This window comes from Pelecanus crispus, chromosome 12 (assembly GCF_030463565.1).
Source record: "Pelecanus crispus isolate bPelCri1 chromosome 12, bPelCri1.pri, whole genome shotgun sequence".
Classification (NCBI taxonomy): Eukaryota; Metazoa; Chordata; class Aves; order Pelecaniformes; family Pelecanidae; genus Pelecanus; species Pelecanus crispus.
Window position 1 is genome coordinate 3,662,243 of NC_134654.1, and position 120,515 is coordinate 3,782,757.

Below are 120,515 nucleotides of genomic sequence, written 5' to 3' on the forward strand. Positions count from 1 at the left end.
ATGGCAGGGACATCTTCCTCTAGACCAGGTTCCTCAAAGCCCCATCCAGCCTGGCCATGAACACTTCCAGGGATGGGGCATCCACAACTCCTCTGGGAAACCTGTTCCAGTGCCTCACCACCCTCAGAGCGAGGAATTTCTTCCTTATAGCTAACTTAAATCTACCCTCTTTCACTTTAAAGCCATTACCTGTTGTCCTATCACCACATGCCCTTATAAAAAGGCCCTCTCCAGCTTTCCTGTAGACCTCCTTCAGGTACTGGAAGGCTGCTATAAGGTGTCCACAGAGCCTTCTCTTCTCCAGGCTGAACAACCAACCCCAACTCTCTCAGCCTGTCTTCATAGGAGAGGTGCTCCAGCCCTCTGCTCACCTTCGTGGCCCTCCTCTGGACTTGCTCCAGCAGGTCCATGTCCTGCCTATGTTGCGGGCCCCAGAGCTGAATGCAGTGCTCCAGGTGGGGTCTCATGAGAGTGGAGCAGAGGGGGACAATCACCTCAAGTCCCAGTAAAGGGCTGCCCTCACTTGTCTTTCAACAGCTGTTAGATACCCTTCTTCTGAAGATTTGTACTAAATTTAACTTGAGGTTGTTACAAAAGTTGACTCCTCCCAAATCTTTCAATGTGTTTGGTTCCCTCAAAAAACCTGTTCTTTTCTTCTGCTGCTGGATACACAAGAAGAAACTAGCTTAATTTGCAGCAAAGATTAAGGTTGCATCTAGGAAACCTTTCTAATTCTAAAGGTAGTGCAACACTTGAGCAGGCTACCCAAGAAGCCTATTGAATCTCTTTCAGTGAAGATTTTTAAGATTATGAACACTTGACAAAGATGGTCTAATTATATTTCATCTTGTCTCTGGATAAGGGGCCAAACTAGAATGTCTGTCTAGTGGCGTCTTTCAATGATTTCTATGATTGATGGACTCTTTTTCAAATTTTAGCTCCTGTGCATTGTGCAAATGATACTTTTATTTCAAACCACTCCAATCACTTATTCATCACAATCTAAAGTTTGTAAACGTCGTAATACCTAAGCAAGAGGCAGTGCATGCCATGCAAATTCTAAACATGTCTAAAGAAGTTTTATGCACTTAGAGTAAATCACAAGGCTTTTTTTTCTTTTAAAGAGGAGTAAACCACTAGAATTTTGTCTTATTCTCCTTTTAAAAGTGGTCTAAATATGCTCCTCAGAGATTTACCATTCATGCAGAAACCAATACAGTCCAGGAAACTAAAGGCATACATTTCAAAAATCTAGTTTCAGAAACAATGGCATTTACTGGACTCACTTATTCTACCAGCTGAAGTTTGGTTTAGATGACTATAACCTATATCTTGGCGTAAAGTAATCCAATACAACTAATTTTCAGAAGTTTTACTCAAACTGGATAATTTGGGAGAGTGACTTTTCTTACTTTGTTTTTTCTTTTTTAAGAGAGCAATGGAAGTATAATATTTACAAAGGCCTTGATATGGAAAAAGGAAACATTATCATCAATTAAACTTGTAGAACCAGCTTTAAACTGGGATTTTCCAAGTTGCTAACAAAGGAAAGCTTCTTGAAAATGCCATCATCAAAATGAATATTTACATGTATTTTCAGACAACTAACAGTAACACCATGGAGGCAAAATAGGGCAAGTTAAGAACAAAATGATAAACTGAACTATGAAGTTTGTGGATACTTTCAACAATACATTCCAATGTCACTAACGTATTTTTAATAGAATTTCAACTAAACACAAAAACCCACGTAGTATATAAAAACCTCCACTGGGAAAAATACTCAATTACTTTCTGCATGCATAATGACACTACATAATAATCTTAAACTTATATCCAAAAGGAGTTTAAGTTTTTAACTAGGGATTTAGTCACACTTCATCAGTATCATATTTACATGAGCTCAGCCAAACACAAATGAAAGTTTTACTGTCAACTTACTTTGCATGTTCTGTTATTAATCCATACAAAGTCCATTGAGGTAGTCCCCAAGGTACAATCAGTTTTCAAATGTTGTGAAGAGTGTTTAAAATCTAGGCTAAATGGATTTGCCAAGGTATGGATTTTGTCCTATGACAAGTTTAAAATGTGTAACACAATTAAAAACAATCTCTAGTACCAGATACCAGCTTTAAAGATGACAGAGAGGTAATGCAGGATATTAAATATGGGAACATTATGTATCCGTATGATTTGTACATGTACGCATATTACAGATTTGTAAGTAGAATTTAGTAGAAAAGATATAAATAATTACTATGAATACTGTTTTGTTCTTATTTGAAGCTGCAACTTCCCAAAAGGCACTAATTGAGGGTGAAGCCCCATCATGAAACGGGCTTTCAAGGTTTTCCTACCTAGACAGACAAATCAGTGAAGTCCTAAGCTCTATTGATGGATTTATACATCCTATAAATAAGATACAACAATGACAAACAATACAAGCACTTACCATATGAGGCAGCATCATAAGTCTGCATACCATCACAAATGTTTAATGTGTATTTCTACACAGCAACACTACTTTTTAGCTCTTTATTATAAATAATCGGAGGGATGCATACATGGGAATTTAAGGGCTAAAAAGTAAGTGAATATGAGCTATTCTTAAAGTCAGTCACATAAAACTGAACATTTTAAAGCCATAAACTTCCCAGTCTATTAGAAATAAAGCACATTTGTATTTTAAGAGGTTTTCCAAGTGCAAGTGTGATTTACATTGTTCAGACACTTACAGTTATTATTCATTTCCATGAAGCAATGCCCAGGAGAACGGCTTTGCATGATTCATCTTAAACTTGCACCAGTTCTGTACTTTCTGTTTACACCTGCGTAGATGGCGGAGTTTTTGTGGCATTTTTGTGTTTTTTGGTGGGTTGGGTTTTTTCCCCCCAAGCTGTGTTTTCCCTTTATTTTACAAATACCTGCCATTCTTACAGAATATTTGATATATTCTATGTGTTAGCTCTAAAAAATTCCATATAGTAGTCAAGAACTATCAAGGTCATTTCCTTTAAATGAGTTATGTTTTGACTGGATTTTTCAATTTTTTTTTTACTATGGCAACATATGGCCAATCAGAATAAGAAAATCCCATCTGTTTGCAATTGGTTTCAGCTACTATGCTTTAGTCTGCTGGTAATATTGTGCATTCTAAGCTAAGCAGGACTTAAGCTAAGATTTATTTTTTTTTTTTTTTAAATAGACCTCTACAAAGGAAAAGATTTAATTCAGCAGTGATACTTTCAGAAACAATTTTAGGGTTTTTCATTCTATACTATTATCAGAATAACTGCGTTTGTGTAATACCTATAGTTCAATAAAAGGTAAAAAGCACAGAGGAAGTTACAAACCCACCTACAACTATAAGTGCCTTTAATATTCATATTATGGCACAATACAGCGCTCATTGTGTTGAGATCAAAAAATTGTCTCAAGCTATGATTTAAAGCATTTGGAGGAATTAGTTTATAACAAAGCATGACTGCTTCTGGCACTGAAACTACATGGCACTGGACTTGTCCAACCAGCTTTGAGTGAAATTCCCCTCTCATCGTGTCTCAAGAAAACTTCCTGCTAAACAAACACGTGGGTGGGGAAAGTAGCTGGATGAACCGGGACTGCAAGCCTGGGCTACATTTATTTTTACTGGATTACTTATAATCCATACCATTGCTTCTTCCTAAAACTCTTAGATTTATGTATTTTTATACACTTTTAGTACAACATATCACCATTTTTAAATACAGCTAAGCTACTTAAAAAAAAAAAAAACCCACAACAGCGGCCACTGAATGATCAAATAGTATATTGAATTTTAAAAAAAGAGGGCAATATTTACTATATTTAAGCTTATATTCACTACATGGTATATTATGTACCTCTATACATTCTAAAGCAACTAACCAAGTAGTATACCAGATGCTGTGAAAGGTGACTTATGAGATTGTTTTACTTGCTAGGCATCAACCAGAACAAGTTGCATATTCACAGGACAAGGAAGTCTTTAAGATTAGTGTCTGATAAGGGAGTAAATAAACCCTACACCAAACAGGAGTAATAATCTGAGCATTTAAGCTATTAAACCTACTGTGCATCAAATCATCTCACCACTGTGTACGATGAAAACTTTTGAAAATAAACACCTGATAAATCATTCATGCAGAGACACAGTTAAATACAAACTTATACAATGTACACAACTAAATGAAAATTTCAGGACAGATTTATTAGCTTGTGGATGTTCCTAATTATTTGAAAAACTATAGCCTTACTACCAATAGTAACAGCAACCTGTAATAAGACTCTAAATCTCAGAAAAAAAAAAGAAGTCCCTTATTGAAGAAATGAAGAATAAAGAGAGAGAGAAAATTAAACCAATCTTGTAATGTAAAGCAAACATATGGTGGGCAAGGGCAGTGGTCCCTTGCATCGGCACTGTTATCCTGTCACTACCAACAAGGCTTACTATAAGTATGAACTCAAAGATACAATGCAGAAGGCATACCAGAAGGAAGGCAGGGCAAGATTTATTGCATTCAATTATTTTTGTTTAAAAGTTTCCTCTGGGGCGCAAGCACATAATATATTGTACTTTCCATTACCTGGTGCAAATGTAAAACATACCTGAAAAACACATTTCATGCTTATAACATATTAAAACAACAAGTAAGATGTCATGGCATGAGTTTGATAGATTAACTGCCAGTTACTGATGTTGTACTATATTAGTTAACAGCAAATTAATATCATCAGGCATATTTCCTCTCTTATACCTAAAAAATATTAGTATGGAAACAGAGATTCCCATAAATTCTTATCACTAGATTCTAGAACAGAGCTTTTAATCTAACCTGGGACAAGATAAACAGCAATTTATACATTTGTTTGCAAGCATATTACTTATAATCAGAACCTTTTTCTACCTCAGCTACTTTTTGCAATTTAGAGAATTTTTATACTATAAGCCCCAAAACCCAAATAGGTATCCCCATGATTTTTTTCACTGTGATACTGATTCTACTTGACACACACACACTCTTGTACTTTATGAAGTAGCTCTTAAAGAGCATTTCAACAAATTGTACCGAGTTTACGATAACTGTCCCTCCCTACTGTAAAATGAGACCAGACTCTTTCATCAACACCTTTAATTTAAATTTATGTAGGTCTGTAGATTCACTGTTATTCAAAGTAAAAATAACAGGAAGCCAGCATGTTCTTGTATAGACTTTATATCACCACACTTATTTACTGTATAGCCTGACCATCTGGAACGTACCCTCATCTTATTTTATTTGTTTTGTTCTGTCCTCCACACTTCTTTTCAAAGCAAGGAAAGCAAAGAAATAAATAGAAAGCAACTCGACACAAAACTCAGATGCAAACTAAGGTCTAAAATGTTATCGTGTTGAACATATGGCTAAGTTTGGTCTTTCATGCTTAGCGTTCCACATGCTCCACTGGATGCGCATTTCAATTAAAATTAATTGTAGTAAGTGACATATTGCTATGGGCCTTTCCTGGCTCCACCTTCAGAAAAAAAAAAAAAAAAAACCCAAACTGTTTAGTTTTGGCTAAAGCACTTCAACTTCCATTCAGATACCACTTCAAACCAGGTAACAAAATGAAGCTTATTTTAATATATGGTGGCCAAGTCCTGCCAACCCCCAGCCCTAACGATGAGTGGGACTCATCCCCAGCGTTGCTGTAAGTCAAGCTTCCCTTAAAAGGCTCCCCTCCAGGACAGGCTGTTCTTCCATATTAGATCTATATAATCTTACGCTTCCTTTGACCCGAGAAGAATACAGTAGTGACCCTCTGGCACATTGCCTAAGTACAGGGTTTTAAAATGGAAGTTCACAATCCACTGTCGCTGGCCCAGTGATAACCCTCACAGTTTCTAGTGCTGGAAGTACACCCTTCCTTACAGCCTCAAGTTTTGTGGAATTTGAGACTGTGCGTCGTCTCTTCATCCATACAACAGAAAAAGTGGACACGAGGGTTTTACTTGAATTAAAAAAAAATGAAATCCCCCCAATAAACACTGATCTCATAATTTTTGAGAATGTTGTAGGCTTCAATCAAATTTCTCAAAGTTGTCCAAGACTCCTCACACCCTGCTTGTATTTACTGTCTGAATTACGAAGTTTCTCTCAATCTTTTTCTACCTCTCCGTCTAAAATAATTCATTTTCTCAATTATCGGAAGACTACCCCATTGCCAGAATTAACAGCTTCAAAGGCAAGTCCTCCAGTGATCTCTACGAGCAGTAGCTGGACAAGCCAGCCCTTCTAGGTGGGTAATGGAACTACAAGTACAGTCACCCTGTATGACTGGATTAGGAGTAGTAATTCTATTTAAGGCAGTCTTTGGTCAACAATATAAGCCAGCAGCAGTGGCTCCAAGCAGCACTCCTGCCCTTTGATTTATATATCAATTTCTAGCTTAGACTTCCAGACCCTTGGCTGCTATTTTGGTTTCTGTCTGGCTCCAGAGCCTTGGCTCTTGAAACACTGGCTACAGCACGATTGCTTATAACCCAATCCTTCGCATCAGTCAAAGGATTTACTACTTCTTCCTGGGAGTTCCAATTTGAAGAACTGTTTTGTCCCACACATTCACAGCTTTTTGTTCCATTACTGTTTTAAATTGGGAATCAAAGTTCCTTCCATTGTCCCAGGTTCTGAAGATTTATTGTGTAGAGTCGATATAATACGGCTGACTTCACATTCAATAAAGCATTGAGTAATACGAAGATTTTATAGCCAAAATTCAAAAGTTATACATATATCATCGCATTAGTGACATGGTCCAAAGTCAGAGCTCCAGTCTCTGAAACCAAGAAATAGTATAAAATCTAGAAGAATAAATTATCCATCTCTGCTTTTCAGGTTGTTAAGGATATTTGTATTGCTTCTTATCTTTACTGTACAATCCTGAGTAGCAGACATTTAATTTAATCCAAGAAAGCTGATGTTCATACAGGCTCACACATTTCTAGGAATTAAATTGGGAACCACCCACCCACCTTACTTATCCCCACGAAGAACACTTCAGAAAATCTGTGCACTTTGTCTCCATAGCATTACCAATAGAAATGAAAGCAAAACAGTACCCTGGATGTTTAAAAGTAAACAGGCACCTCTTTGAAGAGCACACTGGGTCCTGCCTGCACCTAAGCCTTTGCTATCACCACTACTGGTGGTATTTCTACATTTCAGGCTTGTCTTTCAGGCTAAATTTCCACTCCATCCAAAATACAATTTATTTTAAACACTTTTCTTATGGCTATTGTCTGTTTTCCCAGCCTTCCCCCACCCTTACACATTGGTTCTCCAGGACTTTTTCCACTCCCAAATAAACTGTCATGCCTATAATCTATCTATTCTAAAACATACTGATTGGCATAAGCAGGACTATGCAGTAGAGATCAGGAGTCCAACCTCTAATGTCCACCAATGGACAATGGCTGATTTAAGTTAATGTTAATACTAAAAACTTTTTGTGGTTGAAGTGCTTATCTATGTATGTAATTTCATCTATTCATAAACTTAATAACTAAAAAAAACCCATTAATAGATATAAACCCCATAGACTAGAGGTAGACCTGGGCTATGTTTTTTGTAAGTTAACTTCCCAGTGGTCTAGTGTGATACCTATATTTTAATAGGGAACGCAAAGAGGAAGAAAGTGTCTTAACTGCTAACATTTCAACTTTTTTCTTTAGTATGCCATGAAGCATCAAAATGACTGATATTCATGTTCTTTTGCAGAAGCAGCTAAGAACGCGGCTTCCCCCTCCTTTACAAAACAACTGTTTTACAGGGTTCTGATGTAGATTAAGTTATGACAATATAAGCCCAATGGAGTTCAGAGTCATGCTATTGAAAAACACAGGAGCGAAGGAAGATTCAACCTCCAGTTCAGGGATGACAAATGAGCTATATAAGCTGACATTCCTGACTTTTGCCAAAAAGAAAAAGAAAATCAATAGCATCTTTAATGGCTAGAAATTAAAGATTGCATCTTTAATCAAACCAAACAACTGGTTGAAAACCCTCCTGTGATAGGAACAGGACTGTGTTAATATAGCAAAGTACATGCTATAAAGTAGAGGACCGGCTCTTCAACTCCTGCTCCAAAAAAGCAGCTCCACTGCTGTCCAAGAGACAGCTGGCATGTGTAGAACTGCAGAAAATAAAGCTTTGAAGGATCAGGATTCAGTTTATTATAAAAATATTAGTAGTCAGACAATAAATAGAGAAGAGAAAAATCACACTCTAGTTATATTAATTTGTTCTATAAACCCAAAAGCAGAAGTAAGTAAACATGAATCTCTATTAAATCCTTATTTTCATATTTTCCAGATCCAGACCATAAGGAAGTATAGAGTGGAGGAAGTGGGTTGGATTAATTAAAAAAGAAGCAATACAAGACTGCAGCTGTTCCTGCTTAAGCACACAGCTTCAGAAAACTTTGTTCAGTTTTGCAACCTTGATCTCAAGGCATTCCATCCTGGTTTCCGTCAGAAGAGGATGAAGAACTTGAATAATGCTATACAACATGGCCAAACTTTCATCCAGAATATCTTTTGCGTTTTTGGTTTTGTTTGGTTTTAATTAAAGAAATGCATTTTTAAAAGAATTTGGGGAAAAAATCTGGTTATAAAAAAACATAGCTGCTGAACTAGAAAGCAAAATTGTTCTGGTAAATTTTTATTTTAGTATTTTGGAGTGCTAAGCAAAAATTCTAAAAAATATCATACTGCATTTAGATTATTTAAAAAAAAAAAAAGAGAAAAAGAATGTCTATGCCTGGTTTATTTAGAATCTAACAAGTGTTCTTAATGCAAAGGGGGAAGAAAAAAGTTCTGTGCAGGAATCCTGAAAGAGCAAGTATCAAAAAAACCAGTGAAATGTGCAGCCCAGTGAAAGGTTCAGCATCTAATGATAACGGCACAGCAGTGATTCAAAAGCAAATAAATCCTACTAGAATGAAAAATCAATGAGCTTTGAGAAATTCTGACAATGAAAAGTCTCTCTCTGTGAGATCAAGTGGAGAAGCCCCATTAACAGAGCAGCCATCTGCTTTTTCCTGCTTGTTAGGTACTGTACAACCATTCATGCTACTTTCTCCTTCATCAATACAAGGACATTCACAATTGAGCAAATAGGCCCAAAACTTGGGGAAAAAAAATGAAAAAAAAAAAATCACCTTGGGTGACACAGACAGGAGCCAAAAAACCACCTTTAAAACCAAGCCAAGCCCAACACAGTAGTTCAAAATCAAACAACTCCTTGCTACATACACTATCTCCAGTACCAGGGAAACGGATGAATCCGTGAGGCCCCGACTCAGGTGTACATCCCATTGAGGAAACTGATTATTCACATGGGGAGAGATTAAACATTGTGCAAATTCTTTTCTAAGGGTACCTGACACAGCAATGGGCAAAAAGTTTAAAGTAGCCGGTGTCAACCAAGCATGATTTCCCTGAATGCTGCTGTATAAACCTCAAGATGAAGGACAAATTTGTATTATTGACAAATGCCTCTCTTGACTTGTCTCATTTGATTACCCTCCATGTTAGTGTCTTTCTAGATAGGCTAAATGTTTCTAATATAAAGGCTGAAATACATACTGCAGAGGAAGAAATTTTACAAGAGACACCACGCAACAAAGCGGCAGTAGATAACACAAGCTTAAAAGAGAAAGGAAGTAAAAATTCCACTCTCTCAAAGAGAAAATTGGCTCTGATTCATTCCCTGAAGGTGACATTCATAACAAAATCCAAAGCAACAAGTGGTTTGGATTTGGGGTCTGTTTTATCAGCTGATAGCTGAAATCTAGCTGTAGGAAAGGCAACATTCTGGTTCCATTCATGGTAGTTCTGTTGCTTTGCATGACTTTCAAAGCAACAAAATAGTTGGGAAATAAATTAATAAAAGTTAAAGAACTACTCATTATAATTAACATTCAGACATCTGCATTTACCAAAACACACAAAATAAAGCTTGGTTCTTAATCACAGTCAATCATGTGGACAGTGCACTGTGGAGGAATGTAATGAATGTTTTGGCTACAGCACTAAATCTTTTCAGTGAATAAATATATTGGCTTAAAAAGTAATGCAAAACATACACATCCCTTTCCAAATTCCCCAAGTGCCTTCTCTTCTTTTCCCCTATCCTTTCTGAGGGACTGTATTTAATGGACAAACATTTCTTCAGTTTAGTAGTCTTACAGCTAATTAAGAGGGTATGCTAGTTCCCTACCACTAGAATCCAGATCTGTTTCTCTTCAACAAACTCTATTCTTCAATACAATTTATACTGAAAGTATAATACGAGCAGACTGACTTTATACAATAGCTCTCAAGTTTATGACATGAGAAAAACATTCTCTATTATTATAAATTCTAATGATTTATTTTAAACTAGTAAAATGGGTTTTTTAGCTCCATTGATGAACTTACATGTACAATATTGATTCACCTTTTTAAAAGCATAACTAGCGCAATGCATCAGAAAAAACCAAACCTAACCATTCACGAGCTTGAGGCACACTGGCTTTAAGTTACAATAAACATAACCTGGTTTTATATATATGTTCCCCCCCCCCCCCAAGAAATATACTAGAATGTTAAAATTTGGCATGGAATATATATATATATATATATATATATGCGTCAAGCAAAACGGTATTTTAGAGTGATAAAAGGGATGACAACAGTGTAAGAGATAATAATGCCTGCTTGTGTTCCAGAAGAATGAGCTGTAATCTCTTGGTAGGGTGGTTCAAACAAAATAACATTTACTCACAAAAAACCACCCCAAACTACTCTGTAAGCTACATATTTCTTACTTTTAAAAAGAATGTACAGTACTATCATGGCTTACTACGATTTCTCAGATGATTTCCAAATGTTTCATTACTACATAGTATGGGATACAATTTCTGATCCAGATGCTTAAAAGAACAAATCTAACAAAGAAATTTAATCTGAGCTAGACTTGGCAAATTTTCCAGAAAAAAAAGTAGAACGATGTTTTGGAAGCTGCTCAAACAAAAGCCAAAATGGAAATATGCCTCTTTCAACCATACCCTAGGCTGCTGTTAAAAATAAAAGGACACTTACAGTTTCCACAAGTGTGAACTGCAGCTGAGGTTTATAAAATATAAAACGTAGATGTCAAAACTGCCCAAGAATAATTCTTTACTTTTATCTAAAGCTAAACCAACCATTTTCTGCACTGCATTAACAAAAGAAATATGTAAATGAGAGGTCTTACACATACATGAAAGATTCTATATCAATTAGAATGAAAACACTCATTATCTTTAAATTATTATGTCTTTAAAAATAAATCATGGAAGTATGTAAATGGTAGAAACCTGACACAAGTCCACTAAGCAATAATAATGCACGCTTCTATATAAACTTTAATTTGACCACTTGAAACCACTTCATAAACACAAGCTAAATGTATGTAGAAGCTTTTTCCATCTACGTACTAGGAAACTGTAGGACAGAGAGCTCAAATATGTTTGGAGTCACGTACGATTTACGTGAATTCAAATGTGCTGAGGTATTGTTTTATCTGATAGCCTTATTCCTGCGCTGAAGAAAGACATGGCTAAATCTTTCTATAGCCACACATCTATCTATAAACACCATAAAAATCTTTAAAATCTTAGCCAATTTTTTTTATTATTATTATTGTTTCAAGCCCTTCAGAGAGGAGAAAGAACCAAATTTATCCTTGGCTCCACTCACTTCAGGCAAAGAATTTGGCCAAATGTTTGTATTCCATCAAGAGGAAGAAACTATGAACTTAAACAATAAAAATAACCAATACCATATACAAATTACATATGGAAGAATGGCGGTAATTGTCTGTCTCTCCACCCCTCTACCTTACATTGTTGCTGTATGGTTGCAATTTAAGAACTAGAAAGAGTTCCCAACCTAGAATTCCTGCAGTGAACTAGCCAGACATAACTACTGCAGAGAATATCCCTGCCCACTGCATACCAGTGTCTGCGTGGTCTGATATACGCCGTGGAGTTTAATTATGTAAATCTATAATGCTATATTCATGTTATATAAATCAATTTTATTCTAATTCCCCAGAAAGGAGGAATGGCTTACAGAACCCAGAGGTATCTGATTTAGAAAACATCTGCAACAAATCTAATTCACTCTTTCATTCTACTACAGCCACTTGGCTCTTAAAGTGTGAAAAATGGCTATCACTTAGTAAACTTAGTGTCAAACTACTTGAAAGTACACTCACTTTAAGAGTAAAAGAAAAGTCAAATTGCAAATGTTCTTACCTTGATTGAAGATTTACATTTTATAATAGAACAAAAATTTACAAGAAGGGAGAGTTCGCTATACAACCTTAACGATGAGAAGTTTAGATGCATCTAGCGAATAAAAGTCCTGCGGCATTCGGATGCTTTAACTACTTCATCTATATTTTAATTACGTAACAAGGTAAAGTACAATTTTAAGACAGACTTGAATATAATCATTTATGCACGACGTTTAGACTCCTGTCAATGAATCGTGGAGCTTTTAATTTTTCCTGTGCATGATTGCTATTCTGTTTTGAATTCGCACCCACAATGGCCAAGATATTTCCCATACTGATAACAAAGAGGGGTTTTGTTACTGCTGATTGAGGGGTCAGTGGCAGCTGCACTATGTGGCTGACATAATCAGTATAAAATATTAGCTTGTAACAATGGCAGCTCATTAGAATATAAAACAATCGGAATGTTGAATCTGTAATTTCAGCAGCTGCTGCTATACATTTTCCATAACGTTTAAGCAGCAGCTATCACTGCACTAACTTTCTGCTTCTTCACATCCCAGATCTCATTTTAGTGATAAAAAACGTTTGTGGGATTGTACCACAAATCAGATGCCTGAAAGGATCCAGCATAAAAATAATCCCACAAAAAATGGCAATAATCCAAACCATTCCAGGGATGCATTTTGCAATGCAGCTTCTCAAAGTGTTGCCCTGATGTAGCAGAGGAACAGACTGAGGCATAAATTGAGACCTAGGAGTAGGGGAAGGACAGAAACTTTCCGGGACAGGCTTTCCTTCAAAGCCAGCTTCACCTGCAAAGATGACCTGAGCTTATATACGCAAAACTTCACTGTTTTTGCATCAATACAGCACTACTGCAAAGGAAGCAAGAAAAATGATTACGTTTTGCCACTCACAACTTCAGTGAGCGTTGGCCTTGTCCGATGAAAGATCACTCGATTGTCAGTGCTAGGCAGACAATAAATCACAGTGCTGGTGACTGTCTCAGCACTTTAAGAAAGTTTTAATATATGTTGGGCAAGCCTAACACTAGTTTTTGGTTCCTATATTCTAAAATCTCTCTCTCAAAAAAAATATTTAAAGAAATGGTATATATTTTAAAGCGGATTTCAACATAGTGGAATTTAAATAAGCCTGACGACTAACTTAGCAGAATTTTTCTGGCAGGCAGAATGCCAGCATGAGCATGGAGGTAAGAGACTAATTAGTGCTTCATTTATGATATTTATCTTAAAAAAAACCCCAAACAATAAAAAGACTACATAAAGTGGTTCTGCAAGTCCACTCTTGAATTTAAAAACCAATGAGCTTATGAACACCAAACTCTTCTTTCTCTCCTGTACGCAGGTTTTCTCAGAAGACCGCTTTTGCAGCAGCCCCCACAAACAGACCTGCTTTCACGCGTGCCTGGCAGGCTTGTTCCCAGACTGGTCCATTTTAACAGCGCAGTCCTAAAGTGACAGAGGCACAAGATTATGGAGCTAGTACCACATCTAAATAATCTCTGTCGGCATTGGTGATAAAAACCATCCTCAACTAAGAGATCATCCTGGTAAAAGCGTTTCATGTCAGATGCTGTGAAATCATCCTACAATACTTAGCCACAAGTTGTATAGGTTCCCCTAACCCAGACAACGAAGGAAAGATAAACTTCCAGGTGGGAAAGATAACATATTAGTAACATTTACTGGCTTCCCCCCAACCATTCGCACCCCTGCCTGGATTGCACCTCCGCTGACCAGCTTTCTCACCCGTGTCGAACATCTCCTGACACTCGGCAAGCGCTATCAGAGGAGACAGAAATGCAGCTGTCATCAACCTACTGAAAACTTTGCAAATAGTATCTTCTTATTCACCCTTCTAATGACACCTGACATGCATGAAGACATTCATGATTAATGAGAATTAAACTGTGGAAAGAGAAGAAACAGTATTTCCGGAATTTAAAAATCAAATTGGGTAAGCACTATAAATTGTATCATGAGAATATCCGGGAGGAAGAATGGATTTGATGACCTAGGAGTTGGCTTCGTTCCTGTGCTTTACAGGCCAGTTTCTGCACCCCTCCTTGTATTTGGTTTATGGGCCAACACTCTCCTTAACCAGTTAGTAGTTACTCAAGAGTCATCTCTTCTTGTTAGTGACCATGGAAATATGCATTTGTACAAGTAAACTTTTAAGTATCTGGAATTATAATTCAAGAGAAGAAGGAAAATTCATATCCTAAAAAAAAAAGACGACATCAAAAAAAGACGACTGCAAGATAGCACTCAGAGGTTGACATGTATTTCTCACTAAACAGGATTTAGTTTCACTTAAATATAGCTCTCAAGGAATTCATCAAAGAATAAAATATTCAGTCCCTGATACCCAGAGCTTTCAGCCTTATCAAAGCACAGTGTAAGCATGGGTATGATGATAAACACATGGAAGATTTTGCAATGACAACACGGCATACACTAGTATCCATAGAGGCATTTACTAAAGCATTGTATACTCTTCTTCCCAGAGTTATAAACCCATTTTTTTCATCTTTAACAAGGCCATACGTTCAGCAAATAACAATATTTACAGTCCGCAAACAGTCTTCTAATGAGAAAGGTAGAGATAGCCTGCAAGTATTTTCAATGCATTTCATACACTTCAAGCAGCAGTGTCTGTTGAAAACAGTAAGGAACACAGTGAGGAGGAGAGAGCGAGAAGGAATGAATGTATTTTTGGCCAAGTGAAAATTAACATATTCAGTGCCAAGAATGAGTAAAGCAATTCAGACAGATAATTCCTGGGAGACAATTGATTCTGGCACCGGCAGAAAGCAGCAACACAAAAGACCTTTTCCAAGGTCATCTATGGTTCTTCCCTTCTGATGGTGTGCATACAGATGCTCTGAAAATATTTAATCCATTTAAACTTAAACTCAGGTAAGTCCCAACATCCCCTGGCCTGTCAGTCCCCAGGTCCTTGGTATGTTATTTCTCGGAAATTCTCAACAAGCTTTATGCAAGTACTCAAGAATTGGCGTGGTGGGAGTCTAGTCTTTGTATGAAATAAAATCACACACTGAAAAATAACACAGATTAGATTTAGTCACGATATTCAATTAAAATTGGTAACTAAACAGATCAGCGACACTCAAAGTAGCAGGGAGAGAAAAATGCAGAGCAGGAAATGTCATTTCATAGGAATAGAAAAATCTGGATTGCGAAGCAAAAGGAAAAACTCAGTGTCAGACCATTGCGGATACAAGTCCTTTTCAGCCTGATTTAACATGTAGCTGCAACGCTTACGCATGCTTTTCTAGAAAGGAGTGGGTTTATATGCGCTTGTATTATATTACAAACATACACATCTGTGTGCAGTATTATACTGAAAATTTAGAAAGCATTTATTAAGAATTATGATAATCATTGTTGCAGAACCTCTATATTAACAGTATACCTGTGCCTGTTCATAGCCATATATTCCCAGCCATTTCAAATAATCCAAGTAAAATAAACAATTCTTTCTGCAATGCCACACCAAGTATTTCCAATTTTTAATCAGCCAAGTGGATTATCAAGTGAATATCCATATGCCCAACAGCTAACAGTGCAGTAAAGAGAATTTGGTCTCCACAGAATTTCATTTTGATTTTTTAGAAGTGTAAGATATGTCTGTCCGTCATAAATATTTAGTAATGATCTATTACATGTGAAATGTTTAAAGAATAGTTTACAGCTAGCATGCTCAACTTATTTTCACTTGTATTGTATGAAGCAGCCACCATATTTAAATGGTGGTATCAGCTGACATAAGCAACTATTTAACACCAACCAAATGCAGTTTGACTCTAAAATTATTTACTGTAAGTAATGTCAGATGAATGTTATTATCCTCCTAACTCTCAAAGATATCTGTTTCAATGCTCATATATAATAAATAATTGCCAGTCACAAATACTTTTCTTCAAAAATAGTCACTGTATCTTTTAGGTTATATTGTCAACAAAAGCAACGTTAAGATAATTTAAGCTGATGTAATGGTTTTCATGGCATCTTTTCGACAACAAAGCTTGTATCTAAGATCTGACCACTCACAATTTCTAAACCAGATTATAAAGCTAAATCCATACAAAGCCTTAATGGATCAGGATTTTATTTCTAGCGCTGCAAAAACTTCAGTTGTGGCCAAGTCTTATCAGCTACAGTGGCAGACAGATTACAGAAGATGTGCCATGGGTAAGTATGAAGCACTACCAGCTTAAACCAATTACACACTTAGCACAGAGTTGTCAAACTACAGATGAATGCCAAATCCTAACATGTAATTTCTACCATGCTTACAAAGTTTAAGGAGATTTATACTGAATAGAGAGCTGTAAGAAATGCAAAATGTAGCTGGGAAAACATATGGTAGAAAGAACGGTATTTGGAAATATGTAAGATTTTAGTGGTGTGTAAATAAGGAAACCATACTAACTCAAGAATTACCATTTCAGAATCTACAGGATTTTTTTACTGGAAGTCCACAGTTCAAACTTGCCTGCATCATTGGCAGACATATCTATTAAATTATTTGCCAGCTGACAGTCATTTCTTCTACAATAAGCAGCATAGTGAGAGGTAACTACAAACCAATCCATAGCTGTCCTAATTACTCTTTACAGGCAGGAAAATGTGTGATAAAATGCATGCTTTGTGATTCACTTCCTCTGGTTTACTTGCTTCGGTACCGTTAACCTGTAGCTTCTGATGGCCTTCCACAGTGCTCTTAAACCTTTTAAAAAAAATCTAGACAGACAATCACTGTACAATTTAAGGCACGTAATTAGCAATTATTTCATGCACACTTCACAATAATAATCTGTTACGTACTAAGGGAAAGAAACATTAATGAGCTACTTCTGGTGCTGCTCTGTGTACTGTGTTTGCATAATAATGAGGTCCAATCTGCTGGAAAACACATAAAGGACAAATTAATAAGGTCGTCATTTTTGTCTAATGATGCTTAATACAGTTTTAGCAATCTGCTCAAGACAAAAGACGGTCACTCAGACATAGCCGATTATGCATTCGCGTGGCAGATGAAATCTTTATTAAACAGAATGATGAATCTGATTAACATGCGATAACAAATATACAGTCTGCGAAAATGACCGTGCCACCTCCTGCAAGCATCCCTCACGTCGACTATTAAGGCTTTACTCAGATTGAGGTCAGACTGGTATTCCCGATAGGCGCATTAAGATAAAAGTTTGCCAAATGTGGTAACATGATGAACAAAACAATATCCTGTTATATAAAAGCTACTGTCTCAACAGCTGACTGTCTAATCAGTTATAGCAACGACTCCTTAATAAGTTTAAAAATTTAATTGTCAGAGTTTCATTCACCTTTTAACATAGGAAAGACTTTATTACATTAGCTAAGCTAGATCTTAAAGCACCCCATGTCCTCTACGTTTACGGCACCAAAATATTTTCTGTAAGTTCCAAAGTACTATCTTCTATAAAGTGGTTACCATTTCACAAAGATGACTGCAAACGGGAATATACAATTATTTAGGGTACTTTAAGGAATATAAAAAATAATCTTAATTATATGCCACTGATTTCACATAAAGCCTGAATAAGTTAATGGGGGTTTCTAGGTCAATGGCAAACATACGGTGTAACTGAATTTGTAGAAATATAGCAGTAAATTTAAAAATCTAGTTTTCAATATAAATGTATTTATACTGATAAAAAAGTAGGTTAAAAAAGTTTACAAAACCTAACTTGTTAGTCTCACCTTAAATTTAAGTCATGAAAATACAGTGTTGCCTCTTTAAATGATTACCAAATCTAGAAGTAAACTACAGATATTAAATCCGGTGATGCTATTTTAAGCTTGCTTTGCTATAGCAATGTGATTTCTATTAAATGAACAATTCCTTGCCTTCCAGAACCAACTGTACTTGATTTACAGACAGCACATGACACGAAGTAATTTAAGATGACATATGATACCTCATGACAATGTACATGATTTAACACAGGGTAGGCAGCAATATAAACTACAATGTTGATTTTATCTCTACAAATATATTGCTCAACAGCAGCAGGATTTTCTATTTAAGAATATATAACTGGGAGCTAAAACTGACTTAATCACAGCTTCTTCACTTTAACGCATATGTGTTTGCTCTGGTATATGATAGCATATAATAAATCATCATTTCAAACTCCTTTGACTCATTCTATGGGTCTTCATTCACATTCATATATTCCCAATTACAATAACAGCCATCTGATTTAAAGCAAGGAGATGATAAAATTAAAGCTGTATTTACCTCGACCATCATTCATCCCCAGTCCATTCTACCTTTCTAAATAAGTAACATTATCTTCACACACACAAAAATATAAAATAAAAAATAGCAGCTTCCTTCCTCCCTCCCACAAGTCTCACGTTCAAGTCATCTGGCATATTAATCTAGTCATAAGGCATGCTGTTTGCAACAGATCCAAAGCAGGGATGCCAGTTCTGACAACTGTTTCACAGGTCTATTGAAGATGATGGGATATTTTTTTCCCCGAGCCTCTCTTCGAAACAAAGACATGCATTAAGAGATTAGATGTCTCTCTACTGAAAGCCACTGCCCTTCAGAATGACTCCCCAAAGCCAGATGTGGTCTTTTTTAGCCTATGTTGCTCTTCCAGGCCTAGAAGTTTACTGAGATTTCTTTCTAGTGGATAGAAATACAATATAAAAAAAGAGTAGGAAAGGAAGAGGCTTATTCAGAAAACCTGCAATGATTACCAGTGTCTTTCCAGCTGAAAGAAACAGAAGTAGTTAAATCTACGGGCAGGCTAGGGACATAACACATGCTTGTTTTACACTAATAAAAACACAACACTTTAAACCTAATACCAGCTGATTACACATTTATACTTGATGCACCTGGCATGAAAGACAGCCAGTCCCCCCCTTCAACTGCCTACCTAGCTAGCGGTATGAATAAACCTGCTGACAGTGCTTGGCTCGCACAGCCAGTCATGGGAAGCAACAAAGAAGTGGAACACAATGCTTCCGATTTCCTGGCAGTGTTACAGAGCCCCGTATTTTAAATGTACAGAAAAAGACTGTTAGAAAGATACAACAAGAAATCATTTCATTATACCTCATAGGAACCCATTATTTCATATTCTTGCAGTATACATTCCCTCAATGTAACATTTCATTATCTTTGATATAAAATGAATGTTAAAATGCCATGAAATCTTAGTGATAGTGTTTGAAATACCAATGTTCACAGCATATAATGCTTCGTAAACTTTGTTCCACCATCACACTGTCATATAGTGCATTTCAAACAGCTTGTACAGTGGATAATAGTGTACACAGGCCAAAATGTAATTTTGGCAAAGTTTTAGTCTCAAAAATCTCCGATTAAATTCAATTATATTTATATCCACGGTATAAATGAAGAAAAATTCAGGGAAGGCACAGGTGTCCTAAGGTCACCTGCACAGCTCATTCAGGATGGAGCCTCACCCTCTGTCTGTATCTTAAACTAAGGCATTACTAAGAGTACAGTAAAAATACACATAGCTTTCTTGTCTAGATTTCAAAGAATTCTATTGTGAATTTAGTTTGCTAACATTGTTGGAAATACTATACCTATAAAAAAAATTTCTTCCTGTTGACTCCTTTAGATCTTGTCTGTGTTCATCCATCAGGGTCTAATTAACATTTTTGTTAGTGCCACAAATAACATAAAACTACAGGTGTGAAAATTCAAGTCTGACTATATCACTTGTGCAACTATGTTTTGCTCTGGTTTTCCTTTTGCAAAAGACATGGATAGTTGCTGCCTATTTTCCTGTCCCTTTTCATAAGACATAATACTATAGACACTGCATCAAATTAGGTACAGACAATTACAAATATATAAAGTGACCTGAACGCACCTTTTACCTATAATTTCAAATCTCTGTGGTAGAAATTAGATGAAGTCACATACAATTCGTCTAAATAAAATAAAATTTTCATTATACCTTTTACAGAAATGGTATTTTACTATTTAATCTACAAATCATTCAGTAATCGTTTTAACATACAAACTAAACTAATCTGACTTACCCATGACTGTACTTTATTATTGAAATGAGTAACCTCAGCTCCTATCAAAGGACATGGAGAAATCGACTGAATGACACAGCTCCTGCATTGCAAGTAACTTGTCAGAGAATATTCCTTCTCATTCCAAATAGCATTTAAAGATAAACTGGCATTCAAGTCTTTCAAAAAGAAAGAAAAAGTGTTTTACATAGGCATCAAGAGATATTTTAAAACAGATAAAAGATCACAAGTTGCACTTCATATTTCAAAACATAATGTTCTTATTTTGCCAGAAAGTAACGTGGTAAAGAATGCTTACTAATCTCTGCAGACTCAATAACTTCTAAAACAGAGTCCTTGTGACAAAAGTCACGTGTGATTCATTGTGCCATCCTAACACCAGAACTGCCCAGACACGAACAAAAGTGCGTGCTTTACATTTGTTCTCTGTCACCTGAATGCTGCTAAAGGATTATACATTCCATGGGACTGACACCTGGAATCATTTCTTAGCAAATACATCACTTCTGCAGAGCCCTGCTTTAACCATCGGGGCTGCAGGGTCTATGCCTCCAATGCATGGATTTTAATTTATTATAAGAAATGTAAATGATTCTCTTCTCATTATCCTTATCTTTGCTTTTTGATCAGAACAGTACATAAGGACCCCAGAAATTTGGGAGTGGAGGGTAAACTGGTATGCATCTTCAGTGTTTGGTTAAACATACAGGGCTCGACAGATCTCAGTGGAGTTTTGCCTGCTTCCAGTCAACAGTAAATTGTGCGTGGACACTCCTTTTATGTGTCAACCAATTCTCTCTCTCAATTTGATGGTTGATGGAACAAGATAGCATCTCAAAGGAAAAATCTTAGCATCAACTTCCCAAAAAGGTCAAAGGCAAGGGCTCTAAGTCTTGTGAATGGCCCAGTTAAGAGAAAGTAAGCGCATATAATATATTTTCTTGGCCAAGTACCACTGTCAATATCTGATTCTCCAACTTCTGTATTTCCAGTCACCTGAAAAAAACCCATTGACCCACATGGTTTTGCTGTTTATCTGCTTTCTAGCTAAATGCTGTGTCTTGGACAGTAAGCTTCTACCGCCTTTGGCTTCCTCACTCACACATAAAATTGCCAGACTTCTCCTCATAAGCTTTAAATAACCTTCCTCGTTTATCTACAGTCAAAGACATAGTTTACGGTTGTCACTGGCATCTTTCAGCATGGAAGTATCGCTTTCATGCTTGTTTCACCTTTCATATTTCCTGGGATTTTCAGAAACATTCACAATCCTTGGCAAGAGGACACAAAAATACCAGTATCATTGAAAGATTTGGTATTTTCATTTAAGAAAAAAATTCATTTGCTTTAAGCAGCAAAATGTTCCTTTCAACAAGCTATGAAAAGGAAAGATGTCCTTGAAGGAGAAAGTAAACGGCCAGCGCATTTAATTCATATCCAGTAAAGAATTGTGGGATATTGGACTTCCTTCAAACTTACAGAAACTTGAGTAGGAGCAATGGGAAGGTGTGGAAGTTAAAGAACAATGCAGACTGAGCCACCACACTGTGGCAATAAATAAAACATTGCTAAACAAAATATCTCTTGAACAAAGATGTAATGAAACAAGATACTAAGAGACGAAGATCACAAAAAAAATGAAGTCAGAATTATTGACCAATAGGTAGGCAAAACCCAATACCAAGACCTTAGTGACACAAAAAAGAAAACAGTGTTTGCAGCAACTACATTCAGCCAATTGCTAACGGAGATGAAACCAGGCAGAATGCATGATTTGTAACACGCTATTCTATGTCCCTTACAGGGAGGAAATTTCCTAATAAGGAAGCAATTATAACAAAACTTTAGTACAGCTTTGAACACCTTATATAACAATTTAATGAAAGACGGGTTATAGTCTTTTTGAAAGTTCACGTGTTTCCCTTGGCTTAAAAACGCTTTCCATTAAAAATACCTGCAAAACCTGTATAGCACTATTTTGGAGACTAAGAAATAGTAGGGCAAGAGACTCATACTGGTCCTTTCCATAGGAGATTTCACACAAAGATCAAGAGATAAAAACATGTTACCAAAATCAAAAGCATCTGCAGGAAATGAAAGAAAACTATGTGTTGTATTTAATTTAAAGCTAAAAGACTTCTCAAATGTTCGTGGCATTTATCAGTAAGATTTACCTTCACTTTTCACTGGCATCTGATAAACCTTCAAAGTTTCTTTAAGGTGACTAAGACTTGCAGCATCTGAGATGATCAACATCATATTATTATCTTCTGAAATGGCATCTAGGTCACACATACAATTATTAATGGCTTCTTTACTTCTTATATTAGTATTTCTGAAGAGTTTCCAGATTATTTTCAGTTCAATATTACTGTAGCAAGCTTTTCTCAAAATTCCTATAATTTAAAAAGTGGGGTGTAAGACTTCTATATACATGGTTCTGAATACAGTACTGTTCGAACATACTGCAAACTTTCCACATTTACAAGATGGTAATTTAGGCCCTGATCCAATACCCACTGAAGTCAGTGAAAAGACTTTTATTGATGTAAGTGGACCTTGGAAGAAGGCCTTATTTAAGTTTTTTAACGTGTCCAAAATTTACTTTTCAACAGATAATTTTCCCCTTGCTATTACTCCCAAATTGACCAGTGAGTTTGAATCCACTTTGAATAAAGTCATTTATTTTTCATTTTCTTCAAACTGTGGCAGATTTTTTAACTTTCATCAATCAACTGACATCTGAGGTTCAGTATAAACCGCATAAAACTTCTCGCTGACAACGGACACCTTGGTAACTGCAGGCATTGAAGTACCTCAGTGGTTCAGAATGCTTTCATTTAATACATAGTGATTCCATTTCACAGATTCTATACCAAATTACAAAGATACGATGATCCTGATAAATTAGGGAAATGAATGCAAGTCTACCAATGAGATTACACAAGTCTGAAAGGAGATACATTATGGTTGCTGTGGGAAAAGAGAGGCAAGAAGTGGCCTCCATCACCTGGGCCTCCCTTTCTTCACTCATAAGGCAACGCGGACTTTGCCAGCAGTCATGGGACTTTTAACAGGTCCAGAAGCAATAGGGATCTCTCCCACTCTCCCTCAGGCTCACGTTTGGTTCGTGAATGAGGAGATTTGTCCTTTCTTGATTTCATCTGATCCAGGTAAAGCCTGGTCTAGCTTTACTACCTGATACCCAGTTCAGCTACATCACGCAACGGAGTCGTGAGCCACTACCACACAGCTGCCACCTGCTAAGCCTGGCCTCCCTCACTTCTATGGCTGAAGAGAAGGACTCTGAGAGGGTTGGGGTTTTTTTTTTGCTAGTATCACTTCTTTGATACCAGTTCCGTGCTGGCTTCATCACTTACTGAGCTTTTGGGGCAGTGGAAGGGACCTTAGAGAAGGGGAGGGGATGTTTAAGGGTCCCATAACATAGGGGCTGCTGTAAATAGGACTCTGCACAAGAAACTGTCTCTGCTCTGCGTCTAATGCACACCTCTCCAACCCAACCTCCGTATCATTTCTAACACCTCCTAAAAAAGTAGCATTCTGGCTTGCTTTCAAGGCCCAGAGACATACTCACAAGGCACACAAAAGCAAATGTTGTCTTACTTTCAGTTTCGTAAAAGCTGGGACCAGTTAAATCCTCACTAAATTCTCCGCGAGGACAATGTTTTAGTTTAAGTGTATTAAGCGTCTATATCTAATTGTTTCTGCGTGTAACTGATAAGGACATTTTGTAATTAGGTCATTACCACACATGGCCCAGTAGCCTGAAGGTACAGCACATTTTTAAAAAGTAGCAGAATTGTTGTTACCATTATCAGCTTTTAGACTTTCCCAAATTAAAGTGCCTTACAAAAATGTAGAGACAATTTCCAAGAACATTTAATCCACATTTTGTACAATGGGTCAACCGAGGACTAAAAAGCAAACTAAATTAATACAAGGTAGGTTGCATATTGAAGAATAAGCGGGATCATACGGTTTTTCAGTAAAACTTTCGACAGTTTCATTAAAACATGCATTAGAGTCATAGAGTTACTGTGCCAAGGTATTACCAAACTTCTCACAGCAACTGGTAGCAAATTAACACCTAATCCTTAGAAGGAACACACCCCAATGAATGGGCCACTATATTACAAATAATTTCTTTCATCCTCCCATAATGTCAGGACCAGTCACCTCCAGTTAACTCTTAAATACCAGTCAGATTCCCATTGTACTTCAAGGTAGGTCAGTGTATCAGGACCACTGAATCAAGCAACAGAAATATGTCAGAAAGAGATTACATTAACTGCAACTTATTTTCACTGAAATGCCAAGTAAAAATAGTTGTGTTATTGTGACAACTCCCTCTTTCTCCCCCCAAAAAGATTTCCTGCAGGTCTCCAGTGCTTTTCTAACAACTTATTTATCTAGTTGCTATATCCAGTGGAGAAATTAACCAGTTATTCTAAAATATCCCTCCACTATCCAAAACTGCAAAAGTAAAAACATACATTAAAAATCCTATCATTCCCAACCTGAAACAAATAACCAGTTACGTAGACCTTACCCTCTGCTTTTGGCAGTATTTCAGCTCCACAGACAATACAATAAAGTCCTTTCTTGCAAGGCTGGTGGTGTATTTCCTTCTAACAAGACAATATACAAATTCACGTAAATACTAGTTTGCATATAGTAACTATGCAACTATGCAGATTGAGGCATTTAAATAGAAACAAAAATAAATAGATCAAAACGGCTTCAGAGAAATATACTACTTGAAATACTCAAAGAAATCTATTTGAATCAATGTTTATCATTTATATTAGCTAATAATTAAAATATACATCATGCTAAAAATGCTTTACCTAATTTAAATAGAAATACTTTTATATAAAATATGAGGTATTTTATAGTCTATAACGTTCCAGGCCATCAGTGATTTAGTTTGGAATTTTGCAAAGGAGCCTAGGAAGACTGGTGCCCAACTCTCGTTGGGTTTCAGTGCGATTATGTTCGTACACTTTGCAAGTCCTGCCCTAAAAATTACTTACAACCAGAAATCGGAAGCACTGCTTATATTGAAACAGGAATCACATTTGTAATGAGTTATGAACTGGACTCTGTAGGCTGTCCATATCTGCAGCTTCTACCTGCGTTAACAGGACTTGAAAACACTCAGCCTTTTTGTTTCCCATGAGAAACAGTTATCTATTGAGCATGTAAACCGTAAAGATCTAGAGCAAACCACAGAGGCCATGAATAAACTATTTCACCTGTTATTATTTCACTTAAAAGATTATATAACAAATCCTTGTTATTTCCCTTGCACCTTAACATTCCATGAGTAGCCACTTAAAATAGGTGCTTTATTTATTATATCCATGGTACCTTTCTTCCACAGGTGTAGGCACTTTGCCTAACTGTAGCTTTTCTTCCTCTGCATTGTCTCTGAACTTTCAACCCTTTAATAAATTCAAGATTTTATTATTATTTTAGACAGAAGAGATTACACCTAGCTATTACATCAAAGCATGAGAGGAATTTTCAATAATTTAGCTTTTATAATTTTGTGACATCCAAACAAATACTTATAGGAAAGTTGGTACATTGACTTCCCTTCCAGCTGCAGGCTGGGCAGCAGGGTATCTAATTTAATACTGGGAATCGCCATAAATATATTAACTATAAAGAATATTCTTACCACTAACATATTAAATACCTTAGTTAGTTAGCTATAAAGACAAATTAAGAATGAATTTACACAGCTTTTACCACCAAAAGAAACTGTCCGCCCCTTATTCCCCAAAAGCCAGCAGTAATACAAAGGATTATTATCCATCAGTTGTCCCAAGCAACACAGCTACGGTCAGGATCTGAGTTTAGTGAATTCGTGGATAGAGACTTTTCAAGAAAAATCTAGCATCTAGTAGGCCAAATGCTGATATTTCAATACATATTTAAAAAAATAATGGTTAAGGAGTAATTTTATATAAAATGTTGACGTTGTAAATCAAAGCAAAATATCTGACATGAAGAAGGCCATGTCTTAAAGGATTTCTAATCAAAGGAAGATGCAACACAAGATCAAGAAAGGAACAATCTGCTCCAGACAAGGAAAGGAAGATGGATTTTCTTTTTTTTAATGTTACGGATTTAAAGACAGACAAATCTTCTGAAAGACAAATAAGGGATAGTGGTCTACGAGATGAGCAGACAAGCCACAAAGCTTAGAGTGATTTCTGTTATCTATTTAGATATACACAAACACAAAAAGTCGTTTGGTACAGAAGACTTGTTTTAAGAAAACTGAGCTATTAGAGACTCGGGAGGATCACACCGATCAACTCTGGGGAGCGAAGCTGCCACAGGCTGCCTCAGCACTTGCTGTGGGACAGGGGACAGTTCTAGTCCAGAAGGCAGTTACAAACAGAACCATGCCTACCCTGCACTAAGTCCTGATATTCTAGCAATTACTTAAATCTAAATTAAGTATTTTTATCTTTAGATGTGTCGTATGTTTAAATTGCTGTCCATATTAGAGCTTGCTTCTGCCCTATCAACTAGTTCAAAACCATCAGCATCCAACGATTAAGCAAACACCAGGAAACCTAAACCAAGAAAACATGATCGCGACATCGATCTAACAAAAAGTTTAACCAAATGCCTTATACTAAGCACTGCAAGATAATACTTAAAGAAATTCAACAGTATTCTTGCTACTCTTGCAAACAGAGTATCTAATTTTATAAAGATGCGCTTACTGTGTAAAGAAAGGATACAATTTAAATCCTATTGGTATGAACACATTCACCACTCTGTGGAGGTGGAGGTCAGATTATTATTTAGATGAACTTCTATGGAAAATGACCAGTTAACAATTTCATGTCTGCTCTCAGTCAAAATATATAACTACCTATGAACCAATCTTAAGATTGTAAAAATCCTGCACCTTCATTTTAATATATGATGGAAATAAACAATCTTTTCAGGCACAGTATGTTTTATTACAGCAAAATCCTGGCTGTTTTGATTGCAATAAATGAAAGAAATGTTTCAAATACTTCAAAAAAGTACACCGAGGAAGATTTAAAGACCTTTATGTACAAATTTACATTGTTATATATCGCATAGAAAATGTGTTTGTAGGGCATACAAATGAGTACATGTTTTGATATGAATACATACAGAACCTGACCAAAAGAAATTAGATCCTCTCACAAAAGAAAATTTTAAAGAAACCTCAACTTTTATATAAAAAAAGACCACTGAAGAAGCCTCTCATCATCATCAAATATCAAAAGGTTCAAATACTACTACACAGCTTCTGATAGACATTTTGACAAAAGAAATTTGAGGGGAACAAAGCACCGAAGAATACACCTATTTCAGTATCTAGGCTCAATCTATCATATTACTTGATCTGCAAAGATGCTGTTCTATGTATTTAATTTTTTTTAAAAAAAAGCCCTAATAAATGCAGAAAATCATAATTTGATTACATGGCTGTTCTGCTTTCTGAGAAAAACCCAATTGTTTGATTGTATTTAATGGTGGATTAATTAAATCTGTAATAGACAAACCTCCTCAGCCAATAAGTACAAGTCAAACGCTACTTGGGCTTCTATTTAGAATTTCCACACATGATGTCCTTTCGCCATTAGGATAAAGAATCTTAATTGTACCTATAGAAAACTGCATGTTGCATAACTTTCACAGTGAAGACTAAAAAAGTATCATGAAAAATCAAGTCTGATAGTTGCCTATATTAAATGAGAACTAGAAAGCCATCGCTGCTCTGTAGTGAGGCTATGTTGTAAAGGCTGCTCACTGGGTTTCCTATAGAAGCTGTCACTATGTGCCAGGATTGTTCAACAGAAAAGATGACACACCTTTATTTCGTGATCTGGAAAGACTGATTTTCTGTTTTTTGGTGTCCATCTCTTGGGATGCTATCTGCTTTGCTTCTATTTCACTAGTCATCTCTACGTTATTAACTGCACTATTCTTACTCCCCTCATTTTGCATTATTCCATGTAAACTTGTGCTTCCGCCATCATCGTCACCATTGATCATTTTTTCAGTCACATTTACTGTTTTTGAGGTGTTGGCTGCAAAAAGATCATCAGCAACTGTGGAGTTCCCACGTTCGGTCCGATTCTCATTTGTATTACAGGTTGGAACCAGCGGTCTGATTTTCTGTTCCTCTGATTCTACATCATCATAGAGTTCTGGTGTGAAGTAGATACTCTCATCCTCATCTTCAGCTTCTGCAGATACATTTAACATTGAAAGGTCAGATTTCCCTCCTGCTGAAGGAAACTCACTGCAGGGCTCAACTTCAAGCTGTAGCCTATCGGGATGCTCTTCAGCAACTGGAGCCTCAGTATTTTTAACTGAAAAATTAGTTGTTTCCAAACATGATTCTGATACACTTGGTTTATGTTCTGAAATTAATGATGACTGGCATTGATTTACACTATCAATAAGTTCACTAGCCCTGTTCACATTCTTTTGTTTGCTACTAGCTGTGGACATGCAGTTCCTGGCTACAGGCAAAGGTGTTGAAGTCAGTGGTTTAAAGCAGCAATGTTCTTTCATAATATCAGCATTAGCCCAACCATTCTTTTCTTCTCTCTCTGTTTTAGTTGCTGGCATTTTGGGTGTGGAGTCCATATGTTTTCTTCTTTGTGTTACATGGTGAGAATGACCCTCTACATCGACTTTCTGGCCACCTGTGAAAAATCACAAAACATTAATTAATTGTATATGCCTTCCGCCCGCTGATTTACAGCATGTTTAGCACATCAAAATTACCACTGTTTTATTAGGTTTACGGTTATTTTATAATACTCATTAAGATCCAATACAAACAAAAGCCCAGATGTTACAACTATCTTTGCACATGAATTGTCTTAATTAAATCAATAGATTAACTGGCATATATAAAGTTAAAGTAGTATGACTGGATTTTGAATCTGTAATTTTTTAATTATTGTACTATGTTATTTACATCTTTCTTGCTTGAAATGAAGTCATAAGCTTTCCTAAAACTTAGGAATGAATAGATATTTACTTGTAAAGCTGGTACTGGAAAAGATTACATGAAAGGTGTCTCACAGCAATGTCTAAACAACAGATGTAGCCTGAACGAAGGCACTCATCTTGCAATAATGCCAATCTTTATGTGTTTCAAATATATTTAAAATTATCTTCATAGTTTTCAATAGAAAAAGAAATTTCAGTGAAAGCATTTTTGATTGTACTATAAACTTATCAAACATTATTAATTGTTTTAAGACAACCAGATGCAATGACAATTTCAGTCTGTTGAGCAGAGCTCATACACATTTGTGAATAATTATCATTTTGCACCACAGCACTTCTGTAATTTTAAAACCCATTTGTTTTTTCCAAAAAAGATGCAACTTCACATTTAAAATTGTTAATGAAGTTTTTTCCACAGGAAATGAGCATACTTTGTTTCATTGATGCGATGATGTTACTTGGCTGATTTGATGCCGTAGGATTAACTGAGCCGACGGCTGTAGTAAAATTAATTTCCGAAACCAAATTTTGCTCCTCCCTTTTAGCAGGAACGTCTGGTGACAGATGAATAGTTGCCTCCCGTTGAGAGGCTTGTGACAGGTCTTTTGAATTTGAAGGTACGTGGCGAAATTCACTGCTGCACTCTGATGAACAATCAATGCTTTTCTGGTTTCTTATAGCAAACGCATGCAAGGATTCAAGGGCACTACCAAAATTTTCATGGTGCTGGATTTGTTGACGAATCCATTTAGATAATCCTAAGCAAAAGGAAAAGAAAAACAACAACAAATAAAACCAAAACAAGAATGTTACTACAAAACTACATCACCTATACCAGGTATTTCATATCAGTAAATAGTACCCTAATGTTGCGAATACTTCTACATATGTACAGACAGATTCATAAAGGTTTCAAGAAGTTGCTCGTGAAAGTAAGATAATGCATGTCTTCCTTTCCAGGGCTGGGAAGTTGATTTAATCAATGGTAGTATTTTGATGAGTAACACTATCATTCTCTTTTATTAAAAAGACCATTGCCTTTTTCACTAATACTTTTTTTAAGTTCAAACTGCTGCGTTGCAAAAACATCATTATATGTCTTTTATATGCCTGGGTGTTCATTTTGCTTGTTATCATGAATTATTAAAAAGCAACTTAGAGTACAGCTATTTATTATCATACTGACAGGGTCTGACAAAAATTAGAATATAATGAAGCTTTTACAACTTTATTTCAGATTAAGTAACAGTAACTCAGACATTCAGAAAGAATCACAACTGCCCAATATAATACAATATGCTCTTATACAGCAATCATTTTTAAAATTTTCAGCAATCATTTTTAAAGTTCTCAAATATCAGATTTCTTAACGGTTGTTCAGATGATGTTGGAACACACAAGAGTGAAGTAAAAACTAACTTTCTTGATTTTTAAAAAGTGTTTTTAAACCCATTTAAACATTCTTTTAATATAAATTTTTTAAAGAGAACTTCTGTGAAGTTTTACTTTTTAGAAAAAAGTACTAATCTTATCAAGTCTTGAACATACAGACTATTTGTATTACTATAGGAATTACTTCTGTTTATTTAGATAATTTAAATGTGTTTTTAGTACAAACAGACATGTCAGAAAAGCAGTGTGACTTGTACTACAGAAGCTGAGCTCCACCTGCTGACTAGACTGCAACATTATCTGTTTACATCATTTTTTTGCCCACCTCTTCTAAACAGGGCAGGAACAAAGATACATAATGCATTCCTAAGCCATTTCTTTTTGAAGTCTTATTTTATTTTTATTTATTAAGGTAGTGTGCACAACCTGTTTTATTTTGTCTGCATTTATTTCTAGCCAGTATAAAACTACAAACAGAAAATCCTTTTTGTGTATTGAGCATTTGGCAGTTCCAAATGGCACAATCTTTACCTGTTCTTACCTAAGAAGCCAGAATGTTAAATTCACACTGCTAACCCTAATCATTAAAGCTCCCTATAGGCAGAAAGGATACATCCACTACAGACACATCCAAAGTCCAAATAAAAATTAGTAACTATTTTTTAATACATACATGTATATACACATACATATATCTATGCATTATATATATATTTAATATGCAAAGATTAAGACTCCTTGAGTTTTTATAGGTCCCACTTTAAGAAAGAATTCTCAAATTCTGCACGCTAAAATTTCTAATTCATCATCTGTATATCCAAAAAGGGAAAGAAATAAAATTGACTGAACATTGGTATCAATGCGTGTCAGTGTATTTAATGAACTAGCAATACACCAGGGCACAGTTTTAGAGTTTTCGGTTTCAACTGCACAATTTGAGTTCAATGGATGTATTTCATTATGACTTTTCCTACTCACCCATATTTGTATAACCATATTTCTATAATCTTGATTTTTCACTATTTGTTAATATTAGGAATTTTCCCAGAAAGATTTTTACGGCTTACCAGTTATGTACTTATTAGGGTTATTCCGGAAGCGGTCATCAACTAAAATAAGAGCACCCCAGTCATTCCTATGTCTTATACACCTGTAAGTGAGCAAAGTGTATATATAAATTAGAGTGCATATAGTAAAAAAACTGTGGGGATCACACAACAGGGATTGCAATGAGCCAGCTACAATATGCAAAAATATACAGGAAGTGCTTTCCCACTGTCTTGCACCAAAAATTGTTATGGACGTCACAGAAGCTTAAATTTTCCCTCAGTTCTTGAATTTACTGTACGAAAATAGGTAAATTAAAAATACCCCACGCAACTGTTCAGCAGCTAATCAAGCCACATGTCATTTGTTTTCCACTCTTAACTGGGTAGCACAAATACTGAAAGGAGAACATGTAAAAGCGTAAGAGAAAGAAAATGGACTGATGCAACTGCAAGCAGTTTTTTAAATAGCTACGCACTTTTTTGTTTCTAAACCAAATGTTATTCCTAACTCTCTTTAGGAACAAAATGAATAATGCTACAAATCAAAGCTGTGAGCGATACGGTTGAGTTCACAATTCAGTTGTTAGAGGCCTGCAGAAATAATCCAATAGCCACTTTACATGCATTAATATTTTTTTTAACATTATTTGGATTTCTATACTGTCTGCCAGAAAAAAAAATTATTACAGAACAGCGATAACGTAAACGAAATATGGAAAAGAATCTGTCAGTAATAGTTTAGGATTATTATCCTATTATTATAGGATTATTATCCTATTATTATTATTGTATAAGAAAAGGACAACTTTTGAAGATGACATTTACGAATGTACATAAAAGCACAGGTGAATCAGAGTCAGGGCTTAAAATGAGAGTGACAAGGCTGGCTCTCTGAAGAAATACTATTTATTTATATTTGAAGTCTCTCCATGATAAGAAAAGCTACCAAAACATCTTTAAGAAACAGATTTCTTCCAACTTCTCATTTTTTCATTCCTTTAATGAATGTTCTTTTAACTCATAGCACTGGAGACATATCCCATATTTTTAGAAAAAGTAGCACTGCAAGGAATTCATAGCATGATTGTCACCTGGCCATACACACCATCTGTTATATTCCCAAAGGCTGCTATTTCATTTCATGGACTTGTGTTACTTCATATAATGTAACAGCACTAAATTAAGAGAAAAGTGCCAGGTTGAAGACTATCATGTTTCTGCTCACTTCTATCCCCGCAGGCATCTCTGCAGTAAGAAGCTTGCCTATCTACTATATAACTTAGTATCAACTTAGTAGGCTGTTCTGGTTTTATAAAAATAATCATCATATGCTGTCATCCTTCGTCAAATCTCAGTTTAGTAAGAGCTTAGTCTAATGATGTCATACACAATTTATACATTTATGTCAGAATGGAAGTTATTTTCTCCATTTCAGTTTAGACTAGTGTAATTTCATTCAAATGCTAAATTAAAATAAGCAATTTTCACTAAAACTAGAATTAAAACTTATTTAGCAGTGACAAAACTCAAATTCATTTCTTACTATTAGCATTCCACAACTGTCTTAGATTTTTCTTAACAAATTTTAACTAATGCTCTTACTCTCCAAAGAGGAATTTAAGAAATCAGACCTGTAACAACAAGAATTTACAGTGAGATTTTGCTAATGTAGACTATTTTCTCCCAATTTTCTTTCTAAACCTCCATTTATGTCATCACATTTGCATTAGGTCTAATTCTAAAAACAAGTCTTCCAGCTGGTGTTTCTGTTCTTACCTATAAATCTGTGTCTGTACCTCTATATATCTTTGAAAGATGTACGGCATCTATGATAGACATGGATGACAGACAGCTATATCTGTCTACGTATGTGATAAATTTTGTTGGAGAAGGATGAATTAATTCTATCCTGTTAATAAAATTTTGGGGGAATTTTTTCACTTGCAAAAGTAAGCTATACCGCTTCTTCTAAACCTGGAAAGAGATCAGTGAGCGTGATAATTGAATTGACCTTTTGCAAAGGTCTGAGAAAAACCCCCGCTATTTCTCCCTTTCAAAAATACTTGTAGGCTAAACATCAAACAACTGTTCCGAGCCCACCAAGAGTGTGAACAATTAGTACATTTGAAAAGACCTAAGAATTTTCATTTGGTTTATAAGCTTAAGAACTATTAGTCTCTGCAAATGCTTTCCTTTCTGTATATCTGGACTACAAGCAATAAAACCTGCAACCAAACTAAAGTGGATTCTGAATGGAAAACAAAATCTCTGAATTATAACAACGCTCAAATGCACAACAGACTGGAAACCAGACAGTCGCCAGTAGAGAACAGCTGAAGACCTGATTTCCGCAATATGAGGGTTTTTTGGCCTGATTTATCCCCTTTGTGTTAACAGTGAGGAATTAATCCTTAAAGATGTTGCAAAAAAAAAAAAAAAAAAAGTTCTACAAATATATATATATTTTTAATTATGTTCAGTTTATCTCACCTTCCCAGGGCTTGGTTCAGAGCCCTATAAGCTTGAATTTCATACCACTGGCTCCCTGATAAAAGGCCTCTTGTATTTTTGTGCTGGTCATTGTACTTCCTCTTTAATTCAACCTAAGAAAGAAATCATAAAACATTGCTTTTAATAATGATGTTGAAAAGGAAATATTCTAAAAGGGGAAAATTAGCAAACACTGCTTAAATAAGTGAATATGTAAAGTGTGCTTCAGTGTTTCAACTTTGTATTTTGCTAACCAATACTAACCAATTACAGCTTTTACCCTTCTGAAGTTATTCTTAACGTGCGATCTATTCTAATGACTTGCATGTAATAACACAACCACCACACGCTTATCCAAATCTCTGTGCTAGCAGAAGGATAAGCTGTTCACCAAGGCAAAAAACCCAGATACAAGTAAACAGACTAACTAGACCACAGTTTTATTTGTTCATCTGGAAGTGAATGACACAATGGAGATCTTTACCCTTTCTTTTATCACAAACATTGACTCCTAATCTATTGCTGGGAACAGACCATACATTGCTCAAGTGAGGGTTAAGCAAATATAACCCCTTCTTCTACAGAAACTAAGGAAGTACTTTACAGCCAGAGTGGCCTTGCCAAAGTACCAGAAGCCAGCAATATCAGCTCTTAATTCCTAGCTTGGCAGCACCCTCTGTGGTTTGGAAACAAAACCTTTCACTGGCCAAATGGGAAGCAAAGGCGGCAGCTAAGGTTTGCAGGCCCATGGGCTAGCACAAGGCAGAAAAGAGCACGCTCCTCTTTTTAAAAAAAACGCTCTCTCCTAGCTGCTTCAAAAGCAGATCTGCTATCAACTGCAGAAGAAATGCCCTGCCTCCCCTTTCTAATCAGCTGGATAACTACACGTACAATGCCTGGTCTGAATTTGAACAAGAATTTGTGTTTGGACATTATACACAGTTCCAACACGTATCAAAATAATTCATTATTATTGGGGGGACGACGAATTAATTTTAGTTTTTTTAAGTAAACAAACATAAAAACACAACAAAAAGGGTCCTTCCATCGCTCTTTTGTACAGTATTAACCTTTCTAAACTGACAAGTGAAAGGACACGCTTCAGGAGAGAAAACAACAGACTTCTAACCTCTTCTGACAGGTAACTTTCAAGTTGCATTTGGATAAGAAATTTTATTTCATGTACTTATGCCCTTTAAATTGCCTGTCAAATTCACAAATTCAATCTTTACAGCCAGAAAGTAAATTCAGTTTGATTTCACAGATTTAATATTTGTTCCAGTCACTCAGCATTTATTGACTGGCATGTGAGGTTTCCTTTGTAATTTTCAAAACAGAAGATGATTTCTTCTGAACATGTTCTGAACATTACAACCATTCCTTAAAAAGGAACCTAAGCATATCTGTGCGTTTCTACAAATGGAAATACTACCTGGAGAAACAAAAGGGTACTCCTCACCATTTGAAATGGGGTATGATGTCGGAAAATTTCACTGAGGTCTTTAAAACATAACCAATGACAATATACTCCTGTACATACTTTGCATTTGTCTTCTAGTCCTGGTAAGTTTTCTAACAATTTCCTCTTTTGAAGAATTTCTGATATCAGTAAGATTTTGGCCAATTGTAACAAATGTAGCTTTACAACAGTTTCTTACTTCACGAGCAGACTGTTCAAAACAGTATTAGAATAACCAGTCATGTGCCTTACACTGATAAAAATTACAACGTTTTTAATTATGTGCATAAAGAGAATGCAAACCAGTCAGATCATGTGCATTGTATTGCACTACCCTGTGAATAAAATGCATCACTTTTACATTCTTCTAATACATGTTAGCATTATGCAAATGTATACTGCTTGTACTGCACATCAAGAACGACACTGCATTTCTCAAATTATATAAAAATCCATATTCTCTTGGTCTAAATGTGTAATGTAACTTTAAAACCCATCCTTTCTAACTTAATTAAAAAAGGGTTAACAGAAAATAACCATTCTGTTTTCTCACTTAAATGATCATGTCTCAGCGTGAGATGACAACTTATATTGCTAAGAGTTCAGTTTTCATTATAAGTCTGCTAAAGGTAAAAGGCCAGGGCATGTCATTTTAATGCAATCAGAATCTATTTCATTGTATAACTCCTACATTATCAAGCATCAAATCAACGCCCAATTCAAAATGACATGTTACATATGTGAAAAAGCCAGTCTCTCCTGCTAGCAAATATCCTAAATGTGCAGTAAACCACAGGCTAGAAGGGATTAGTTAAAATGTCAAAAGACAGCCTTTTACTTTTACCTGTTCATCCTTAAAAACATACTCTTAGCTATCAGGCATGCTTTACAGACAAATAGCTTCAGCAGGCAGCAGCAGAAGGCCCGTGGCAAGCTCTGCCATCTTGTAGCTGTCAGACAGATTAGTCTTTGATCTATCTGGGAGGTCATGGTCACATTCACATTAGCTGAAGTCTAACAACATTATACCTGCTAACCGCTCGTTCTTTTAATGCTTAATTAGTTCAACATCTTTCACTATGGAATATTAACTGAGAAATATCAACAAAAAAATAAATGCCATAAACAAATTTTTTTTATGACTTGGAAAAGTATTTTGTGGTGGTTTCTGCTACAATTCGTAAGGATTGTCAAGCATATTTTTCAATCAATTAGCAATGCAAGCTTTTCTTTGACAACAACAACAACATTAAACAGCATTCATAATGTGAGATTTTAAGTGTTTGATAAACCACAGCAAAAGCTACCTGCAGTAACATTGCTTCACATGAAGAAACTCAGACTTATTCAGGATTCAAGTGATATATAAGTACATAAAGTGGATTTATACTGTGATGACCATGGGCTATATTAGTTAGCTTACGGCAAGAAGCTCAGAAGACTAGCTTAAAAACTAGAGCTTGTTTCTGAACCCCAAAATAACCTGCAAATTCAGATACAGAAGCCTGCAGCATGCCTTTTTTGCAACATGCCAGGCTGAGCCAGACTTATTCAAAATTAACCAAATCATGGCTATATTTAACATCAAGGCATACAAATATCAATCGATTATGAACTATTTGTTTCTACAGAAAAATCAATGGTTAGACAATAAAATTAAAGCACTATTTTCTCCTCTAAATTGTGTTCTTTCCATTCCATAAATATAAGGCTTCTTCTTGTTTTGCAGCCGTAATTACAACTGAGATAAGGAAATGCGAAACACAGTTTCAGTCCATTTTAGGTATCTTCAGCTAAAGGTCTGCACAGCAGCCTACATGTTAATTTACCTGTTAAGTTTTAAGGAGAAAGCATTTGACTACAAAGAATAAAAACTACTGTGCTACACAACTAATTCTTTTTAAAAATTTTACTTCAGTAAAAACAAGCAGATGGTCCAGCAGACACTCATCCAGAATTACTTTATCTCAGCCAAAGAACAGGACCTTAGACCTAAAGAGCTGATAGCAAAGCCTAGCAGGATTGGAGAATGTGCATTTAGGGGAGTCACTACTCAGAATACTGTAAACCTATTCATCTGTGCCAGTATCACAATATGAAGGTTGAATGTGCTAAGCCACAGTATACAATATTTCTATTTTGTGTGACTTAAATCAGCAAAATAAACCGTGTTTGGTTTTGCTTCATCTGGCAAAGTTTTGAGATTTTTTTTGTTTTTAGATGCATTACTTTACTTAACCAAATGTAGTGCTATACTTTGCTTTCTAAAACCAAAAAACTCCTAAGCTGTTACTAACAGTTAACAAGCCAGACCTGTTCTCTGGCAAGACATCACTTCACAAACATCTTCAACTGTCTCCCGTTTTCTCTGGTAGATTAAAAATGACCTCCAGTTTGTAACCTGTGGGATTACAAACCAGATTACCCAGAAGTCTTAAAGACAAGACAGAAATTCATGAATACAATGGCACTATTGTGAGCAGTTAACAGAGCACTCATCTAAACCTGCATTTCTCTTTACAACAGCACTTAGCAGTGTTGCGACAGCTCAGGTTAAAGAAAGAGACAACCGCTGAAAGGAAAAAGGCAAATAAGCTTGGAACTGTGTCAATACAGGCACACATGTGTAGGTAGGTACCCGTACGCACACGCGTAAACTCACGCCCTTCACTCCCCCACACTCTCCTCCACCTATCCTCCATGGAAATAAAAATCAGAAAATGGATATAAATGTTTTCTGGCAGTCCACTGACTTGTTTCTCTGGTTTTACGAGAGGAAAAATAGTAATGAAAACAAAGACTGTTACTCGTATCATCCAAAAAACTTTAAAAGACACATTCATGTTTAACATCTACTAATTCCCCACCTCCTAAAAACAAGCAAGCAAAAAATACCAGGTCATTCCCTGCTTCCATCCCCCAAAAAAGACATAAAAAATGGTTTTTAAGCAAATCTACCGTCCTAAAAATCTCATGTGTCCAGTTAGAGTCTCTCTTCCACCTGAAATAGCAATAATTAGAATTCTTCAAGAACATACTTGCCATCTACTTTCCTCCTGACGCATGCCAAGTAATCATAAAAGTTTGTAAGTGCGGGAAAGTAAAAGACATGAAAACCCATTTCTTGACTTTTACATCTGAAAATCCTTAAATAGAAGTAGCATTAAATAGCGCAGCATTTAACTTTTGCCCCCTCACTTCAAAAGCAGTAACAACGTCTGTGAGATTTAAGACTAAATAATGCACGTGTAAAGACCTGGGTGAGTCATAGAACATGCTTCAAACATCCTCACTCCTCGGTAGACCTACTAAAAGCTGTATCTAAACACAATGTCTCAATTTATTAGCCCACAGGAAAAAGATATTATAGCAGGACGTTATCTTTAAATGCTCCAAGCATTCCAAGTGCAGTGGTAATACATATAAAACAGTATGAAATAAGCAGATGCTTATTACCTATAATTTATCAAACTAGATTCTGTATATGACAATAATTTAAGGCCATTCTAACCATCTCATATAAAGATGGTCACCAGACACAAATACAACACGCTCTTCTGCTTCAACACACGAGTACTGCATTTCTTTAAAAAAAACCAACAAAACCCCAAAAGTGCGAGCGCAACAGTACCATATATACTTTGAATAAGACATTATCAGCTAGAGACACGATCAATGCTTCGTCCTGCTCAATTATCTGCAAGGTGCTCTGTCCCACAGCTCCATCCCACACGAGTCTCTCAGCAGATGAATCACGGCGAGGCTGAGCCCTGCGCCTACCGCCCTCCGACGGCTGCCCCTTACGGGGACTATCGACTCCAGTCAATAGTTCGTGCGTCAAAGCCACGTAAGCTCAAAAACAGTTCAGGTGACATTTTCTGCCTGAAAATTTCCATCCGCACTTAAAAATTTGCCTTCCTTGGATAATACTGAATGAAATAAGGAAGTAACATCTCTGCAGCTCTAGATCTCGGACCAGCTCTATCTTACAGACTTGCACCCAAACAGATACTGGGCATCCATGGGATTTAAACATTTCTTGCCTGAATGAAGATATAATCAAAACTAGGAAAAGTTACTGAAACTGGAAAAAACCCCACGAAGATGGCAAGAAAGAAACTATTTACAGAAAAAACACTGCTAGCTTGTTTCCCCATAGCCCGAAAACTTTAATACGACTTCAAAAAGTAAAGCCAAATGACCCAACAGCAAACTACTGTCTGTTAGTCTACTAACGGGCCAATACTGTCTTCTGGGGCAGCAAACCACTTTGTGCAAAGCCATTATTTCTCTTCTTTTGAATTCACAAGGCATTTTATGACTAAATGCATCCCCAGTATTCTCACTCTTAATCCCAGCGTTAGAGAGGTGGGAAGCTTATGTAATGTTGTAACCGCTGAACACTTTGAGTATTGTCAACTACACCATGTGGCATCTCACGGATCTCAAAGTTTTACGGTTTGACAAATCTTGTAGCACGTTCACCCCAGGCCCATCTACTCATCTCAGTCTTGTAAGCTTTGAAGGACTGCGAACAAGTGACTTGATTAAAATCTAATGCAACCAAAACTCTCCTCTGAAGAGAAAATTCAATCCATTTCCAGTGAAGCAGAAGTGAAAAAAAAAAATCAAACGGCTTCCCTTGAGGTACAATGCTGCTGCATACGCTCAGTGCCACTGCGTCTAAGGTGAAGTGGTAAGTGTCAGTCATCCTTACAAATCCCCAAGGTGATAGCTTCACTTTTAAAGCTTTCAACATACTTTGACAGTAAAGTAAAAACTTAAAGGTCAACACTACTTGCTAAGGACAAGATAAACACAAGAAAATCACTTTGGAATTTTTTATGGATCAGAAAAGTAAACTATTAAATGTAAAGGAAAAGTTTTGATTTGCTGTATTATTTATCCAACGGCTTAACTTCTGGATATATTCAGGGATGATTTCTGTGATCTGTGCCAACATATTGACATTAGCCTTGCACCAGCAGAAGAGAAATGCCATCCACCAGTCTTACATGTTAAGTTGAACTTAAACGTTACCTTTCTTAGCTACAGGAATGCTGTATTCCATAGGATTTTACAGCTCCTCCCACAAATTAAGCCTCTGTCATCAATTTTTTTTTTCCCCCCTTAATTAACACAAATTTCTATTGGATGTAAGAAGAGTGTGGATCGCTTTGACTTTCCACAACCATTCTTATTTCTGGAAAGTGGGAAGTGAAAGGCTTTTGAGATATATTACTGCTGCAAACTGATGTAAGAAATTACCACACCACCACATATTTGATGCATTGCTTGGGTTTTTTTGTAAAACAGTAGCTATACTTCCTGACATTTTCCTTTGGGGAGAAGGGTTTAAAAAAAAAAAAAAAAAAAGCAATGGGAGATCTGCAATATCCAGCCAGTCATCTTGTTATGATGTGATTCTGCACACTGTATTACCCTTTAGTAAGCAGTATCACAGCAGATTGCAGTAATTTACTGTGTACTGCTGCAAGACAAGAATAATGCTGGCTGAATAATCTGAAAGCATGCTCTTTTGCAAAATTTAGAAGCATATTGTCTAGATAATTGTTATTTAACATCTAGAGGCTTGCTGCATAACATTGTACATTTTGACGATGTAAGTATATTTCTTATTTATATCCTTAACTTGATTGTTTCAAAAAGCTACCTTGCAATTAAAATACAAAATAAAGTTGAATATGAAGAGGGGCATGGAAGAAAGACAAGTGCGTGTATGTGTATATACACAAATGTATACACACATTGCACTTTCACCCTATTCAGTATTTCCCCCTCAGAGAACGTTCAATAAATAACATACCATGATGTTTGGCTTTCCTGTGAAAGTTCCATAAACGTTTTTCTGCTCCCCACTTTATATTTGTAATTTTTTCCCCAGTAATGGAATGAAGAAGAAAGTAAAAGTGGCTCAGGTTTAGACAGCCATTAACATAGATAAACAAACAAATAAATTGATCGCTTTTTACAAATACTTAAATCATACTGATGTCAGGTCATCTGAAAATGATAGCATGTACTGTGTCTCAAGGCTGTTACAATGACTGTCAGATTTGACTGGGAAGTTGTGGCAAAGTTGCTCAGAAACATTCAGCCTGCTTAAACAATCACATCAATGACAGGTCAGTCTTATACCTTTAAAAAATTCTTAACTTCACAGGAAATTTTCAAATTCTATTAAAAATAAAACACAACAATGATCTTCCCATAAATGTAATTTTCTGTACTAGTTCACACATTTTAAAACGATAATTTATTTTGGATAAGTGGAAATGTTTTTCAAGTGATCCAAAGCTACGAGGGAATTTATACAGTGCATGGTATGTTTCCAACTCAGGTTAAGCATCTAAAATAACAATCATTTTCTTAGAAATTTTTCTTTTCCTAGAATATAGTATGCAAGAAGTGGATTATTTCAGCAGCCATTTGTCTAGCACAAGATCCTTTCTCCTCTCAATGAAGAAAAAGCATATAGGCTTTAAAATTGCCACAAGGACTACAAATTAAATATTTAGAAAAATGCCATTATTCTGAAATGGCACAAATATCTCAATTTGTTAAGCTCTCAAGAAAGGAGAAAAAAACTTCAGCCCAATGGCTGCAAACTCTTGGTATCATTAAGTTACATATAACCCAGAAAATTGTAATTGAAATGATGTGTTCCATCATGTTTCCCAAATTATATTGCTGGAAACAATAAAGAAAGTATTTGCCATCGTAGCTGCTATAGGGTGAATATGAACTATGGGAAATACTTCTCATTAACGGCAAAGTCAGCTACAGTTCTCGAGTAATGTCACTGCAGAGAAATCCTAGCCTTATCAGGTTTATTTTCCTTGCACATCTATTGATGTAAAAGGGTTTGACTGCATTTTCCTCTATATTTTGGTAAAGTTCTCTTAGCTGTTACATGATTAAGTACACTCTACTGTACTACGATCAAAAGCATCTGGAAAGGTGGAAGCGAAGAAATGCTCTCTGGGAAAGTTAGCTTAATGCTTGCACTTCAGAGTCGCCCATTATCAACATTTCATAGCGAGTTTCTTTCTTTTCAGGTCCCCAAGGTAAGAACAGTAAATTATGACTTGAACTAAACAAGTCACACTTGGCTCCAAAATCAGATTTTCCTACCTCCAGTTTCAGGTCCCAGAGGTGGGCAGAGGAAATCCTGGTCACAGCCAAAGCAGTCATTTTTGGCTCTGAAATAAATTTTCCTGCTTTACTAGAGCCAAACCCTACCATTGAGAGTACCATAGCTTTAAGCAATACTTTAACATTTCTTTTATATATTTTGCTTTAGCAACCTGATTCTTCAGCAATATGAAACCATTTCCAATAACACAGAATTAGGGGTTTGGCCTCTCTTTCTTAAATCAGTATTGTTTATTATCAAGTATACTTCTGAGCCTTAATCATTTCTTTCTCCCTACCCTTGACACTTCTCTTTGTGAAAATAGGTGAACATAAGATACTAAGTGCCTAAAATTTTTAGGTGAAACTCAGTGATACTTTTTAAAGGTTCTACAGAAAATGTAACTTATAAAAGCATACAGTTACTTAAGGAGACCAAATGCTTGCCATTTAATACCAGAAGTTGTGGCATATGTTTAGCACAAACATATGGAGAAAATAAAATTGGATATTATACATCACACTTGACAATCTTGCCCAAGTCAAGACTGATGTCTGGATCCAAAATGCTACAATTCAAAATATATAACAGAAGTTAATGAATAGTATGTTAGCATCAGATAACATGTATATGGGATTACACATCTTTTGCTGTCACATTATTTATGTTCTCTAATATTACAGTTCACTGGTATTAGCATCAAGTTACAAATCATAAAATATATTTAGAAAGCAGGTTGATCACAGACAAGTAATATTAGTGGAGATGAGCCAACATCAAACTGCCAACGTAAAATATTGGTCTCCAAAGGTACAATTCTACAAACCCTTTGAATTGTGCACAGTCCTAGAAGTATTAAAGGGATTACTCACACAAGTAAAAGCTATGTGCAGGAGTAAGGGGTTATAGAATTGAGTCTCTAAGATGACTTCTGTTAACCCAAAAAGCAGACATGCAAGTGTATTTTCATGCATAAGCAGAGCACTTTTTAGTGATTTAAACCAATCCCAGAAGCATATCATTCATGAGTGTTCCAAGGGAATTGCCAATCACCTGCATTTCCTATTTTTAAAGGGATGTCACTATTAATCATCTTACCGGTTTATTCCTTCAGTATAGCTACTAAGCACCTATTGCTATGTAAAAGCAACAGATGTACCTGCGTTCACAGTTTTATGTCCCTATAGGTCTAACTTGACTTGTGTCACTGTGTTTTGAATTCGCTTCTGTCTGCTCAAAATTCAAGCTCCTCCCAAAACTTCAAAGCTGGAAGTTTTAATTTCCAGGTTTTAATCAGTTTTCTGGTTAGCCTACACAATCTAAAGAAACACCAACCAACTACATCATAGAAGCAAATGCCTTAACTATCCTATAAACTTTAACTGTTTTGTTGGGAACTTAATGTAGCCTAAAATCCTACAAAAAAAGATAAACTGTACAGTTTTCTCTAATGTTTAAAATCTGGATTCTTCTAACCCCAGGAGAAAAAAAAAAAAAGAATTTCTATAGAAAAAGAACTGTTAATAAGAAGAAACATTTAGAATAAAATCAGCCACCCTAAAAGAAAGTCACTCGGTTGTACTTGGAAGGGAGCGTTCATATCTTCTTAGTATGAGGAACACTACTGATATGCTTTGAAAACAATCCTGAATAGGAAAAGGTATTTGTATAAAATACTGTAATTGTATTCTTCCTGATAGTGGTATCACAAATTATTTCTACTGTTTAATGCAAGGAGTATTTGAACATCAGCTTTCACTTTAAAACCCAACTCTATTCCTACCTCAGTTCCAAAGGATTTAGATCTGATTATAGAAGTACGATTAGAAGGTGAAGTTGCATCACGAGCAGGATGGCACAACTGTCATTCAACCCCCTGGCAGCCAGGCTTGTCCCTTTTGGAGTCTAACTGCTAATGACACAGTAATACAGCCAGCCAAACTCCAACTAGTTAGGACAACAGGTTAAGGCTTAACTACAGACAATCAATTGTCTATAATTAATAAAGGATCTCTTTTCATTGCAGGTAATACTAATAACTATTTGCTACATGACAGCATGCTTTATTGCATCCCTTCCAAACGCTACAAGTTTCGTGCACCTTTTCTTTTCTCCTTATTGACAAAGTAATACTCCTTCAGTTCTATGAAGCTTTACTCGCTGAAGATAACTCCAAAGCACTTAGAAGAATTATAATAAAGCGTACAGAAGTAAAATTTTGTTTTCCTTTCTAATGTTCAGGTAAGGTCTGTTGGTCTAGGGGGACTAAAGTAACAAACAGCAATTTGCATTTGCTAATACACACAGACTATTAAAACCAGGACATCACAGTGGTTTTATATGAAGTTAACAAATTTTTTTAAAATATAGCACTTACGTTTCTGTACCCTTTTGTATTACATTTGTTTCATTTCATTCTGGGAAATGATACTATTGGATCAATTCTTCCAGAAATATATAAAAAGAATAGTTTCAAGTGAAAACTGGTGTCATGTCAAGTGTCCTTCTCTCTCTCTCTTTAATTTTACATGCCAGTCTTCACTATCAACAGCCAGTTTTCCTTAAAAATATAATTCCAACTCCTTTTCTGAGCTGACATGCTGCTGAAAAAGATGCTTAATCTTCCAAATTTCTTTTGTATCTATGGATACATTTCTACAAAGACACTAATTAATCTTCTTCAGTGAACAGTGTGAGTATCCTTCACGCTATCCTTTTTCACCCAGTTGACAATCTGAGCTCAACTGGTAAAAGAAACGCGCATTAATCCAGAACTTTTTGGGGTATCTGATAAACCTAGAGCCCTGGATGAAACAAAATATTGTTCCATCTAAAAGGAACTACTGCTAGCTGGATATCGCTTGGAATCCCAGTTCTTCAGCAAAAGACACATGTACAACAAAAACAATTTCCCCTAGCATTATTCTAGGAGCATTGCCATGCACCAGACAGCTCCTCAAATCTGATGCTAAGAGACTGGTCCATGCCCTTCTCTCATCTAGAATTGATCACTGCAGTGCTTTGTGCATTGCCATATCTAAATATACACACTCAAACCTTTAGCTGCTTGCAATTTGGCAGCTAGTGTTTCTATCCCTACTTAAAGATTTAGAGGTTTTCTTGAGTCTAATTAAAAAAAAAACCAGTTCAGCACAACACTGATTTTTTGGAATTTAGTTATCAGTAATGGGATGTACTGCCTGTGATTCTATTATATTATATGTTTGGTTGAACTCAAGGTAAAAATCAAATACACTATTTTAATCTTAAGGAACATAATCCATTGTGAGTATAATTTACCCTTGACACATACTTTTCAATTTAATATTGTGTCAATTAGGACACAAAAAATATTGACTTTCTGGAAATCATTTGGAGTAAATTGTAAGAGTTCTGGCCATGCTACCAACCAAGTATTTCCAAAATATCATTTCAGCGTATGTTTCTAAAACAAAGCATTTCTAACTCTAGAAAGAGTGTTAAATATTCTTTGAATGTAAATGTTTTTATACTCAAGTACAGCATATTATATTTTAGTAAGACAAAAAAAAGTTATGGCTGAATAAATGCTTCAAGAAAGTTATGCAGACATTGAAAGAACATTGCGCTAGGCAGCCACTGCTAATATAACCTTACTAGTCCTAATAGGATGTGGGTTTTTTTCCACCAAGGCTGTAATTAGGCACACTCTGTAGACAACAAAGAAGTCTTTGGTTGTCCACATAAGCTCAGAACACATCTCTCAAACCGAAGCTGAGCCAGTTTGGGCTTTCAAGTGCAAACCTATGGTTTTCTTGTTTGATTTGGCATTATTAATAACCAGAATCCGGCTGTTCCCGGTATTTATTTATTCTGTGATACTTCACTTTGTTTCTTAGCTTCACAAAGTAGTCCCAAAAAGCTCCAAAAGGTTCACATAAGATAAAGCAGTGACAGTGGCTATTATCGCTCGGAAGAAGTGCGCCAACGGGGTGACTACCTAAGTGGCATACACAGACCACTAAAACGTGGTCTTACAAACTAGTCAATAAATGTTCTTTTTCAGTGAGTAGAAAGTCTAAAAAAGCCCCATTTTTCCATATTCATTTGCTTGCTTTTCCTTTATGAATGCCTGGCTTCAACTATGAAGTACCTGTTCTAACAGAACATCATCTATCCATAAGACAAGTCCCATTGAAGTCAAAAGGAAGGAAATATTGATGTGGGTGATTACACAGCAGTGCAAGCAATAGGATGCTATTTTGGCCACCTGCTGAAAAATACAAATAGTCTCAAATTTCTTGAATTGAAGGCACATCAGAATACTATCTTTAGAAGGCACTTAGAAGTTTTTGCCTCAAGTTAGAAGCAGCTTGAATTATCAAAAAAGTAATGTCCTCAGTATCCAGGAAGAGTTTATATCATGGTATGATTTCATACCTCAAAATTTCAAGCCAATAAAGCAGCATTAGCTTGGAAAAGGTTTACAGTTCCACTCTTGGTTTAAGTGGGAAGTGTCATACACACAGCTACATAAAGAAGGCAACAGGGATTAGAAAGGTGACATATTACAGTCAATGATCTAGTGTGTGAAATACATTCCTTTGTTATATTACTATGCTACACTATAATTATCTTTATCTTTCCACCTACATTCTGAAATAACCTTTTGGTCAATCTGAATGCCTTATTTAAAATAGCATTTTCCTAGCGTTTATCCTAGACTTTCACAACCAAATGCCCCACCACAGTAAGTCAGGAAGTAACTTCATTTCTATACAAATGACCTAAGTTTTGGCATATGAATACAGGCAAGTAAAGATGGAAACATGTACTTTTGCTTGGCAGAGTATGAAGCTAATGAGCATTTTAACAATGCAATAGCCTTCACTAGCAATGTCAGACAAAAATTTACAATACATCTAGCATGTTATACATTTATTTAGAACGACATAAACAAGCCCACAAGACATGCTACGCTGTTCCTCCTCTTATCTGTGTAGAAGGCAGCTCAAAGAATTCAAATGGGATTGGGGGGAGTCCAAGGGTAAACACTTAGAAAAAATATTTGTGTATATCTGGTGTTTTAAACATGACAAAAACAAAGGAGAACTCTTTCAATTGATATCCTACCTGAAGGTCTTTCACATTTGGAAACGGAATCCCTATGGTTACAACTGCACGGGCATTCTCATCACAGAAATCCAAGCCTTCACTAACTTTTCCTCTGCATACAGCTATAAGGAGTGCTCCATCTTGAATAAGCCAGAGAGGAACATACAAATCATTCCCAGAGATAAATTGAGTATCAGAAGAAAGCTTCAGCAACATCTTTTAAAAAGCTAAACAAACATAATACAGCATAACGCACTGTGTATCGGTCTGGAAAAGGTGAGTGAATATAAAACTACTTTGTTAGAGGGATGAGATTAACTCCACTATGACCAATAATACTGTGATTTTGAATATCAACTACCAAAACAATTTTGCACCATATAATATAGTGGTACTTAATTATGCAAGAACCATATGCATCTACCACAAAATTTTAAATCTTAAATTTTGCAGTCCAAAAATCACGCTATTTATTTTTTGACATACTATCATTCTTCGTTCTCTATACTAATGTTTAAGCATTTTGAGAATAAAAAATCCTATAGTGCCTGTAATATAAGACAGTAAATCACAGTTATGCAACATACTATAAGTTTGATTCTTTGAGAAGCCACTCTGCGCCCTGCTGGACACATAATTGCACATCCTTATGCAGCTCACTGCCTTTTGAGTACCACTATTAGGATCATGCATCATCCTCTACTTCCCATACCCTCACGCAAAAACACAAATAGCAGTTAATCAGCTTCATTTATAACAATAATTTATTAAGCTGAGGTTAATTTAACTGTTTATCTACAATTGTTAAGCACTTTAAGAATCCCTTTAAAAAAAAAAAAACAACCCAACTTCCAGAGTCTGTATAAACTATTTTGTTATGTGTGAAGAACATACCTTTTTCTCCTTTACATTTTATTGCATCATAGTATATTTTCAGCAGTTCATCAAAGTCACTCTTTGCCCCTCCTTGAGGCTCTGCAATGACTGTCTTAACCAGCTCCAGGTTTCTCCATAAGCCAGTGTGCATCCAGCGATCTTTTAATTTGTCCAACAACTGAAAACAAACAGAAAATTCCAGAAAAGCTATAATGAAAGGTCAATCACTTTAACTGTTCAAATAAAGCACAAAGACACTTATTTTAGTGAAATTATATTATTCAGTTTTTGTATTTATGAATACAAGTCTCCCTACCATACACTGTTGCACAGCTGTGCAACATTTTGTAAACGTGATGGCCAACAATTTTGCTAATTAGAAATAGCGCAGATTTTTGTGTTATCAAAGCAAAACTTTCTAAATCTATGAGAATGGTCATTAAAGAGCATCTTCTGGTATTCCTCAAAGCAAGAGAAATGTCATTCAAAGAAAAATGGAAGTTACCTGTTTTTCTGATTACCAAGTAAGAGCTCCATAAGTAAGACTGGAAACAAATTCTAAATTTGAAACAAGCCTTTATATCTTAAATTTCCACAAGATCTCAATATTTTAAAATTGACATAGGTAAGTTGGGGGAGGAGGTATTGATGTAGGATTTATCAACAGCCGCCTCTGCTTCTTGAAGGACCTGTCAGCTTTGTTACATCTACCAGATTCTGAACTGCACATATTTTCCTCCAAATCAGCACATGTTCAAATCTTGCAAGCAAATAAGCTTGTTCCACATTTAGTGTGAATGTAATGACAATATGTATTGCATTACAAAAAGCAAAGTCTAAAATTACCACAGAAAATGAAGTCAGATTGGTGGGGGCCATTTTGCAGTTAGCAGTCATCGCACGCCCTTTTCTCATCAATGTCTAGACTGAATTTTATTGAGACAGGGAGCAAAAAGAGTCACCCCTTCACCTGACATGTTCATCTGAAGGTGCACAGCACTGCCCTCAAGACAAGAGCACGGCAACCAACACATTTCAGAATGAACCGAGCAGATCTGGTTCAACGGACAGAAGTAAATACTCTAATTTCACTCCTTTTACTGCCCAGTGATCATTAGTGCGTCACTCACTATCATGCAGTAGAGTTACTGAGCTTCATATGTACAGAGATTTGAAATTCACAGACTCTGGAATAAGGGTTATCCTCCTAATTTGTCTGTACTTCCCTCAACTCCACTCACTGAAGCCTTTCTCAGTATTTTGCTTCAGGCTATATAAACTGCTCCATCTGGAACCTGCACTTGCCCCAGTTCATCGCTCAAAAAGCCACAGCATCCCTTAACTCCAACCCGCTTGCCTTTCTGATGCACTCCAGCCAAGAGCTCAGGAGCTTCAATGGTTAGACTGTTACAAAATTAATCCATCCCATGTCCAAATATACAGTTTAAGTGTTATTGTGAAGCAGAACTAACGGTAACTAATTGTCATGTTTGAGTTTTCAGGGAGACCACTTGCAAATTTATAGGAAACTGTTTACAAGAACCCTTGCGTATTCCATGTTCTCAACATTAAAGATCTGAACTTATTCTCCAACATTAAGTATTTGGATTGGTTCCTTTTGAAGTACATGTGGTTCAGAGGGGACAAATACTATTTTATCCTTAAATTTTCACTAGGTTTATCCAAGCCTCTATTCAGGAAATTACACTTGCTTTCTACTGATGTGACACCATTCTCAAGCAAGCACAGAAAGACTTAAGTGGGGAACAGTAGGAACAGTTTCCTACACATACAGATGTTACTGTAGAATAAATCATCTCTTCTAAATGTGTCTGTCCTACTCTTGTCCTTTCTCTACCAGCTCTGTCATTTCCTGGCAGCATCCTGTCTGTAATCTCTTTTGATATAAAAGGTCGTAATACTATGACCGAGCAATGACTGTCCATCTTGCCATCCACAGCCTGCCACTATGCCTTCAGTTCTTGGATATGATACGGAGATAATTCTGGTAAAGAAAAGAATCAAACAAATTATGCCTCTAAGTACATCCATTTGGGATCTGTTAGAGCCGCCAGTGACTGTCGTATTATTAGCTTTTCAGATTTCATTCTTCCTTCTGTGAAACTAATGTCTGCCTGGGCATTCACTTAGCAATCTATGCCAAATTCACTTCCAGTGCAGCCTGCTGTTTACACACATGACGAAAGGAGGCCAGTAAGATAATACAGACAGGATGTATTTGGGTATAACCGAATTTGACATTACATACATAAAGCTATCCATGCTTTGACTTGCCCCTGACTTTCTCCTCCTCCTATCATCTCAGCTACTGAAATCAACTGGTATTTTTCACAGTTATGAAGCATTCTTAATTGTTTCTTAACTTAAGAGAACCAAAGTCTGTTGATAGTCTCAGAAAGGGCAAGATTCCTTACAAAAATTACTTAATCCCTCAATTCCACTGTATTTCTCACATATTTGCAACAAGTATAACTTATATTCATAGTTGGAAAGATGGCAGTAGAAAACCTTCCTCCAAATTCTTAAGAAACCATCTTCTCTCTTTTGTGGGTTACCTAGCCCTTCCAGGTGAGTATCTATTAGACCATAATAGGTTCAGGTTTCTTGTTTAATTGACAGCAACCATCACAACAGAAAATCTACAATATTTGATGGAAATGTGTGAATTATTCATGAAAAATCTTTGGCAAGAACGGAACAATTAATTTAATTCACACAAAAGCTATTACCTCTTCCATTTAATAGAGTTTGCTAGATATGGAAACTTTCTTGTACAAGGAAAGCATGCACAAACACACACAATACCCATGCTGTAGACACAGACACCAAAAATAACAAGAATTATGGACACGACTGAATACAAATAAATAAAATATAGACCACATCCATGCTTCATAACAGCTAGGAATCAAGTATAGGTTTCTCATAAAAAAATATTTCACTTTGGGTTGAAAAAGTGCAAATGGGAGCAAGACATAATGCCAGGAATCACAGGAAGCAGCCATTAATGCCCACGGTCAGTCACTTTTTCTACCCAAGGGAATAATAGTTTCTGCAGTAGAAGGTAGTCTGTGTATATTTTATTAAATCCCTTAAAAATGGATTCTCAAATGGTTTATTAACAAACGGTCTTCCTCCAGGAGAGCAGAAAATCTTGTTAGAAAGAATCTGTCGTCTTCCCATGCACTGAAGGATGTTTACTTTGATAGCTTTTTCCTTTTTTCCCTTTCTGCAATGTAAAGGCAACTGTAAGCTATGATCCACAGAACCTACGAGCTCAGTATTCAGATTCACCATTCGTCTTTGTCAACATCCCCCTTCTTAGGTAGCTTTTGAAGCACTCTTGAATTTTAGGAATGGGGGAAACTGTTTTCTCAACATCTCTTGCCATTACGTTGATTCCTAGGCAAAATCCTCTCATCCTGTGTCCACAAAGGAAAAGCTTTGCCCCTTTCCATTTGCCACTTCGTTTTATACAGTGCCAAAAATTACATTAGGGGTTTCCCATGTCATGAAGCAAGACCAGAGATTTGTTTAATGTATTTACCCTAAGGCAAGTTTGTTGTAATTTCCAGCATCTTAACAAAGTTGAAAAGTTAACTTGCAGCAAGCCAGTTGCTGGGGATGTGCTTTTTTCGGCAGTATTCGTTACCTCCTGACAGCAATTTTTGAAGTAGCAAATACCTGAGGTGAGGGAGGGTCTAACAGAAAACACTGTTAACATGATAAGTTACTTATTCTTGCTTACAGTTCCCTAGCCCTTGTCCTGCTACAAGCACCTGCTACTAAATTTCTTTACATAGAATATTCCTTAAATATTTTGGCATTGATTCATGTAATTAATAGACTGCACCTTGCCAGCAGAGTAAAAAGGCATCACAGAAATAATCCCACCATCAAAAAGTGCTTAGGGAAACAACAGAACACTTAAAAATATGAAAGGATGTTCAAGAGCAGTACAGGACAGAAAGGATAATGACCTAAGCAGCACCTGACAGCAGAGTAAAATAACTCTGGCTTTATTGGCTAGTTTAACAACTATTAACTATTTAATAGTAGCTGTCAGTTAGAATTCTATAGTATATTCTTGTGTACCTTTAAAATTATATGCTGTCTTGTTACCCATATAATGATAATGAATATAAAAATAATATATAATGAACAAAAGGTATTTCAAAGTGCACAAGATTTACACAAATATCTTGTAACCCTCTTAAAAGTCTGCCATTATACAGTAAAAATACCACTTCTCCAAACTTCAATATATTTTCATCTTCTATGTAATTTTTTTTTTAATGATATGAAGTTCCACTTTTCATTGTTATTCAGATATGAAGGGTAGCTGGGGGGAGAAAGGAAACAGCCATTAGGTTTTTCATAATAAAAATCACAGTATTGGCACTACTGTTGGTGCAAAAAGTCAGAGATTCCCAAGGGACTAACATTGATCTAAAAGCCTTTTCCCATGCAGAGTTCTTCGTGTGTTTGCTACGAGAATTTTCTTTTTGAATAAGCACTGCTTCAAATCAAAGTGTGTCTCCAGTGGGCTGGAAACGTGCTTGAAGGGTCAAATAGAAGTTCTACATGCAGCCAGCAGAAAACTTCAGAAATGGAAAACAGACCTCTATGGCTAACCCAGAGGCTGAGCAACAGGACTTACTCCACTAGACTCCCTTTTGGTAGAATTAAGAGGGCTGTGCTACACTTGGGACTAAAAGGGCAGTGACTTGCAGAAAACAGGGTTATCATCCAATCCACCAACATGTAAAAGTGACGCACAAAGACGTACAGTGCTGCTAGAACGATGTACTCTTACATCACCTTTTAAGTATCGGTCCATTAACGCACATTCTACATAGACACCAAAATTCTACATCTACATGAAATGGAGTGCGGAAGAGGTGGTGTCAGTTTTAGAAGCGGCTAAAATCTCATAATACAAACATTTTCCCTTTAATTTCAAGGCTATAGCACATGGTAGTGTGTTTTGATTATTTAAAATGTAATACAGACATATGCATCTTAAGATCATTTCCAGCTTTGGTTTGTAGTACCTGAAGTGTCTCAAGAAACACCAAATGGAAAAGACTGGCCTGGACCATTCCCTGCTGAATACCTACAACTGATTATAGAAAGTATTTCCAAAGGGAATCTAGACTAAACTAGGACACTACAGACATGGAGATTAGGGACTTCAAACATGGAATAAAGGGATCCCCAAAGCTCTAGCAGATGGAGAAGAATATACCTTTACATCTACAAAACTGAAATACATCATGTTATTTTCCTAGTACACAGACTAGTGAAATTACAGATTATCTCATTAAACAGCTTCTTTTTCTACGTAACTTTGGAACTGTCTTACAGATTTATTCTTTTTTAACTTTGCAATACCAAAAACATTCTAAGAAGCTGCAGATGTATGTACCCGCATCCAGCTGCGCCACTCTCCACATACAGGATGAACTGTTTCAGCAACCATAATTAGAGTCAGAGAGAGACAAGAGAACCTGTCGAATTGACTTGTGCTCTTCCAGTCCTCTCACAATCTTGCACCGTGAAAAAGGCCACAAATTCCCCACGTATGCAAAAATCAACCACAAAGTACGGAAAATGTATCCAAAGGCAATTCCAACTGCCTAGAAATCTAGCTAGGATGAGGGGAAAAAAACCTAAAACCTACTCATTTAATAAAACAATAAAACTTTTTCCAACACATGGTGCTCTCATTTTAAAACTAGTGCTTCTTCCACTCTCAGATGAGTCAAACTTACGAAACTGAAACACGTATCTCCCTGCATATTTTAAACATACATTAATAAGGTCTTATACCTTTCCAAAGTATGCAACACTTAATGTCTTACCAGCATTTCAATTTCAATAACACATTATAAAAGAGAACAAATACATCATAAAATAGACCATGGGAGATGCAAATCTGCAACTGATGACTATTCTAAGTGATTCAGTAAGCAAAAAAAGGTAAATAGAGACAGTACTCCAAACATCTAACAATAAAACTTAACTGTATTAAATAATCTTTGCTCTTTGCAAAATTTTTTAATTAAGTTTTTTGCCTATCATTAACAATGTGCATGAACCAAAGTCTTTTAAAAACATACTATTTGACACACCTCACTAGCAGCACACCTAACTTTTTAAATAGCTTTTCTTTAAATGTTATACGAGATGTAAATATAATTTATACCTTCTTCAGCAACAGAAGCCATTAATTTCTGTATCTTTCCTCTCCTCTTCTTCCACTGATCTCATAAACTCTGTTTTGCTTCAAGACATTGAGTAACTTGGTCCTTCACTGAGTGCTTTTATCTTATCTGAGCAACAGGAGGAGGCAGTGGAGCGGAGGAGGCAGAGGAGTGCAGATACCAAATTTATACACTAAGTTTTATCAAATGTTTTTGCTTCAATGCAGTGCTTGTATCTTGACAGAAAAATAACAGGTGTCAAAACTGAACAGAGGCATTTTTTCCTATGTATCTACTGAAAACCCTTACATTCAGAGAGAATATCAAGAAGGAACTTACTACAAAATGTTTCCCACTATTTGGACTGTCTGAAAAAAATGGTACAGGTTGCTTTATATATCACAGGACAACTCAGCCTGCATCAGCTGCCTCCCTCCTCCTTTCAGTAAGAAAAAAAAAAGTATACACTCCGACAGATCCTTCGGCAAATTTAAGCTATTAGGATGGAGGACATCGTATTTTCCACTAAAGTAATCCTCTGATGCTCTCAAGGCACAGATGTTTTTATAATGTACCTAATTCCATAGGTATTGCATTACCTTTAATAAGCTTCCAGGATGATGCAGTTTGCTGAGTCAGCTGGTTAGCTACAGCTGTAACTTTTTGTTCAAACCACTCTCCCACTGGTCTCAAAGCTCTAGTCTGTTCAGCATGATGGTTAATTACCTGGTTGGATGTTCTACTCGTGAGAGAATGAAACTGCCTCTATATTAGTGATAATCCCAAAATATATTCAGTCATTAAATAAATACATTTAGTATGTCGCTTAAACACTAGTGGCCTTAAATTCATGTTATTTCAAAGTACCCTGAAGAATGTATCTGGCCAGACTCCACCCACTTTTTCACATCACTTACATACTGTTATTACAGGCTCATATTAAACTAATGTCTTCAAGAACCAAGATGTTTTGGAAAAGTACAGAATTAGCAAAAGTTATTCGTCAGGTCTCTGAACTAAAAGGGTTGCCAAGCCTCTGTACTAAATGACACAGAATCCTATAGGTAACCAACCTCCAGGACTATTGGAACTCTTTAATTTGGAGGAAACAACAGTTAACAAGGCCAGTGTGGTGGCTTGGGATCAGTAATTAATTCCATTTTCACCTTTAGTTTAAAAACAAAACAAACAAAAAAACCCAGCAAAAAAAAGAGTCCTTTGAGGTTAAAAGTGAACACAAAGGAAGCAGCAGAAGGAAGAAAGTAAACAGAGTACGGAAATGGGAATAAAAGATTGAAGGGACAAGAGAGAACTGCCTGGAAGGATTCAGGTGAAAGGTGAGTTTCCTTCCAAAAGCAGGAGGGAAAATAGCTGGGCCAACTAACCAAAAAAGTCTAATGTCCATTACCCAAATCTTTAAAATAAATTTGGAAATAGCACTCTAGACCTATTAAAAATAGTATTATAAAAAGCACAATGTCCCTTAAGAATAAAAGGTCACATGTATGAAAGAAAGCAATGGAACCCAATAACATTTATCAATATCACCAAAAATATTACATGTCTTCAAAAGGACTGAAAGAATATGCACCTTTTAGCTACAAGTCATTTACCAAATTGGCAGAGCTAATTTACATTTCAGCTTTTTTCCTTTTTTCCTTCTTAATCAACCTGTACGCTGTGATTAAGAATTTAATCACACTCCTCATCAAAAAAGAAAAAAACCCTCAGTTTTGCTTGACACCCAGACACTTGCACTGCACTAGGCTGGGACTATACCAGCCAAGAATAACTTAGTCCATTGAATTATTTAAGCAGTTGTTCGCACTCAATTAGATTTTCATGAAAGGTTAAGCAATAGACTGGATTCACAGAAACCTCTTCATGTTGATGGGAGGTATCTAACATAATACAAGGGGGTATTTAAAATTCATTCTTTTGAATGATTAAAGTGATACAAAATACTAACGTATCTATTCACAAAAAAAAGTATTTTAAGCTTCAAATTCCATTTTCTCCATTTCTAATTACAACACATTTCATTTAAAGACAACATGAAAATACCTGTGCTCAAAATATTTCATTTGTGAAGTAAAATCTACTTTCAAAACAGAATGTTAATTTCCCACTGGAAACTGGAGAAAAACACCAAATGCCCATATAAATACATATGCACAGGTAATCTTTTCTTTATGTGCCAAAAATAAACTGATTTAATGCAGCATTTTAATGGAAACAGGCCACAGAAAGATGCTATTCTTATCAAGGAGAGGCTCTGCCTCCTTTCTACTGCACATTTCCCCAACTATTTATTATCATCGGGGGGCTGCGACCAGCAATGCAAAGAAATGTTCTTCTGAACCACATTTGGTTTACAGAGTACTAACTCCAGATCAGTTTTTGTCTGATTTCCTTTCCCAAAGCATTACAGAGCCTCTGTAAAGAAATGCTCCATAATTTCAAAACAGAAAATATTTAAAAAAACCAAATTAAGCTTTTTTTTTCCCCCCCCATCAGGAAAAAGAAAGCATTCTATTGTAAAGCCAATAATTAAAGAACACAGGGAACATAACATGTTCAGACTTTGATTTCTTTGTTTTAAGGAATATGAAGACCAGGCAACACAGACAGGAATTTTAATGTGGAAAGACCTTAGAAAAGTCCTGAAATAAAAGTAGACATTGTAAAGGAATAAGACTAGAAAGTATGCTCATCTAAGTACAACTTCCAGAGGAAAACACACATTCCTCACTTTTTTCAGAACCTCTCCTTTTCAGCTGATGAGGAAGATTTTCTAATGTGTATTTAACTGCTAACCCTTACCATCTGTTACAGCAAAAATCAAATCAAGTGCATAAAATAAGAGCGCATATATTTAAAGCAAAAGTAGGTAAAAGGAAAGTGATTTTAAAAACCTAAGCTTGCACAGACAGTCATGATTCCAAAATTAAAACAAAATGGCTGAAGTTGATCATTACCTTCTATAAGAAAAGTTACATTTTATTAGAAAGCCTTCAACAGTCCAGAGATGGAATTGGAATCCAGGAAGGTGCAAAGGGACCTCGACCCAAGTCACACATTTATTCTGACATTTTATGTTTCTTCCAGAGTTATGAAGAAAGATCATACAGCCTTTTAATTTTCCTAACAGGTAGTCTATATCATGGAGTCTTTCCTCAACTGGAAATCTGTATCACTACCACAAGTGCTATTTCAAGAGATTTTTCACTTAGATCTCTCTTATCATTTCTTTGCAACAGAAAATCAGCTTGAAGAATAAAACTCTAAGACTTTCAGGAACTTGTGTGGAAAAAGTGTCTTTTTAAGTTTAGAAGCACTGTACTTATTTTTTCAAGGAAAATTTTAAACAAACATGAAAAAAACCAGACACTTAGGACCAAGACTCATGTGTTGAGATACCTACACATGCTAGGAAATGCGGGGGTAGAATCTGTGCTAGCCCACACAGGCTTGACAGACACACTGTGCGGGGCAAAAAAAATAGAAGGAAAAAAATAGATAAAAGCTACCATGTAACTCAACTGCATAATTAAACTAAACCCTGAACACAGTGAAAAACTCTGTATTATGAACAAGATTCTGATCACCATGTGCACACTCCAGCACAATAAAAGGTGAATAATTCATAATCATTTTCAAGAAAAATTATGCATCACTCAACTTGGGGGAAACACAGGGGATTTCACTGGTATGATTTTTCTTTAGGGACAATGACAAAGTGCCCCTCACCAGCAGGAAACTGAAGCACTGAACTGTGTTCCATGTGCCATAAATCAACACTGCAGCCTACAGGATGTCTCTCTGGTACCAACATACCATCAATTTTTCAATAACCTCCTTAAATAATGGAATATGTGAACGGTGACAACAGTAATGAAAAATGAAATGTTTTGCACGTCAAAGACTCTAAAATAACACGGTTAATATGTTGCTTCTACAGTTCAGGAAGCTTTTTTTATATAAAATCTTTTCCCAAAAAACCCAACATGTTTTACCACAAAACAATCTGGATAGCCTTTGAAGCATTCAGTCTTTGAGCTCCATCGCAGCCGTTTCTAAACAACCTGGTTCAAAACAGGGTTTCTTTTGTGGTTTTAAAATTAACCAAGACAATAGCTTTCTGTGTTACAAGAACTGCTTGTACATTCACCCTAGGCTACCATTACACTTTCACGTTCCACTGAGAGCGCAATCCTTCACGCAAAGAAAGCTCTCCAGAAAAAAATTATTTTTAAAAGGATTGTTTAGATCCTGGTGCTGAATCAAATACAAAACTATTAACTGTTTCTGAATGAAGTCAGCATCCTATACCGCTGTCCTCTCCTTCACCAGTCAAAAACCAAGCTCAGTCATCTTCGACATCTTTTTTTCCAGGATAAAGAGGGGAGGAAAAAAAAAAAAAAAAAAAAAAAGACAAGGTTGTCTTAGCGGCCCATTGGCAGTGAAGCATAGTACCGTCCGGGAAAACTGATTCAAACAGACGCGCAGCGTAGTCCTAGGCATGAGGCCGACCGAGTCCACGAATGCTCACACAGTAAATGGGGCAGGCAGATGCCTGTCACAGGGAACTGACTCCAAGAGTGGGAGAGTAACAGGTTTTAGCTTTTAGTCTTTTATTAACACTAACAGAGAAAAGATTTTTAAATTTATAGAAGGCATTTTACACCTGTAGTTATTAAATAATTTAAGAAAGATTAATATTCTCTACTTTCTCAGAAAGGTTAGTCATTTTTCCCTTGTTATGGAGCAAATCAGTGCACGTAAAAGAACTAAGACAATTTCTCAGCAACAACCATATATTTTATGCACCATGTTTAGCTCTGAAGAGGTAATTACATAATGATAAATTATGGTAACAGGGAACAATATCAGCTCTGATTCTTGGAGACATCCAAAACCTCTCATTTGGGAAGTAGGACCACTAAACAGAAAAATCAGCACCATTCCAGACCTAAGTCAAAGAATGAAGCAAATGTTAAAATACAGAAACACAAAGTGGTAAAGCTTCCTGTAATCATGACAACCCTCAATGTCACCAGTATTAGAAACATGCACTTCACTCAGCAGCAATTAAGGAAGGAAAAATAAGCAATTAATCTTACACAGTAAGAAGCTATTCCATGACTTTACTAGAAGAAAATTTTAAAACAATCTGCCAAATTAACTAGGTATATAACATTTGTATAACAAACGAGAGATAAGGTAGGGTTCCATAGCTAAAAAGAGCATGAATAATAAGAATGAATCAGGAATTGTTACCCACCCCACAAAAAGAATCTGATGCTGGGGAGGAAAACCTGAAAGCAGGATCCTTAAACACAAACTTTACCTTAAATCCAGTGACCTCACTGGAACTGTGCTAAGTTATGCTAAGTGAGGAGCTGGTTTTCTGTTTTGGGGTGTTGTTTGGATTTTTTTTTTTTTTTTTTTTTAAATTAAGTATCCTTCCTTCCCAAATGAAAAAGACTTATCTGACCTCATGTAATTTGGACCATCTTTTTTCCCCAACAGTAAATGCTTGATATACCTTCACCATACTTATTACACATTTAAAAAAAAAAAAAAAAAAAAAAAAGCTAGTGTAAGTCTTTCTTCAAAGTAGACAACTCTATTACCTCTCCCTCCTTCCCTTCTCCCTGAAAAAAATGTAGGAAGAGGGAGGAACAACAGACCTTTCAGAGTATCTGATTCTTACAAAAGAATGTCTCACCTCATGATCAAAAATAGGAAGAAAAAGCTGAAAACAAAGTTGCAGATGTAACACACTGCAATTCGGCTACTAACAAGCCAACTGGCTCATCTGTAAGCATAAACCAAAATTTTTATGTTTTGTGCAAATTATTTGTTTCAAAACATTTTTGCAAAAATTAATCCATTAATGCACTGTGAACTGAATCCAAATGCAATGAATGCTCTTTAGAATACATGATCTCCCCAATTACATTTTATCACAAAGAAGCTTGCTTACCCAACTAGCAACTAAGTCTAAGGCATGATTTTCTAAGGCACGATTTCACGGGCTTCCTGACTTTCCAATGAAGCAGATTTTTTCTGAAGTTTAAATAGCCCAAATGTCCCTTTTAATACAATATTCAAATTTTCGTATATGCTATTACATTGCTGATACAGAACATGCTACCTAAATATATGCTTTCAAGTATATTTTATCTCATATATAGTGGTTTTCACACATGAAGAAGTCACATCCCTAGCACATCAGGCAGTGAACCTCTAAGAAATGCCAAAGGAACTAGGAACTCTGCAGGTTGCAGTGGTACAGAACAGCAGCAATGTCAAAGTAGCCTGTGTAAGATACACCTTCCTCTTCAAAATAACATTGCTTATGTATATTGTTCCTTACTAATAACTACTGTTTTCCACCCCGCTTTCTCTGTTTCATTAAAAGCTCTTGAGGGAAAAAAAAACCATGTTGACTGTAATTGTTATTTACTATTTGGACTCTAGCATCCACAGAGCACAAACTTCGTGACTGTGAAAACTCATTTTCAATGCAGTTACTACTTAAGTGGTAGGAAAAATATGCAAGCAGAAAGTGTTAATTACAATGGAAATTGGAGCATGTGTTAACAGATACAACAATTCAGCTTGCAGCACTTTGACAAGTCAGAGCTCAGAAGTGAGAAACAATAATAAATTTTGTTTATTTTCCTGATGCTGTATGCTCAGTGTATTTAAACTAACAGCATCATAAAATATTAAACTGCACAGCTCTCAGGGTGTGAAATTCACAAGCAAAACACTCATCTACCAGTATGGCATATAATTTTTTTAGACATAATACCCAATAATCTGCCACAGACTGTCGCTACAGATTCTACTTTATACGATGTGCAGATGCTATCAGAAAGTATATCTGCTCTATGTAAAAAGCAAGTGCCACAGGGCACTTGAATAATTGCAAGTCCCTTACTGGTCACTGTAGCAGTTCAGTAAGCCACAGAAAGTATATTTGTTCATTCTTTGCAGCCAGTAATTGGAAAAGATAAGGCGGGACCCAAATCACACCTAGAAATTTCCCCTGAGCCAACAGCACTGAACTGCTACAACACTCGGTCACAACGGCCGCGGTGTACTCGGGGAGCGGCCGTGTGTAAAATGTCTGATGTACACACGAACAAACGGCTCCGCCACTCCCCCAGTTTCTGCGGGTTTCCACAGAACGAGAAGTCAGAACAGTTCATTCGTTTCGTATCACTTCACTCAAGTTTCCACTCACCCAGAATATTCACCTGAGTAACTCTCCAGTTTATTTGTTAATACACAGTAAAGGCAGACTCAGTTGACAATGCTGCATCTTCATACTGACAACTTTATAATATAAACCATACTTCATAAAAAGATCAGAATTGCCAAATGACTATCTATATAGATTCTCATATTAAGTTCAATCACTGCAAAAATGTGTTTTAAAAAAGCACAGTGACGTTTCATCTCTGAGACTGAGCTCTAGCAGTAAAAGGGATGATCATGCTCCCTCTTCCTTGAGCATGCAATATCATCCCTTCCCTTGAGCTATCTCTGACACTTCTCTGACCTCCTGATGAGCCAACTCAGTTCACAAGGCCAGCAGAACACTAACCAGAAAAAAAAAAAACAAAACCCACACCATAAAACAAACTTGCAACCAAAAACTTTTCCTGAAATTAGCCATCAGTTATCAAGCAGTGGGGAAAAACCACCCCAAAACCAAAACCCAAACAACTCGAGAGGTTAAAAAATTCTAAGTGAAAACATTCTAATAAATCATTATAATAAAACACATATCAGCTTTAAAAGTTTAGGAGAACTTCAATTATTCCTTTGGAGCATAATTCAGCACTACTCTGGCTTTCTTATTTCAAGGAGATGTTTGCTGTAGCCTCTATAATTACACAAGAAATGATCTTCCCAGGGTGTGAACTGCCAGCTCCATCTTTGAATTTAGTTTGGCAGCGTAACTTGATTGAATTGATGACATAAAAGAAGGAGGCTTGCCAACAGAATTTGAGGATAAAGATTATATTCCTGGTTACAGAAACACTCTTATTCTAATTCTTTCTGTACAAACTTCACTATTCCTTCTGTTACTGTTCTTCTCCATTTGAACCGATGCCACCATGACAGCCTTCACTGCCCGAGGCAGAGAACAGAGCGTTGTGACGGAACGGTTGAAATCTTCCATCTCACACAGTGATTTTTACATACATGTCTTCGCTATGCCCAAGTCAATGGGAAAAATGGAAACTGTAGACTTCAGAAGTCACATTAAGATTTCCAGGAGCTATTGGAGCTCTCGGAAGACACCTCAGATAATGCACACCAAGCCTGAAAATTGTTATTTTGGATGAATGTGAGGGCCCCAATAGCTAGACAGTTTATATTACAGACATTTAAGTGTTTAAATGATGGAAAAATAGAAAATAAAACTGAAATTACATACAGTATATGATTAATGGGAGCAAAAACACCCATAAAACATGAAGCCAAGATAAAGATCAGAAAGAAAACTATCAGTGCAGAGTAAGAGTGAAAAACAAGCAACGAAGAAACAATAGTGAGCAACAAGTAAAACAAAATTCCATCTACGTTTATTAGGTACAAATGTTGAAATGCATAGTTTTTGAGTCATTAGAATTCAGCTTTTTGAGATCACATTTTCCCAAAATTATGCCCCATCAGACAAAAATCACTTTACTAAGATATTCAGAGTAAGGCAAAAGACACAGCTTTAGAATCTGGCAGTAAGCCTTTCTTTTCAATGAAAAAGAAAAAAAAAAAAGGGTCACTTCAGTGTCATGAGCCCTACCTCAGCTCTCTGCAGTCACTGAAAAAAACTCCAGTGAGTTCCAGCGAGCATTGCACAGAGTCGTTAGCGCCAGGAAAGAGGCACAGAGTGCTTCTCACATGTTGTTTAATTACTCTTCCATCATTTTGCTCTACTTTTATTGTTAGGTACTTGCACATAATTTGAGATAGCAAGGATGACAGAATTCTAGTCCCTACAGTCTTTCCTTGTTTTTAGGGTTTCTTACATACTGTAATAGCACCGTTGCAGCTGTTGGGCTCAAACAAATAAGGCTTCTGGAGTAAGAGAGTGCCTTTCCCTTGAGAGCAGCGAGCAAATGCTGAGTAGAAAGTGAGTATCATTATTAATTTACAATTATTTTGTAACTTACCCCTGATATGCCAGCCTGTTTAAAGGCCTCCTTTTCATCCCAATGAATGTGATGGTGGATATTAGCTATAGTTACAACATCTAAAACTAGATGACACATTGAAGCATTCTGTTTCCTGTACCATTTTAAAGCTGTAACAGTGTAAATCACAGCCTATAACATTAAAATTATGCAGAAAGTTAACGTTTATGCAACTTCAAAGAACATATTTCTGCCATAAAACATACTTGGCATGAACAGATCCCTACATCCTGCAAATATTTACACACAGGAGTAAATCTCTTCCTCAAAGTACTCCTACAGCTGTCAACAGGAATATCAAGGAGAACACTGCTCTTGATAAAGCATTTATCCCTGCATGTTATACCTAAATACACCTAACAGAAAAATTTAAGCAATCTTATGGAACCCACCTGACATTACTAGACAATTCCTCACAACAGCACTCTGCAATCAATGCAACTGTACCACAGAGCAACCATCTGTGGCGCAAATAACTATTTTCCCATTTAATTTCAAATTCACCTTTTAACTGCACAAACCTAATGGTTTCCAATTTTTCCTCCATACACAGTACAAGCAAAAAGACGCTGTGGAATGTTTATCTCTTATCTGGATATTGTCATTTTACTGTCTCAAACTTCTTAAAACAAGCTTTTCGCTAGGGAGGAAATCAGTCAGCATCAGACCTAGTGGGGAAACCCTGCACTTGCTCAATGTCTATGGCTCTTGCATAGTTCCAGATGTTCAGAACATTAATAATGCACTAACTCAAAACCTCTTTTTGAAACTTTAGAATGTGCAAATTGCATTAAAACCTCTTTGCCCTCATTAATGGTATTGTTACAATCCCAGTACTCTGGAAAATGTTTTTTGGCATTTGTTTAACTTTGTGATATTGCCATTTACTCATTTTAACAGCCAGCGCTCAAATCTTAATGCTTTTAATAGCCCTGGCTAAACAGACTACCATCTTTTGTAAATTTATTGAAGTAATTCATTAAGTAAGTAAAAGTTGTCTGAAGGCAGCGGTGGGTTTTTTATTGATGGCAGAAAAAAATGGGTTTCTTATATTTGCAAAACTGTGTTTCAGGAAAGTTTTAGAAATGAAAATATTCTGTTCTTTTTTCAGTGTTATGACCAAATCATTTTCTGCCACTCTGACATAGACTGCGTTCAAAAAAAAAAAATTCTACCAACCTCATACAAATCTCAGTAAGAAAAGGGGCCTGTCAAACTAAGAAGAGCCAGACATTGAGAATTAATACTGAAACTGTATATCCCTCCCTCAGCCTGTCATATATAGGGGTGGCACATTTATGTCCAGGCCGGGAGACAGTATATTCAAGGACTTGGTCTCATATCCGATGCAGACACACTGCTGCGCAACGGCACAAGAGTGCAATAGTCAGAGGTTAAACTGAGGTCTCTCCTGTTGGACTTGAAGATTCTCGGTCTGTTGGAAAACAGCACAAGTTAGATCTATTGCCATGCTCTACACTGCTCACAGAGTTAATTAATATTAAGGCCTGCTTGCCTAAAATTGTGTAATACTGCCAAGAATGGTATGACAACAGAATGGTAAACAGCGCTCCTCTGTGACTTCACTACAGCTTTGGTTGACACCTTAAACGTGGAAAGGGAGCCAAGACAATAAACAGAGATGTTCCAGTCCAAATGGATTTGCTGTCACCCAGTCCTGTCTGTTCTCACTGAAGAAAACGGGATCAGCCAAGAGAACCGGCAAAGGGGACGAGATTGACAGAACTTAAACTTTGAACTAGCAGCTCCTACAATTATGAGATACACAGAAACTCAAACACAAAATTCAGCATTTTTTTTTTTTTCAAGTGACAAAAGTTACTATCTATGTATCATTACAACCTTCCCCCCAAATTCTCAAGGGAAACAGCAAATCCAATGCAGCATTAATTGGTCTGTACCTACACATTAATAGTTCCACCTTCCTAACCAACATACTACATGGCAATGACAATTTATGATGAAGGGTATTTGTTCATTAGCAGGAGGATTGAGACTGCCACATGTATTCAAGATTGGACACTGAATAGTCTGGTGTTGGATTTATTGTATACAAAACTCGTGACACGCTCACTTGCATGGAAAAGTAACAACTAACTGTTGTTAGAGCTGACTGTATTGCAAATACTTACCCTTATATTTACACCTGAAGTTCAATAGCACCTGTAATAAAGTGACCTAAAAGTCATTTTCTCATGGTTTTGGTTGCTTTTAAATTATACCCTTAGTTACAAAAGTGCTACTTCAATAATGGAGCAGCGCTTTCATTTAGCCTTGTAATTCCTGTTTCCTCTTTTACTTTGTTCTGTTCTTCTGTTCCACTCCTAAGAGGTTCATGAGACAGACAACAAAGCAGTTACTATTTCTATCTTTGTAGGCTAGTATTTCTCAATTTTTTCTTCATTTTTCCAGGATATTTCCCTCTACAAAACTATTTGATACAGTAGAATGCAAAATACACAGCAACACTGTGCAACTACTGAGTAAAGCTGCTATTTGACGTCAAAAGTTAAAGCTTTGTAAAGGAAAGCAAATACAAAAAAAATATGATTAACCTGAATCAATAGAGAACACATCATCTTAAAGGTGTAGGAGAAAAAGAAACAAGTAGCAAACAAATCTTGGATCCTCAAGTGAAGAATACTTATCAGTTCATAAGTTTTACTGATAAAAACGGGCATTCAAAGCCTTTTGAGCAACTATCTTATTTTAAAAATTTTACTTCCCAGTTCCGGCTCAACAATTAGCACATACAAATTAACCAACAATGCCTCACTGGAAGCGGGGAAAAAAAAAAAAAGCCAAACCCCGAAACCCACCAACATTAACATTATTGTCCAAAGCTTATTTTGTAAAAAAGCTACTAAAGAAAGGTCAGTTAATTCATCATGATGGATTATCACTAAAATTTATAAGCATTAGCATTTTTCTCCTTGCTGGATGCCTTGACTTTGATATGACACATATTGAATGAATCATCCAAGATGCAGGCACCAGGCAAGATATATCTTAATGCAGACAGGTCGGCGACATGAACCCTAATGGTCCTTATCTTAATCTTGTTTAAAAGCATCTTAGATTTCTGAGTAATCTTTTCACCTTCTGATATTCTCTTTTATAGAGTGTTTTTGCTGGAGTTGCTACTGATTTTCACATAAATGCATTTTTGTTGCATAGTATCACCAGTTTTAGTAGCCCTAAAAATGATCTGGGTTTGCAATTTAGTAAGTCTTACGATTAAACTTATTTTAAAAAAGTCAACGTGCCAGAACTCCGATAATGACTGTAAAAATTTGTACGTTATTGTAGATTACCCCATTCATGAAACATGGCATCACAGCTGTTCATAACAAACAGACACCTATCGAATGTGGACGTGTATCTGATGCATTGTCGTCTTCTCATCCACGTATTTTCCTCCATTGCATTATTAACCTCAGATATTTGCCATATGTGTATTTTAAACAGTCACCCTTCAATGAAACTATGTTTATTCAAATAACTGATTAAGATAAAGGCAAGTTTCTCTGCTATTGCTTTTTTCATATTTACATCTAGTAACTCCAAATTACACAGAGATAATAAGGAGGCAGACTTTTCCCACAAAACTGTACTGAGCTCTTCCTGTTACAGCTGTCTTGATTAAAAAAAAACCCAACAACAGGGGATGGAGGGGCACAGAGGAAGATAACAGGTGAATTAAAAATAATTCAGATTCTTTTGCAGTAAGGGCAGTTCATACATTAGGTAAAAAGCTCTTTGGAAAGTACCTTCTCAGCCTGACAAAGAATTTTCTTAAACTGATGATTAGAAGAGGATACAGGCTTACAGTCTTGTGGACTTTAAATTCTTTACAAAACAGCTGAATAACATTCTACAGATTATAAATATCTTGGTGTAAGGGGCACTCCACAGCAAAATATAGACAAGTGACTACTACCTCTTTCTGGCAGTAGACAGCTTCTTCAAAGAAATCTAGAAAAATGCAAGCCATTAATGGATGCCTTTTGCACACATTAGCACTGGAAGGAGTATTTGACTAAAATTCTACCTCCTGCAGCAACGTACTCTGCTGACATTTATAATGTTCACCTCAGATGTTCTATAAGCAGCATCCAGTTCTCTCATTTTATGATTAGGTTAATGAGGTGACATTTAGAAATTTTACTTGCCCTCTATTTATTTGCACATTGGAAGCTTTCTAGTGGGTTGATCTCTCTTCTAGTTGAGTATGAGATACTTTTTCTCTCTATTATATGCTTCAGAAGTATGAAGCAAATAATTAAATTTCTGCCAGAGTTTGTTTCTCCCGCTCTAACATGAATACAGAGGTCATCACTTCCACCAAGTACTGGTAGATTACTACTTTAACATATACAAAGCAACTTGAAATTCCACACAAATTAGAGAGAGAGAAATATTACTCATAAAAGCCCCTTAAATTCCAGACTGGGAGGTTTAAATGGTAATATTCATTCTATTTCTGCCACAAATGTATTTTATTTCCAACAGTTTTAATGAAGTTCTGAACAACAGGACAAGCAGTAAGAGAACACTGCTTGGGTGCTAGCTCTAGGGTCCCAACATCATTCATCACAAACTGTGTCAGGCAAGATTCTCAACTTCACCTTCCTCTGGCAGGTGTTACACCTTCCATTCTTTCTATTCCCACAGACTGAGGCCAAAAAGTGTTGATTTACCATTCTTACAAGAAAAAAGAACATATACCTATATTTTATTAAAGTGAATGGAAGTCTATGAAATTCAAAGTGAACAGAAGCGAATGAAATTGCAGTAAGAGGCTATTTCTGTCTCTAGCGCCCTCCTTATATACAAACAAGGAAAGTAACATACAATTTACTACCTGAATTAAGTTAACAATGGGCTTTCCAGAAAAATACAGTTAACTTTATTTACAAAGCAAAATAATTAGGGATAATTGTCAAAGAGATTTTCAGGCAAACAGGTAAAAATGTGCAGCATGAATGCTGTTAAGTGCGGTGCTGAAACAGTCACCCAAGAAGCAGGGCTTCTGCCAGAGGTGCAGAGCAAAGGACATCATTGCTGAGCCACAAATTCTTAAAACTGAAAGAGAATGTTGAACTGAAAGATGCATCTGCAAGACTAACCAAACTGAAATCCAATGTACATGCCTAAATTCAAGCTCCATCAAATTAGCTGGATAGATGGCACTCAAAATTCAGAGCATTTTAACATCTGGAAGGCTGAGGGCAAAAGATTTTTCACTTATTCCAAAGTTGAAACTCTAATTCATAAAACAGGTTGAGCCCTCAAAAACCTGCTTTAGCCATAACAGTTAATTTAGTGAGGTACATGACTATGTATATTAATCAGCTCTTGATAGCCTTGAACAGTTTCTTTAAAAGCTGCAGGTTTTTTAAAGAGACATAGCAATTTCCCCATGAAAATCTCTGAAAATCAGTTTTGAAATGCAAATGCCCAGGTAAGCAATATTCTGAATTATGATGGAAGAAAAATACCTTGTTTTCCCTGTACTAATAAGCTTATGCTTACATTATTCTGTGTTTTCAACATATTAATCTCAGGCTTAAAGGCAACCCAAACCAGAATAAAAGAAGTAGAATGAAAAAGGGCACCCATAGAAAAATATTGGCAATGTGATTTTAAAATATCATGCTTCAATTGTCTGCAATTTGTATTAATCAATACTTTCGCTAGGACCGTGGAAGTGTTCCCACAAAGAAAAACAACGCTCAACGTGTTTAGCCAGGTGACCTTTCAGTAAGACATAAGGGCAGCGAGAGGGGGAAGGGTCCCAGAGCTGTCCAGCAATCTCTTTCCTTCTTTATTAAATGTCATTAGAAAGTCTCTCTATACTTTCCATTCAGATTACTATTCTCATAAAAACTTGCATAAATATTTGTCAGGTCTGTATGCATCAGACCAACTATCGCATACTGTTCAACTTTATACGCTTTAGTACAAGAATAATGACGATAGTGAAAACCAAAATATGCTCCCATTGCAATTCTTAAATACACTGAATGAAAAACATATTTTCAGATCGTTAACTTTGTATACAAGTGCAGAGTTTTGTGAGCTAGGTTAAATAAATTTATAGTCAGTAATCTGCTTTTTTCAATGACTGTACGTTACCTGGTCCAATGTGGTCACCTAATGGATACTGTCAGTAATTGCACTGATGACTGCAATTCTTTATAGACACCCAGTGAAGAAAAAGCCCTCACTTTGCAACCTCTTCAGTTAAATAGTAAAACTGAAGGTTTTGTAAAAAAGAAGAAATCATTTTTATTTCATTTTTTAAAATATTCCCTGTTAAGGAACCTTAGAGATGAGGGAAATTATCTGAAACATTTGTTTCCATTACGCTGGGGTTTTTTTCATTTGGTAGGGTTTTTTTTTGGTTTTGGGTTTTTTTTTTGAGAAGTTTGTTTTCTTTGTTGAGAGGATTTTTTAAAATCATAAATGATGGTTTAAAATGAAAAAAGTCACACTCTTGCAAGCATTACAAGAAAAATGGGCATGAATTACAGAATTATATTGCAGGTTTATATTCCTGTTCCTCAGAGCTAACCATAAATAACAGTAAGAACTAATAAAGAAGAAAGCAGAACTACTGTGAGGTACAGATTAACTATAATTAGATATCTGTTGTCAGTGAAATTAGATATTACATAGTTTGAAATTGAGGAATTTGATTCCTTTCAGCCAATGCCAGTGAGCAATTCCCTCCTGACACAAGAAAAATATACCAGAATCTCCAATGCAGTGAAATGGAACAAGAAACAAGGAAAGAAGAAGTTAACTGGATGAACACTACATTCAAATAGCATACAAAGAACATGCAAAGGCATTCTTGCTGCTGAGTTATACACATAACATTTCCTTTCATGATGTGTGCTTACATGGAGGTGATTTTTTTCTTAAATAATTTCAAAACATTCAGGGAAACAATTTAAGAAAAAACTGCAGATCAGTGGTAAAACTAATTTTTTTTTTGGTAAAACTAATCAAAACAATTGTACTCATTAACTAAGATACAGGTTTCTGTTGCAAACAAATACGAACATGTTTTTTCATGAAAACAAACTTGTATGCAAGCCAACATGACATCCAAGAAATTACAATACAATATAATCACAATGTGTTATTACAATACATTTATTTTATAAAGCTTTATATATGTTGATGCAAAAAGCAAAAGATTACACAGTACATTTTCAAGCAGAGCATGTGTGTTTTTAGAGGAAGAATATGGATTAAGATTTCCTTACCTTATAGGATGGCAAAAAGCATAAAATTCCTTGGCCAACTGTTCGACACACTGAAAGCAGAAGTGCTCCTACCTCATCTTGGAACTCAAAGGTCTCTGTATGCTGGAACGTGGCACACAGCTTCCGACCGTTAGGGCCTGCTCCAACGGTGCCAACCCAAACCTGGTGTATTTCATATTAAAAAAGTTAATTCTAAAATATGCAACAAACTGTACTAAATTACATTAGGTTAAATAAAGAAATTTTAAGGGTGAAGGAAAATATTGAGATATTTCTAAACAAATTCATTCCAGTACTTAGAAGAGAAAGTGCAATAACCGATATGACTATTACCAAAATAGCACGACTTCAACTTTTCCAGGGCAGTACGTGTCTAAAAATTGCCCCCTTTTTCATTTGAACGTTTACTTTACAATTGCATGAATCCAAGCTATAGCCTGTTCTGTACATTTCTTTTCACTTATGGAATGGGTTTGTAATTGTTTTTATTTGCAAGTTATTGTTTCTTTTACAATGGCCAGCATTACACCTCAGGAGAGGGAACAACGATGCAAAAGTTTACCTGTGAGTTCCGAATAACATGATTTGCCTCCAACTGAATAGAAAACTTCACCCCAAGCTCTGAAGAAAATGAATCCATTGGAGACAGTGTACCAGATGTCAGAACAATTGTTCTAACATCACTTAAGTCTGAAAAAGCCTAGGTTGGAGAAAGAAAAGAAGGAATTTAGAAAATCCATACAATCACTTTAAGATCCTGCATGTATTTGCTATTACTCAAATTACTTGAGGCTGCCTACTTCACACTCAGCTTACCACAGCGGGATTCAAGCACCAGAAATTAAGCACGTGGACTACGGTTTTCTGCCGCGAACTCCGTTTATGCTTGGGCCGTGTAAAGAAGGCACTGGCATCTGCAACATCAAGTTGGTTTTCATTCATCCAAGTGTAAGTTTGTTGTAAAGCAACTCTGTAGTCATCTGCATACCTATATAGGGATATATAAATACCAATAAAAACTACAATTCAGCAATCAAACTGTAAGCATTAAGCTCATACAAAGCAAAGACAGTGTTGCTACAAGGCGTTTACAATTTAAGTACAAAAAATAATTTTACACTTTCAGAAAAAACATTTCACTACATCTAAGTAGAGAGATTCTGCTTTTCCTTATGCCAGTTTTTCACTCTTGAACTAACTTCTGCCAAACTGCTCTTGATGCAGGTCACTGAACTGAGAAGAAAATTTGAAACTTTGCAAAAATTAATATTTAAAAGTAAGGTTTAAATCAGAAATTTTTAGTAACTGCTGGGATTAGTAGTAAAGATAGCAAGACAGTCAAATGATAAGAGCTACGTAGAAAAACAAAACCCATGCATATTTAACTTGGCAACACATCAAGAAAATTTACACCTAACCTTCAAATAAATTTCTTCAATATTTGAATTCATTTATGAATGAAAAAAAAAAATTTGGCAGTATTTAAGTTCTTCCCACATAAATAGATTTTCCAAAGCTTTCTGAAATGTTAGTTTTGCTCAGAAGCTAGACACCATAACTGAGGTGTTGCACAAATGAAAGAGGCATTTTGGCAAAGCGGCTGAATTAAACACAACCACACAGTTCAGACTATGTATTTGCACTGACCTGCTATTATCTTTAAAAAGACATAAAAGAACCATGAACAACCCTTTCAGCACAATCTGAGTGGCAGGGCTCACAATCGGTATCTCAGTAAGTTCCTCTTTACCAAGCACTGATATTTTTTCTTCTTTTTCCAGGACAGTAGCGAGATGTTTCTGTAAGAGGCCAACGAATTCCACATTAATAACATTCTAAGTATCTTCTCAAAAACTAAGCTAATACAGATACAAGACTGTCAGCACACTGTTTTAAAAGTTCACCTAAGATCCCTATAAAGTCAGACTGAAGACAGAATTGGAAAGGAAAAGTAACAACGCTTTTAACATATTTGGCTTACACAGAAAGGAGGGATAGACTTAAAAATAGGGTAAATACATTTCAACAGTCCATAAAAATGCAGATGGATAGAACAGACAAAACTATCACTGACTCAATGGTCCAATTTAAATAATTGTACACGATCAATTATATCCTTTAAAACATTGATTCTCCACAAACTCCAGTAGCTCAAGTGGATTACTCCTGGTTTTCATCAGATATCATTTTCAGACAGCTTTTCACTATTGCAGTAAATTAAACTACATGTTAGCATTTAACTTATGCACATTTTAAGATGTTTAACAACATGAATATTATGCACGCTGGTACTCATTTATATAGCATACAACATTACCTGTAAAATGGGAAAAGTAATACCAGTTATTCCCATTTTGTGCAAAATGGCAAGCATTTCTTTTCCACTCCAAACATTACAGTAAGTTTCATACCCTCTTTCTACTAGTTGACTAGAGCTCTCTCGTAACCAGCTGTAAAAAGAGAAATCAGAAAAATTTTCAGCATTAATTTTCGGAGATTTAGAGATACTTTGCAGGTACAAACCAAACCTCAAAAATTGCACCAGACTTCTATGATGATAATGATGGTAAATATTTTACTACATCTAAGTAGAGAGATTCTGCTTTTCCTTATGCCAGTTTTTCACTCTTGAACTAACTTCTGCCAAACTGCTCTTGATGCAGCTCACTGAACCGAGAAGAAAATTTGTCCCTCTAAGTTTATATTTTATCATCATATAATATCTTTACAATAAAGAAAAAGGATTAAAATATAATCTGCTTTTATGATATAATATGTCAGGCTCATTTAAGAAGATTTATGCTGTACTTTTAAAGCCACTCATTATTACTCTGACTGATGCAAGTTGGTTTATCATCCCTGTCAACTGCAGGCTTTCCTATTAAAAACAAACCTTGAGGCATGAAATGACTACTTTTAATATTTATACGCAGCGAGGGAAAGTGGGGCAATAAAAAGTGCATATCTTAACCTATCCACAGGTATTTGTAACTGCTACAATTTGAAAATTAAGCAGAATTCTAATTGCACATACAATGCAAAATGTGATGCGTCTTTCTAAAAACATCATCTAAACGTGCAGATCATCTCATTTGTAGCAGAGCTAAAATTTTCTCTAACTGAATGTGTCCTCCATCATCCCTGCAGTATTACAAGACTTTTCCTCCACCTAGAAAAGCAGGCAGGCTTCCTCCCTCTCAGGAAATGCCGAAGCTGTCTGTTTCATCAACCAGCAGGAGGCATCGGAAAGACAGCTGTCATTTCTACAACAGTTCAAAATATTTACCTGTAAAATCAGTTAATCATTATCAAGTAAAGCAACAAGGCTTAGTGACTGTTTCAGTTCCAGATTTCCCGTCCTGTCACTGCAAATAATCCTATCAATTGAACAATTAAAAAAAAAAAAAAAGCCACACACAACTTTCCTTTTGCCAGGCTAAATGCAAACAAAAACTCCTGAATACTACCATAACAATCACTTCTTTGGCTATAATTTGCTTTATCTTATTAAGCAATGATGATCACAAACACAGGCAGAACTTCACCAGTGTAGTACTCTGCCTCATTTCCTCAAACGTAACATCAAGAAGACCTGGAATTAAAATTAGGAAAAGGCCACTATGACAGAAATGAATCAGATTTACAATGGATAAAACATTTCAGGGAATGTAAAACATGTGTTTCCACCATGTACTTTTGAAATGGTCATGCTATAAATGCATATACAAACTTAACGCAATGACCTTCCAGATACTGAAATATCACCAAAAAAGCAAATTCTAGAATAAATTCCATCCAATTAAATCTACCATTAAAGCGTTTACTTGAAATACTTGTTGATTTATTTTTAGAGTAAGGCATGTAAGCATAAATAAAATTAGCTTGATTCCCAGAAAGATATCTACGGTTTTCAAGTGAAAATTGGGGTATGCAGTATTCTCAGGAAAAGATTTAACAAATGTTACAAACATTCCTTCAATTCAAGAAAGTGTATTTCCTCCTTCCCTCCCTACCAGAGAATCCCATTGTTGATACAGCTTACTCTGCTGAACAAAGTAATCCGCCCTGGTAAATCTGCACCTCATCAGAAAAGCTTGCCAGCGTACCTCCATTGGTATATCTTCAAATTCCTCAGAAAGGTCATTTTAGCACCTCTGTGGCACTAACACTAAGCCCACGGTTAAGTGCTTTCTGGAATGAGGGCCCAGGATCTTTATAACTGAAATAAGATTTTTTCTAATTACCCGTGCATTTGGCAAAGCCATGTCACTATGCAACAGCATTTTACCAATTACTGGCTATTTACACCCAGTCTTCTGCTTTCCAACAACTGCTTTTCATGCTGTTGGCAGATTTGCCAAGACAATCAACCTCAGTTTTTCTGATAAGGTTAAAAAGCTTGAGGCAATCAAATGTCCAGCCATGCTGTTCTCATTTTTACTAAAATTTAACATTTGAAATATCCAAGATAGGAGAATTAGCTTCTGCAAAAAAGAAAAACAGAAGTCACTTGTCTCTGTGACACATAAACATTAACTCTCAGAATAGAGAAAGGATAGGAAAAATAGCGAACTACTTGCTGTAGCGTACTCCAAAGTCTATTTCACCAACCACTAATGCAACAAAATGACAATTTGACATGCACTGAATCAGAGTTCAGTTAACTTCAAAGCCACTTGTATCATTATTCACTTTTGTTCTGCTGACTTTGTTGTTCCAGGTTTCATTAGCAGTACATTTCTGAACTCTTTCAGTCCCTGGATCCCTCAAAAAAAAGGTTAAAAAATTAAGGGCTACAGAGCTGAATTCCCAAGTTCTCTAGCGCTGACACACTCTTCTTACATTATTTCAACTTTCTCACGTTCTCATTCCACCCAAAAGACTTTCGTCCTGGACCTCTTGTTTCTTTCCCTCCTGCCTGAGCTTCTGCCCTGAGTCGATTTGCTTTTGTTCCATCCCCTCTCATGATGTTCAACTTCTGCTCAGGTCTTCCCCTTCCAGTTCTGTCTCTGTAGTTTCCGGGTTTTACCTTCTTTTTTGTTCTTACTACCTTTTCCTCTATGGGTGCAGAAAGTAGCAGAGAAGAGAACATTTTCTGGTTTTTCAGCTTCTTTCTGCCTTACTGATCAACTGTTGCTTTCAAAACCACTCCCTCAGTCATCCATATTTCTCTATCCACTGAACTCCACGATCCTTGTGTTCCAACAAGGTAGGTACTAAGAGATTCGCACGTCCTTGATTTCAATTTCAGTACAAAAGCAAATTGTTAAAACCACATTCTACTGACACAGTTCAGGGAGCAAAAATGATCTGTAATTCTTTGTGGACAACTTTTGCCTGAGAATAATCAGAAATTCAAAGATAGTGCATGCTCTGTTCAAAGAGTTTGCTACCTGAATTCTCTAAAGACTTCAACAAGTCTCTTCTGATAATTTGCATGTACCCAAATTTTTCAGACCCTTATCTCTTTGCTCAAGTTCAACTTGTTTCACAGGGAAAATAAAGGGCATGACTGATAAATTCCCTTTCTACTTCAAAGAATATGTTCCAAATAGATCCCAATCAGATTCCAAGAACAGATTCCAACCCATTCCAAACACTTCCTGTCCAAGGTTCTGAAAGCATTTTATAAATATGAACGAACTAACGATTCAACAAAATAATGCTGTTACTATTTGTCAAGTAAGCAAACAGAAGCATGTGAAAGATAAAAATTATTTGTCTTGGGCAAAATTTTCATACAGACCTTCAGAAACTAGGACAGTAAGCCCCATAAAGATCAGCACATCATTTAAGAGCATAACACACTTTTCAAAACAGAATTTCAAGGTCTCCCTTTAAGACAAGACTATTTTTTTTAAACAGATCAAACCCCTCTGGATTCCTCAAATGAACAAAAATCAGGTGACTGCATAGTTTGAAGTATACCTCTGTTGCATTGTATCTGATGCAACATAGTAACAAGTAAATTACATTTAGATTCCTTTTGCTGATGCAATTTTTAAAAATACTAATTGATATAATGGAATTAGAAAGAGTTGCCTTACTTTGTCAAAGAGCAGCACACAGCCCGGAGGGGCTCATGATCCTTCTGCCTGATGTTATTATTGACCATGAAATCTAGCTCTTCTCGAGCAGCTCTTAGTTGACTTTCTGTAACACCGTAGCTCACTGACTCCCGAGCACAGTCCTCAATATTATGGGCTTCATCTAAAATGACTACTTGGCCTTTTAGGTTAATTTCCATCTAAAAAAGAAAATTATTATCTAGTAAAATAGAGTGAAAGACATTAACGAGCAACAGCAACTAACAGGATCCTGTTAAAAAAGTGCATATTCTGCATCACAGTTTAAGCAACAGAAAGTTTTCAGCTTTTTGATTCAGTTTCTGTAACCTAGAAAATAACCAGGGGAAAAGGAAAAAAAAAAAAACCAACTTAAAAACCACCCTTATCTCAGCCTGGATGAATATAATCTGAACCTACTACACTCTCCATAAACCAAACAATTGAAGTTTGCAAGGGTTTCTTTTCCACTGATTGAAAAAAAACCACGTGACTGATCAGCTCGAGTACAAGACCCATGGAAGCATTACGTGGAATAAAGAAACACTCGTTTGCGGGGGGGCGGGTAGAGAGAGAAAAAATTCTTTAACCCAGGAGTTATTTTGTAGATAACATTTTGGATATAAATTGGATTTCAGTTGACCGTAGCCACTGAACATTATGGTTCTAACTTTCCTTTAACTTCAGTTATTGCGATCTTCTTACAAACATACTTACGCTTTCACGTATCTGCGGGTCCAGGAGATAATTATAAGGACAAAATACAATATCTGCGCCCACCATGAGTTCTCTGGCTGCAAAATATGCACACGCACGAAGCTTCTTTCCCAGGCTCACTAGATCTTCAATATCCCAAGCCTGATACATCCTGTGTGCAGACTGTAGGGCATGGTGTTCACTGAGTTTATGAACACCATGATAGTAAACACAGGACTTGCCCTAAAAGCAAGTAAGCACAGATGGTTAGTGGTTACAAAAAATAATGGAAAACAAGTAAGCTTAAATCCTCCAAGTTGTTACATGCATTTGACTATTTCCTAGAAGCATTTCTAACAGCTACTTTTTATGTCGGACAATAATGAAAAACACATCATGTCAGAAAGAAAACAGGCAAATCCATGTTCCTAAAATGTACATCAATAAAAGGACACTTCTTTCTTTTTCATCTATAAAACCAAAGACAATTTAAGTCTTACTAAGAACATTAGCCTAGCAGTCATATATCATCATATATTTTTTCGGTATTATAGTATGTATCAAGATTTCCTAAAAATTAATATTTAATTTAAACCAAATTACCAGAGGCATTTAACCAACATAGTTTAAATAAGTAAAAAATGTTACTCATTCCAACTGTTCAACCACCTTTCATTTTAATACGTTTAAATGAATGCTCATTTTCTGAAATGAAATTACTCACATGTTTTCCTTCCAGCAATTCTACACACATTTCGTTCCTGTTACTACCGCTATTAGATACCACTGGATGGATACAGGTATAATCCCGGCTAGAAAGAATTGTCATAGGGACACTGGAATATGCTGTTCTCTTCAGCTCTCTAGTAATCTGGGATATTTGCTTGTGTGTTCGTGTTCCAAAAAATATTTTGGGAATGAATGACCGATCTCCATTTTCTTTCTTCTTTGTGTTACTAGTATCTTTATTGGTTTCTTTTCCAGAAGAACAGGAACACTCAGTGCAAGGACCAGAAGACTGCAACCCAAACAAAAAAAAAAATTAACAAAATCCCACAGTAAGATGAACATGCTAAATCTCCTTACGGTCTATTTAGAAAATGCCCTCTAGAAGAGTTCAAGATAGCCTGTTAAATCACCAGGCTGGCCTATCAAACTGCAAAAAGTTTAAAAATGTTAAAGCATATACACTACGTCCTCATGCCTGAAAATCTTAAAAAACTTCTAGCAATCACTAGATACAACTTTATCATAACCCAAATGTAGAAAGAATTATTAATCAGTGGAGTATTTAAATAATGCAAATAAACTTCTCACATTTAAGCTTCAGCATAAGGACACTCCTGTTAGAGAACAAGAGGTGTCCATCACCTTAAATGAAGAAAACTTGGGACCAGACATGCAAATTAAAAACTGAGTATGTTTTTCCTTAAAGCAAGCAGAAGAAATCTGAACAATTTAAAGAAATCTGTTTGCAGATAAAACAGACTACATCATATACTCTCCATTAGAAATATGTTTGCCATGCCATTATGTCAAAGGCCGTCTAGTAACTATGAGAATAAAAGACAAAATAGGGACTAATTCTACACAGACCCTAATCCTGTAAAACATTTGTTAAAAGCCAATTTTTTTCTTCTTGAGAAGCACCATCTTTCATAATATAAAACACTGGAACAACCGTCATGAAATTGTAATAATTAGTGTGAAAAGACACACAGAAAACAAAATAGCTCATGACTAACCATGTCCACACACACCTCCCATAAAAAATAATTACTTCTTCTAGCGTAAAAGAGTTTGTATTTGGTTTTCAGGTGACAGCGCAAGTAACAATGTGTCATTGCCCGCTCAAATACTCCTCCCTCCCCTTTTAATTCTAATCAGTAAGATTATCCATTATAAACAAATGCTAAGTCATGCCGTGTGTTACACCACAATTCTGGGGATCAAGCTGTCTTTTAGCCTCCACTCTGAGGAAAAGCACGTTCATATTACCGTTAGCCCCACTCAGCCTTGTCTGCCATTAAATATTACAATACATGATAGAATGCATGTAAATGTAACCCTCCTGGAGCTGTCACTCACTGGGATAAAAGGTTCACTGATGTGCCAAATAAACAGGCCCTCAAAGCAGATAAAGTTACACCCATGCTGGAATTGTTACATTCCCCTCTCAGGTTGCCAGTAACAGCAGATTTCATTACGGTGTGCTGCCACATTAAATAGCCAGTTCCAAATATCCTGCCTTCTATATTGAATAATTACTTATTCACTGAAAGGATAAAAAGAAGAGTTATGAATGGGGCTCTTGTCAACAGCGAAGCAGGAAACAGCTGACATTGGTATATGTTACATATGTGGCAATACTCAACTCTGTTTGTACTCACACAGAAAACTGCAATGCAAATTGTACCTTGATATTTCCATCATCTATATTCTATTTTGCTCTTTGAAATAATGAGAACCATATTACCATGCTAACAATTAATATAACAGAAGCAGTTTACTTGCTGCATAGGGCCTTTAAGAACACGTTTATCTTTTCATTCTAATTCAAGTCAGATTGTGTTTTCAGAGGTAAAAAGAATACACAGAATTCAAAGATGGTACCGTCTCACTAATACTTCAGTGCTAATGCTAAGTTTCACATTTAGTTTGCCAAATAAAAGTATTAGAAAAAGATTAGGACCAATCAGGCAGCTATTTTGCAAAAGCTGTTCTTACAACAGGAAAACGCAGTTCAAATACGTACATACATAGACATGAACAGAAGGCTCTTCTATGATGGGTTTAAAAAAAAATCTATTTCTTTTTATAGAAAGAATTAAGAGTGTTCTTAGGTGTAAGGCTTATAAATTACGGTATTTTACAGGTGGCCTTAAAAGTTTTTCTTAAAAGGTTTGAAATTGGTATAATACTGACTCTTTAAGAAGCACTTTACCCAGTATTCCAGTTTTAAAATGTTACCTTTAACTTCGAAAAAAGTTTTTTAAAAAAAAATCAACATTGAGAGTTGTAAACTCAGACTGATTTTATAGTAACTAGTATGAGTATAGAACTGCCTGCAGTAGTTGTAACATTTCCAAAAACCACAGACACCTTCAGCCCAAAATACATAAATAAATAAATACAACCTTTTTAGAAGGTCCTTATAATAAAGAGAAATGTTAAGAAAATGGTAAAAACATAGTTTAAAAGTTGAGTTCTTCATGTTATTTGCACATTATTCAAGTGTGTCAATCTGCACTTGAATTCATTGTTACCCTTTAGAAAATGGTTTGGGCATCTTTAAGTTTTATTAAAACCAAACTATTTTAATTCTGTATTTCTACAAAGAGAATTTAGTATCGATATCACATAGCAAAATCTAACGTGGTGTTACTCTCCCATTACTACAGCAAAAGGAAAGAGAATACTCTCCAGCTGAACAAAATGGTAACTCCAATATGGCAGTTCCCATAGCAGCATTGCCTCAAAGTACAAATTTTCAGACTCATAACACAGAGATACTGGTTATGCTGTAATAAAATTAGGAAGTGTTTCAGTTTATTTATGAATGAATCGGGGAGGGGGGGCCTCAGTAGAAATAATGAATATTAACACAATAGAAAACTATTTCATAATACCCCCTGGCTTCAGAACTAAACCGGTTTTCAGCTGTTTGAATCTGGAGTAGAGATTTTCATTTGGGAGAGGGGGAAAAAAGAAAAAAAAAAAGGATACTCCTCTACTTTCTGCAGCATTTAATCAGAAACATGCAGTAACAGATGCTGTCAGAGATCAGATACCAGACTATATGGACCTTAGGCTAATCCAGCTTGGTTTTACTTCTGTCAGGTAGTAAATAAAACAGCCTATCACATCAATATTTATAAGGCAAAAACATGGAAGTCTGATTAAAGGGAGAATAATGAGCCTACCAACCTGTCCTACGTGTAAAATAGAGCCAAACAAACACTGAGGCTACGATCTTTGAAACACAAAGAGATAAGAGGAGTTCTTCGTATCTTCATCTACATTTCCCGGTTACAAAGCCCTCTAAAGGATACAGCAGTGAATACTTCTTGTGTGAAATATCACACAAGCACAATCTAGTAAGATATCAGCAGTGACATCACCAGAGCTTTTCAACTATTCCTTTATAAGCTCTCAAAAAGCAGGGTATTCTGCTGCTGCTGCAGCCTCTTGATTAAAGCACACAAAGCAGCTGTTTATCCTCTCACAGTAACCAGCAGGTGAACCCAGTTCAATATTTATCACAGGCTTTCACAGATCACTGCTAACCAAGCAAACATTTTAATTAAGCTGGAACTTGCTTCAAAGAGCTCATTCAAAATGTCAATCAGCGGGAAAAGGATCAGATACGGTGTCAGGTGAGAGCGTGTAATACAAATCCACAACTTTCTTCATCCCATCGTGGTAAATTAGCCTATTCTGGAGTCCAGACCCTGATTGTAACAGGCTGCCAGTCTCCTGGAATGTGTAACAGAAGTCACTCAAACTCCATTGTGAAGGTTGTAAGCAATATGTTAAACTGCAATGGGCTAGCACATTAAGACAGATTCTTTTCACAGTTGTTTTTTGATACCCCAAGTGTTTGTTACACTACCCTCCATTTACTGTTTATTTTTTTTACCTCGTATAAATGGGGATTCCTTAACCCAGCTGCCCCAGTCTCTCAGACCGTATGCTTTGACAGAAGTAATCAAGAGAGTACCGTAAGGGTATAATTTCTCATTTAAACTCACACTAGAACTGCCCTCTCTTGCAAGAATTAACAGTAGAAGGAGAGAAATGGATTCCCAGGCTCGGGACTGAAAGCAGCTAAGAACAGGCAGCCTCTTTGGGCAGAAGATCCTCACCCACTGGATCTACAGGGGTTGTTCTGACACAGCAACGCTGCCCAGCACCTCTCACGCTCTTGCAACAACCAGCCCATTCCCTCTCTGTTGGGCTATAAAAAGGAATATTTGACAAGGAACTAACTTTGCTTTAAGCACAGGATTGACTACCATAAAACAGAAGATATACAAAGGGAGGGTTGTCTCATTGATTAAGAAAATACTGCATTTTTGTATCATCCTAAATACATAGTCCTTTATGATGTGTTGAACATAACCACAGTTGACTTTATTCATAAGCTAGACTAGAAAAGCATTTTTGTACCTAACAGCCTATGCTGTGATGCTCTTCACATCTTAAACTTAATGTAGTTAAGCCACAAAACTACTAAGGATAAATAAGGCCTTACTTTCTGCAATTGTTTCGCGATACCAGACAAGCTCTCAGTCTGCTAAAGTAAAAGTTCATCACTGGAAAATAATACCTTATTCTTTCATTCTTAAAAAGAAACTTTTTTTTTTAAACAAATAAACACTCCTTTCATTCTTAAAAAGACAATTTAACAGAAATAAACACTTATTTCATCTTAGCTTAATCCTTTCTAAAGAACTAGTGAACAGTATAGTTGAATAGTATACTGTACTATTAGACCCTTGGATAGCACATTATAACACACATGTATAGCTAGACTACTGTTAACAAAAATGAAGAGTTTTCTTAGAAAAATCAGCCTATAACTCAGTATTTTACTATTAACAGTTAGTTTATCTATACTACAAAGTTATTTCAGTTTTCTTCACTACACAAAATCTTTAGAAGTAGTAAATCAATTTTTTCGGATACCCATACCAAAGCAAATTTTACCATGAAGGGCGGAAGAAAGGTCTCATTATTTGAAAATCAACAGCACACTCTGCTGGCCTTTGTATTTCAAGCTACCAATTGAGGCTCAGTGGCACAAAGCATTTCAAATCCTACTAAAAAAATCTACGGGGCTTTCCAAAACTAATAAAAATTACTTCCCATCAAATGACCTAGAACACAGATTCACTTCTGTCAAGAAAAGATTTAGCTCCCAGTGTCTTAAAGTAATACCAAAGCTTTTGGCTTCTTTTGCGTTTGCAAAAGCATAGTATACTGGACAACAGCTCTCGATGTTAAAACATACACCGGTTAAAACAGAAGGTAATTTAGGACATAAAAAGAGCCAAGTGCTGTTGGAAGAGGTGGAAAGAGAATTGAAATCCTTGTTGAAACCAAGCATAAAACCCTGTACTTAGAGGCCAAGTCACCTACAGATGGGTATTACCATAAAGCAACATAAAAAAATATATTGGAAAGGGAAAATGGTCTTTGCTTTTTGAAAGAAGAAAGTAGATTTCTGTACTGAAGAAAGAAACGAAGGTCAGACCTTATTCCTTTCTTATATTTGTCTGACACTCATACAATTTCAGGATTTCATTGCATGTTCCTGTATTTTACAAGAACTATTCTGTCACAGCCTTTGAGAAGCATTCATGGGAACTACATCATTAAGGTAATCTGGGATCTGACATTCATCTCTACTGCCTCAGATTTCTTCTAGTGGTTTTGCTTCAATAAGCTTTTATATGAAAATCAGTAAGATTCAAGCACCAAGAAATGCAGAAAATGCCTAGCAGAAAGCTGCAGAAGCAGCTGCATGTTTAAATCTCAACTTCTTATGTGATACTTCTGCTACGGAAAGTGTTAATTTAAAAAAAAAAAAACAAAACAAAAAAAACCCCCAAAAACCCCAAAACCAACAACAAACAAAATGAAGAAAACAAAAAAACCCCAAACCCAAAACGTAAATCACAGTAATACACAGGATTTTTCTCCTGAATCATGTGCAACATTTATTACTCATTTTTTGTTATAATATATTGTAATGATCAGCTCCAGCTTTCTCCATACTACTTTAAGGTCTAAAAGGCACACATGTTAATATTAAATGCTGTCTTTCACTTACTACATATGCCACAAAACAAAGAACGGCAAGTTGAACAAACTCTGATGTCACTTAATTTCTATAGTCCTAGTTTCAAGTTCTTCCATAATGTCATAAATCTACTATAAATTGGAATATAACACACAGACTTATATTTGCTTACAACTGCTGTCACATATTGAAAGTTTACATGCTGAATTGCTGGGACAGATACTGTGCTATTGGGGAGCCACGGTGTAAGAGAGTTCAACCCACTGTTTAGAAGAACCAGTTTCACAGAAATAATTTACGCTTTGCAAACCACATTGGTTAGACTGCACCGTTAGGAGCAAAAGCCAGTGCAGCTCGCACTATTGCTAGTGACAATATATTACTTTAAAGCAGCTCACATACTTGGGAACCTCTACATTAGGCTGTAACACAGCCGGAGGTGCAGTGTTTTCTGAAACTATATTAACAAGCTGCATTTCATGCATAACCTCTTTACAGTAAAATATATATTTTTTTTAAATTGCTCTTGAACTAACAGTCCTGATGTAAAAGATATCACTATGTTACTTACTGTTTGGGGAGAAAAAGTAGTGGTTTTCACACTTTTTTCAGAGTGAACAATCAGCTCTCCATTTTTTCTTTGATGATAAACTTCTAAAGCATCAACTAGCTGCACTCCTTTTGCAAAACAGTGTCGTTTTCTAACCTGCTGGGGAAAAAAAGTACTGTGTTCACATACACTGAACAGATGCGCTTACACCAGCAGTCAGTGATTTTGCTTCAACTGTTTTCTACTCAGTCTGTTTACTGAAACACAGTTCATCGCTAATATTCATTAACGGTTTAACCAAATCTAAGGCACACAAAAGTCATTTGGGAAAAGCTGTAAAGTTTTAATTACAAAAATTCAATAACAACAACAAAATCTGTAATTGTTGCTGAGCTTTTCTTCTTTAATTTCCCACTGTTACAAAACTGATAGAAATTATAATACTATATAGATATAAGCAGAAAACATCCATAACTAAAACCAGAAATAAATTCAAGCCATATTGATCTCAAAACTTCAACAAAAGTAACCATCTGAGCAATACTCTAGAGGAATGTAAAAGCTATTTACAGTGGACATCTGACTAAAGTACTAAGTTATGCGATACCAATACCGACACAAATGAAAACATTATAGAAATACTGCACCCCACATATTATGCTAGCAGTAACTACATTTGACAGGACATAAACCAGAATTCTAATACATCCACAGTGTTATTTGTATTTCTAATACATATTTGCAAGCGCATTTTCAACTCTAGAATCTCGGACTTAATATTACAGATCAACTGGGGATAAATATGTTTTGGGGATATTAGCTGTTTAAATATGCAAGATGCAGTTTAGGACATGGTATTATGAACAATTTAGTGCAACAACGGACTCCTTTGACAGATTTTTTTCATTTTTATTGTTATTTGTTACAATCTAAACTGACTGTGACATGACTCGACTATTCTCTATGCCCTTCTCCAAAACGTTGCTTGACAGCTTTGGTGAGCTACGTGAGGATTATTTTACTGCGAATAAACTTTGCTCACCTGCTGCTCAGTTTCTAAAGGACGAATCCTTTTCCTGTCTACTTGAAAATCATCATTCTCATTGTCACATAGAAGCAACCTTTTTTTGGCAGACAATTTTGAAGCTAGCGTTTCATTTTCCTTACGGTCTGTAATTAAAAATAAAATAAAATAAAAAGGTATGTCCTCCACCAGGAATGTATTAAATAAGGGCAACATTTTAAAATAGAATTTACTATAAATACTCATGATGTAGGAAGTAGTATTACACATTTCTAGACCCATTAACCACCATCTCCATATGGATTTCCTTACAGGGCAGAATCACGTAGTACTCTGCTACTATGATGGTAAAAAGAGTCCCTGACTTGAAAGAAAAAAAATTTGAAAAAAAAAAAAAATTGGCTATGTATTTTACTTCCAGAACAGATTTTTTAGCTGCCTATGTATGAAGTTACCTGTGTTTGTTAGCAGGCTTCCAGGTTTTATGGAACTTCCTGTTTCATAATTATTAAAAGAACAAGAAGCACCGTGATTCACACTCATTGCAGCCTCATTGCTCTTAGATTGGGAATGACACATACAGCGACATGGCGGCGAGGCCTCTGGCTTTCTGTCTTCCTTTTCACATGACGACGTAAGCAGTGATTTCTCTAAAGGACAGAGTCATTTGTCTTTCGTTAAAAACTGCTCAAAACTATACATGACAACTAGACTTTCAAAACAGTTAAGATGAAAGCTTTTGTTTAGGTACCAGTTATAAACCTCGTGTCTCTACAAAGTCTGAACAAGCTATCAGTGCCCTTTGAAGAACAGCATTGCAAAGAACTGTAACAACTTGCAGAACTGAAGAACACTCCTCTTTCTCAATTTGATCTGCATAACTACAACCCACCAGTATTTTCTTTCAAAGTTCCAACAGCCATATAATTCCCTTATGATAACAGATAGCTAAATCCATCTTAGTATTACCGGCTATTACTGTTTTATGTTGCCAATAAGGCAATATCTATAATGGTGGACAAAGACCTGGTTTGATTCCTGAAACCAAACGTTTAAGGGCTGATAAACAACAACAGTAACTCATTATAACATATTTTGGTAATAAAAGCTGGGCAAACAGACACTAAGACAACTTACCATACAGAGATTGCTGCCATGATAATGCAGAACAAAGTAGCGCCAAGCTTTTGCCACTTCCTGTAGGGCTCTCCAGCAAACAGTGTTGCCTGTTATTTAAGCCCTTAACAATCTTTAAAGAGAATAACAAGAACAAACCCAGAATTAATGGAGAAAAACCCAAAGAGGATGCCTTTAGCAAAGATATAAGTAACTTCTAAAAATAGGACACCTGCTGTCTTGTTAAAAAAAAAAAGAAAAAACCCCAAAAAACACAAACCCCCCAAAAACCAGCAAAACAACCAAACACCCCCCCCCCCCCCCAATCACCTTTAATAATAACAGGCCAACAAGCCTTAGCTGTGTTTCTCTCAAGAGGAACACCCTCATTAGCAATGCTCTGAAGTTCACTTACAGGCGGGTATGAAATACCTGCTAACAGCAATACATGACCAGCTTGCTTTCTTTAGTCTTACAAAACATTGAAAACGCCTGTCAGACAATCAAACCATTTGTCCCACAGAGAAAAAGTGTTTAAAAATGGTTAAAGCTGTTTGAAAATGTTTAAGTGTAAAGTGTAATAATTCATTTTAAAAAACTCATCAAATAGTGAAACTTACTGAAATACTACGTTCTGTTTTAAATACAGATGTTTTACTAAATCATTCCCTCCTTATATACTTCCAAAATTATATAAAATTTCTATTACAGTATATCTAGTGAAATAATCATTTATATTACAAACACATAACTTGTTTCTTAGCATAAATGTTCACAATTCCAAAATGTAGTTCAGCATTCGCTAGTCATGGGCCAGATATCATTGTACAGTACAGAGAACAGTAAGCCACATTACAAATTAAATCCTCAAGATATTGGAGGCTCTGAATTTAATATGTTAGTTTTCTAAATGCTGATAAGGTACCAAAAATTATAAGCTATTAGCTTAGCAAATGTTAATATAAATTCTACTTACAGCATTCATCATAGCAAGTTGTGACGGGTAAGCCTTGCAAGGGAATATGATCTTCACTCCCCCAATAGTATATTCTGACACATCAGAAGGCATTGCCACTTTTTCCTCCCGTTTACTTCAGGTTTATAACTGAAATAAAAAAATAGTACTAACAAGTCAACACTAACAACCAGGACAAGCCTGAAACAACGTATGGCACCAAACAAAAATAAGGAGAAACTGCTAACCTGATAAGGGGGCTAAGCAGTTCAGGATATTAACAGAACTGGCGTACAGGAATTTACACTACACATCATCAGTTCAGACTCGGTCCTTGTTACGAACGAGAGCAAGTTGCCACCACCTGATGAGTAACATCAGCAATTTAAATAAAAATGTGATGAATGTAGTTTCAGATTCTATTTCTCAGACTGGATATCGTTGTGATAAGAACCCAAATCCTTGGGGGAAAAGCATTTTAGGATATTTAATAACCAAAAATTGCCACTTTTTCAATTCTGCAGGTCCATTAGCTTGAACTCCAAGCCACTGCAAACCACAAAGATACAGTCAACAGTAGCTTGTACTGTGCTTTATAACAATGAGAAAATAAAACTGGACACTGACTTTAAAAATGAGATGCTTAAAAACTAACACTTGTTTTCCACAAATAATAAAGTAATTATTCAGGGGAAAATTACATGTCAGTCATTTTACTATTCTGTGAGTATTATCTTGCATTTCTCTCACCCTGGATAATAAAAGACAGTCAATTTCCCTATCACGCAAAATTTTGAAATTATTGAATTAAAAAGACTGAAGAGGCATAGGTGGCTTAAGAAAAAAAACCTACATTTTTTAAACGACACAGACTTCTTTTCTTGTAGGTTTTCAGCATCTACAAAATAAAAGAGCATTTTTAAACTGGCAGGTTCACTGTGATAAATTAACTCACTAACCTGTGCCCTCATCTGGCTCTTAATGAGTAAACATATACATCAAAAAAACACCAATGCACGGCATGATTCAGCTTCATCATCAACTTTCTCAGCAGGAAAAAGCAATCCTAGCAAAAAAAGGTTGCTAACATGAGTTTACATCCTACCCCTTCTTCCAAAAAATGTAACCGCACCCCATTAAAAGGCTTTTCCCTAACACATTCGGGGGGGTCGCTTAAACGAGCATTACTTTGAATGGAGCTTTGCCCAGGAAAAAAAGAAAAAAAAACAAGCCCCCGTCCGGGCGGTGGGAAGGATTCAACACCAAAAAGGGCAGGAGGCGGCAACGGGCCGGGACACGGGGAACGTGGAGGGACCCTTCGTCCCGTTCTCCTCCGCTCCGCCCGAGAGCGCCTCTGGGGGGACCGGGGCCGCTCCCCAGGGAAATCCCGACGCCACCTTGGCCCTACTCTAGCTCCAGCCCTGGGGAGAATTTTTCTGCCTCGCTGCGGCGGCGGGCAGGGAGCGCTGAGGAAGCTGCTGTCATCCTCCTGCGCGTGTCGCCGCGCCCCAGCCTCCACAGAAGCATCTGAGCATTTCCTTTATCTTCTTGAAGAGGCAGGGAGCCCCCAAAAAGCCTCTTTCCTCCCACCCTGAGCGAGCCTGGGCCCCTCACAGCCGCTCCACCCCGCAGGAGGCGACGAGGGGCGCCGCGCCGGCCGCTCACCTCAGGCGCCGGCGGCCCCTTCAGCGTCCGTCCTTCCCGCCTCCGCCCCGGCGCCAATCAGCTGACAGGAAAGGGCCCCGAGCCGCCAATCAGCAAATCGCAGACTGAGCCGCTCCCGCCTGCCACCTCTGCGCTATTCGAACCAATCACGGAGGGCTTTCTTGGCTTCCGGGTTCGACTCGTTGCTAGGCAACCACACATTTACCGTGGGGGGATTGCATTGCAAAATACGCTAATACTTTTTATTATTTACCTTGTTTTAAGCATAGGGCACAGAAAACACTGTGTTAGGAACTAAAAAAATGAGTAATTGTTTTTAGTAAAGTCAGTGGCTTTGAAATATTGCCATGCACGAAAGGCCCAGGACGAGAAGGCCTTGGCCCGGGTGGCTCCTCCGGCCCCGCAGCCTTCTGTCCCCGGGGGGTTCCCTCGGGTTAAACGGGGTATAAAGCTGGAAAATTTAAGATCAATACCAGCAACTCCCTTTGAATTAGAAGTATGAGTATCTATGACTTGATCTAAATCATAGGGTTTTTTATTTAAATACCACTACAGCATATAAAATTACACTTGGAGGGAAAAAAAAAAAACATTACATACATTTCAATTATTTACAGACTTTACATCAAGATGGCAAAAACACACTCGGTAGCCAGATGGCGTTACCGGATGGCTACAGCACGCTGGTAATGCTGGAAGGCATCAGCCTCCCTGAATCACTGTCCAACGCGGGCAGAAGACAAGCCACGCATGATTCTCCCAAGGCCACGCTGAAGAGTCAGACCATTAATTTCTGGAATATAAACTAGTTTTAATTGAAAAATATTTTACTTATTTAAGGACCCTGGGTGCTGTCTTTTAAGAAAAGAGTAAGCACTGGATTGACAAGTTTAGCACTTGAAGTGTGTTGAAGTACAACATTCACTTCTGGCACAATGGCCAAACCTTCATTTTCTTTTTCTGCTGCAAAAGCATACGCTGCCTCATGTAAGAGCTTGTGCGACCTTCAGGAAGCTCCCAAATACTGTACCATGCTCCCCCTTCTGCAACGCCACAAAACACACCTGTCGAGGCTAAATCCTGCAGCTTTTGTATGTGAAAGAACAAGCAACTTCATGCATGAAGCACAAAGGATTTGGCCTCCTTGTCCACTGAGCTGCATGTAACCACTCTGGTATGGCTGAAATCCGTCATTCCTTTGATTGTAGGGAAAATTAGCTTCTATCACAGTCACCCTCAACACCAATTTCTTTTTTTAATCTTATCCTGATGACAACTTAAGATACCTTTGCACTTATTTCTTGAAGTCTGTCTCATCTCTTTTAAAGTTATGTTAAAAAATACTAAACCATCTGAGCTGCATGAAAAATACATATTCCTTAAAAAATCTCATCTATACAGCTCATTTTGTAGTACTAGTACTTTTTTTTTTAAAGAAACTTTTAGACCAGTTTCAAACTTTTAGTAAAGGCTGGTTGATCTTTAAATGAAGTTCCTGATCTCATGAACTGAAACTTTGACCAATGGTTTGAAACACAAATTAAAAGAAGTTAAAGCATTTTCTTAGTATTCAATGCGATGGTGCAAGTTAGTAACACCGCTTTTTCAAGTCTTCCTTGGAATATTTTATTCCATCTTGCTCTGCAAGGCTCTGGAACAGTAGTTCATTTAACTTAAGCAAAGCGCTTCAATCTCAAGTTTTTCTTAACCATCATTCTGCTGTTTGCTCAACGAATTAAGCATTCGCTTTTCAGAGTGTTATAAAACCCTCCCGGGTGTGTTGCTGTACCACTTCAGAAACCAAGCAAGTCTGAAAATCACGCTCAGTTTCACTGGAAATTATTTACCGACCCCATCAGCCTCAAAAGTTTTCATTGGAAGCAACATAAGCCTCTTTAAAGAATTCTTTTCTTTTCAGCCATAACTGAATCGAATGAATGAAAACCATGGACTTCTTGTGCTCCAGTTCCTCAGTCCACTTTCGCAGCTTTCTCCAAATTCAGGCCCACAGACCATGGGCCTAGCTACAGTACAATTTCATTTGCCTTCTTCCTAAACTCCACTTACGCTCATGTTAATTATTTCAATGATAGTATTTTCAACACACTGGCATAACCGAACATCGGGGTCCATGCTTGCAATGTCCCTTGAACAACTTTTGCTAGGTGAATCTTTACAAAGTCCTGACACTTCATGTGGTTTCTCCTTTAGTTGCTGGAGACCTAGAAAATTAAGTAGAAGCAAAGTACATCTAAATAAATAATTTTTTGCTACAAAATTGCAAATTAGAGCCATCATTATTTCATGCACCAGGCTTAACTCCACAGATTATTTCTAGAGACACTATATTTCTTTTTCATTTACCTATGTCTGACTCCTTTGGGGTTTTTTATATTCCCTCTTACTTTTTTTCCCACAAATATCCTAGCATAGATAACATCAGGGAACCTTGTATCACACGAACAGAGCATTTGTCTTTAGACAAAAAAAAAGACAAAAACACGCTCAAGGTCAACTGATACACTTAAAACGGTGAATCCGTGTTCACACAATCACTGTATATTTATCCAACCATGCAATCTCATGCGTAAGACTTCAGGTGGCTCATTTGACTTTGCTTTTCCAACAGATTAGGAAGATTTATATGGCGGCCATTATGCCTCAGCTGAGGGGTTGAAACGTCCTTGTGTTCTCAAAAGCCAATGGCCTTTGCTCACGTCTTTCAGCCTTAGACTACAACGGCAAATTCTATGCACAACACTTGCATGCAGGGATACATCTTGAAATTATACAAGAAGTGAAATAAAACAGAAGGAAGGCAGTACGAAGCTTAACAAAAGGGGTACTTTCAGCCCCTTTAGCCTCTAAACTCTCTCCTCCAATCCAGTAAATCCACCTATCCCTATTCCTTCTATATTTACAAGACAACAGCAGTAAAATTCATACTGCGTTCCAACTATGCTCAAACTTTTGAAACATTAACATAATTTTCTCCCTGGGACCATGACGTTACTTTGGAAATACAAGGTACTTTACTTACGTGTAATAATTGGGTCAAAGTCTCTTGTCTGTGTAGCAACATCAGAGGCGCAAACTTGTCCTATCTGTATCAGCAGAGACATAATATCCTCATACAAAGGAGGAAAGGCTTGACAGAACGACACCAAACAAGGCAGGGTCGGCATAAAAAAAGCATAGCGCTTCGACTGGGTTAAAACTGTCAAGGAAAAGGAAATGGTTAAGTAACAAGGAATTATTATAAAAATCCAGTCAAGAATTGTTGTTACTTTTACAACTGTAATTAACACAGCGGCATTTAGACAAAACTGCATTCTACCCAGACAAATAATTCTAACTTACACAACAATGTATTTAGGGATTGCTGGAGAGCTTACCTGTGAGCAGGGTTCCCATCACATTGATAGCTAAACGAGCCACGCTGAGAGATTTAGGTAGTGCGTACTGGATACACAAAAATGAAAGTAACTGGATGGCAAATATCTGTTAAGTAGGTGAAAGGCGAAAGAGAAATAAGCAATAAAGCTACAGATTTTGCCAATAAGGAAATGAAAGTCAGAGAAGCGTTAATAATAGTTATTGTGATTTTTTTCTGCTGACATTAAGGAAAAAAAAACCCCAAACCCCCACATTTAACATTAATCAAAGTACCAGCGTTAGTGTTTCTGAATCTCCCCCCCAGACGCAATTCGTTCCGACATTAACAATGAGCAACAAAGCAACACCCAATTTACGATATAATCCTTGTAAAAACTGTTTAAGGTCTGATGCGTTCGAGTTTTAACTTTAGTTGAGTGTCTTCTCATCAGCAGAAACTTTATATTTGAGAAGGGATTAAATAAGCACAACTACAAACTTGGCTTGATATAGAAAACAGAGGAATCTTCAGCGCAACAAATTCCAATTACCTACAACTAGACAAATATGTAATCTCCCCCTGTCACACTATACCAAATCGAGGTCTACAAATTGCTTTAAAAAGTAATAAGGAATGATTATTTGCCATTGTTTTTCATAATCATCATGAGAAGACCTTCAAAAACATTGGTGAAACACTTCAAAATCCAACTCGTGACTCCCCCTTTGCTGGGCTTGTAGTGAGAAGAAACCACCACTCTTCAGATTCAAATAGCGTTAACTTTGAGGAAAGCCACGCATGTCATTCCAGCAGGCTTTGTTCTTGCAGTTAGACCAGGGAAAGAACAGGTAAGACAAGTGGCAAAGGAAAAAATTAAATCGATTTAGAAATTTACACCTTAGGCTTCAAGAAAGAGCAGTAATATTCCCTGGAAAAAGACTTAGTAGCCAAACTTTTCATAAGAATCAATAAAATTTTGATCTTAAGGCTGCTTCCTCTGTTCTACAGAACATCTTTGCAAAAAAGATTTCAAAATCTAAATCTTCATAGAACTTCCTGTAGCTATAAAGTATCAGATAAAAACTAAGTAGGCAAAACCTTTGCCAACTGTTTTATACTCAATATAAAGAATGAATGAAAGTCATCCTTGAAAAGTGCTTTTATTCATGTTCTTGAAGGGAATACTGAAGTTCATGAGTGTTTCCTAACCAAGTGTACAGAGGTATGTTAGTGGAGTTGTCACAATCCCCAATCTGGGGGCAAGGGCCGGGCCTTTAATTTAAGGTAAAAGTGCTACAGATGTTACATTAATATCCTAGGCAAGTTAGAACAAGACTTTTTTTAGTGATCCTTTTCTTTTCTCCCTGTCCTGGTTTCGGCTGGGATAGAGTTAATTTTCTTCCTAGCAGCAGGCATAGTGCTGTGTTTTGGATTTAGTAGGAGAAGAATGTTGATAACATGCTGATGTTTTTAGTTGTTGCTGAGTACTGCTTATGCTAGTCAAGGACTTTTTCAGCTTCCCATGCTCTGCCAGGCGCACAAGAAACTGGGAGGGGGCACAGCCAGAATAGTTGATCCAAACTGACCAAAGGGCTATTCCATACCATATGACGTCATGCTCAGTATATAAACTGGGGGGGGTTAGCCGGGGAGCAGCGACCGCTGCTCGGGAACTGTCTGGGTATCGGTTGTCGGGTGGTGAGCAATTGCATTGTGCATCACTTGCTTTGTATATTATTATTACTGTTATTATTATTATATTGTTGTTATTATTATTTTACTTTATTTTATTTTAATTATTAAACTATTCTTATCTCAACCCAGGAGTGTTTCTCACTCTTACTCCTCCGATTCTCTCCCCCATCCCATCGGGGTAGGGGGAGTGAGCGAGCGGCTGCGTGGTACTGAGTTGCTGGCTGGGACTAAACCACGACAGTCCTTTTTGGCGCCCAACGTGGGGCACGAAGGGTTTGAGATAAGAACAGATTAACTAGAGTGTATTAAGGAGTCTGTTAACAGTTGCCGGTCATGATATTAGTTCATCTGATCTGTACCATGTTCTTTTCTTGGCTGTGCATGTTAAAGCTTGGTGTTGGTCTGTGCATTGCGCTATGCTCTGTAGTGATTAAGGATGTTTTGATTGGGAGGTTCCTTATCAAAATCCTGACCTTGAGCATGGTTTTGTATCTGGGTTTTATACACAAGTCATTACTGTACTTCGGGTACCACCTCATGGAGAGAGTTAGCAATTATACCTTTCCCTCGGAGACGTCTGTTGTGGAGGAACTACAGAATGGCACCTTCATTACCTTATTCTATAATGCTTCCTCCCTCATTACAGAAAGTTTTCAGTATTTTGAACATCCCTGGGCAGTTAAGATACTTCTATTGATACTTCTTGGGAATATTGTTTTGGTTTTGACAAAGGTTAGTAAGCAATTTAAGAATATCATCCAGAGATCTGCCCCAAGGCTGGAGAGTTATGAGTGGCAGGGTGTGTGGGATCGTATGCGCAAGTACCTAGGGCAGTGGGGACCTCCAGTGTTTTGGAACTTCACCCCTAAACAAGTGCAGAATCCTGAAGAACTAGTAAAGTATTTGGAAGAAGTATGTTCTCACCCTGGCAACTCCAAAGAGACACAACTCATTGCAACATGCTGGGGACTGGCCCATGCCTATCGAGCCCTGTTCAACACTATTCAGTACCCTCAAGGGAAAGAGAGGGTCTCTGGATCTGATGACAAAACAACAGGCACTGTGGCTACTCCAACCACAGCCATGAGCACTGTGGCTACTCCAACCACAGCCACAAGCACTGCAGCTACTCCAACACCCACCACAGGTACTGCAGCCACTCCAACCCCAGTGGCAGGCACTGCGGCTAAACCAGAGAACCAACCTGCGCCGGTATCAGTTGCCCCTATACAGAAGAAAAAATACACAAGGAAATCAGTTCGTTTAGTAAGGGATGAAGATGAACCAGGGCCATCACGAGAACCAGAGGAGGAAGAACCCATAAATGAGATGGTGACCACCCGATCCCTATCCCTGAGTGAGCTGCGAGATATGCGAAAAGATTTTGGTCGTCATCCAGGCGAGCACATCATCACCTGGCTGCTCCGATGCTGGGATAACGGGGCCAGTAGCCTGGATTTAGAGGGTAGGGAAGCCAAGCAGCTGGGATCCCTTTCCAGGGAAGGGGGCATTGACAAAGCAATTGGAAAAGGGGCAAAACCGCTCAGCCTCTGGAGGCGACTTCTGTCAAGCGTGAAGGAAAGGTATCCCTTCAAGGAGGATGTTTTATACCGCCCAAGCAAATGGACCACCGTAGAGAAGGGTATCCAGTACCTGAGGGAATTAGGCGTGCTGGAGGTGATTTACAGTGACCTGAATGATGAACAGTTAACCAAAGACCCAGATGAAGTCAGGTGCACACAATCCATGTGGCGGAAGGTGGTACGGAGCGCACCAGCATCGTATTCCAACTCGTTGGCAATACTAGCCTGGAAAGACGACGAGGCACCAACGGTGGATGAAGTGGCTAGACAACTCCGGGACTACGAAGAAAAGCTCTCTTCCTCCCTACGGGCCTGTGTCTCGGCTGTGGAAAAACTGTCTGAAAAAATATGCCAAGAGTTCCAACAACTCAGAGAGGATCTGTCCTACTCCCCACCTGCACGGACCAGTGTCTCAGCCATTAGGAGTCAACGTCCCTATGCTCAAGAGAGAGGATATAGAGGATACACACCACGGGGCACCCTGTGGTTTTACCTGCGTGATTATGGAGAGGACATGAGAAAGTGGGATGGAAAACCCACCTCAACCTTAGAGGCACGGGTGCGTGAGTTGCAAGGAAAAACTATTAGGAAAGGCGGTTCTCCCAGGAAGATTGCAGCTCCAGTTTCCAGTGAGCAGTTCCCAAGACAGAGTAAGAGGGCTAATTTTACTTCCGACCTTGATCAGGGGACTTTTGATTCACATTTACAGGAAGTGAACAGCGAATACTGTGACCAGTGTTAGAGGGGCCCTGCCTCCAGCCAGGTGGAGGAAAGGGACAACCGGGTTTACTGGACTGTGTGGATTCGATGGCCTGGAACGTCAGACCCACAGGAGTATAAGGCTCTAGTGGACACTGGTGCACAGTGCACGCTAATGCCATCAAACTATAGAGGGGCAGAACCCATTTGTATTTCTGGAGTGACAGGGGGATCCCAACAGCTAACTGTACTGGAAGCTGAAGTGAGCCTAACTGGGAATGAGTGGCAAAAGCACCCCATTGTGACTGGCCCAGATGCTCCGTGCATCCTTGGCATAGACTACCTCAGGAGAGGGTATTTCAAGGACCCAAAAGGGTACCGGTGGGCTTTTGGTATAGCTGCTTTGGAGACAGAGGAAATTAAGCAGTTGTCCACCTTGCCCGGTCTCTCAGAGGACCCTTCGATTGTAGGGTTGCTGAAGGTTGAGGAACAACAGGTGCCAATTGCTACCACAACTGTGCACAGGCGGCAATATCGCACCAACCGAGACTCCCTGATTCCCATCCATAACCTGATTCGTCGACTGGAGAGCCAGGGAGTGATCAGCAAGACTCGCTCACCCTTTAACAGTCCCATATGGCCAGTGCGAAAGTCTAATGGGGAGTGGAGACTAACTGTGGACTATCGTGGCCTGAACGAAGTTACACCGCCGCTGAGTGCTGCCGTGCCAGACATGCTAGAACTTCAATATGAACTGGAGTCAAAGGCAGCTAAGTGGTATGCCACAATTGATATTGCTAATGCATTTTTCTCCATCCCTTTGGCAGCAGAGTGCAGACCCCAGTTTGCTTTTACCTGGAGGGGTGTTCAGTACACCTGGAACCGACTGCCCCAGGGGTGGAAGCACAGCCCCACCATTTGCCATGGACTGATCCAGACAGCACTGGAACAGGGTGAAGCTCCAGAACATCTGCAGTACATTGATGACATCATTGTGTGGGGCAACACAGCAGAAGACGTTTTTGAGAAGGGAAAGAAAATAGTCCAAATCCTTCTGAAGGCTGGTTTTGCCATAAAACAGAGTAAGGTCAAGGGGCCTGCACAGGAGATCCAGTTTTTAGGAATAAAATGGCAAGATGGACGTCGTCAGATCCCAATGGATGTGATCAACAAAATAACAGCTATGTCCCCACCAACTAGCAAAAAGGAAACACAAGCTTTCTTAGGCGTTGTGGGGTTTTGGAGAATGCATATTCCAAATTACAGCCAGATTGTAAGCCCTCTCTATCAAGTGACCCGGAAGAAGAACGAATTCAAATGGGGCCCTGAGCAACAACAAGCCTTTGAACAAATTAAACGTGAGATAGTTCATGCAGTAGCCCTTGGGCCAGTCCGGGCAGGGCAGGATATTAAAAATGTGCTCTACACTGCAGCCGGGGAGAATGGCCCTACCTGGAGCCTCTGGCAGAAAGCACCAGGGGAGACTCGAGGTCGACCCCTAGGGTTTTGGAGTCGGGGATACAGAGGATCCGAAGCCCGCTATACTCCAACTGAGAAAGAGATACTGGCAGCATATGAAGGGGTTCGAGCTGCTTCAGAAGTGGTTGGTACTGAAGCACAGCTCCTGCTGGCACCCCGACTGCCGGTGTTGGGCTGGATGTTCAAAGGGAGGGTCCCCTCTACACATCATGCAACTGATGCTACATGGAGTAAGTGGGTTGCATTGATCACACAACGGGCTCGAATAGGAAACCCCAGTCGCCCAGGAATCTTGGAAGTGATCATGGACTGGCCAGAAGGAAAAAACCTTAGAATATCACCAGAGGAGGGGGTGACACGTGCTGAAGAGGCCCCACTGTATAATAAATTGCCAGAAAATGAAAAGCAATATGCCCTGTTCACTGATGGGTCCTGTCGTCTTGTGGGAAAGCATCGGAGGTGGAAAGCTGCTGTATGGAGTCCTATACGACAAGTCGCAGAAACTGCTGAAGGAGAAGGGGAGTCGAGTCAGTTTGCAGAGGTGAAAGCCATTCAGCTGGCTTTAGATATTGCTGAAAGAGAAAAGTGGCCAGTCCTTTATCTCTATACTGACTCATGGATGGTGGCAAATGCCCTGTGGGGGTGGCTGCAGCAATGGAAGCAGAGCAACTGGCAGCGCAGAGGCAAACCAATCTGGGCTGCCGCATTGTGGCAAGATATTGCTGCCCGGGTAGAGAACCTGGTTGTAAAAGTTCGTCACGTAGATGCTCATGTACCTAAGAGTCGGGCCACTGAAGAACATCAAAACAACCAGCAAGTAGATCAGGCTGCTAAGATTGAAGTGGCTCAGGTGGATTTGGACTGGCAACATAAGGGTGAATTATTTATAGCTCGGTGGGCCCATGACGCCTCAGGCCATCAAGGAAGGGATGCAACGTATAAATGGGCTCGTGATCGAGGGGTGGACTTAACTATGGACAGTATTGCACAGGTTATTCATGAGTGTGAAACATGCGCTGCAATCAAGCAAGCCAAGCAGTTCAAGCCCCTTGGGTATAGTGAACGATGGCTGAAATATAAATATGGGGAGGCCTGGCAGATTGATTACATCACGCTCCCACAGACCCGCCAAGGCAAGCGCTATGTGCTCACCATGGTGGAAGCAACCACTGGATGGCTGGAAACATATCCCGTGCCCCATGCCACCGCCCGGAACACCATCCTGGGCCTTGAAAAGCAAGTCCTGTGGCGACATGGCACCCCAGAAAGAATTGAGTCAGACAACGGGACTCATTTCCGAAACAACCTCATAGACACCTGGGCCAAAGAGCACGGCATTGAGTGGGTGTATCACATCCCTTACCATGCACCAGCCTCCGGGAAGATTGAGCGATACAATGGATTGTTAAAGACTACCCTGAGAGCAATGGGTGGTGGGACGTTTAAACATTGGGATACGCATTTAGCAAAAGCCACCTGGTTAGTCAACACCAGGGGATCTGCCAATCGAGCTGGCCCTGCCCAATCAAAACTTTTACGTACTGTAGAAGGAGATAAAGTTCCTGTAGTGCACATGAAAAATATGCTGGGGAAGACAGTCTGGGTTACTTCCCCCTCTGGCAAAGGCAAACCCATTCGTGGGATTGCTTTTGCTCAAGGACCTGGGTGCACTTGGTGGGTGATGCGAAAGGATGGGGAAGCCCAATGTGTACCTCAAGGGAATTTAATTTTGGGTGAAAATAGCTAATGAACTGAATTGTATAATATTAATTGCTTTATAATACTGTATGTTATCTCTTAACTATATGTTATCTCTTAACTGCATGTTAATATAATAATATAGTAGGTTAATATTAAGTATATAATACTGTATATTATGATTGCTATATGCCACATCAATGGTATTGCAGTAAGAATTGCCCAGCTTAATGAAAATGAACTTTGATGAAACCATTTTGGAATGAGAACTGACTTCAGCATGCAACAGTCCAACACTGCACACCACCTCTCCTGCTCTGAAAGACTGTGATGACAGATGGAACCCAAAGTCATGGACTAAATGAACTCAATGGACATTTTAGAGGGATGGGCCATAGACGAAGGGAATGATATCTGTGTGTATATCAAGATAGGGAAAGTGGTGGTGATTAATTGGAACACATTGGAAAGGGGAGGGCCTGTGCATGACTTAGATGGTATAGAATAAGGGGTGGATACTGTCCTGGTTTCGGCTGGGATAGAGTTAATTTTCTTCCTAGCAGCAGGCATAGTGCTGTGTTTTGGATTTAGTAGGAGAAGAATGTTGATAACATGCTGATGTTTTTAGTTGTTGCTGAGTACTGCTTATGCTAGTCAAGGACTTTTTCAGCTTCCCATGCTCTGCCAGGCGCACAAGAAACTGGGAGGGGGCACAGCCAGAATAGTTGATCCAAACTGACCAAAGGGCTATTCCATACCATATGACGTCATGCTCAGTATATAAACTGGGGGGGGTTAGCCGGGGAGCAGCGACCGCTGCTCGGGAACTGTCTGGGTATCGGTTGTCGGGTGGTGAGCAATTGCATTGTGCATCACTTGCTTTGTATATTATTATTACTGTTATTATTATTATATTGTTGTTATTATTATTTTACTTTATTTTATTTTAATTATTAAACTATTCTTATCTCAACCCAGGAGTGTTTCTCACTCTTACTCCTCCGATTCTCTCCCCCATCCCATCGGGGTAGGGGGAGTGAGCGAGCGGCTGCGTGGTACTGAGTTGCTGGCTGGGACTAAACCACGACACTCCCCTTAACCAATACTTCATCAGGGTTAACTACTTCAGTGATTCTCAAACTAGATGACTGTACAGTACCTGTTTTTCAAGTTCAGGCTGGGCAATGAGCTCCGGAATGAAATCCAGACAGATGTGCATCGACGGAATCCCCGCCACTGTCAGTGCCAGAAGTTCACATGGATAACCCTGCGTGATTAAGAAAACAGGTACGCCAAAGGTGTTTTACAAATTCTGCTTCAATTAAGATTTTAAATCAGATCTGCATTAATGTTTTTTTTGAAATTAATATACTTGTAAATCTCTTTGGTTCAGAATTATAAAGCAACAGGCCTGTACGCCAAGGCAACAACAGGCAGGCTGGGTGACAAACCCAGTTCTTTATCCTCAATACTCAATGTATTATTTGCATAGAAACTCTCCCTCCAGTCCCCAAACTAAACCAGGCTGCAGCAACCCTTTCCTTCTGCGTCCTTCCCCTGTGTTCCAAACTTCACTAGAGGCCCCAACTTGCTTATTTCACAACTGCACCATTATGACTCTTTTAGTCACTTAATCAGTTCCAGGTCAAGGCAAATTAACTCCTTTTAAAGACACTGCCATCTGGCAATGACCAATTTAACACACATTAAAACCACATTTATACTAAAAAATTTTGCTAATGTTTCCCCCCTTCTTCTTTTGAAGACATACAGCTGCTTTGGCAGGGGCAACCTTTCTCCTTCCACTCTAAAGAGATAAACTTTGCCCTAACAAAAAGGAAATGATAAGATGATGTTTACATTTGAAGCCAAATTACAGTTTTGAATAACGAGTATACTAATTTAACAACATGGCCAGAAAAAAGTAACCCACAAAAGATGTGGAACAAGTAATTACAAGATGATTAGGCCAGTTTTCCTTGGCCTAGAATGGACAAACTATTTTGGTATAAAAAAGGGCAGAGGCACAAACAAAGCATGTGTTTAATGATGAGGAACAGGCATGGTTTAGCTGCTCCCTTCTTGGCTACAACACAGAATCCAAGCACTGAAATCTGGAGGAAATGTAGGTACTACGAATTTGGTGAGCCAGGAAGCAGAGAAGTGGGCCACTGTAATTCCTGAGGAACACAACAACATCCTTTGACCACTTTGTTTGGCTCTTTCTTAACCAGAGAAACCATGGAAGAACTAAAATAGTGCAAGGCAGACCTGGAAATGAACTAGTTTGACTATGTTGGGATCAGCTATATACATCTGATGCAGCAGACAGCAGATCAAACACTGGACCTCTCGAAGATTACACAGCAAGCTATCTTCTTCTTCTTCTAGTTCAGGACTCTTAGGGCCTGTGGTACTATGAACACTCTTCAGCAAACTGTGGCTACTACTGCTCTGGGCTTTCTCTTCTTCTGTAGGTAAGCAGATCTCGAGAAGAATCTGCACAGCAGCACTGTCCTGTGAAGAAAATAAGCAATGGAACATGCATAAAAAACCCCAATGAAATCAAAGAAATTGAAGTAATGACAATTCAAGAAACAGAAGACTGTCAGGTGGCTAGAATTTCTAGTTGTAGATTTTTTTTTATATAGAATAAAACCAACTCAGTTCTAGAATCACAAATCTTGCAGAACATTAGAACAACCCAAACACTTTATCTGAATCAAGACTCAAAGAACAAAAGCTTAAATCCAACAGATCATCATAATCACAGGTCAAAAGAGTAGATTCAAAGGAATCTCATATTGTTTCAAAATAAATATCCCATGGTCCCTTAAAGCATCCAGATCAGACAAAATAGGCACATGGCCATGTAATTCACAGTATTCAGGGGAGACTACACTACTCATTTAAATATAAAACTTCCTATTAACTCAAAAATCATCTTCTAATAGCGACTATATGTGACTTTCTTCCAGACAGAGGTTAAGAAGAGACTGTCTGTGGAACAGGATTATTCAAGAATTCCCATCATGTCAAGCCAAGTAAGTTAACCATTCTTCAGCCTCACCCTTTACAATGCTGGCTGCTTCTCTTAAATAACACAGCTCAAATGATCATGCATAAGTCTGTCACATTTATTCATGTTTTACTGCTCCAAATCTAAATACAAAAAGAGCCTCTGGATAGCACAATCAACAAGGCAAAAGGGCTAGGTAAGCAGAACTCTTCTGTTCTAACAGAAAAGAACACTATCACAGCAGTTAACCAACACAATGCTTTAGAGTAGAAAACAGAAGACCAAAAAAATTTAACCATCTGAATACAGAGGTGGTCTTTTTTGTGGTAACAGAAGGCGGGAAAAAAAGAAGAGGTCTCCTTTTTTAATTTCCTGTTTCTGTATTTCTGTTTTATCATTGTCTTTCCTCACAACATTTAAAATCCATTTCTCCCCCCTTACCTGAGCAGCAAGCAATGCATTTTTTAATTCTTCCCTTGTAACTTCTGGGGCCTCTGGACCCATTGCATTGTTTTGGGATGGCCTAATGTCCTGCTCTGCTGTTTCTTTCAGGTGAGAATTGAGGTAAGCTTTTGAAGCAAGAAGATATCCGTTCAACATGTGCAAAGTTATATCCATCAGAGGAGGACTCCTGATACGGGAAGACAGGATAAAATAAAGGCATTTCAGTAGGCAGAACAGTAAGACAGTAATAACATGAACAAACTAAAAGCACTCCTCGAAGGCTCATTTGCGTGTAGTCTGGTTCGTACTAAAGCTGTTTTCCCTATAACACAGCAAAATACTAAAGCTCACAATCCCTTCTGCTGCCCTGCCATTCAGTCCTACTTCTCTCATGCACACACATGTACGCGCACACTCTACAAAAACAAGGAACTGCTGAAGAGACTAATTTCTGATGAACAAAGGAAACCCAAAAAGTGTTGGCTGTACGTGAAGTAAGGGAAAATAACGATCTGAATGGTGGGGAAAAATAAGGCAGACAAGCTCTGAACTGCTTCCACAATACTAAGATGATAGTTTTCAAATTACATTGCATTATAAATCTCCCTAACAGTTTTCGAAACGTAGGATTTTCAGTTTGCACATCCAGGGCTGAAGGGACATACATTTAAATATTTCACCTACGGGTTGGGGATTAAAGATGTCATCAATAGAAACTTGAAGTCTAGCAGAGTTGTACCAACTCAAATGAAAATTGGATTCACGGCTCAACTGCTAAAAGGCAAGGAGGGACAGAGGCATACAAACAAGAACATGAAGCACAAATCAAGTTGACTATTAGCCATTTATTATGAATAAAAGAATAAAAAAAAAATGGGAAAAATAAACCACAACTGACAGAAAACGTGAAAAAGAATACACAAGGAATAAAGCTAGGGGCTGAAGTACATTTAAAATGATCAACCATTATCTTTTTTAGAATAACAGATGTAAATTTTATTCATTACTATGAAAAAGCACAGTTATAATTTACAAATTCTGACTTACTGTTTGCATTATTTCGTATCTTCCTTAGAAGCTGGCCCATTGCTATCGGTTCTGATCATTTTCACTACTAAAATTCTCAGCTTATTCTTCTGCATCAGAGCCATAAGGCAGCATTACACATCCCCCTCTATCATCACTGACATCTAGAGGAACTAATTTCTAAGTACTGCTAAAAGACTTTCTTGCAAAATTAAGCAAATTTACCGTCGTCATATCCATCCAGCACCCACTGGCAGAAACTGCTACCCAAAAAGACGGAATACCTACAGGCCCATGAGGGATGGCAAAAGACAGCGTGCAGCGGAAGGATGTTACAGCTACAACCTCGACCACCACCACCACCATGTGGCAGCAGCCATTTTAAACATGCTGCAACGTCTACTTAGAACAAATTCACACAGGCAAATCTAAAATGGATGATCTATGCACAAATCCCAAAGTTCCCAAAATAGAACCGAAAGTAAGGCTGTCCAACACGCCGCTCAGCTGGACAGCACGACACACTGAAACAGCATGCACAGCTTGCTCTGTCCTCCGATCACCAAGCTTCACACAAAAAAGATGGAACTTACAAGCTCGTATGACTAGTTTGATTAGTTTGAAAATATGTTTTGAAGTACTGAAAGCTTTTAGAAGTTTTCTATGAGACACCTTTATGTTTAGCATTCACTATGTACCAATGTAAGGACCACAGAACATAAAAAGCTAAAGGAGGGAGATGCTTACCTATGAACTCTCTGATCACATCTTAGTACAATCAAAGGATCGATCATCAGATCATTCTGAGTGTATTTCTGCTGTCGGACTATTTTTACTGAAGGCTGCAGAGCATTAACAGTCATCACCCACAACCTAAAATGAGATTATTTTTATGATTTTTTAATAGATAATCCATATGAGAAAAGGGATCCCATAAGCATCTGGACACTCACTTATCTCAGCTGTATTTTCCTAGGCCTATCAAGGAGCAAAAACCCCGCACTTCATTTGCAGCCCTTGAAGTTAACCAAGATACAGTCAACTTACATTCACTGGAATTACAGCAATCAAACTGTTTTCACTGCAACAGAGCACGTACTTCCTCAGAAAAGGCATGTTCTTGCTGGAGTGAGTTCGTGTTTCATCAGTAATTCATCATAAACAATGTACACTATAAAACCATACCCCTGTATTTTAAGCAAACTGGTGACTTCCTTTCCCCAGAGAACAAGAAGTACCTTCCTTTCAAATACAAAGGTTAAAATTTTCAACAAAGCAAAAAGGAGTGCAACTCCAACACATTCTATTCAGTCACAACCTCCAATTTCCCAGACAAAGGCATTATGTTGTTATTTTTGAAACAGAAACTGGCATTCCACCTATCTGCAACAACAAACTGAAGAGTATTTTGAACCTACCTTCTTGGCATCACAGTGTTAAGAACCATCCAAAGTTTATTGACAGTCTGAAGAATCCTCCGAGGGACGCTGGCATTCAGCAAGCAATTCATATTTGATGTCAACACTTCTGCATATGGGATCAATTCCCCAGCTGAGAGAAGTGTTAAATGTTCTAAGATCTGCATAAGCTGGGTGTGATTCCCAGGCAGCATGGAAAATGCTATAAAATAAAGACAATGGGACCTTGGTAAAACTGGATTTCTGGCATTTTTTCTGACTTGGCAGCACAACATTTTACTTACACAAATGCAGTACGATCAAATGAATTAAATGGCTACACACTTCCAAACCCGCTACAGGCCAACCAATTTGGAAAGAACACTGCTTACTTCAAATGAAGTTATTTACCTTCTTGGAGCTGTTTGGGAGAGTGATTCTTCGCAATGTTTGTAAGAAGCATCCTCCTCAGCAAGGCGTCAGTGCCCGTGATCTGTTCCTCGCAGATCCAGTCTTCCACGATGCAGAGGTGTGGATAGTTAGTTGCAAGAAGGCGTAACAGTGCAGAATGCAAGCCTTTAGGGATATTAAGAAAGTACACATCTTAAATCTAAGTTGCTACATCTTTCACCTGAACATATTTGTGCCTATCATTTCAACAACAGACCTCAGCTGAATCACTGCCAAGCAGTTCAATGAGCTTGCCTGTTTATAGCCTGATACTCTAACTCCAACAGAAAGGAAAAGTTACCTTTTGGAAAGGTGGGAGGACCCTACATTAACTCATAAACTCAGTCTGGAATAATTATAAATTCTCAGGCAACTCCTACTTTAAAACCTACCCTAGGTAGGTAAGACCTACTCTAAAAAGAACTGCCTTCCTCAAACTTTCACTATTACTCTACAAAGATATCTGTAATCTCACCAGTAACTACTAACAGATTTTTAAGAAGGCACACTACAAAGCAGACAATAGCCACACAGCAAGAAACACGCTTAGCCTTCCTTCTTCGTGCACATTAGACTTTCACACACAGATATACCTCCCAGTTCCTGCTGCAGTCCTTGTGCCTGCCGGATGAGGTACTTGATTGGAATCTGATCCATTAATGCTGAAGAGTAAGACTTGGGTTTTTTCTGCATGGCAGCTATAAGGGAACAGGACAAGAAACCACGCATAACAGTTACAGTTGGAAAAAACTACTTCCCCAACTGAATCAATAAAGAAAACGTAAAGCACTTATCTCTATATTATCCAGGTAAAATAGAGAAAATCCCGATAACACACCTCATTCCTGTTAAAAGTATTGAATTAAGCTCTTCAGGAAACCATTTCTGTGAACATTTCCATTTAAAGATTTTCCTGGCATTTAGATTTGTTGGCAAGATTTCCATACTATCTTTGACCAAGTCCAACTTGGTCTGGATGCTGACATCATAGCTCAGATCTGCATTTTATTCAAGGTTTTTTTATTCTTAAAAAAAACGGTTATCAGTTGGTACATGGAATTCAAACTGCTGGCACACACAGCACCCTGTAGCGAGGTGGAATTTATAAATACAGGAAGAACGTAATTGATTTTATAGTATTTCAGTCTTTCTTGAATAGCATGAAAAGAGCGCTGATGAATGCTGGAAGTTTTGCACCCTCGAAAGGGCAGGTAAAAACACCCACCAGATATAAACACTACGCTTTCACCAAAATTAAACTCCATCAATAAACTACACACTATTCTTTTAGAATTTATTTGAAGTCTCAATTTCAAAGGTAAAAAGGGATCATTCAGTATTTTCAACTATAAAATTGCCAACCCAAAGAGATGTGTGTGCAACTTTGATGACACATGAATAAATGAAGATATGAAGTAATTAAGAAGTCTTTGTTAATTGTTGCTGTATTTACTAGGTGGTCACAAACATTTCTGGTAATTTTTTGGCCAGCTTGGACCTTTTTTAATCTGGAAAACAAATTACTCAACTACAGAGTTTTAGCAGAAACCTTCTCTCCTGAATTTCTGCAATGCTATGTTTATTACAAGAATCTAAACTTTTTACGCTGTGCTTGAATCTGACAGCAACATGAACTTTGGTTATTGTAAGAATTCCTCTCTTTGCATCTAATTTTCAGTTAATCTGTTTTCCACTGACGCACTCACATATACCTAGTATCTTTGTGTTTGCCAGAAGTGCTTCTTCATACGACAGGACATAGTAGAGGACAAGCAATTGCGTTGTGATGCTGTATCGTTGAGCAAGACGAGTATTTTCTCCCTGTACATAAAACCACATACAAAGGTCATGTTGCATTCCTGATTCTCGAGAACAAAAATTTGGATTTACCTGTAAATATGAAGAAAGATAAGGCAGTAAGCCTTGTACAAAAATATCAAACCATATGAGGTCCAAGCTGAAAGTTGCAGGGAACTCTTCCCCCCCACCCCCACCCCCCCTTTTTTTATTTTTTTTTAAAATGAGCTTCAGACATAAAATGGATTTTTTGTATCCCGGGACACTAATAAGGAGTAATCCCAGGATTCCAACACAAGTCAATGCTTGCCACTCATTCTACATATATCCAAATGACCGTTCTCATACTTCCATCAAAATGAAAATGCTTCTTTCAAAAACAGCTAGAGTACCTCAGTTAAATCTAACAAGATCTAACAAGATCAAGTTGGTACAAAAATTATACAAATCCTACACAAACACCTCCACTTTTCAATCCATGAAGTGCTTTTCTTTGCATTTTTAACAGCATGAGTTGGTGAGTTCCCAAGGAAAATGGCAAAACAGGGACAAACAGCAATCCTCCTAAAAATCCGAGTAGCACTAACAAGATTCACTTCAAAACATGACCATCCCTGTAGTAGGAGGCAGTCTACTATACAGGCATTAAAGACAAAAAGTGAGGCCACTTACAGAATCTGCCCCAAGCATGTTTACCAAATATTGAACCACATGTTCACATTAAAGCACACAAAAGACGCAAACAAATCATTTACCCCAGAGAGTCCTTGAAAAACATTCAGTATCTCCTGTTCCGTGACAGGCTGATTTGTGGCCTCTGGGTTGGATTTAGATGCAGGAGTAAGAATAGAGTTAATGTAGACATCAATAAGAGGAAGCAGCTGAGGATGGAGTGGAGTGGTGGTTTCACAGAGCTGCCGATAGATCCAGTCCTAGAAAAAACCATGCCATTACACCTTCAGTTGCAAAGCTGGAGGGCAATTTTTTTTGTCTGCAAGTACCATCCCCTTTTAACTACTTACAAAAAATGTCACTGAATGAGGGTTTGACTTTGGAAAGTGTAACACCAGTTCTGAGTTGGGCCTGGTCATAAGCTGCGCATCCTGGACCCTGCTCTGTACAGACCCACCAATAAAACTTGTCCTGCCTGTAAATACCATTCTGACTACGATTTTATTAAGCACAGACAGGGGGAGAGAGATAACGTTCTTATTATTTTCAACTTCACTAAGTTGTGGTCTCTGGATTACAGAGCTAAAACTGGGTACCCTAAAGTAATACACAGTTCCTTCTTAAATTACATGGTAATAGGCAATAAGATTCATGAAGAATTCTGTTCCTATAATTCAACCAAAAAACCAGCCTGCAAAATGTAGTCAAGATTCAAAATTATGAACAGAAATAAAATTAAAGTCATACCTTAATGGATACTTTGTGCTTGGTGAATGATCGACTTTTTAAAAGCTGGTAAATGCAGTGAATAGGTAAAAACCCAGTAATGTTGGCGCTGAGATTGCCCGTAACAGGCACGCGAACTGCGTGGGCCGTCACAACCTAAAGGGAAGTTATAATTAACAAGAGAAATACCATGAATATTCACCTCATCACAACGCATAAGCGTAAGGTGACAAAGTCACACAGCTACTTTCTTTCTGGCATTTACTTAATTTTGGTTGTTTGGAAGCTGAAGAACATTTTTATGTAGTTTAATATAGTATGTGTAAAACTGTAGCACACATACTACATTTGTGAACAACTTCCTGCTGCTGCAAAAAGTAATGTCGTAGTGCACGATTTTTCTCCTTTGCTTCCCCATTATTTAAAAAAGCCAAGTGTTCAAAAAGCATAATCAGATCAGAATACAAAAAGAAAGAGCCAAGGCTCTTCAGTACCAGCAGGGCTTGGATTCTTCTTGTAGGTCAAACCGAAGCGGTTACAGAAGACAGAAAAAAAGAAAGAAATTTAAAAAAAAAAGGGGAAAAAAAGAAGACCTAGGCTTAAAATACCTGTTCGGTGAAAATCTCCTGTGTGAAGATTGTCTTCATTCTGCTGAGTGAGCTGGGCTTAATAACAATCTGAAACAAAGTACTTGTCATTTTAAGTTCTAGCTTTCTTATAAGTACTGCAAAATTATTTTATAAACTGTTAACTTTTAACCTTTTTAAACTTGTCTTCACTGGGATACCAGGAAAACATTTGCATCTATACTTCAAATGTAAAGCAAAAATATTTTCAAACATCACAAGTTCACCACTCCACATCTTCCTTATCCTAAAAAATACCTTCCTAGCTTTTACATTTGATGAGATGCTGTTTCATGACAGTAAATTGAAGGCAAGTCTCCCTCGGTAATTTTCAGAAATTAATTATTACATATATAGACATTTCTTTAAACTATTTAAAATAAAAAAGTTTGCAGCTCAGTTTGGAAACTACTTCAATTAATCACCTAAAAAAGTTCAGTTCTTGCAATTAATGATTTCAACAAGTCAGCACTTTTCAAAGACACTTTCATCATAACATTCCTCTGTATCAAGAGGTATGCATAGTTTAATGTTTTTCTAGAGGAACTAGTTTAGTTAGTTACCCATTTTTTTACTTTACATTTGCTTTAAGTATATTAGCAAAACCAAAGCTCTTTATCTCAAAACTAAAGTAAATACAAGGGTATAAATACACAGTAAAAAGTTAACTTTAACAGAGAAATGTATGCGCTAGAAACAGTTAGGATTTACCTTCATTCCCAAGGTGGAGCAGACCAAATCAATGATAGCGCTGAGCTGATTACTATGGAAATACATGGCTACCAAGAGAAGCATTTCTCCAAAAGAAGCAGACACACCAGAAATGCTAATGGTAACAAAGAGGAAGAGTTAATTTCCAATAGGACATAAATAAATGTGTGATCACTGGAATCATTAAAAACAAAAGCAGCCTGCTCTCACCTTTCAAAGTAAGCTTCTTCCTTTATCATCCAACTAAGCCACATTACCATGAGTTGCTCCTGTTCCGGGGTGCTGCACAAAGAAAATCCGTAAAAGATCCTTTTCCCAGAACTACCACTACTTTTACTAACAATTACTAGCAGAAAAGCCAGTGTTTGCAGAATCTTACGCAAGGAGACTTTTTGCCACTTTCACTTTAGCATCAAACAGCTGGTAAGCACTGATATTTAGCACAAACTTCAGTTCAATCGTCAGGCAATTTCCTGTCTGGAAGGCACACAGCAGAAAGCTACATCCATTAAATACTTACACTGCTACTCTTTTGAACAGGGCCTCTAAAGAATTTAGCCATAAACCTCTTCAATGGAAAAGTGAGCTAGTAAGGCCTGCTTGAGCCTTCAAAAACCATTCCAAACTAAGCTGATGCCGATGCTCCCTTCTCAAAAGATTTGTTATAAACAAGAGGGAGAGCAGAGTGGCATATCAATTTACTCACTGTAGTGTGAGACAAATCCCTTCAACCAACATACGGAGATTTGTGTAAGGAATTAGGAGAGAAAAACTGTGCAGCTCTGGAGAGGCCATTGCCTTAACAGTGCTAAACCAGTAACATCTTTACAAAGCTCCTCCTTTATTGAGAGGTACCTGACAAGAGTGGAGAAGGCCAGAAGCATACAAAAGGAAAGAGATACAAAGCGAACACCAGCTGGAGTTGCGGGAGGCCGGCTGGTCATCAGCTGCAGTAGCTGCTCAGCTTCTTCATCAGTTGGCCTGAATAGGACAGAAAAAGAACAGAACCCACGCTGCTAATTTAAAAGTGAAGGGATTTCCAATCTCACAATGGTTAAAGATTAAATGTTCTCTGTTACTTAATCTGTTTATCAAGTTGCCATCAATAAATGGTATCAAGATTAACTGGCAATTCTCTTTGAACTTAAAAACATAAAAATCTCTGTTAAGAGATAACAACAGCGAGAAAACTTCCCCAGGATATAATCTTGCCTATTAGTACAAAATACCTAAATTAAAACCAACAATGCATGAAGATGCTACTTTAGCACTCTCTAAGAAGTAAAAGCAGAGGAATAGAAATTCTAAATTCATATAGTGTCTGTTGCCAGAGTTTTCAGCTGCTTTCTTTTCCACACACTGCTCCAATCACTTAGGCCTACGCTTCTTTTAACAAGTCAGTAGAACCGATTTTACAGCATTAAAGAGAGCACCACATTTCTTGCATTATTTTAGATTTAAAAAAATCAGCAACATTGATAAATGGATCTTTACCATTAGGATGAAAAAACTTTTCTGCCGAGAACAGTACCGGAAAGTAAACAACACAGCTGTCTCCACAGACCTTAGCATTACATAGTATTTGCTCTCTGAGCTATAAAGATAAAGAAATTTCCATTAACTGGCAACTGCAGCCCTCAGCATGCGAGAAGCGCCTCCCCTAGTAGTAAAATTGGCGAGCCCTGCCAAGACTGTTTCGAGGACACAATGGCATTAAGAGACAGCTCACTTTAAAAGTGCCCAAAGCTCTCAACCTCTGTATACGTGGACAGACAGTGAATAAAAACCACAGAGCATTAAAACATTCATTACTTCAGCCCAGCAATTCCCATCAAAGCGCAATAGAGACGTAACAATGCGCTGGCTTTCACGACATGCTCTTCCTTCAGTCCTGAATACACAGACACGTTTGGCTCCGTATCAACATCTGCTTCCTCAACAATGTGTGTGCTGCGAACCGTGGGAAGGATTCCCATGAGCTCCAGGAGCAGCTGCCTCCTCATTTGCCAAAGCACAGAACTGATATTATCTCTTTTTCTCTGTGTAAGAGGTTAAAAGATGAGAACAACAATGTAAAATTCATCCCATCAAACAATGCATTGCATAACAGCTTCCACAATGATGAAGTCAAGGAAAAGAGGGGCGGGGGAGATGCCAGAGGAACTTTTTTTAAAATACAATTTGCAGTACCAGGGCAACGGGCAAAACATGATCATATTACAACAGCTTCTTACATCAAAACACAAGCTTTAACGAACTCAACTAACTAAGCAAGTCAAGGCACAGCTTCCTATTGTGAACTTCCTAAATATGTTCCTGAGGATGAATGTATTCATCAGGTAAATGTTACGAACTTGCAGTTCCGTGGTTTCCATGTCTATTGAATCATCTACCTAAAAATCTCTCAGAGGAACAACCAAATAGTTGCCTTCAGGGACACTATTTAGAGACCCGATGGTCCCTTTAGAAGACGTTGCCTTGTAAAGGTTGCTCCAAAATGTGCAACAGGATTTACATACATTCAGACAAATATGAGTGCCCACATCCAACAGAGTTATAGAAAGCTATAAGAGTATTTTTTTAAAAACAGAATATTTAAAGATTTTCATACCTGTTGGCCATTTCGGATAAAAGTTCCAAACCAAGTTCGAACCTTTGCGTTTGTTCCAAGTAGCAAACCACTCACAAAACACACCAGGTCGCTCACTCCATCATCTGAAGCTTCATTTTTGGTGTGATCCAAGGTCAAAGCCACACCAAGACCTGGCAGATGACACTCTTCCACCTAGATAAAATGCTCGGGCTCAATCATCATTTTTGTTTTTAAAGCTCCAATAAGGATCATAATTACGATTCTCACGACAGACTAATGACAGACTTACCACCATGCCCCGGACCCTCAGAGCTTGGGAAGGGTTCATTTTACACAGGTGACGAAGCGCTTCTGTTCTACGACGGCCTCCAACACTTTCTTCATCCTGCCGTTCACCATTCTTAATCAAACCTCTACAGACTAAATATCCAACAGAAGGTGTAAGTAAGTCTGGCCTTTCCAACAGAAAGCCACATAAGCATAAATACACAAAGTCAAGCCATTCTGTTCAGCTCACTATGATTTATTAGCTGGGCCACGCCAATCTTGTCCGGGCAAGACCTCATGATCTACGCTATAAAAGCAGAACAAGGAAATGGTCTTTCTCCTCAGAGAAATTACAGGGTCATTACAGATTTACGCTTCATCCAGTTACTACTCGGATTCTATCTAATGTAACCTGTGCATCTGGCAGCCCTGGAGACTGAAATCTTATTGCGAGGTAAGGGATGCTGAACAGGCAATCTCAATGCACATTTTTCACCTCGTAATACAGCTCAGTCTAAGGGACAAGAACTATTAGCAAGGCTAGACCAGGTTCGTAGTCCCAGCCCTTCACTGCTCGAATCAGCCTTTATAACAGCGACCTACAGATGAAAAGCTGCAACACGCACACAATGAGTCTACAAGTAGACTGCAGAAAAGGGGAATCAACGCGATGAGCGTGGGAGCCTATCAGCACCTCTAGGTGTAAGTGCATCCAAATTATATTTCATAAGCCAAACGCTCTCCCGTTCAAATATTTATGACACCTGGTTTAGCCCGGAATTAACTATCTTGGCTAGAAATCATTTCAAAGCTTTTGACAAAGTAAGCCGGACAAGAAGAAACTGTAACTCACCCTCATTAAAGCTATCAGGAACATTGGCCACCAGAAGGCAGAGGAACCAGGCTCCGTTTTTAACGTGTAACAGAGCTTCAGCCACATCAACTATTGGCAACAGTGATGGCAGCTCTGGATAAAAAGAGAGTTTTAAAAGTCACAGAGTTTCCCTGTGAAACAAGGGAAACCTTGCTTTTAATACACATTTCAATAACACGCTCAAATCAATAAATGGAAAATCAATCTGTGATCTATTCCTCTTTCAAAGAGCTAGACAGCCTAGATTAACCTCAGATCAGTCACAACGGCTCCAAAAGTTATTTTTTTACATTTGTAAGGCATTAGAAAACACTATAAATACAGAATACTACACCTGCTTGCAAAATGCAGAGAACATCTGCTGCCTCCTCCAGATAAACAGGACTCTCGAAGAGCTCAGAAGATTTGAGAAAAAACTCACCGTTTGATTCCGACACCTAAAAGACATTATTCATCATCACTGAACAGGTTTTATGAAGCAATTTGTCTCAACAGTCTTTTATGGCTTTAAATTCAGTAGATCGAATACATTCAAAACTGTCAAAAACGTACAGCTGTAAACACAGAACAGGCAAGAAAAGCGTTTAGCATAAGAACTATTTGCTAGTGGAAATACTTCAATATGGCTGGTATCATTGCTTCTTTCCAGAAGAAAAAGAAACAGCTCACTGACAATTCCAAAAACATGGTAAGTTTATACAAGGAAAATAAAATGCTGGGGGGGTGGAGGGGAGAAGAGGGGTTATGAGAAATACGGTGGCTAATATTGTACTGCAGTAGGAGTAAAGAACTGGATGGAGAAAAGTCATAATTTCATTTTCAAATACGATCTCTGCACTGATGCATCACAAAATCACATTATATTTGAGTACAGCATATTACAGAATATACAGAGCCTACATCGTATTAGAAAAGATTACCCTCGTTTGCTCTGAGGAAGAAAAGACTTCCTCTAGGAAGCTGGGTTCACAGGGAGTTTAATCACAAGCCACCAGACCGAGACTTTAAGTCTTGGTGAAGCAGGTAAGAACTGGAGAAGAGTACTCACACCCAACAGCAGCACCAGAAACAGAACCAGACAGCACATCCACCTCTCCAGAGCGCATTTTCACCAACACAAAATTCACAAGCGCACAGACACAGAGAAATTTACCTTATTCATAATTGCTAGCAATTCGCTAAGTACGAGACGAAGCCGACGAGGTGAATCGCTGTGTTCAAATTCCAGCGTCAGGCCATGCTGAAGCTGTGACACCAAGATGCTTTCTCCGCTGCCTCCTCCTAGCTTGTGCCTAACGGACAATTAAAAACGACAACTATTTGTTTCTGCAAAGAGAGAAGTTTTATTCAGTTAGAGGAAGACAGTAATTCCACAGATTTAGCTATCACACCAATGATTAGAAAAGACTGCTGCAACTGTAGCACGTCATGAAACCTAATTCGGTAGATTATCAGAATTTCAAGTGCCTCTATTGCCCCACAGCGCAGACAAGGCTGCAGAAAGCACATCCCCCGCCCCACCCCATTGCCTCCCGAAAAAGCAGCAGCTGCCTCCCTGCCTGCTTGGTAATGTTAGGTTAATGGTTGGACTGGATCATCTCAAAGGTCTTTTCCAACGTAAACGATTCTATGCTTCCCTGGGCAGCTCCCTGCGAGCACCCTGGCCGCCCCGCGGCACAGCGGGAGGAAAAGATCACAGAATGATGGAATGGTTTGGGTTGGAAGGGACCTTTAGTGGTCATCTAGCCCACCCCCCCTGCAGCGAGCAGGGACAGCTTCAACTCGAGCCGGTTGCTGAGAGCCCCGTGTCTTCTCTATATCCAGTCTAAATCTCCCCTCCTTTAGTTTAAAACCACGACAGGCAATTCAAGGCAGCTCCCTGCTCCTCGCTCTGTCCAAAATCGGGGTTTCCCTACGGGATTACCGAGGGAGCTGAAGAAGCAGGAGCTGGCGAGCGGCCAGGTCAGCCCCGCACTCCCGCAGGCGCAACGAACGGAGAGCGGCAAAGCCACAGGAGACGCCGTTCTCCGCCTTACCGGAGCTGCTGCTCTTTGCTGGCGTCCTGCTCCAGGGCGTGGAAGTCCACGGACAGCAAGGCCACGATGGAGTTGACCGCCTCCACCCCCGAGAGGAGCCGCAGGATGAGCTTCTTGTCCTGCGCCCAGCTCTGGCTCTGGTCGGCGGGGGCGCAGAGGGCCATGCGCACCAGGCAGGGCAGCAGCAGCCGCAGCTCGGGGTCGCTCAGCGCGGCCAGGCGCACCACGTCCACCTTCTGCATCGCCTCGAAGGCGTAGGGGCTGACGAACTGCAGGCCGGAGCACTCCGCCATGGCGGCCCCGCCTCACGGCCGCCGCTCCCCGCGCCCGGCCCTCCCCGCCCCGACTTCCGGCGCACACCGAACGCGTCACGGCGGGGAGCGCGCAGGAAGTGAGGTCACCGCCGCGCGCGCGGCGCGGCCGGCGGGAAGGCTGAGGGGCGGCGGGAGGCCCCTCCCCTCCCCCCCCGCTGTAAATAAGGAGACACCACAAGCAAGGCTTCATGAATAATTTATTCCATTTGAAATTTTTTTAAAAAGTATAAACCTTTTTCATTTCCTCAATCACAATTTGTACAACTCAGTGTTTATGGCATTCGGCAGCAATAGTGTTTGTTCCTTAATCGCTTTTTTTTTTTTCCCTCCTTTTTTTTTTTTTTTCCCCCTCTTTTTTTTTTTTTTTTTTTTTGTCACGATAAATACGACAACTTGGCCCCCGGCGTGTGGCGGCTGCGAGAGAAGGCAGGACAGCTCCCTGGGAGCGGCCCGGCCGTGGCGGGAGGGGCGGGGCGGGGCCGGGGCCGGGGCCGGGGCCGGGGCCGTGTCCGGGCCGGAGCCCACGGGCTCCGCCATCCCGGGCTCCGCCATCCCGGGCTCCGCCATCCCGGGCTCCGCCATCCCAACCCCCGCGCGCTGCGAGGTCCTCACGTCCAGTTTACGCGGAAAAACCTAAAGCTCGATTAGTAACATCCTGAAAAAGTGACCCTGAGGATTGTGGTAGGTCCCAAATCCAGTTCTACTGTAAATTAAGCTTTACTCCACTGAAAATAAAACGTACACCCACAAACAACAATAATAATTAAAAAAAAAAAAAACAACAAAACACCTTTTAAGTATGAAGCATAGTCCTGGGTCCTTTACTAAAAAAAAAACAAAACCAAAAAAAACCAAAAAAACACCCAAATAAAAAAAAAACCCCAAACCTTCCCAGCTGGAGGCTGTCGAGACAGTAACGTCGTACAATGTCACCTAATCGACGAATTCTCAAAAGAAACCCAGATCAAAAGGTTGTTTATGCAGCATTACTATCAAAACAGACGGATATGCTGTGCCATACTGTTGTGCAGCAAATTATATGGTGCAATAGCATTTTTAAAAACATTTTACTCTTATTTTTGAAAGCTTTAAAATAATGCGACATAATATTTTGATATTACAGTATTAACAAATAGTGCTTGATTAAAGACATCTGCAAGTCTTCATAACAACACATGAAGTTAAAATTACCAACGGAGGTAAATATAGAAATACAATAATCTGCGCCATAACTGACAGCTAAGTAAGAACATAGCTGAGGATTTAAATATAAATTCATTTATATTTAAGTATTTCAGGTAACGGTAGAAAGATCTAAAGTGTTACAGCTACTGTAAAACGTAAGGGTTGTTTGCAAGTACAACTCATGGCCTGCTGGTCTAGCAACAGGGTTTTCAGAAATCTAATTCAAGGAGTAGAGAGGCAAAGGTGACTAAATGGCTTAAATACAGTAATAGATAGGTTAAAATACATATTTTTTTTCTTTTTAATCGGAATGGAAGGATCCCAGACTCTTCTTAAAAGGAGAGTAACTCCTTTGGATACTTAAAAGGAGGTAAATCTCCACAGCTACTTAACAGGGCACTGCCAGGAAGAGTATTTTCTTGCAAGATCATTCTGAGAAGCTTGAGCTGAATTTTTCAAATATTTAAGCTTGTACTTGCTGAAGAACCCAAGTTATTGGATTGTGACAATTTTATTTATAAAACGGCTATTATGTGCACTTAAAATAGTTAAATGAGAGTAGCTAACAAAAAAGTATGCCCAATGTAGTAGTTGGCTCCATGGTGCTGGCAGGTTTGATATGTACGTTGCCGGCTGTGACTATCACTCCAGAAATGGCCCTCCTCATCTTTTCTAGTGGTTACAAGATTAAAATTTCCTTTAACTGCATTTGGGGGCGGAGTGGGAAACTGGCAGCTTTCACAGTCGGAGAGTTTCACAGGGAAGGCTGTGGTCCAGGTAACAGAATACAGTTACACCAACGTGCAGGCAGCCGATTCACTTACCTTTACGAATACAAGTCAGATTTAACACAAAGAAAGCCACACCAAAACCCAGCCCTTGGAACTTGGCTAACCGAGCCAGGGTTAAAAATGACCACTTAGCAACAAAGTTTAAAATAAAATAAAAAAAAAAAAAAGGACATATGCTTTGAAAATTCCAGTTTTAGGAGCACTTTTCCACTTCAAAAATCTCAGCCAAATGAGGAAAAAAACCTTCTGTAAGACAAAAATGCGCTGTTTAATCTGCGGTGCGCTACCATTATCAAGATAATTGACAGACCCAGTTTTTAACTCTGTATTTATCAAAATATGCTAGCTTCTGATTGCACTCATGTTATTTTGAAGAAATGACTGAAAATTTTCATCACCAATTGTACAACTTCTTTATACAAAACCAA

The 120,515-nt window shown here is 37.7% G+C and overlaps 2 protein-coding genes across 4 annotated transcripts; both read right to left on the minus strand.

The window, feature by feature from the left end:
- Positions 1 to 25,899: 25,899 nt before the first annotated feature.
- On the minus strand, positions 25,900 to 89,238 carry BRIP1 (BRCA1 interacting DNA helicase 1). 2 transcript variants are annotated; one of them, XR_012831527.1, is made up of 21 exons: positions 89,213 to 89,238; positions 88,986 to 89,114; positions 88,031 to 88,142; positions 87,349 to 87,543; positions 86,912 to 87,039; positions 85,891 to 86,028; positions 79,239 to 79,532; positions 78,536 to 78,757; positions 77,801 to 78,000; positions 74,071 to 74,203; positions 73,401 to 73,552; positions 72,570 to 72,741; positions 72,316 to 72,453; positions 71,754 to 71,915; positions 49,029 to 49,188; positions 48,153 to 48,274; positions 34,426 to 34,538; positions 31,954 to 32,036; positions 29,926 to 30,252; positions 28,030 to 29,181; positions 25,900 to 25,911 (listed from the first exon to the last, which is right to left on the minus strand). XR_012831527.1 is itself a non-coding variant. In XM_075719520.1 (20 exons), exons 2-20 carry the CDS (start codon positions 89,076 to 89,078, stop codon positions 28,301 to 28,303), a joined length of 3,825 nt encoding a protein of 1,274 aa, XP_075575635.1. In that variant the 5' UTR covers positions 89,079 to 89,114; positions 89,213 to 89,238; the 3' UTR covers positions 27,563 to 28,300. The 2 variants fall into 2 exon arrangements, 1 of the variants encoding a protein (XP_075575635.1); XM_075719520.1 differs by lacking the exon at positions 25,900 to 25,911 and having other exon boundaries at positions 27,563 to 29,181.
- A 1,928-nt stretch (positions 89,239 to 91,166) lies between these two features.
- Positions 91,167 to 118,090, minus strand: INTS2 (integrator complex subunit 2). 2 transcript variants are annotated; one of them, XM_009489639.2, is made up of 24 exons: positions 117,798 to 118,090; positions 116,915 to 117,053; positions 116,096 to 116,198; positions 115,741 to 115,854; positions 114,910 to 115,040; positions 114,639 to 114,812; positions 113,840 to 114,066; positions 112,883 to 113,008; positions 112,238 to 112,309; positions 112,028 to 112,142; positions 111,299 to 111,367; positions 110,712 to 110,846; positions 110,048 to 110,224; positions 109,208 to 109,316; positions 108,089 to 108,193; positions 107,457 to 107,621; positions 107,067 to 107,268; positions 106,396 to 106,521; positions 104,620 to 104,809; positions 103,431 to 103,676; positions 102,319 to 102,426; positions 94,025 to 94,130; positions 93,670 to 93,846; positions 91,167 to 92,851 (listed from the first exon to the last, which is right to left on the minus strand). In XM_009489639.2, the coding sequence occupies exons 1-24, from the start codon at positions 118,088 to 118,090 to the stop codon at positions 92,682 to 92,684; spliced, it is 3,579 nt and encodes a 1,192-aa protein (XP_009487914.2). In that variant the 3' UTR covers positions 91,167 to 92,681. The 2 variants fall into 2 exon arrangements, with proteins under 2 accessions (XP_009487914.2, XP_075576048.1); XM_075719933.1 differs by lacking the exon at positions 117,798 to 118,090 and having other exon boundaries at positions 91,402 to 91,422; positions 92,737 to 92,851; positions 116,915 to 116,944.
- Positions 118,091 to 120,515: the final 2,425 nt, after the last annotated feature.

Excerpts from the sequence above, each read along its gene's own strand:
- BRIP1 (XM_075719520.1), bottom strand. The coding sequence starts at position 89,078 with ATGCCTTCTGATGTGTCAGAATATACTATTGGGGGAGTGAAGATCATA. Across the intron at positions 86,029-86,911 it reads CTTTAGAAACTGAGCAGCAG|CAGGTTAGAAAACGACACTG; the intron begins GTGAGCAAAGTT and ends TTTTTTCCCCAG. Across the intron at positions 74,204-77,800 it reads GTGTGCTGCTCTTTGACAAA|CTGGTTACGAGAGAGCTCTA; the intron begins GTAAGGCAACTC and ends CTCTTTTTACAG.
- INTS2 (XM_009489639.2), bottom strand. The coding sequence starts at position 118,090 with ATGGCGGAGTGCTCCGGCCTGCAGTTCGTCAGCCCCTACGCCTTCGAG. Across the intron at positions 104,810-106,395 it reads TGTGATCAGAGAGTTCATAG|GAGTCCTCCTCTGATGGATA; the intron begins GTAAGCATCTCC and ends TTCCCGTATCAG. Across the intron at positions 94,131-102,318 it reads AGCCTGAACTTGAAAAACAG|ATATTTGCCATCCAGTTACT; the intron begins GTACTGTACAGT and ends CCTACTTAACAG.